Raw genomic sequence first — 143,285 nt, 5'->3', positions numbered from 1 at the left:
TGGGGGAGGGGGTCCTCCTGGGTCCAAGAAGTGATGGGGTAGGGGGAACAGGCAGGTGGGGTGAGAAAACAGGCTGGGAGAAGACGCCCTTCCCCATTCTGGGGCAGCAGCCACAGCCCAGGAGATATGAAGACATCTCAGGACATCCAAGCATTTCTGGCATCAGCTGGGGAGGCAGGGGACCCACTGGCATTTGGGTGGCCGTTGGGTGAGGAGGGCAGCTCCTCCACTGCCGGGAACATGTGGTGGGTGCTAGCTGGGATGGGCCCCCCCGCAGGCCTCAGAACTGGGGGGGAGGGCAAAGCTGCCCCAATTCAGGCACATCCCGGCCACATGGGAGGCCACGATGGGTCATGCTTACCTGCTGGCAGTGACTGGGGACACACACTGGGCCTCATAACAGGTTCTTCCATTGCATCCAGAGGAAGCTGGGTTGGGGTAGGAGGTGGGGGTGCAGACCTTGGGCGGCTGGTGAGGCCCCCAGTAGGCCGGGTTTCCCAGGGCCCCGCACCCAGAGTGAGGGCACTTGGGGACGCCAACCTCAGCCTGGCACAGCCGGGATTCATTTTGCACCCCACCCTCCGACCCACAAGCAGACCCTGCCCCCAGGGGCCTCAGAGGGGCTTCAGCTGTGTGGGGGCAACTGTGTGGCTTCAGGGAGGGGCCCTTTCTTGTTTTTAGTCTCCTTTGACTTATTTTGTTTTTAATTTTAATAAAAAAGGAACATAAGAAAACCTTAATGAACTGTGGGAAGTGCTTCTTTTGTACCACAAGCAGAGCTGGCAGAGGCCCTGGGGCGGCCGGGTGGGTGGGTCTGCCCCCACTTTGTAGAAGAGTCCTGGGTTTATTGTTAGCGTCCATCCCCAAACCACAAGGCGTCAGCCAGGGGCGTAATCCCCTCCCCAGAGCTGCCCCGCTTTCCGCCTCATCGCCAACCAGACACCAATAGTGGATGGTGCCATCGGAGACCCAGAATGCCAACGGGGCCCTGGGTGAACACCACTGGTCTGGCTCAGTGACTCATCATACAAAGTTGTGAACACAAATCTAAGGATGTTTCTACTTATAGGCACTTAATGGAGATTTTCAAAAATCGTGCTAACAGAATGCAAATTTTGGTGTCAGAACACAATTTCCAGAAGAGCTCTCGCGCTATCTCACTCTCACACGTGGCCTTAGCACAAGCTTCTCTCTCTCTCTCTCTCTCTCTCTCTCTCTCTCTCTCTCTCAAGCCCCTCTTCACCATTGTCTTCTAACAGCGCCCACAAGGCAGGGCTTGAATGGGGTAACTCTTCCTCCAGGAAGACCTCCCTGACCTCTCAGACCTTGGTGCTCCCAAGGCCGCCTGTACTTACTGCCTGGTTTTGTGCCTGCTGTAGAACCACCGAGCAGGCAACACCATGCTCCAGGCTCACCGCTGCCCTTCTTCCATAAAAACCCACACTCACGCTAGGTTACCTGTGAGCTCCCAGCCACTTACCTGCCAATCCGGTGATTTGAGAGGCAGCTGGCCACACCTCTCCCTGTAATCAGAAACACACCTGCTCTGGAGTTGAGACAAATACATCAGGTTCCAGAACTGACTTTATAAGGCAAAAGTTGCCTGAGTAAAAATTCCCATTGGGAAGCCATCCATTTCCGCACACGTCAATACCTGTGGTTTTGTGAATACTGGGCCCTCTTACAGGCTGCAGCTAATTTTCCTCCTGCATGAAACAGATTGGTGTTTTTTCTACTCAGTGCCACACAAAATAAACCCAGTTAACCAGGAAAATCCTGGAGGGAAGTAGGGAAAGAATAAACTTTGGACAACTTATCAGTTAGGAGACTTTTAGCTATAAAGAAACAAACGTCCACCAGAGGTGCTTTAAAACAAATCTTTATGATTTCACATCACAAGTCCAGAGGAGAGGTGGCAGTGCCAAATGGCTCATTCAGGGACTGGTTAACATCATCGAAGACCCAGGATTCTTCTACCCTCCTTAAGTCAGCTTTGGTCCTCAGGTGCATGTCCTCAAAGCACAAGAGGGCTGCAGCAACTCCAACCATCACCTCCTCATCAGTCACATCTGAATGCAGAAAAGAAAAGCTTCTATCTAGTGTCTTTTTTCAAGACTGAAGAAACTCATTCCCAGAACCCCTTCAGCGGACATCCCCTTGAGGCTTTTGAGCCAAAACCATAGCCCAAACCCCTTCCTAACAACACTTGGCAAGGGGGATTGAATACCCTCATTGGCTAAAATGAAGGATTGGCAAAGTAGGGCCTGCGGGCCCAATCCATCCATCACCTGCTTTTGTAAATAGCCATCCCCATTCATTTAAATATCATCTATGGTCACTTTCATGCTACTGTGTCAGAGATCGTATGCGGAAAATATTTACCAGGAGGCCCTTTACGGAAAAAGTTTGCACACTTTGGTTTAGATGGACTAAGACTGACATGGGACAGAAGGGGCCACCCGTGAGCATGTCAGCTCATCCAGTGAGGGAGGGGCTGGAGAGGAGGCGGGACGATTTGGGCAGGGACCCAGGGACACCTGGTTCAAACCCAGCTTTGCCTCAGACGAGCCACACGTCTTTGGGGAGCCCCTCACTCTGAGGCTTAGCTCCCCTGTCTGTAACGAGGAAAAACCTTTTGCTGCTGCTGCAAAGATTAAACGAGGTGACGGACCAATAACACCTGGTACAAAACAGGCCCTAGAGTGTTATGTTCCCTTCAAGAATTTTCTAATGAATTTTATGCCATTAGACTCCCCCCAAAAGAGAGGCTGTCAAAGGGATCTGTGGTTTACTAATTAGAAGCAAAACATCGCTCCTGTTCTTACAGAAGTCAAACGACCCAAACTAGAATTGGTTTCAGGAGCTTTTTTAAAATCAGAAAGAGCTGACAATACAACTCCAAAGGGTTGCTATGTAACTTGCCGGGTGGCAGGAGTCGGAAGAATGTGTTTTTTGGGGGGCTTCGGAGTCCGGGGGTGTCTCGCTCTCTGGGATCTTTGCTGTGGGTCGCAGGTCGAGGCAGAGGGCTGGACTAGATGGAAGGCTGGGGTCCCAACTCTGTGCCCCCAAGAACCTTGTTTCATATCACAGCCACCCCGTGTTTTGAAAAAAATGACTGCCAAACAAAATGCTCTCATTAACTATTTTCCTTTATTTTGTTGAAAAACAATCAAGAACATATGTATTGGCCAATCTGGACTTCTACTGGGACCAGAAACTAAGGGACACGAAGCAAAGAGAACGGCTGTGGGTTTAGACAACCCATGATTTACATCCTGGTTCTCCACTTCTGGCTGTGTCCACATGGGGCAGGAGACACCAAGACTGGGAGACTCAGTTTCCTCATCTGTAAAATGGAGATCACAAGAGTGCCTCCTTCCTAAGGTTCTTGAGAAGATTTAATAAGCCTGATTCAGATTTTTCTTTTTTTTAAAGATTTTTATCGGGGAAGGGGAACAGGACTTTATTATTGGGGAACAGTGTGTACTTCCAGGGCTTTTCCAAGTCAAGTTGTTGTCCTTTCGATCTTAGTTTCAGGGGGCGCAGCTCAGCTCTAGGTCCAGTTGCCATTGTTATTTGCAGGGGGTGCAGCCCACCATCCCTTGCGGGAGTCTAACTGGCAACCTTGTGGTTGAGAGGACGCGCTCCAACCAACTGAGCCAGCTGGCCACCCAGGAGCTGAGCAGCAGCTCATTGAATTCATTCTAGTTGCGGAGGGCGCAGCTCGCTGGCCCATGTGGGAATCGAACCGGCAGCCCCGTTGCCCAGAGCTCGGGCTCTAAACAATTGAGCCACCTGTCCACCCCCAAGACTGATTAAGATTTAATGTGATAACAACGCTTCCAGTCCAGGGTTTGGAACATAGTATACACTCAACAAATATTAGATAACATACGAGGTCTGACAATTAAGTTCGTGAACTCATCCTGGAAAAAGTGTTACTAACCTCATTGCTGAATATCACTATGGTCACCTTCAAAGTCCTCCCCTTGGGAATCTATGCACTGATGCCAGCACCTAGTCCACCCTTCAAAGCAATTTTGGAACTCTTTTTCTGGAATGGCCATCAGAGCTGTCATCATACTACCCTTGATGTCCTGAATGTCATCAAAATGTCTTCCTTTCAATATTTCCTTTATCTTTGGGTAAAGAAAGAAGTCACTGGGGGCCAGATCAGGTGAGTAGGGAGGGTGTTCCAATAGTTATTTGTTCACTGGCTAAAAACTCCCTCACAGACAGTGCCGTGTGAGCTGGTGCATTGTCGTGATGCAAGAGCCATGAATTGTTGGCGAAAAGTTCAGGTCATCTCACTTTTTCATGCAGCCTTTTCAGCACTTCCAAATAGTAACCGTGGGGACAAAGCCCCAGAAAGCAGTTTCCAGGCTCTCGGCCTCACATAGAAAGTGCTGGCTCAGGTAGTAAATGGCCATCAACTGTGATTGTATGGCCATCAGCTGTGGCCAGTTGGCCGTCAGCTGTAACCAGTGAGCCATTGGCCACTAATATAACTGCTGTGGCTATGCTAGCAGCAAATGAGGGCTAGCAAGAAGATGGTGGCTGGGCCTGCAAGCGGTGGCACAGTGAGGGTTGCGAATTGCGTGGCTCCTGCCTCCTGTGTCTCCAACCCAGCCGCCAGCAAGAGGATAGTGGTATTACTCCCCTATCTATGGCTCCGTGGATGTTTCTTTTTGGCCTCACCATATCCTGCGTTCTTATGTGGGGAGCGGGAGCAGAGACCCATCCGGACGCCCTGTATGACAAATGGCACAGCGAGCAGGGTACGGTGCCGGCCAAAGCTCTCCAAAGGACGGTGGAGCAGTTTGTGCGTATGAACACTCAGTCCCAGGAAGACCAGGAGGAGCAGCTGCCGGAGAGCTGGACCCCCGTGGAGGGGTGGGAAGACGTGGACGGTTCCCTGACCAGCACAGGCCGAAGAAAGCGAAGGTCCTTGCGGCCCTGTGGGCTGGGAAGTGCTTGCTGAGGCAGCCCGGATGCAGGACTTGTAGTCCCAGGAGGAAACGCTTGCTGAGTCCTCCGTGGGAGCTGAGGGTGAGGTCAAGGTCGTCTCTCACCCTCAGGACAGCCCTGGCGAATGACTGTGAACTATGGGGAATGGCCTTCCATCCCTAATTTAATGGACCTTTTAACTGTTTGCTTGGGAACATACCACCATGTAGTGGAACTGGCGGATGTTTGCTTTTGTGTGTTGACTGGCCGCCACTGAGAATATGTAAGCACCTTGACTATGAGTTGCCACCCTGAGAGGCCCAGAGACAGTGGCAGTGCCCTGAGAGCCCTGGCTGAGTCCAGGAAGTCTGGCTGTGCCCAGAAGGACTGGTGGTGCCCTGAGAAACTCTGGCTGTGCCCAGAGAGAGTGGCAGTGCCCTGAAAACCCTGGCTGTGTCCAGGGAGACTGGTAGTACCCTAAAAAGCCCAGGAAGTCTGGCTGTGCCCAGAAGGACTGGTGGTGCCCTGGGAAACTCTGGCTGTGCCCAGAGAGAGTGGCAGTGCCCTGAAAACCCTGGCTGTGTCCGGGGAGACTGGTAGTACCCTAAAAAGCCCAGGAAGTCTGGCTGTGCCCAGAAGGACTGGTGGTGCCCTGAGAAACTCTGGCTGTGCCCAGAGAGAATGGCAGTGCCCTGAAAACCCTGGCTGTGTCCGGGGAGACTGGTAGTACCCTAAGAAGCCCAGGAAGTCTGGCTGTGCCCAGAACTGGTGGTGCCCAAAAGAACCCTGGCTGTGCCCAGGATATTGCAGTCACCTCCAGGCTCCTCGCACAGGGCCCCTCGCGGAAGACGCTTGTCGCGTAGATTGTGAGGCGAGAACCTGTAGGGGTGGAGTGTGGGGGCAGAGCCCCAGAAAGCAGTTTCCAGGCTCTTGGCCTCACATAGAAAGGTGTTGGCTCAGGTAGTAAATGGCCATGAACTGTGATTGTATGGCCATCAGCTGTGGCCAGTTGACCGTCAGCTGTAACCAGTGAGCCATTGGCCACTAATATAACTGCTGTGGCTATGCTAGCAGCAAATGAGGGCTAGCAAGAAGATGGTGGCTGGGCCTGCAAGCGGTGGCACAGTGAGGGTTGCAAATTGTGTGGCTCCTGCCTCCTGTGTCTCCAACCCAGCCGCCAGTGAGACTGTAGTGGTATGACTCCCCTACCTATGGCTCTGTGGGTGTTCCTTTTTGGCCTCACCATATCCTGCGTTCTTATGTGGGGAGCGGGAGCACAGACCCCGTCTGATGACTCCCCGCATGACAAATGGTGCAGCGAGCAGGGTACAGTGCCGGCCAAAGCTCTCCAAAGGGCAGTGGAGCAGTTTGTGCGTATGAACACTCAGTCCCAGGAAGACCAGGAGGAGCAGCTGCCGGAGAGCTGGACCCCCGTGGAGGGGTGGGAGGACGTGGATGGTTCCCCGACCAGCATAGGCCGGAGAAGCGAAGGTCTTTGCGGCCCTGTGGGCTGGGAAGTTCCTGCTCAGGCAGCCCGGATGCAGGACTTGTAGTCCCAGGAAGAAATGCTTGCTGAGTCCTCCATGGGAGCTGAGGGTGAGGTCAAGGTCGTCCCTCACCCCCAGGATAGCCCAGCGAGAATGACTATGGACTATGGAGAATTGCCTTCCATCCCTAATTTAATGGAACGCTTGACTGTTTGGGAACATACCACCATGTAGTGGAACTGGCTGATGTTTGCTCTTGTGTGTTGACCGGCCGCCACTGAGAATATGTAAGCACCTTGACTATGAGTTGCCACCCTGAGAGGCCCAGAGACAGTGGCAGTGCCCTGAGAGCCCTGGCTGAGTCCAGGAAGTCTGGCTGTGCCCAGAAGGACTGGTGGTGCCCTGAGAAACTCTGGCTGTGCCCAGAGAGAGTGGCAGTGCCCTGAGAGCCCTGGCTGTGTCCAGGAAGTCTGGCTGTGCCCAGAAGGACTGGTGGTGCCCTGAGAAACTCTGGCTGTGCCCAGAGAGAGTGGCAGTGCCCTGAGAGCCCTGGCTGTGTCCAGGAAGTCTGGCTGTGCCCAGAGAGAGTGGCAGTACCCTGAGAGGCCCTGGCTGTGTCTGGGAAGACTAGTGGTACCCTAAGAAGCCCAGGAAGTCTGGCTGTGCCCAGAAGGACTGGTGGTGCCCTGAGAAACTCTGGCTGTGCCCAGAGAGAGTGGCAGTGCCCTGAGAGCCCTGGCTGTGTCCAGGAAGTCTGGCTGTGCCCAGAGAGAGTGGCAGTGCCCTGAGAGGCCCTGGCTATGTCTGGGAAGACTAGTGGTACCCTAAGAAGCCCAGGAAGTCTGGCTGTGCCCAGAAGCACTGGTGGTGCCCTGAAAACCCTGGCTGTGTCCAGGATATTGCAGTCACCTCCAGGCTCCTCGCACAGGGCCCCTCGCGGAAGATGCTTGTCGCGTAGATTGTGAGGCGAGAGCCTGTAGGGGTGGAGTGTGGGGGCAGAGCCCCAGAAAGCAGTTTCCAGGCTCTCGGCCTCACATAGAAAGGTGTTGGCTCATGTAGTAAATGGCCATGAACTGTGATTGTATGGCCATCAGCTGTGGCTAGTTGGCCGTCAGCTGTAACCAGTGAGCCATTGGCCACTAATATAACTGCTGTGGCTACGCTAGCAGGAAAGTGGGGGCTAGCAAGAAGATGGTGGCTGAGCTAGCAAGAGCGGATTACAGTCAGCAAGTGAGGTTGGTTGGCAGAGACAAGTAGACAGCGGGTTGCGGATAGTGTGGCTCCTGCTTCCTGTGTCTCCAATCCAGCCGCCAGCGAGACAATAGTGGGGTGACTCCCCCATCTGTGGGTCCCTGGATGTTCCTTTTTGGCCTCACCATATCCTGCGTTCTTATGTGGGGAGCGGGAGCACAGACCCCGCCTGATGACTCCCCGCATGACAAATGGCGCAGCGAGCAGGGTACAGTGCCGGCCAAAGCTCCCCGAAGGGCAGTGGAGCAGTTTGTGCGTATGAACACTCAGTCCCAGGAAGACCAGGAGGAGCAGCTGCCGGAGAGCTGGACCCCCGTGGAGGGGTGGGAGGACGTGGATGGTTCCCCGACCAGCATAGGCCGGAGAAGCGAAGGTCTTTGCGGCCCTGTGGGCTGGGAAGTTCCTGCTCAGGCAGCCCAGATGCAGGACTTGTAGTCCCAGGAGGAAATGCTTGCTGAGTCCTCCATGGGAGCTGAGGGTGAGGTCAAGGTCGTCTCTCACCCCCAGGACAGCCCAGCGAGAATGACTATGGACTATGGAGAATTGCCTTCCATCCCTAATTTAATGGAATGCTTGACTGTTTGGGAACATACCACCATGTAGTGGAACTGGCTGATGTTTGCTCTTGTGTGTTGACCGGCCGCCACTGAGAATATGTAAGCACCTTGACTATGAGTTGCCACCCTGAGAGGCCCAGAGACAGTGGCAGTGCCCTGAGAGCCCTGGCTGAGTCCAGGAAGTCTGGCTGTGCCCAGAAGGACTGGTGGTGCCCTGAGAAACTCTGGCTGTGCCCAGAGAGAGTGGCAGTGCCCTGAGAGCCCTGGCTGTGTCCAGGAAGTCTGGCTGTGCCCAGAAGGACTGGTGGTGCCCTGAGAAACTCTGGCTGCGCCCAGAGAGGGTGGCAGTGCCCTGAGAGCCCTGGATGTGTCCAGGAAGTCTGGTTGTGCCCAGAGAGTGGAAAGCCCTGAGAGGCCCTGGCTGTGTCTGGGGAAACTAGTGGTGCTCCAAGAAGCCCAGGAAGTCTGCCTGTGCCCAGAAGTACTGGTGGTGCCCTGAGAAACCCTGGCTGTGCCCAGAGAGAGTGGCAGTGCCCTGAGAGCCCTGGCTGTGTCCAGGAAGTCTGGCTGTGCCCAGAGAGAGTGGCAGTACCCTGAGAGGCCCTGGCTGTGTCTGGGAAGACTAGTGGTACCCTAAGAAGCCCAGGAAGTCTGGCTGTGCCCAGAACTGGTGGTGCCCAAAAGAACCCTGGCTGTGCCCAGGATATTGCAGTCACCTCCAGGCTCCTCGCACAGGGCCCCTCGCGGAAGACGCTTGTCGCGTAGATTGTGAGGCGAGAACCTGTAGGGGTGGAGTGTGGGGGCAGAGCCCCAGAAAGCAGTTTCCAGGCTCTCGGCCTCACATAGAAAGGTGTTGGCTCAGGTAGTAAATGGCCATGAACTGTGATTGTATGGCCATCAGCTGTGGCTAGTTGGCCGTCAGCTGTAACCAGTGAGCCACTGGCCACTAATATAACTGCTGTGGCTACGCTAGCAGAAAAATGGGGGTTAGCAAGAAGATGGTGGCTGAGCTAGCAAGAGCAGATTGCAGCTAGCAAGTGAGGTTGGTTGGCAGAGACAAGTGGACAGCGGGTTGCGGATAGTGTGGCTCCTGCTTCCTGTGTCTCCAACCCAGCCGCCAGCGAGACAATAGTGGGGTGACTCCCCCATCTGTGGGTCCCTGGATATTCCTTTTTGGCCTCACCATATCCTGCGTTCTTATGTGGGGAGCGGGACCAGAGACCCCGCATGACACCCCGCACGACAGTAACCTTGGTTAACTTTGTCCAGTTGGTACAAATTCATAATGAATAATCCCTCTACTATCAAAACTGGTTAGCAGCAAGTTCGCAAGCTTAATTGTCAGACCTCATTATCTAATATATATAGGGAGACTGAGACTCAGAGAGGTGAAGTAATTTGTCCAAGGGCACAACCCAGGAAGTGGCAGAGCCAGGGTTGGTACACAGGTTTGGGTGGCTCCAGAATGCAACGAGTATGCCCCAGGCTATGGGACCACTGGGACAGCGGCGAGGGGGAACCCCCTGAGTCGTGACCATTCCTGCCCAAAGCAAAAAGCAGGGGTCGCTTGTGTTCAGGCCTCCTAATTCTAGGAAATGGACTTCTGTTCTTTACAGCACTAATGGTAGCTTGTAGAGGAACATGCCTGGGCCCACCTCAAGCTGGGGACCCAGAAAAATCCCCCCAACCAGGAGACCCAGGGAGAGGCAGCCCCAAGGAGCCGCAGGGGGCCTGGCAGATCTGCTTGTGGCCACCAGAGGGCAGCAAACGCATCTGTAAGGGAGGGCGCCTCAGGCCAGGAGCCAGAGCTGAGACAGCTAGCACAGGGGCCCTGCCCAGACGCCCAGGGGTCCCTTGTCTGTGCCCTGACATAGTGACAGCAGTGGGGACTCAGATGGCCTTGACTAGGGGCCAGCCGTGGCTGAAGGCTTTGCACAATCACCACCAGCCTTCCATCCCTTTAGAGAGAGCACTGCTAGGACTGTGGCCGGCACAGAGGTGTCTAGTCACACAGCAGACAGGTGGCAGAGCCCACATTCTCACCACCACCTGCTCTGAGGCTCCTCACTCTTCCAGCAAACTCCCGAGGGCAATGACAGTGCAGGTGCGCAAAGCCCCAGGAGGAAAATCCCACAAGGCGAACTCAGTTCCTTCTGCTTTTAGAAACGCGGGGTCTGAGGTTTGGAGAGGGGGAGAGATTTACCAGGGGGGTGGGCAAAATCATGGCCCCCAATGAGGTCTGCATCCTAATCCATGAACACTGTGCATGTCACCTCGCACCTCAAAAGGGACTGTGCTGATGTGATTAAGGATCCTGGGTGATGTGGGTGGGCCGATGTCACCACAAGCGTCCATTTAAGAGGGAGGCAGGAGAGTCAGTCAGAGGAGGCAATGTGACCCTGGCAGCAGAGGTCGGAGTGACACAGCTTGAGAAAGGCGCGACAGGCCATTGCCGGCTTTCCTCTAGAAGCAGGAAAAGAAAAGCAGGAAAATGGATTCTCCTCTAGAGGCCCCAGAAGGAACGCAGCCCTGCAGGCACCTTGATTTTAACTCAGTGACACCCATTTCAGATGTCTGACCTCCAGAATTGTAAGGGGATACATCTGTGTGTTTTAAGCCCCTGAGTTTGTGGTAATTTGTTACAGCAGCAAGAGGAAAGTCATACACCAAGGTGCCTCTCCCTTCATGCGCATGGGGAAGTGGTGAAGCGGGGTCTTGAACCTGGGTTGCTGGCTCTGAGTCCTGTGGGGACCTCTGCCTGGTTTGGTCAAAGGCTGGGCCCAGCTTAGCTGCTCCTTGACCTCAGCAAGGTCAAGCAAGAGCGGGAGGTCACCAGGATTGTCCTTATTGTCTCTTCTGTGTTAGTCAAAATTCTTAATCCTTCCTACAGCTCTTTCCCCATCCCCATGCCCCCTGAGAAGCCTCCATTCACTCGTTCATTCATCCACGTGTTTATTCCCTCAGCTTGTTTACAAATACATATTCACTAAGCACCCACTATGTGCCAGGCAATGCAATACTGAACAGTACAGGCTGGTGGAGGAGGCAGACATGTGCGGTGTGACGGGATGAGCACAGGAGCCAGGGAGCTCCTGGGAACAGGAAGGACCTCAAGGAGGACTTCCTGGAGGAGGGGACGTCTTAAGGACTAGGAGCTAGGTAGCCAGTCAAAGGGGAGATTTTGTTCTCATCCAGTCATTCGGTAAGCACATATAAAGCACCTACTGTGCTCTGGGCAATGGGCTAGGAACTGGAGATAAAGAGATGCCCTCAAATTCATGGCCCAGCATAGGAGGCAGGCAAGTCATGAGTATCTGTAGTGGGCTGTGGTTAGTGCTGTGATAGTGGGACCCCAGGGGTGTATGGGGCAGGTGGCAGGAGGCTTATGGTGCGGTGTCCGCAGGAGCATTGTAGTGAGAGCGTAGACTAAGCGGTAACAACCTGGGTTTAGACCCCAGCTTGGATCCTCAGTATAGTCATAGAAAGTCAGTAACTTCTTGGAGTCTCAGTTTCCCCCACTGTAAAATGGGAATGATACTTGTTATCATGTAAGTGTTATAGCGCCTGACACATAGTAGGTGCTCAGTGAATAACAGCTGGGTGAATGAGTGAGTAGTATGTAGGCTTACTCAGTGAACGGTAGCTATGTTGTTGTTGTTTTATTACTATTACCTGTGTGGTAAATCCTGGAACAACTGTAAAATTAAACAATGGCCTGCATATAGACTGAGTATGGATTTTCCAGCCCGTTTCCTGTGACTGGTTGAGATGACCCTACCCACCCACCAGGGGGCGTTTGTGCTTGCTGGCCCCTGGGGGGTGAGCTCACGTTCTCGTGCGCGCGCTCTCTCTCTCTCTCTCTCTCTCTCTCTCTCTCTCTCTCTCTCACCCACCCACCCACGGGCATCCCTTTTCACAGAGCCAGCAGTCAGGTTGGCCCAGGCAAGTGTCTGCTCCTCTTCGGGAACCCGGCCTGGACCTTGCCACAAGCTTCCGGCCCTGGCTCAACGGGTGACCGCAGAACCTCAGACCTGCCAGGAGGGCCTGGCAGACGTGAGGGCCATGGCCCAGCCGGGTGGCTGTCATTCATTTAATTTTCACAGCAACCCTAGGAGATAGAGACTGTTATAATCCTCCTTTCACAGAAGGGAAACTGAGGCACAGAGAGGTTACAGTACTTGCCCAGGCTACTAAGCAAGCAGAGCTGGGCCTCGAACCCAAGCAGTTTAACTTTGAGTCTGAGTCTTGTCTGCACAACACTGCCACACTGGCAGCAACAGCAACAACACAAGGAGAGCTAATGTCCTTGAGTGTCCCACCGGCACTGAGCACTTGTCACCAGCCCGAGGTCAGGTGTGGTAACTCTCATGCTGCTGTGATAAATCTCCACAGACTTGGTGCCTTCAAACAACGCAAACTGATTGTCTTGTGGTTGGTTCTGGAGATCAGAAGTCGAGCCACTTTCCCTTTCTCTGGTTTTCTCCTTGCTTCTTGGCCTGTCTGGGTCTCTGTTCTGTCACCCTTTCTTCTCTCTTTCTCTCCGTCTTGCTCTCTTTCCATCCGTTGTTCCCCTTTGTGTGTCTCCATCTCTCTGTCGTTTTACCGCATCTCTCCCCGTGCTCTGTCTCTGTGTGTATTTCTCTGTCCCTCCGTCCCTCTATTCCTCCACGCGCGTCACTGTGTCTCCATCACTGTCTGTCTGTCTCTGTGTCGTCTTTCCACTCGGTCTCCGCCTCTGCATCGCCACACATGTTTCTGTGTGTCTCCCCCCAGCCAGGCCCACCCTGCACCGCCAGCCTGGGCAGGAGCAGGTGGGGCCCGGTGGACGGATTTTGAAGACTCTCAGGGCAATTTAGTGTCCACGGGGCCTCTCAGGTTTCCCTTCAATACGGACCGAGTCCAGGGCCTTGGTGCAGGACAAAGGGGGCTAGTGGTGGCCCTGAGCACACTGGCTGGGGTCGCCTGACACGAGATTCCACCGAAGAGCTCAGCCCAGCTTCCCTGCCCCTCCCTGGTTCTCAGCCGGCTGCCATCACTGTCTCCCCCCGTGACCCCCACCCTCTGTGGAAGCCCCAGTCCTTCCATCAGCAACTCAGAGTAGGGGGCAAAGGGAGGCCTGGAATCAAGGGACTGTAAAATCGTGCCCTGGAATTTGCTGGAAACAGAGAAGTCCCCCATAAAAGTCTCCCAATCCCTCATATTCGATTTCACGAGCCAGCCGTCTGGGTAATTGCTGAGAGCAGCCCGGCATCAAAGCAGCAGCTCGGCGCCCCCAGCCCCATCCTGGCGGGTGGTCAGGAGGGGCACACCAGGGCTGGAGGGTGTGTTTCCTCTGCTTGCGGATACCAGGTGCTAAGTGACAATGTGCCATCCACGCGATTACTCTCTGCGGGACAGTGACCCTCCCTGCGGGGTCCCCAGGAGGGGCAGGAGGGCAGAGACTCAGGGTCTCTGCCAACTGTGAAGCTGCACCTCAGACCCCAGTGGCCCTCGTCAAGCTTTGTCGGCTCCCTGGTCTGGGCTGCACCCCTCATTTCCCTCTACAAAAGTTTCTCCCACTCCAGGTTCCCTCACTGGAATTAAAGTCCCTACTGCTCAGATCAAGTGGCAGCTCCCGACATGTGAGGGCAGGACGGGCTGCGGGTGGGTGGAGGTGGGGGCAGGTGCTGGAGTTGGGCAGAAAAGGCTATGAATCTCAGCTAAACAAATTCATCCATCAAAGCAGTGTTTCTGGGCTGCTGTCTGGGGGTTGATGTGTAAGCCTGGGCTGGTGATATGGCTTCTCTGAGCCATGTTTTCCTCATGTGTAAAGTGGGGATGTTCCCCCTGTTATGGAGTTGTTGTAAGGATTAATTAATTGTTCGTGATAAACAAAATCAGCTCCTGGTCAGGCCTCAGTTCAAATCTCAGCTCCACCACTTACCAGATAGGGGTTGTGATGGTCAATTTGATGGGTCAGTTTGGTGAGGTCCCAGCCCCCAGTTAGTCAATCGATCACTCACTCGTCTGGACACTTTGCAGGTGGAGGTGTTTTGTAGATGTGAATAAAGTCCAAAATCAGTCGACTTTAAGGGAGATTGCCCTCGGTGACCTGGGTGGGCCTGGTCCAATCAGGTGAAGGCCCTAAGAGGAGGGCTGAAGTTTTCCTGAGAAATTCTGACTGGACAGTAGCTTCGGCCCCTGCCCAGGAATTCCAGCCCCTCCTGACGATCTGCCTCATAAATTCCGAACCTGCCCAGCCTGGTGAGACCTTGAGCAGAAAACCCGGTCACGCTGTGCCTGAATTTCTGTCCCACAGAAGTGAGACAGAAGAGACGGGTGTTGTTTAAAGCCACTAAGTTTGTGGCAATTCCTTATGCAGCGCTGCAAACTGATATGGAAGGGGATCCTTTCACGTAGCCATTGAGCTAGGTGGAAGCTCACTGAAGGCCCAGCACCCCCCACCATCCTCGGGCCCCCATTCTTCCAGGAATCTCCTCTCCCGGCACATCCAGAGATCTCTTCATCCCCTACCCTGCCTTTCTCCATGGCCGCTGCTCTAATTCCCCTGTTATTGCCTTCAATACCTGCTCAACAAATGTGCCATGTGACAGAGAGCTCTCCTTGCAAGGGGTGATCAAAAAAATGAACTTAAGCTCTCAAATGAAGCCTCCTAGTCAGAGCTGGAAATACCAGGCCGAGTTGGCACAAGGAATGCCAGCTCCTTGCCAATGTAGTTGAATGAGGTTTTTTAGTCTCGAACAAAGCTCTCCCTTTGAGAATTAGCTGCCAACAGGGAGCTCTTTGTTTTGAGTAGAATTTAAGATGATTGCTGGGATAGAAAAGGGGAGAAAGGTGACACCATCAAGATCGCACTGTGTAAATCCTGGATCATACGAAACATAACTTTTTTAACTTGTTGGCAAATATGGATGCGTTTCGCGCGGACACTCCGAAACATCCATTTGATTTGCGGCCCCGTCCCTGGTCTCACGTTTCATGGCAGCTGATCCCTTCAAAGATACGTGCAGACGTATGTGGGTCCTGGCGAGAGGAAAAGGCGAACTCTCACTTGGCAGTTTTTTATGTTGTTAGAAGAAAGGAAAGCAAATCCTCAAGATACAGCCCTGGTGCTGTTCCCCAAGGTAGAAAACTTGGAGGCGGGAAGGAAGTGTGGGTGCCTCCAACACGGGGCTAAAAGCTTCTCTTTAGAAACAAGCCCTGGCCTGGTGTTCACGGCTGTTTATAACATGCTGCCTTGCACCTTCCATTCTCAGCATGGAGCCTGCTGGGGGTGACAGGGCCCTGCCTCGGTGCTCTCACTCTTCAAGGCTCAGCACCCCACCTTACTCTGAATAAACGTCATCCTACTGTTGGGTCAATGTCCTCATGCTCTAACTTTGCTGCTGCATCTCTGACCCATCTCCCAGCTCTATTGGCCCAGCCATTATTGTGCTAGGAACACTGTGGGTGGGCATGTTTCCACCCCAGGGCCTTTGCACAGCCACTCCCTCCACTCAGGATTTTGTTTCCCCCAATATCCACCTGACTGACTCCATTTCTTCTTCTAGCTTGTCCTCTAGGATGTCATTTCCTCAGAGAGGCCACCCTGGTGCCCTCATCTTTCTCTATTTACCAGCTTCATTTCACAGGTCCCATACTTAATTCTCTCTCTCCTCCTCTCAGGAGTGTGAGCTCCTCACTTGGATTCCTGTCACCCAGCAGAGGGACAATTACAGTACAGGGTGGACCCAGCCATGGTCCTTGCCCTTCTGGGGCTCTTGCTCAGGGCATGTCCCGGACATTGGGCCTTGAAGCGGGTGTGAGGGTCAGCAGGCGAGGATGGGACCTGGCCTGTTGCCCTGTCTCTAGCCTGCGTTTGCCAAGAGGCCCCGGACCATGTTAGGGTGCTGGCCAGCAGCCCCATGGCTGGCCTCCCTCCCATTAATGATTGTAGGGCCGCTCCATTTGTCAGCTCCGAGTTTTGAAGCTTGCAGGCGTGGGCTCCAAGCCGTGGTCACTCCTTGGTGATCTCAGCGCGGGGAAGGGAGTCATGACACACATAATCCAAAACAGCTGAAAAACCCAGCAGAACGGCTGATAACAATAGCTGGTGCGTGCAACGGTACTTGGTCCCCGAGACTGTCCCCGGTCTGGACTGTATAGTCCCAAATTCACACCTGCTCTCTCCTCTTTTCTAAACTCATTTTTCACTTTAATTTGTCCGTCTTTCATTGTATGAATAGCTTTTCTCCTTGACTTGCAAAATAAGCCTAACTACCATAGCCGGAGAAAAGATGCTTCCTCTTGTCCTCAGGGAAGCATTCTGTGTTTGCTTCTTCAGAAGCAGGTGATGTATGAAGCCCTTTTACATGGTCCGGGAAGACCACACTTGCCCTCAGAGACACCTGGGAGACACCTGAGTAACTTTTCCTAAGGAAGATGGTTAAAGGTTGCAGGAGATGCCTCTGGCTGCTGTAACAAATTTCCACAGACCCAGTGGTTTAAAACAACACAGATTTATTTTTCTTACGGTTGTGGAGCCCAGAAGTCTAAAACGGGTCTCCTTGGATTCAAATCAAGACGCTAGCAAGGTGCTATGTTTCTTCCCGGAGGCTCCGGGGGGCATCCGTTTCCTGGCCTCTTCTCACCACTAGGGGCCGCCTGCATGCCTTGGCTCACGGCTCCGTCCTCCATCTTCCACACCAGCAACGTAGCATGGCCAGGTTTCGATCCTGCCGCTGACCCTCCTGCACAGCTGCTTCCTAGAAGGACACTTGTGATCACATGCGGCCCCCCTGGATAATCCAGGATAATCTCCCCGTCTCAAGATCCTGAATCACATCTGCTAAGTCCCTGTTGCCACGCAATACCACATACTCACAAGTCCTGGGGCTAAGGACTGGGGCATCCTTGGAGGCCATTGCTCTACCTACCACAGAGGTCATTCCACTCACCCCCTGCCGCCTGCTCCTTTATCCAGACCATGCCAGAGAACATTTGCTTGGTGTTGCAGACTGGGACTTGCAGTGGGTTGGAACAAAGTAGACTTCCTACACACACACACACCAACACACACCACACGCACACACAGTCTCCTTCTTGCCTTCTCTAGGTTGCCTACAATGCGTGGCACATACAGAAATTCATTCATTCATTCAATGAACATTTATGAAGCATGTACTATGTACTAGGCACTGAACTCAGCACAGAGGGAATGATAGAGACAAAGACAGACAGGGTCCCCCCCACCAAAGGAGCTTACGGTCCATCGTGGGACATAAACATTGAACCAAATAAGTACTAATTCATTAATTAATCTATAGCCAATACTTATTGAAGGCCTGATATATACCAGCCCTGTACTAGGCACAAGTCCCTGTCCCCATGGAGTATGTACTCTAGAGTGGAGGACAAACATGCAATGGCCATGGAGGATTGGATGGGGAGAGGTACCAGCCCAGAAAGGGGGTGTTGACCCAAGAAAAGGAGAGAGGCGATATGTATCAGTTACCTACTGCTGTATAACAAACCACCCCGAAACTTGGTGACTTCAAACAGCCACTTACTATTTGTCACCAGTGGTTAGGTCAGCTGGAACGTTCTAGTGATCTAGGATGGTCTCCACTGATCAAGGCTGGGCTTTAACTTGTGTCTATGCTCAGCTGGAGAGACAGGTCGAGGCTAGCTAGTTTAAAATGGCCTTGCTCAATGAATGCTGGTGACTGGGGTAAGGGGGTGACTGGTCCCTGTGTCCCTAATCCCCCAGCTGGCCAGCTTGGGCTTGTTTGCACAGCAGAGGTAGGGGGCCCTAGAGGTGGAGTGGAAGCGTGCCAGGCCGCGCATGGCCTAGGGGTGGGGGGACAGCATTGCTATTTTCCAAAGGAAGTCATAAGCTGGCCCAGGTTCTGGGAGGGTAGGACAGACCCCACCTAGTGCTGGGAGGCACGATGTGTCACAGTGCAAAGGGGGAGGCTAGAGGGAGGGGTGGAGAACACGGCCATTTACAAACTCTACTACAGGGAGGATGAATGCACAGACGCTCCCAGGTCCTTCCATGTCTCCCTGCACCTCTAGTCTGCAGGAAACCTTCCAATGTCTCTCAGCAGGTCAGACCACGTTGGGAAACTCTTCCTCTGGCAAGGTCTTCCTGCCGCTGCCTCTGGTGCATCTTCCTTCCTTCCAGCCCAGGTCACCTTTGCTGGGCAAACCTGCCTTCATGGAACCAGGAAAAGGCCCACATGGCCCTGCCAGGCTCCATCGCCTGTGCTGGAGGTTTCTGGCCACTGGTGCCAGGATGCTGCCAACTCAAAGGGAGCCAGAGGATTTTTCGGCTTGGCCCTTCATTTTCCACCCACCAGGTCATGCTTCTGTGCAAACGGCCAGGAAAGGCCCCCTTGCCCTTTCACGGAGCTGGGTTCTGGGTTGGCCTGACCAGCAAGAATCTTTCTAGATTTGCAGTAAAATCTGACCTTTGGTTCAACCCGGTTTAATGAGTGCGTGAGCTGACAAAGGCTCTGCGGTCCCGTCCCCAGAGCTGCTTTGGGGTGAGGCCTCCAGCCATGGGGCCAGCCCTTCCCCGTGATCTCAGTGCCCCCTCCCAGTCCCCACAGAGCTGGCGGGGGCAGCTGTGGGGCGGCAGTTCAGGAAGCAGACTTGAGCTCTTCTGGAAGGCGGGAGCTGGAAACGCTGAGAGCTGGGAGCAAGCCCTGCTGGGCTGGGGGGGCTGTGCAGGCCGGCGGACTTCAGGGGGGCTCACGGGGGCCCTTCCGATTGGTATACTACAATGAGGCTCGTCATAGATGGGCTCTAGTGTCACACCACCTGCCACTCCCCAGCTCTGTGACTTGAGCAAGTGGCTTAACCTCTCTGAATGCACAGGGTCTGACAATTAAATTCGTGAACTCATCCTAGGAAAAGTGCTACATACCTCATTGCTGAATATCACTATGGTCACCTTCGAAACACTCCCCTTGAAAGCTATACACCGATGCCAGCACCTAGTCCACCCTTCAAAGGAATTTTGGAATTCTTTTTCTGGAATGGCCATCAGAGCTGTTGTCGTATTACCCTTGATGTCCTGAATGTCATCCAACTGTCTTCCTTTCAATATTTCCTTTATCTTTGGGTAAAGAAAGAAGTCATTGGGGGCCAGATCAGGTGAGTAGGGAGGGTGTTCCAATACAGTTATTTGTTTACTGGCTAAAAACTCCCTCACAGACAGTGCTGTGTGAGCTGGTGCGTTGTCGTGATGCAAGAGCCATAAATTAGATAAAAGTTCAGGTTGTCTAACTTTTTCATGCAGCCTTTTCAGCACTTCCAAATAGTAAACTTGGTAAACTGTTTGTCCAATTGGTACAAATTCATAATGAATAATCCCTCTGGTATCGAAAAAGTTAGCAACATCCTTGCAACAAGTTCACGAACTTAATTGTCAGACCTCGTATTGGTCACCTGCAAGAAGGGGTTAAGGCCACCCACTGCCTGGGTCACTGTGAGGCGGAAAGTGGGGACATGCAGGAGAGCTCCATAAATGTCAGCTCTAATTGTTATTGCAGGCTTGGGGCACATCTCAGTAACTTGGAATATGCAGTGAAGAAGAGCCACGCCCACCAGCAGTGAGAAGCTTGTGTTCTAGTTCCAGTTCTGGTACCAGAGACTCAGGGACACACCCTGGAAAACAGGGCTCATCTCCTCTGTCAATGGGGAGAACAGGCCAAGAGAGGTCACGGCTGCCCAAGGCCACCCAGCTCGAGGGCAGTGCTTCACTTCATAATACAAACAGTGTCCACTAACCGCCCACCAAGGGCCGGGCGCTGGGTTGGACACGTCACCTGCATCACCCCATTTCCTTGTCACCTCCCCCTTTTGCAGATGAGGAGATGGGGCCGCCCGAGGGCTCTAAGTCGATAATGACGAGACTTAGACAAGGTGACACGCAGGGAGTGGATTTTGAGGGCCGGGGCTGTTCTCTTCCCGCAAACAGTCCTTGCTCCCAATCTAGACAAAAATTTCCAGAAAATGGCAGCTCCAATTTAAGGGACCCATGGGATCAAACTAGGCCCCCAGAAAGAACAAGACCATTCCTGAAGACAGCTTCCAGCTGACCCCCGTTTCGTCAGGCTGTCTGCGCAGGCTTCTTCCGCTCACACAGAATGATCGTCGTAATAATAACAGAAACAACAACGCCGACTACAGTTTGCTGAGGGCCTGACTTCGTCTGTGCCAGGCAGTGAAGTATTCCAGCTGCAGGATCCCGCGTTCCCTCTACCTCCACCGTGGCAGTGACCTACTGTTTTTAACTCCCTTTTTACAGAAGGGGAAACTGAGGCCAAGGGAGGCTAGTTCACTGGCTCCAGGCCCTCCAGCTACTCCATCCTACTGCATGGGGTCCTGATTAGAACTCTTTCCAAGTACAGTTCTGCTAGTCACTCGGCCTGTCACTCACTCCGAACTGGAGATTTAGAGAATCATGGATGGGCCCTAAGGCTGGGTGGGCAGTAGCGGGGAGACCAGGGCCTGGGACCAGGCTGCCTGGGGGCCCACCAACCCCATTACTTCGGAGCCACTCTCAACCTCGGTTTCCTGAAAGACTGGGGGGCGGGGGATGATGGAACCATTGTGAGGATTTAATGACATCGTAAATGTGAAGTGCTTAGAATTGTGCTTGGCACATGGTAAATGCTCAACAAGCGATTCTTATCTGGTCTACGTTCCTTGCAGAGGGACAGTGTGTGGGAAATCGTGGAGGCAAAACAACACCACATCCCCCAGGAAGTGCAAGCAACAGGGAGCAGGGGAAGGAGAGAAGCAGGGCAGTAGCAGGAGATGCCAGGCCTCGCCACTGACAGCCTCCGGTGCAGTGGACATTATGTCAGGGACGAAGCTGAGCCCCCGGAGGGTTGGTGCAGGGCTGTGATGGGGGCACATGTGCATCTCTAAGGCTGGAGGCAGGGGGACCAGAGAGAGGCTGCTGGGGTCATCCAGGAGAGGGAGGGTGGTGGCTGGAACCAGGCTGCTGCAGCGGCTTGGAGAAACGATAGGTGACCAGATCCAAGGTGTATCTTAGACGGGGAGCCAGGAGCCCTGGATGATTGGTGAGTGATAAGGGAAACAGAGGGGTCAAAGGGGACAAATATGGCTGAGGGAGGAGATGCAGGTGTCCTGGGCCAGCTGGACTCCTCCAGGGCGGCAGCAAATGGCTCCCCAAAGGGGGAGCTTATGAGTCAAAGCTTCTGTAATGTACATGCGGACAAGAGATGAGCTGGGGCTAGAATCCCAGCTGTACCAGTACCAGTGAAATGAGCCGGGCAAGTCACTGAACCCCTCCAAGCTTTAGTGTCCTTGGCTTTAAAATGGGGATGATTGAATGAGTTTGGAAGTGAAAAGCACTTAGTATCTGGGCCATAGTGAGGGCCGTGTGCATGTGAGCTCCATCGTTGCTGGTGCCGGTGCCGGTGCTGGTGCTGGCTGTCCCACAACCCCCAAATTATGGTTCAAAACCACCACCTGACAACCTCTTCTCAGTCCCAAGTTCAAATTCTCAGGGAAATGACTCTTGACTGGCCCATCTTGGGTCACTGCCCAACCTTGACCATTCAGTTGTCACCAGAGGTGGGAGGAGGTCCGTGGTGTGAGCATAGCTCCTGGGAACTACCCTGTAACTAGAAGGGCAGTGGGGGAGGGGCATGCCCCCAAACTGGGGGATGGGCGCCCGGATACCTTACAGGTTTCTGCTACGTCTTTATTGCTAAATATAAAATGTTACTTTCTGACTGTAAGAGTTACACATTTACACTGTAAAAGCAGGTTAATCAAATACTGAAAGGTATACAAACTATTTTAGATTGCTTACATTTGCCACCCGTTTGATATCTCTCTCTACCTATCTGTAACTTTTATGTGGACACGCACACACACATAGATACATTTGTTGTACAAAACTAAGATCCCATTTTGCTTCTCATTTCATAACCTGCATTTCACTTATATTATCATGGGCCTCTATATAAACACAGACCTAAGTATGAGCCACATGTTATCACTAAGATCCAGCTGTTGTGACCTACAAAAAATGGCAGTGACATGTTGTCCAACCAAACACAGTACTAGATTTCAATGACTGGCTAGCATTCCATTTTGTGATGATGCTATTTTTTAAAAAAAGTTTCCTATTACTGGACATTTACGGTATTTTCAGTTTAAATCTATTTTTGAGCCCCACGACACTGGTCTTTTTTATTTATTTTTTTATGCCATCTTTGTGCACAGGACCTGTTGTTTCCAGAGCTGTCTTTGACCATGTACCTCGCACTGGGCCTGCTGAAAGGCAAGAATCAGCCGAGGGGTACAACGTCATCCCAGCGTTGAATGGGGCTGCTTGCTCTTGACAGGAGTCTGAGGTTTCCGACCCCTTCACTCCCTGCCAGAAACCCCACCCAGTAGGTGACTCACCTGAGTCACCCCTGCCTGACCCTGGGACTCCAGGAATTTTCATCCCTGCCTGGGAAGGGACTATTGAAGAGAAAAGCAGACGCTGGCAGCCTGGAAGTTTCAATTCCAAGTCTCTTGGGTTTACGTCTCCCTCTCAGACTTCCTCCCATCGCTGCACGGGAACACAGCTCTCTCCAGCGGAACCTCCAACCTCCGGGGGCCTCTGCTCCTACATGCCCCCTCCCTGCCTCCCATCCCTGAGCCTCCAGCACCTGCAATGATGATGGAAATGTGATCTGGCCAGGAGGAGGGCCTGAAGACCAAGGCGCAGAAAGCTGGCTGTCAGGACCAGACGAGGGTACTGCTGGTGAGGTGCCTCTCGTCCAGCTGGCCTCCATCACCGCCTGGGGAGAGAGGTTCCCATACCCCTGAGCACACACCTTTCACCCTGAGCTGTGGGGGAGTCGAGCAGGCAAGGCGATGGGAACTAAAGAAAAGGGGGGCAGAACGCAAGCCAGCCAGTAGAGAAGCCAGTGTCCGCTGAGCACCTGCTCTGGGCAAGGCACTGCTTGTTGCCTCAGGTGTGTTCTTTACATAACCCCCATGGAGGGTGGGGAGGGGGGCCCCTGCTAAATGGAGGTCTGTGGGTTCGGAGTGCTTTCCAGGCTTCAGGGGAGAGATTGTGGGACCTGAGCTGTGGAGAGTGCTGCAAAACTCGGGGAGAAGAATTTATCTCAGCGTCTGCTTCCTCAGGAGCCTGTTCTATAAGAATCCCTCCTCCTGTTAGCCAGAGAGGAGGGGAGTCTGGGGTTGCCAGATGTAGCAAATATAAATACAGGATTCCCAGTTAAATGTGAATTTGATCACCATTACTCAACAACAAATAATGTTTTAGTAAAAGTACATCCCACGCAATATTTGGGACATATCCCTATTTTAACATCATTCATTGTTGATCTGAAGTTCAAGTCTAACTGGGTATCCTGTGTTTTATCTGGGAACACTAGTAGGATCGTGGCATATAGAATACAGGGTCTGAATGGGTCGCGGACCATGTCACACATTCACAGATAGCATCCCAGACTCGTATCCCACATACAAGTCAGCCTGGGTTCCCTTTGGGAGAAATATAGCAACTCAAATGGGACTCTATTTTCGCTTAAAAGAATAATTAAAAGGTAATAACCACCACATACTGAGGGCCAACTCTGTTCCAGACTGTGTACTGAGCGTTTTAAAGCTGTTAGCCCTCTTTTCACCCATGTAGTCTTCATAACAGGTGTTTGAGGTAAACCTGTGAATTAGGGTTAAGTTTCATATAGGTGACCAGAAACCCAAACCAACAGTGGTTTGAAGAAAATTCAAAAATTCAGAGGTGAGCAATGTCAGGGGGCGGAGGGGTTTGATAGACCCCCAGCCCTTCCCTCTTCTACCATGTGTGACCTCCATTCCCAAGGTCACCCCGGCCGTGCTCCAAGATGATTGCTGGGGATCCAGCCATTACGTAAAATTCCAGCCAGGCAGAAGGAAGAAGAAACAAAAAGGGCACACTCTCTCCCTAAGGATACGTTTGAGAAGTTGCACCAGTGTATCAGTTTAGGACCCTTTTAACAGAATTTAGTCATGTGACTTTGATGTAAGAAAAGCTGCAAAATACAGTTTTTATTCCAGCTGGTTACAGGTCCAGGTAAGAATGAGAGTTTTTCTTGCTAAGGGAGAAACCTAGTGAGAGATAATTAGCAGACTTTACCTCAAACAGGTTCTATTACTGTCCACATTTTTAGATGAAACTGAGGCCCAGGAAGACTAAATAACTTACTCAACCGACAGCCCATGCGTATAAAACCCACTATCATATAGTTCAATTTAGACTTCATAAATGCCAATTATGTAAGCAGGATCTGATGATTGGCAAACCCTGGTGTTTTTTTTAAATTTAACATTCAAACAAATCATGGGCATTCAAATATTAGCACTTTGTAAAACGTTCTAAGGAGTGCAGCAAATGCAGGAAAATTTAGGCAAAAATGTTTCAACGACACACAGAGATACGAGAGCGAGGAAAGACCCGTTTTCAAACAGACCAGCCCGTCCCACGTCTTAGGAGTCAGCTTAACTGGGATGAATCCAGAGGAGAAACCAGAGAACGAATGGAGGGGCGGATGGAGGTGGGAGGAAGTGCTTGGAATCAGTAAAAATAAAAGTGTGCGCCCTGCGGCAAGACTGAATATTAAGTGGGCTCTGTGGGGTTCAGAACTACGACTCAGTAACACCCCTGCACGCTTGGATCTCAGGGAAATGGCCTTGGGAGTGAGAAAAGTCTCCAAGAGAAATATTATTTGTATTTCACGGTTGTAAATGTAAATAGCCCTCCCCTTCCTGAACCAGAGGAAGAGTAATTGGAAACACATCATTGAGAAGCTGGGCTGCGACAGGGAGGATCTGACATCTCCAAGGTAAAGCTTCCTGAGGCCTCCTTTCAGACAGGTCTGGAAGCAGAGTCGTCCTAACCGGTGGAAGAAACATTCTGAAATTCCGCCAGCATGTGGGCCTTCCTCCAGCGAGAATTTGGTAGCTCACGGAATCACGGTTTCATCAAATGCAAAAAAATAAAGATGTCAAAGTAGATGACGGGCTACAACATAAAAACGTTTTTCAGAATTTATTTGCCTGGGGGCTGCCTCAGAATTGCACATAGACTTTTTTTAAAAAAATAAATTTTATTGGGGAATATTGGGGAACTGTGTTTCTCCAGGGCCCACCAGCCCCGAGTCGCTGTCCCCCAATCCACCCGGGGAGGGCACAGCTCAGCTCCAAGTCCAGTCGCCATTTTCAATCTTAGTTGCAGGGGGCGCAGCCCACCATCCCATGCGGGAATTGAACTGGCAACCTTGTTATTGAGACCCCGCCCTGTAATCAGCTGAGCCATCCGGCCGCCCCTCTGGCAGCCCAGGGGCAGCTCGTTGTCTTCAATCTGCTTGTGGAGGGTGCAGCCCATTGGCCCATGTGGGAATGGAACTGGCAACTCTGCTGTTCAGAGCTCACACGCCAACCAATTGAGCCAACTGGCCACCCTGCACATGGACTTTTAAAAACCAGAGACGCTGGGCACCTCCAGGGGTGCAGGGCTGTCTCCTACGATGTTTCTGCACCTGGATTAGTACCGCTCCATTGAAAGGGAAATGTTTGGAATCTAATACCTGCTTAAGGTCTTAAGGACCCGATATCTGTCATTGAAGACATGGCCGTACCGTTTACATTCACATCGTCATGGTACGTGAACAAAGCCAGACTTGAAGTCCACAGAGTGTGTGATTCCATTGATATGAAATGTCCAGAACAGGTAAATCCACAGTGACAGAAAGCAGTTGAGGGGTTGCCAGGGGCCGGGGCCGAGGGAAGGGGTGAGACGGCTTCATGACACGGGGTTTCCTTTCAGGTTGATGAAAATGTTTAGAACTAGATAAACATTGTGAATGTACTACTTGTAAATGCCATTGAATTGTGCACTTTAAAATGGTTCATTTTACGTCACGTGAATTTTACCTCAATTTTTTAAAAGTGCATCATCTCCCAGTGCAGAAACATCTTGACCTGGTTGGAGGCCGGGATGCTCCCCAACAGCCCTGAAATGAAAAGGGATGTCCCCAACTGTTTGGCCTACACGTGACAGGCCTTCTCGTACTCACCCAAGGCCCCCACGGCTCAGTCGATGCAAAGACAGGCACTGGCTGTCCCAGATGCTGTGATGTTTACCCTGGTGCTGTCCACCCAGGGCTCTGCCTTTGTTCCCCCAGCTTCTGGGGGAGTTGGCAGCCACGGCTCTCAGTTGAGTCTCTCTCTGGGACTTGCCCGTAGACCAGCCACATTGCCAACATCCCACCCCCCATCCCCCACCCAGGATAGCTGCCATGTGACCAAAGGACAGGTTCATGGGGACACAGAGGCCTGGCCCCTGGCTCAAGGCATGACAACCCTGCAGGAGTGTCCCAGCTCTTGAACCCCCATGGGACTCTTTCACCCCTATTGCGACCACATCACCAGTGGAGTTTTCTTTCCCGTCCTGCTGGCCTCACTCCCCACAGGTTATCCCCAGGGCACCCCCCTGAGTCAAGCTCCTGCAGGCAAGTCTCCCTGTCACTTTCCAAATCTGAGCCAGGCTCTCTGAGCTACAGCAGTGCTTCTCCACCTGGGGGCCATTATCCTACCAGGGCACTAGCGGTCATATCTGGGGACATTTTGGTTGTCAGAGCTCGGAGGTGGATGCTACTGGCATCTAGTGGGTAGAGGTCAGAGATGTGTCTGAACATCCTACAGTGAGAAGAACCTCCACGACCGAGACTCATTCGGCTCCCACTCAATTACTCCAGGGATGAATGACCCTGTTCTAGAAAATAAGCTCCATGACAGCAGAGTCTTTTTCTGTCGTGCACCTTGCTCTGAGCCCTGCACCTGACACAGACTCTGGAAGCACGTGAGAAGGAATGAGGACACATAGCCTGCAGTTTTTCCTGCTCCCTCCCTCCCTGACTGGCCACGCTTCCTAATACAAAACCCGCCCCCCTCCTGGTTACTCACTTAACCCCCTCGTTCTAGTTGTTTTCTGTAGAGGCGTTACCATCATGCAAAACCCCTTCTTTGCTTGTAGGCTGATTCTGTTTGTTCTCTGTCTCCTCTCCCAGGAAGTCACTCATTCTGCACCTTGCAGCCTGCCAGAGATAGCACGTAGCAGATACTTAATCAATGATTATCTGTTGACTGAATGAATAAATGAACTGTCAGAACAAATTCTACCCTGGACGTGGGACACCCAGAACCACCAGTGAACTTGGCATCATAAAAATTCAGGACTCACGGAAGGAAGGAGGCTGGATGCCCATTGGTCTTTTGGTAATAAGAGCGTGTGCAGACAGCTTCCAGGGGACTCAGTCTGCTCTTCCTCTGGAGCTGGAAGGGAAGCTGGTTCTTCTGAGCTGTGCAGAGGGTTGAAAAGGGAGGGCGGCAGGTGAAAGGCAGGACCAGGATCCATCCTGGGAAGGTTCGAGGTGGCTCAGGGCAGGGAGTGTTTCCACAGGGAGAGGTCAGCCCCACTCTCACCTGTCCGTTGAAGAACTCTTAATTACTCTGCCGAAGGTAAGGTTGGTGCTAACGTGTGACCCCAAAGGCGTTTTTATTTCCCTCAAACACTGTCTTTTGATCATTCCCCCTGGATTCACATTTATTCCTAGGCCTGAAGATAAACTGTTAGTTCTATGAGGTCAATTTCACTCCCACCAGAAAGGGCCTTAGCTTGGATCCGGGAGCTCTCTTGATGTTTCCTCGGTCTATTCCCCCATTCTGCCAGCAGACAGTGTTGTTCTTGGGCTACGTTCATGCCTGCGAGGTTTGCCCGCCGCTCTCCACCCACGTGAGCGAGCGAGCAAAGGCGTCCTCCCCTCCCCACGGGAGCCTTGTCTTCCCTGCCGTATCCCCTGGGCCTTCAAACTTCCTGAGCACACAACCCCAACCACTCCCATGCCAGCACCTGTAGGTACTCCCCAGATATGCCAGGGGTGACAGACAGCCTCTTGGGAGTGGCCGTCAGGCAAAGAGCAGGGCCAGCTCGCGTCCATCTCCCCAGCTAACCCATCCTGGGATCGACTCCCAACTCAAGCACTTTCCTGGCACGGGTTTGCAGCTGGAAGCTGAGAGGTCCACTAGCGTGGGAACACTGAGCACGGAGGGCGCCGGGGCACCTGCTTGCCCGCTGCAAGGCAGGAAGGACCCTGTGCCCAGGAATCGGAATTTTAGGCATGCACCCCTGCCCTCAAGGGGTGCAGGGCTCAGCTGGGGGGTAGCCCCTGCCAACCCCACCTGCCAGAGTCTACTGAAGAGTCCGAGAAACAAGTCAAAGAGGCCAGCATCTGGCCCCACCCTGAAACTAGGACCCGGCAGGTGTGGGGTGGGCCCAGGCATGAACACATCACCATACAAGCACCCCAAGTGGTTCTGAGTCAGGGTGCAGGGACCATACCTGGAAAAGCACTGGGCTGCAGACTGCAGAGTTCCACTGGACGGAAGCCACGCTCTAATGAGAATGTGTGCGTGTGCCTGTGTCCCCCCTCATAATGGCCAAGGTCACACCTGGCCTCCCCCCTTGACCACCCAGAGCCATGGCAGAATAACCTCCCCACCCCACTGACCGGGCTTGGCCAGGTGACATTAGTGGGTGTGGCACGAATGTGCCTTCAAAGTGCTTGCGTGCTTTGTCTGGGCTCTTGTGTCCCAGGGATCTGCCAGAAGAAGAAGATGCCCACGATCGGTGGCAGCCCCTTCTGCCTGAGCCCTGGAGTTGAGTGGGTCCAACTGCGTTCTGTAACCAAGCCCCGCAGACCCTCAGCCTGAGGCACAGACCTCAGCAAAGTCCAGCTGAGCTACAGCCGAGGTCAGCTGAGTTTGCTGCTGCAAGCCACTGAGCTTAGGGACAGTGTGTTGACAGCTGACAAACACAGTGACGAACATACGACAGGGCTGCACTGTCCTCTTTCCCCAGGACTCCCGAAGTTAGGTATAGGTGCACAATAGAACCCCCTGATACTTCAGGGATCCAAGAGCACAGAAAGCCTATGCCAACCATCAGTAGAAGAGGACCCAGAGAGCTGGCCAGCTCCCAGCGTTCTCCCAAGACTCACAAAGGGACAGCAGTCTGGTGAGCCTCCCAGCGTCTGCTCAACTCAGGACCCCACAGCACCCAAAGAAGGCTTCCCATGGGCCTTCAGGCTGCTCTGCCAGGTGTGGGGGAGGGACCCAGCCTCCCTGGAGCGGCTTGCTCTCAAGATGCAGAGGGCACAGAGGTGGCCGGTGGGAACTGAGGACCAGGGCAGAGGGGAAGGAGGCAGGCTCTGCAGGTGCTGGGGCTGCCTGGGGACAGTCCAGACCAGAAACCACTCACACACCTGGGGCTATATGGGCCCCCTGAGCAACGCTCCTGGGAAAGGGTGAGCCCAGACCTTCAAAATCAGGTTCCTGCCACCTGGCTGGGGCCGGGGCTGGGAGGGTGGGGGTGGCAAGGGGCTGGAAAGAGAACTTGACTTCAGATTTACAGTCCTTGCACACCTTAGAGGGTAGACTAAAGTTCACGTCCACAATAGAAAGGGGATTTATTTCATCCTTGGGTAGGGAGGTCCGCTAGTTTCAATTTTGTGTGTCTGGGTTCCCATTGGGCTAAACCAGGGCTGGCAAACTCCGGCCGGGCTTCAGATTTGACCCACCACCTGTTTTGTAAATAAAGTTGTATTGGAAGAGACATTCCCATTTGTTTACACATGGCTACAAAAGCAGGATTAAGTAGACGCAAGATAGATGGTTGGCCCGCAAAGCTGAAAATATTTGTTACCTGGCCCTTTGCAGATAAAGCTTGTCAACCTCTGCAGCAAACCATCCCTGCTTTTCTTACCAGCTCCAAATTCTAACTCCCCACCACTGGCCTCTGCTGCCATTATAGTCACTCCACAAATGCTTGAGAACGATGCACATGCATTAACAGGAATAAAATTGGCTTTATAAAAGGAAACCAAACCCTTGAGTGGGCCAGGGAGCTATTTCCCACATACCACAAAATTCTTCAGGCTTCCCCCTTCAATTAGCCAATGGGATGTGTCGGGGGCCTGCCTGGATCTCATGGTATTTGTACCCATTCCTGCCTGAGGAAAACGACTTTCCTCCTCCTGCCCACACGGCCTTGCCACCACCCTCTGCCCACCTCACACACGTCTCACAGCCCACCTCACCCCAGTGTTTCGCCGGAGAGGCCGCAAGGACAAGAGAAGTCTCAGGCTTTCAGTTCCACAAGGAAGTCTGCTCCGGCCGGACCCCACCCCGATCGTGGGCGCCCCCAGAAATCCGATGTTTGTCTATTAACCACAAGAGGAAACTGCAACGTGAGGCCCTGCGCACCAGAAATGAATGGAAAAAGTGCAACCTGACCACAGAAGTATTATTTTATAAATAAAGCCCTTCAGTAGTGGTTAATTGGATACACATTTTGCAAGATTTGGGGAGCATTAAAACTATCACACGCAAATTGACTGGCTGGCCTCGTATTACGGGGGTGGCCATTTTCTGTGCCACGTCAGGCTCCAGGTTGCAAGTTCTAGCTCAGAGACTTTATTTATCCCTTAAGGATGCCACATCTCCACCCCCGCCGTTAAAAAAAAACACCCAGCAAGATTGATTTAGTGTATGTTTAACAGCTCCATAAATCACTCAACATACTTGAATCTCATCAAAATTCTGGCAGAAATGATTTCACTAAAGCAGATGGCCTGTTTGGGGAACTATTTGGCATCCTTTTATTTCCACCAAATTTCGATGCGCTCCTACTGTGTGTCCGCCTACACCTAGCATTGGAAGGAAGCGAGGGGAGTTGTGGTCAATACGTGTCTCTACATCCCAGATGAGGCTAAAATTCCAAGAGCGGAAGTAGAAGAGGTGTTCAAGGATATAGGAAATCAGCTCTGAGGATCATGAGACACAGGACATGTGCCTGTTTGTTCTCAGGAAATTTAAATTCACACATTTCTCATGGAGACAGAAGATCAAATCCAGGACAAGCTTTGAGTTCCATCTTCTGCTATGCTTGTGCCCTTCGGGGTAGTATGGGGACAGTGAAGGGACCGAGTCACACATACAGAGGGAGGACTGGAAGGAAGGGGGACAGACTGGGGAGGCCAGAAACCTCCTACACATTATCTCACTGATTCTGCAAAATGACCCCACAAGGTAGGTATAATTATTACACCCAATTCACAGATGAGAAAACCAAGTCTCTCGGTGTCTCAACCTTTTCCACCAAAATGCTCCTGGTGGTAGAAGAAAAGGAGCATATCAGCTCGGCACCTGGAGGGGCTCCCCAAATCTACCTGCTGCCAAAGCTAAATGTCCTTGAAGTTCTGATTTTTTATGTTGATTTGGTTTTTACACTCTGCTCTATATCTGTTTCTTTTCATATAAAAATGATGTTTTTAGTGATCTATCAGTGAAATTCCACAAACTGTCCCTCCAAAAAAACTTCTAATAAAAGTAATGTTTCCAGAGGTTGTACATCATTTCTTCTGGGGCTTTCTGACTCCTTTGCCCAGTGACTTGTCCCAGAGGTTAAATATGAAGCACAGCCCGGGAGCGGGGCTTGTAGACTGGTGGCCTTTTGGCCTTCTGTTTTCATTTGGCCCATATAGTATTTGTAAGTTTCCACAGAAAGAAAACGAAACAAAACAAAAAAACACATTTCCAAGTTCTCTTGAAAATGGTCCCAAAAGTGCCATTGTGTGGCTCTGAGTAGTGGTGGCCCCTTCAGGCTGGGCATGGGTTCTACAGTTTGCCACAGTCCCCGCCACTCCCAAGTGTCTTATACCTAGACTATGTCACTGGCTTATATACTCATCAGGAACCTGGTATGTATCCTTGTCTTGGAATTATTGATATTTTGAGTACAAAGTGCTGAAAATCCATGGGTTCCCTCCTGGGATGAGGGGGGGTGGACCACAATAGAAAGAAAGAAAAGTCCTTTCATAAACCAGCCCTGCAGAGCCATGGCTGTGTGGAGGGAGGGAAAAAGCCCCAGTGATGCTCAATGAAGCCTTTTTATTTTCTACTCTGCCTCTGATGCTGTTCGAAGTGATGGGTTAGAGAGGCTCATTTCCTTTGGTTGAAAGAAAAAACACACACAAAAAAAAACACACACCCGAATGCAAAAGAAAAAGGCAGTGTTCAATAAAACATGGAGGAATGACGCAATGGTGCTAGGAACCCTCGGAGTGGAGCTGTTAATTGCTTCCTTCCCCAGGACGCTGGTTAGCCCCTCTCTTGTGGACTTGGATGTGTTTGTCAAAGAAAGTATCAACCCCCCATAAGTCTCCAAAATGGTATAATACATCACTTGAAAGTAAGCTAGGATCAACACGTTGTTAACTGTTTGATCTCGCAAGTCAGAATTAATGATAGGTATTTTGCACAAAGAGAAAAAAATGAATGTTAAAAGCCTATTTACGTTAACTAAAGACATCCCTGCAGCATCAGGCTTGAGTTGGAGGCGATTTCCTGCGGCACAGCTGTTCCACGTTTGTTAGTCTGCGGGTGGGTGGCAGCGACCAGTAATCACAGCCAGATTGAAGGTGTGGGAGCCCAAGTGGTGGGGGGACAGGGATCTTCAGATAGAACAGCCAAGTGACCAACTGGAAAAAGGGGGTCCCGGGTTAGAGTTCAGAGGGAACTCCTTCAGAGCTTTGGGGAAGAGTTGTGATCAGTTTCTTCATCTGAAAAATGGACTTCATTTATTCATTCTGAAAATACTTAGAGCCTGGGCCAGGCACAGGGGATCCAGTGGGAGTACAGACCAGGTCCTTACCCTCGTGGATTTTACATTCTGGATATAAACACTTTAACCAATAAAGAAACAAATAGATTAACCAATAAGAAAACGTCAGGTCATGACAGCACTATGAAGAGAACAAAAAGGGTGGGACGTGTACAAAAGGGACCAAAATCAGTGGTGAGGGAAGGCCTTTCTTAGGAGGCAACAATGGAGTTGAGCCCTGAATGAAATGAGGGTGCAGTGAGTCAAGCAAACACTTTGGGGCAGGAAGTTCCAGCGGAGGCTAAAGGCTGTGCAAAGGCCCTGAGGCATGAATAGGCTTGGGGGAGTTCAAGCTACAGCAAGGTGGTCCTGTGCTGGAACCAATGGAGGGAGGAGAGTGGTGCTGGAAGAGGCTGGAAAAATAGGGACAACAAGTGCAAGATTCTGGAGGCAAAGAGTCCCATTCTCCTCAGCCCACCCACGTTTACAGAGGTGGAAAGGAATGGAAGTCTTTAGAACCATCTTAGTTGGTTCATCTCTGGGCTGTGAGTAGCAGAATCCACCCTCACGGAGATCAGGTGGAGAGAACCTGAGGTATCTGGGGCAGCCTGAGAGGGAGGTGGGCCTATGCTGGCCTCACAGGAGTACCACCTGGGAAGCTCTTACGTCATTGACATGCTCAGGCCGCACCCCAGACCAATCAGTGACAACCTCTGGGATCTGCCCTGGAGCCCCATGGGAATTCTAACTTTCAACCAGGTTGAGAACCCCTGAGTCTGAACAGATAGGCCTGGGTGAGCAGTCTATGGATCTCCACTCATTGTCTCCATTCAGCAAAGGCGCAAGGGATGCCCTCGGGAAACCAGGGCTTGCTCCAGAGATACCACCAGGAAAAAACAGACACACAGAATGGCCACTGGAGAGGTCATCACCCCTAGCTCCCTTCCCCACTGCAGGGCAAACTCCACAGAGAGAGCCTCTGATTGGCTCGGTGCGAGTCACATGTCACCACGGAGCCAATCAGCTGTGGCTGCCCAGGCAGGGTATGTGGCCACACGTGCCTGCCAAGGGGACTACCCTCTGCAAAGAGAGGTGTGGGCAGGGGAGGGGCGGTGTACGCCAGATGTCTATTTTTACAACATTATCCCTGCTCCTGGGGGGTTGGATTAGGATTTAGAAAAGGCTGTAAAAGTTTAGAAGAAGCCACATCTGAGGGGCAAAGGGGCAGGCGAAGAGGCTCTGAGCAACAGGCCCAGAGAGTTGCCCTCTCGGACACCAAGGCCTCTTCCTCCCTCTGGCTGGGGGGTGGGGGGGGCTTGCTTGGATTCATCAGGTTTGTTGTGCCTGCCCAAGCGAATGAGAGGTTTTCTGGAGAGATTAGGGCTCTTTGGAGAGGACTTCAAAGCTGGCTTTGCTCCCCTGTGTCTAGTTCATGAGACATCCCCTGGGTGTAAAGACTGGGGTGGGTCACCACTGGCCCAGGGCGAGACAGGAGCCCTGTCACACAACCCCACGTCCTAGTGGCAGAAAAGTGAGATGAGGAACGGGCAGCCACACAGAACAGGAAGCAACCAGTCTCATTTCAAATGTTCCAAATCAATTCTGTCATCAAGAATTGGTTTGAATTAATCTAAGTCATATTTTGCATTTATAATATTTCTTTACATTGCAAGGGATTTTCACCTGTATGAGTTTATTTTGATGTTTCATAAAGGCTGTTCTGAACACCCTTGATGGCACGTAAGATGGTTTTAGGTAGGATTCAGACAACTTTTTTCATGTCACATATTTACTTTTAACTATATTAAAAAACATATGACAAGCACATCAAACACATGACTTAGAAGTAGCTGCTTAAGTCGAGGCTAATGTGATTATTTACATGAGAACAAAAGAGGAGGGAGTGGAGTTGGTTTATATAAAATATTGAATAATAATATGGTTATTATGGGTACCGGTAAAAATCATGCAGGTCAGTGACTGACGTTTGGGGATACATGCTCAGCCGATGGACACAAGTTCTGGAGAGTCCGTCTGATGTGTGCTATGGTCTCCAGGTGACAAGACGAAATAGAGGGAGGGCAGGGAGAAATATGTCTCAAGTCACACGTATGGTGATGAAGAGCCAGGGTGAAAACCTGGATTTTTAACTCTTGTCGCCTCCACCAAGCTGAGAAGTTGTCTGTCACCCTAATACGTGAGTTTCACAAACTCACCCATTGTAGTGTTTCTCGACTTCTGTAGAAGCAGAGAAAATGTGATACAATGTGATGGCTATTTGTACTCAGTTTTCCTTCTATAGCAGTGGCTGTCAGCCAGGGGTGATTTAGCTCCCAGGTGACATTTGACAGAGTCTGGAGACATTTTTGGTTGTGACAAATGGGGATGGGCAGTGGGTGGCAGCTGTTAACACTCTACAATGCACGGGAAGGCTCCATCACAGCGAAGGATTTGGACCCAAATGGCAATCGTGCTGAGGCTGAGAAACTCTGGTCTGCAATAATCACGACTCACCTCAATGCACAAACTCAAACCTCAGACGGAATGACTGCATTCCTGAAGTTTGCCCAGAAATGAACATTTTATTGGCTAAAACTTTGGGAATGTTTTCTCGTGAATAGACGTCGTATCATAATATCTTTAATAAGAGTTAGCATTCATGGACTCCGGTGTTGTTCCACCCATAGACCCAACAACCTTACGTGTAATCCTTATGGCCACCTCATCAGGTTGGTACAGGAGAGGAAACTGAGGCACAGAGAGGTTAAGCTGCTTGCCTGAGGCTCCACAGCCTCTGCCTCGGAGGCAGGGTTTGACCCTAGGCAATCTGGTTCTCACGCCTGCAGTCTTGATGGTGCTGTTATTTAAAACGGTGTGTAGTCTACGTTGTAAGATTATATATTTTCCATGGGACACACTTTAACGATTTTCATTATTAAATGGGGGGTGGGGGAATGCCACACGTAAGACTTTTATTTTTCCTGAGTTGGTCTTCATGAAGAGAGAGGACGCACCACTGTTCCAGGTTACTCCCCTTTATTGCAGTTACTTCCCCTGCCATTTTCCTGTTTGGCCTTAATTTCCTTTTGGTCCTCGGGTGCCATGTAAACGAGACTGGGGGAGTTCACGGAGAGGGCGTCTCCTGTTCAGCTTCCCAGGCCTGGGACACAGCGTCGGCTTTCTTGAGCAAGATTTGCAGGCTTGGTGGTATGAATGGAAAACTGCTAGAAGTACGCAAGCCTCACCATTTACTTCCAGGGAGATAAAGGCCACTGGTTCTTATTATCTGCCAGGCACTGCTTCAAGGGGGGTTATCTCATCTCAGGCCCAACTCCTTGGGGGGTATATATTGTTTGTTTTTGTGTATTATTGAGGTCAAATTCGTAGAACAAAAGCCAGCACTTTAACCATTGTAAAATGTGCAATTCGAGGGCTTTTAATGCATTCACAATTTTGTGCATCCATCACCACTCTAATTCCAGAATATTTTCATCACTCCAAAAAGAAACCTCATCGCCATTAAGGAATCTCTCCCCATTTCCCCTCCTCCCCAGCCCCTGGCAACCACTATCACTATGGACTTGCCAGTTCTGGACATTTCCTATGGATGAAATACAATTTTTGGCCTTTTGTGTCTGGCTTTTTTCATGTAGCATCACGTTTTCGGAGTTCATCCATGTTGTAGCGTGTGTCAGTACTTTTCTCATTTTTCTGGCTGAGTAATATTCCACTGTATGGATAGACCATGTTTTGTTTATCTCTCTGTTTCTGGGTGTTTAGGTTGTTTTTACTTTGTAGTTATTGTGACTAATGGTGCTATGAACGTCTGTGTATGAGTATTTATTTGGACACCTGCTTTCGGTTCTCTTGGGTCTATTATCTAGGACTGGGATGTCTCGGTCACATGGTAACTCTATGTGCGATGGAGTCTCAAGCCCACTTTACAGGTGAGAAATCTGAGTCACTGTGTAAACTTGCCCGAGATCCCATTCCTTTCATATCTTCTCGGCTTAATTTTATTTCACTATAAAAGTAATGTGTGCTCATTGCAGCCTGCCAAATGATTTTTAAAAGCGAGTATATAAAGAAATACATCGTTGGTGGGTCACATGCTTTAAGCAGCTCTTATTTTTGAGGTTGTTTTCGTCATCGGGACATGCAGTGATGGCACAACATGCCGACAGCGACATTCAGGTTCCATCGGCTTAACCATGGGAAGCAGAGACTGATCTCAATAGCCAAGGGCTGACTGATGGGGACTCCGAGGGCCTCAGCGGAGCCATCCTGGAAGGTTTTGTACCCTCCACGGGCGCTGAGGCCTGGCCAACATTGATGGCGGCCCTGAGCCACGTCAATCAGCACCCAGGTTAGGGCGACACTGTCTGGCCTAGGTCTGATTCACGAAAACTGCTCTTTTCTTCCCATTTTTAAGATGAGGAAACTGAGGCTCAGATAGGTGAACTGATTTGCTGAATAACAAGGAAATGGCTGACCTGAGTGTCCATGCCAGCTCTTTCTGACCTCAAAGCCAGAGGGGTTTATTTACTATATACGCTCTGCCTTTATATCTATTATCTCATTTGACTCACAGCAAACCTGAGAGTAGATCCTTTCATTATCTCTATTTGTTAGGTAGGGAAACTGAGGCTCAGAGACAGGGAATGACGTAACTGAGATCATATGGCTAAAGGTAGAGCTGCGCTTGAACTCAGACGCCGGGTCGGAAGCTGTCTTCATCCCAGGAGAGCATTCTCTGGCAATTCGGGTGTTTAGGAAATGCGTTTCTCTTTAGCTTTCCATCCCAATGTCAAAAGCTCCTAGGTTTCCACCTGGATGGGCTGCCTGGGCTTTGGTGTCACACCTGCAGGCCTTGGTTTCAGATCCCAGCTCTGGGCAAGTTGCTTAATGAGAAGTTGAACTAAATAAATTAAGGTGTAGCTATTCTGTGTTGAAATAATACAGAAATAGCCAACTTATCCAAAGAGCTTATTTCATGCCAGAGACTAACGTACTAATTAATTTAATTCTCACAGTCACCCTTTGATCTAGGTACTATTTTTATTCCTGTTTCATGGATGTGGAAACGGAGGCACAGAGCGGTTAAGTGACTTGCCCGAGGTCACAAAGCCTTCAGCTGCCAGGGCTGGAATGTGCAATCAAGCAGTTTGGCCCCAGAGCCTGTGGTGCACTTAGCTGCACTGCCTAAAGTCACGCTGTGGAACTATGTCCACAGGCATGGAAAACTCCATGTGTTCAGTTTAGAAAGTAGGTCACAAATCAGGCTGGAGGCCCCTGCTTGTTTTAAATTTATATGTAACACTACATATTTTGAGTGCTGACTATGGCCTGGGTGCTAAGGCATGCACTTGGAATATATTATTTAACTTAATCTTCAAGCAGTGCTGTGAGGCAGCTGCTGCCCTGGGCATGTTCAGATGCAGAACGGAAGAGGGATTCAGTCACACAGCCCTGAGAGCGGGAGCTGGGATTCAAAGCCGGACACTTGGGCATCCGGAATGCACCCACGGGGGTGCATCCACTGACCAATGACTGTGCAGCCCTCTGCCCCAGGAGCAACGAGCGCCTTCACCACTGGCCCCAGGAAATGGCGAGAGGGCCTGGCTGGTGGCTGTGATCTGTGGGTGCACAGTATGATCCTGAGTTGTCCTTGGGGACTCAGGCCCCCCGCTTTTGCAAGGTGCTTTTCGAAATATGTAACAACCTACAACTGGAGCGAGGCGCTGGGGTCGCCACCATGTGGGTGCTGCCCCTTTAGATGCTGGACAGGAGCAGTGAGGGTGGGGCTGGGGCATTGGAAGGGGCACTCAGAGAGCTCGAAGCAGCACCACTTGCCAGCCTGAAGCTTTCTGCTACAGCCGTAATGAACATGGGCCCTGTCCTTTTTCCCTCGAGAGCAGGCTGGTGCCAGGGTTTCCTGCTTCTCCCAGGAGCTGCCTTCAGGCCCTGACTCATGAGCCCTTCCGAATGCAGAGCCCCAAGTGGGAAGACAGAATCTGGAAGACGTTGGGCTCCTGAGCAGCTGCGGAGAAGCAGCAGAGGGGACGGGGGTGGGCTGGAGGGGACAGGCTCAGATGCCCACCCCTCCATGTGCAGGCCAGATGCCCGGCAGGAAGCAGGAGCCACATCAAAGTGGCAGGCGCCCAGGCCAGAGCAGGAAGGGACCAAAGAAGTGTACGGCGTGGTGATAAAAACCCAGGCCGCACAGAGCCATCCCCGTCTACAGGCATGGAGCCTGGGCCAGAGAGGGGGCAGCAGTGACAGTGGCCTGAGCAGGCCCAGGTCGGGGATGGTGCTGAGAACTTGTTTGGAGTGGAACAAAGGTGTGTGAGGGACCATGTCCTGCCAGATAGGAGCACGGGCTCTGGACCTGGGGGCCTGGGTTTAAATCCAAGCTCGACCAGTTGTGAGGATTATAACCTTACACAAGTTCTTTTTTTTTTTTTTTTTTTTTTTTTTTTAAGATTTTTATTGGGGAAGGGGAACAGGACTTTATTGGGGAACAGTGTGCACTTCCAGGCCTGTTTTCCAAGTCAAGTTGTTGTCCTTTCAGTCTTAGTTGTGGAGGGCGCAGCTCAGCTCCAGGTCCAGTTGCCGTTTTCTAGTTGCAGGGGGCACAGCCTACCATCCCTTGTGGGAGTCGAACTGGCAACCTTGTGGTTGAGAGCCTGTGCTCCAACCAACTGAGCCATCCGGGAGTCAGCTCAGCTCAAGCTGCCGTGTTCAATCTTAGTTGCAGGGGGCGGAGCCCACCATCCCTTGCGGGACTCGAGGAGTTGAACTGGCAACCTTGTGGTTGAGAGCCCACTGGCTCATGTGGGAATCGAACCGGCAGCCTTCGGAGTTAGGAGCATGGCGCTCCAACCGCCTGAGCCACCGGGCCGACCCCTTACACAAGTTCTTAAGCCTCAGTTTCCTCATCTGTAAAATGGGAATAAAGGTACTTACCCTGTTGGGAGGATCGACTCTGTTGGGAGGATTGAATGTGGTTAGCACAACGCATGGCACATACTGGTCAGTCTGGAAGCTAACACCCCCAGGAGCAGCCCAGCCCTCTCAGCCTTCGTTAGGATGGTGGGTAAATATCCCAGCATAAATAGCCTCACTTCTCTGAAGTGCATGGTCCACACTTTCCCCTAGAGTCCCCAGTAAGGTTAGGCTCAGAGCTGTCCCCCTGTTGGCTGCCTCTCCTCCCTGTCCAACTGCCCCCTCCCCTGCCTCCCACACACCCTCCTGCAGACTTGCTGCCTCAGGGTGGGCTTTCGCCCCTGGCAGCAGTAGCTCACCATGCCGGGAGTGCTCTGCCATGTGCATGCTGGGACCTGGACAGGAGATACAGTGTCCCTGAGCCTCCGCTTCTCCTCTGTAACGTGCACACGATAACGGCCACCACCCTCGAAGTGAGTTGTCAACCTTCTTACTTTCTGTAGGTCGAGTGTCTAACATAGAACCTGCACATGGTAACCAGGGACCAAATGTTAGCTATTATTATACAGTCAGTTAGACCTGAGGCAGCGTTACGGCTGAGAGAACTGTGCAGTCACAGAGTCCCTCGCCTAGTTTAGTGCTCTGCTGTCGCTATCTTAAAATTCTTAATGGTTTTTGAACAAAGGGCCCACATTTCCATTGTGCATGGGGGTCTGCAAATTATGCAGTCATCTGGTGAGACCGCTCAGCCTCAGTTTCCTCGTCTGTAAGATGGGGTGACAACACAGTGATGTTATTACCTGGCCTGCAGCAGTGATGTGGGGCGGTAGGGTGAGTGCTCATAATAAAAAGACAACTAATGCAATTAAAACACTGGCAAAGGATCTGAATAGATCTTTCTCCAAAAATTATGTACAATGAACAATAGGCACATGAAGACGCTCGGCTTCGTTAGTCATCATGTAAACACAAATCAAAACCACGGTAAGATAGCACTCCACACCCATTACAATGGCTAGAGTCACAAAGCAGACTGTCACAAGTGTTGGCGAGGATGTGGAGAAATCAGGACCGTTAGATGCTGCTGGCAGGACTAAATGGTGCCACCACTGTGGAAAAGCCAGGCAGGACCTATACACCCAAAGAAATGAAAACATACATCCACACAAAACGTGTGTGTGAATACTTATAACAGCATTACTCATAAAAGTCCAAAGAGGGAACGACGCAAACACCCATCCACTGATGACTGGGCTAACGGCATGTGGCATGTCCACACAATGGAATACTATTCAGCCATAAAAAGGACGGAAGGACTGACTCGTGCTATAACGTGGCTGAACCTGGCAAACATGTGGCGTGAAGAAGCCAGACACAGACCACATATTTTACAAGTCCACTTATATGGACCGTCTAGAATAGGGAGATCCATGGAGACAGAAAGTCGGTGAGTGGTTGCCAGGAGTCGGGGGTGGGGAATGACTGCTGATGAGTACAGGGTTTCTTGTGGGGGAGACGGAAATGTTCTAAAAGTGACTGTGGTGATGGTTGCCCAACTCTGTGAATGTACTAAAAATACTGGATTGTACACTGTAAGGGGGTGAGTTGTGTGGATGTTACATTTTCGAAAAGGTGCTTTTCAAATTCTAAAGTGCTAGACAGTGGCTGTTGCGACGATGGTCACAGCACAGCGCCCCTGCCCACACATACATACATGCACACTCACACACACATACACGTTCACGTGTATGCATGCACACTCACACACAGGCATGCACACACGTGCACACACACGCACGTGCACAGACACACGCACGTACCCTCTCTAGGCCAGACCTGCACTGCTGCCCTCTTGGAGTCTCTGTTTATTCTCCATCTTTAGGAAAACATATCTGCTGCCAAGTCCTCTGGGGAGAGGCCCTGAATAAATACACCAACCAGAGGAATCCCTCCTTCCCGCCGCTTACTCCATCCTGCATTCCAAACCAGAAACACAGGTCAGAAAGAGTCCCTGGTGGGACAACATATGATGTGGCTCTTCGGGACCCTCCCCAGGGCAGGGACAGCTTTCTGACCTGGCCAGGAAGTGAAGGGCCTTCTCGCCTTGGTTCAGGCAGCAGATGACAGAGGGCTCAGGACAGTGGTGCCCTGACGGGGGCCTCCCAGAGCAGTCAAGATTCAAATAAAGTTGTGGCGACTCATGTACTCTCCTCCTCTCCCTCTCTCTCTCTTTCCCTCCCTCCCTTTTCTCTTCCCCAGTGTCTGTGTGCTTCACTTCAAGTGATGGAGGCAGGTGGAGACGCTTCCAGGAGATGGGCTGGGCCCCGCCCCCTCTCAGGACCTGCGGGACAGTCCTCGCTACCCCTCACTGTTGTGGGTGTAGACATGGCAGTGGTGGGGGAAGCAGGATCTGGTTAAATGGGCAGTTGAGTTCCAATGAATTGTGGGCTCACTTAGCTGAAGGTTGGCTAAAGGTCTGCCCTTTCTGGTGCCTTCCAACTCAGGAGGTAGCAACCTAGCAGGGTGGAGATCATTTCCACTGGCGGCGTCAGGTGCGTCCCTGGAAAACGGCAGAACAAGCCTGCTGACGATAATAAGAGCAGTAATGACACCAGTCATCGTGCACGTCTTACGTTCCGTGTTATCACAGTGTGCGGAGCACATGGTATTTATTTTTCTTTTTATTCTTCACAACAGCCCTATGAAGTAGGTGCTATAATTATACCCATGTTGCTGATAAGGAAATTGAGGCTCAGGGAGGCCAAAGCACACAGCCAGCTGGTGGGTGGAGTTGGGACCTAACGCAGGGGTGCGTCGAGCACACGCCAGAGGGTCCACACTCCCCGCAGCCACCTCTCCTGCTGCCCCTCTACCCACCCTCTAGCCTTGTACGGGGCTTCCCTCCCTCTGGGTGCAAATTAATTTCTTCTAACATGTGAGTGACTGCTAAGCTCAGCTCATCCTAAAACTATTTGCCTCTTTATTTTTTAAGTGCTGGTTCATCCAAGTGCACGCTTCATTGGGGAGGTAAGGAGAAGCTGCAACCAAATCAAAGGGCACCTCCCATATGCCCATTCCCGTGGGGCAGACTGCAGGTGCCCAGGGGGACCTGCTGACTCCCCTTCCATCTACAGACCTGTGGCAGCAGACATGGTGAGAACATCACCTGTGGCCCTGCCCTTGGCCATGAGTAAGTCCTTCCAGGCTCTTCCATGGCGGCCGTTAGTCTCCAGCCCTAACGACAAGCCTGCTCTCTGCGCTTTGCAGGTCTTGTTTGGACTGGAACAATTTAAAATGCTCTCTCATAATTACAGAGGCTGTGAAGGCGGGGGCTGCACCGCCGGGAGGCCGTTGGACTTGCACGGCTCTGCTGCAGCCAGCAATTTCCATAATGATAGTCATGCATACCGTTTATCTTTGGGGTTTCCAGAAATACAGGGACTTTTCCAGACACTCATGAGTGTCTGTGATATGAGTGATTCGGTCTGCATCCTTCTGGGGGGCTGGGAGGACTCGCTCCCTGCACGAGCCGGGACGCGGTCAGTGGCTGTTCAGGGAACTCCAAACTCAGATGGGTTCAGACAATGGATGGGGTGAAGGAGATCAGAAGTGACAGCTGGAGAAAGACAGTTCCCCAGGACTGAGGAATTTCCTGGGATGCAGGACTTCCAGTTTTAAGACTAAGAAAGTCCTGGACAAACCAGGACGAGTTAGTCGCCCTATTCCTGGTGAACCCAAGGAATTGAAGGTGTGCCTTTTTTCTTTGCTCCAGTGAGAGACCCTTCTAAAAAGATAACAAATGAATTTTTAAATGAAGTTATAAATCTAAAAAACAATAGGTATAGAAGAGAGGACAACGGCAGATGAAGGGCGCCGATAAAGTGTTAGAAGGTAGAAATCAAATGGGGAGGGACAGTCCACTGAGTCCAGCAGAAAAGCTGGCCTCTAAGAAGCATGGGTGCGTAACACCAGGGGGACCCCCAAAATAGGCTCTCTAATTCTATCCTCTCCCTGGCAGGAGACGGGAGGTCACCCTGGAGACAGATTAAACCTGAGACCCTCCAAAGCTAGGAATGGCAGCACAGAAAAGGATGGGGCCACCTGTTGTGAAAACAGGACACTCATATCCAGGGCAGTGTGGACAGTGTGAGGTCTTACCCTTCTCCCATCACAGGGCTGCCTCCACATCCAAACCAGAAACCAGAACACGCAGGCAGAAAACCACACAACACGGAGGAAACAAAGACAATGCAGAGAGAAGACACATGCTGAAGACGAAAACAAAAAACATAGTTAATAGCCTCACAGAGATGAAAGATCAAATCCGTGAAACAAGAAGGAAATGCTACCTTTAAAAAAAAAAAGGACCCTTCAGAGAAGCAAGACTGTACTCTTGTAAAACTGTAAAGAGAGATTCAGTCAAATAATTGAGATAAAGGTGAAGAAATATCCCCACATTTGGCATAAAGACATGGAGGTGGAAAACTAGAAGTAAGAGATAAGAAATTTAGAGCTTGCATCCTGGCACACAACGTCCAACGAGCAAGAGTTTTAGAAAGACGAAATTGAACGGAGGGAGAAATTATTGTGGCATTCAAAAGTTTTCAGAAAACTGGAGTTAAAAAAAAAAAAGACACTCCACGTTTTCAAAGAGAAAAGAGGGGAAAAGGTAGTACACAAATGAATAGGAATCAGGATAGCCGTGAACTTGACAGCAGTACCCGAATTATTGCAACTAGGAATAGCATGGAGCCAAGCCTCATTAGCCTTCATACATCCAGAGGGAAATTTTCCTCAAACTAGAATTCTGTATTGGGCTCAGCAATCAAAGTGTGAGATAGAATAATGATGTTTTCAGCTATTAGAACTTTTAAAATTTACCTCCCCCATGTCTCATCGCAGGCGGCGCCTGGAGAGCTTGATCCAGCCATGCACTGGTGGAAACCGTGCAAGGGGAAGGCATGGGGTCCAGGAACAGGAAGGAGGAAAGTGAGGGCAACTCCCAGGGCGTGTGAAGGCCTGGACGCCGCTGCGAGGGAACCAGGAGGAATAACGTAAAAACCCAACCAAAACAACACCAACAAAAACCACCCACTCGATTACCTGTTGTGTTTGTGCTGAGAAAAGTTTCAGGGTTATCTTTTTGAGAATTGGAGAAAGACATAGGGGTGAATACAGAGCACACCAAGCAGATTAGTTTCTAAAGGCAATTATAAACTCCAGGAAAACCACAAGATTTCACAAGAAAGGAAATGATGCCATAGCATATACTCCATAAGGCAGAGGTAAACAACCATCGTGTAAACCCTAAATACTAATTTCACTACAACCTAGGATCAATGGATCCAGAGGGTGTGGGAGGAGAAGGTGGTGTGAGATTGTCAGTCCTCATTTTCCATAGGAAAGGTCAATGGGTAGCATCTAAAATAGGAAATCAAGAAACAACAGTCTGAGCGTGTTATTTAGAAACACAAATATATATGAAAAGGAAGCACCAATAAAGTAAAAAGAAAAAGTGGTTTCTCCTACAGGGCACTAATGTCCAGCTTTAAAGTGCCCATCAAGTGGCCAGTACAATAAACTTCAAAATGATGGGTACCAATCTGTAGTCCCACTAAGTGCAGGAGCCAGCGCTGGAGAGAGGGATGGAACACAACTGCTCTTCATTGTACACCTTATATTACAGTCTGACTTTTTATTTACCTCTGCACAAATAGAAATTACATTTAAAAGGTTAAAAAAAAGGACAGTTTTCTATGGGGGGAAAAAGTCATAAAAGGAAGTCATTGGTACACACATCTGCAAAGCTACGGGGTGGCCTGCTTTCAAACACAGCTGGATTCAGCAGCTCAAGTGAGCTCACCAAGGACTAGGGTGACCACCTCGGCCCACTGTGCCCGGGACGTCCTCAGCTTGAGCACTGAAATATCTGCACTCTGAGCAAACCTGTCAGTCCCCGGCAGACCGGGACAGCAGGTCACCCTCCCTAGCAAGGGGCCAGTTGTTCCGTCTCTCTGATCTGCCTTCCATGGGGTCGGCATCGTGCTCAGAGCCCATAAGTGGCCCCTGGAACATTTGTGTGGCCGTCCCATCCCGGGTGCGCCCCGCCACTAACTTCCCTGCTCCTTTCTAAAAACCTCTTATTCCAATTTTATGTTTAATCTTCCTGTTTTTCATGGATTTAAGTTTTTTGTTAAGCCTCCCACAAAACTTCTTTTTTTGGGGAGAAGCAGTCCGTCTATAAATCCTAAATAAATAAATACGTCACTCTCTTTTCCACCAGCTGTTCTGGCACTCACGGCAGAGCTGCCAGGCCCCCCAACGCGTTGGGACCCACGGAGCGAAGTGAATTCTTGAGCCTGAATGGTCCGGTTGGCTCAGCCAGAGCGGTGGGTGAACAGGACAACTGCTGAGTCCTCTTCAGGCTGTGCTCGGGAGATGACCAGTGAGGTCACTTGTTTTTGTTCCAATTCATCCACGCGCAGGTTTGGGCAAGAGGCTGTTGGCCTGGATTGCGGTTCAGGTTCTCAGATGGTGGGCGCCCACGTGGGTGACGTTCAAAGCCTGAGGCAAGGCCAAGAGGAACAAGAAACCGGCATTGGTCTGTGGGCGTAGGCTCACTGTGGCCTCCCCCAGCTTGGGGGCAGGGGGAGCACCCTGGTGGGTGGAACAGCGCCCAGTACAGAGCTTGGTTTGGAGGGGGACGAACTGGGACTCAAACACCTGCTCCAGCTGTGTGAGCGTGGCGAGTGACTGTCTCTAGGCCCAAACCCTTTGCTCTGGGGCCGTCTCTAGGCCTACCCAGCGCCTCTGTGTGAGTTGGGTGGTGCTTCTGGGTAAAAGCGGCCTCCACACAGCGGGGGTACCACTCACAGCACGTCCTGGACAGGACAGACTGAGCAATGGCTGCAAGGGCCCAGAGCAGCACGTGGCCCACAGGGGTTGGCAATGCAAGCAGCTTTCCTCTCTTGTGTCTCTGGCCCCGAGCCTGCCCAAAATACTTCCGTGTGGTTGTGGAGCCCCCTCAAAAAAAAAAAAAAAAAAAAAGAGATGAATTCAAATGACAAACATTAAGATTTAGCCAAACAATTCACCAGAATATGTCAAAGGAAAAAAAGACCGACCATGTGAGGTTGTGGAGCGAACGGCACTCTCGTATGGTGAGGACGGAGTGTGCCACCACCCGCCTCGGACCGCGGTGTGGCAGAATGAGCTGGAGTGGACAGTCACATCCTGTCACGGGCTGTGCTGTTGGCTGCACTGTCCTAGGAATGGACCCCGCAGAGGCAGACTCACGTGTTTACCAACAGGCACACGCGAGAACATTTAGAGCAGTGTCTTCTCATCAGACACAAACTGGAAAGTAGCAAATGTCCGTCAGCACAGACTGGATAAACAGATCTGCTGCATCACACAGCGGAGTATTACTCGGCCACGAAAACGAGGAAACGGCAGCTACATGCACCCAGTGGCGTGAACATCACCAACAGGATGTAGAAGAAAAGAGGCCAGACACACAAGAGCACATATTATCCTGTTGTGTTTGCATAACTTGCTGAAACAGGCAGAACCGGTCTATGGAGTGTGAATTCAGGGCAGTGGTTATCCCGGGGAAGGGTGACGACTAGGAGGGGCCCAGGGGACCTCTGGGGACAGCGATGCTGGTTCTGGATTGATTCCAGATGCGGAGACCATCACTCTGTGTTCACACTGTGGATATTCACTCTTACACGTTTGTGCCCTGGCTGCATGGGCGTCAGAACTGGACAGACGACTGAAAATAAATACAGTCACGCAACCATATTTCCCTCGTTCAAGGGGCCGATGGTGACTCCCCTTGTCATCCTGTCTCTGAAGCTGAAGTGTCACCTTCTCAGAGAAGCCATCTCTGGAAACCCATCAGTGCTGCCACACCCTCGGTGACTGTCCACTCGTCCCCATCAGCTGCTTCTCCTGTGCGCCATCATCTCTGCTTGGTGGGCTGTCACTTGCTGATGGTCACACCTGCCTGGCCGTGAGCACGGGAGAGAGGAGCTCGTCTGTCTGTCTCCCTGTTTCTGGAACAGTGCCTGGCGCAGAGTCAGAGCTGAGGAAGTCTATGAGCGCTGGCTGTCGAAAGGACCAGCCAGACATTTATTGCCAGGACAGAGGAGGCAAATACAGTGTTTTACATCCGGCAAGAGGAGAAGGTTGGATTTCTGGGCGATTTTTTTTGTTTTTTATCTTTTCCTGTGTGCTGTTCTTTATTTCCAAATCTACAATCAAGAATAACTGCTGCTACCCATAGGAGCATTCGGCCCCTGAGCCAGAGGCAGCCAGACCAAGGCTTAAGTCATGGCCTGGCAGGTGAGCACCTCATAGCTGATGGCAGGGCCAGGTCACAGCTGGGCAAAGGCTGGGGAAACATGTCGGGGTGAGTCCACCTGGCACCCCGCAGCTCACAGGCCCCTCTCTGCCTGAGGACAGAAGTGGCGGTGGGTCTCTGCACACCTGACACAGTGGGTGTCGGGGACCAGGCTCCCCCGCCGACGTCACACGTGCGTGCTCAGGCTTCGAACCTGCAGGCTATTTATACCCCTGGAATGTCAGCAGGCTGCCGGGAAGCAAAGCCGCTCTATGTGCTCCAAGCCCACAGCCGCCCCCTCCCACCCAAGGCTTCCGGGAGGACCCGCTCAGCGTTATCAGCAGGCCCGCTCCAAAGATAAAGCGCCTCGCCTGGCCCCACTAATGGTATTATTTTAGGGACCACTCAGAAGGACAGGATGGGATGGGGGCCCAGGTCATCTGTCAGCCTTTCCTTCATCAACACACTAAACAAGGGATGAATGAAGACGAGAGCTTGTTCGAAGGGCGGGAGAGGTTCCACAGAGCCGGAAAACCATGCCCCAAAGGTGGCTGGGAAGGAGTTTGCTCAGACCCACCATTTCCATCCCCCTCATGGCACCTCTGGGCGACCGACCCACTCACCCACAGACCGATGCGTAGTGCTGGGGGCGGGGTCGGGGAGCAAATCCGTTGCTCTCCAACTCTACGCTCCACGGAGAGGGTAAGATGACTTCTGCTAAAACCTCCTGAAACAGAGAGATCCCGGGTCTGGATGCGGTTAGAAAGGGTCAGAGCTCAAATATGGAATTTCTCTGCTGGCTTGAGCAATTGAAACCACTTTTATTCAGCATTTCTGTAACTTAATTAAGCTGGATATACGCCATTGAGGGTCAAGTACAAGGGTGTGGGCCTCTGAGCCAACGGTGGCCAACATCTCAGCCCCCGGCCCACCTCTACCTTTACCTCCACCGTCCCCCCACCCACCACGCCAACACACATACACACACTTTTCCTGGGAATTAATGTGTTCTTTGGAGGCGTGCCCGTGGCATTAAATAATGAGGCGAGTTTGGGAGAGCCCGGACCTAAGGTCAGACTCACCATTGCTAACTTCCCCTAGTGCCTTCCTCTCCTAGAGCAGGAAAAGCAGGAGAGACAGCCACAGGGTTTGGGATGACAGTCTGAGGCCAGCTCACTGCCCCGTTGGAGCATGCTCCTGGGCACCCCTGGGCAAACGTCTCACTGCTGATCCCCAGTGGCTGCCCAGCTGCCAAAGGACGGCCCAGAGGGAGCCGCCCAGGAGCCCCCTGGCCCTGCCCTTGATCTGAGAGGCGGAGGCCCACAGGGCCAGGGTGAAGGCTTTTCCAAGGCCATTCAGCTACTGGGGGCAGGGCCCAAGTGTCCTGATGCCAGCCTGTTATAAGTCTAATGACATTTATGCATCACACTTGTCAAGGAAGCTGTGCTGTGTGCCAAGTCCTGGGCTGGGCACTGGGGACAGCACAGTGACCCAAACAGACAAAAGTCCTTGCCCTCAAGAGGGAGACAGATAACAGTCATGTAAAATAAGTAAAACATTTAGTTTTTGTGTGTGGCACTGGGCATTATGGAACAGGACAGAGAGGGCTGAGCGGAGACTGTCTGCAATTTTTAAAACAGCAGCTAACACGTGCATCTCTGTGGAGAGGTGAGAGGAGGGAGTGGAGGCTGCAGCCACAACTGTGCTTGGGCTCCAACCAAGAGTTTCCCGCAGGAACGGGGCCGAGTGGCCAAATCAGCCAATTTCTCAAGAGAAGCCAGAATGTGGGATTTTTTTTTTTCTCACCCCAATCTTCTGATTTTTCAAAAACATACTGGCAATGAATTCCCTTTTTGTGAAGGAAAAAAAAAAAAAGCATCAACACCACGCAGGGGGCAATAAGACACGTCTGCAGGCGCATGTGGCCCTCTGCTTTGTGGCTCTGGTCTTTAGCCTGGAAAGAGAACAAAAGCTAAATAGCGCATTAGGACAATGTCAAGAGGGTTTGGAAATCACAGGGGCTGGAACTTGTTAAGAGCGGCCGCTTGTTTGAGGCACCCAGGGTAGAGCAAGCAGCCTGTGGCCAAGGAACGCCCGGGATTCTGAAATCCAGCAGGTGACCTTAGTGTGCACTTCAAAACCAAACGGAACCCAGGTGAGGCTCCTGCAGGTGGGCAGCAGCCCCGGCTGCCTGCCGTCCCCAGGTCCGAAGTGGACCATCCACGGCTGGCCAGAGCCTGGAGCCAGCAGCAGTCCCTTAAACCACCACCGAAATAATTTGCACTGGACAATGTCAGGTCTGGCGCCTGTGCTGCTTTAAAGTTTTGGGTGTACTCTTCGCCCCCCCCATCTTTTTTTTTTCTTTCTTGTGCCTCTATTTTATTGGGATGACTCAACCTTTCAACTATGTTAGCAGTAAACACAGCTAATTTACCCCCTGCCTCTTTGAAACAGCTGCTGACAGCTGCACTGTAATTCAATGAAGGATCTTTGTAGTCGAGCCTACCAAATTCACATTTGTTGTTTGGTTCCCCCTCTCCTGCCCGGAGCCCCACACAGCTGCACCAAATATTGACGAGTGCCCCTTCTCCCCGGGGCCTGGATGATAAACAGCGTGTACACGGTGGAGTCCAGAGAGTTCTCTCAGCAGACCAAGAGAACTCCAGTGTCGGAGTTGAGAGGAAAAAAACAAGACACACAGGCCCAAGAACCAGAACCAAATGTCTCCTTTTATTGCAAAGTCAAAATCCTTTTTATTTTGTCTATTTATACAGAATTTTCGCTGAGGACTGCTCTGTGCAACAGCCGAAGGTACATTGGTCTGACCGTTAATAAATAGTCTTAAATAACAAAACAAGCAGGTTGGAGGAAAGCGAGCTCATGGTCCCGAACGAGGGGCTGGAGGAGGGTCTAAAAAGAGCTTCAGATGGACATAAATAATTTCTTTGTTTTGTAACAACTATTTACATGTTTCAATGTACAAATGAGGCTAACGAGAGGCCATTTGGGGCATAAGTGGTGAGAAAACTTGTACTGAGAAGGAATCATACAAAAATCCCCAGACCTGCCAACAGACAAAACAAAATTATCACAAAAACAGCAACTCTTCCCTGTCGACCAGGCAGAGTAAAGGCTGCAGCCCAAGCTACTGGAGAAGAAAAAACAAAAGAAAGTAAAAACAGGGCCCCAAAGTTTCCAGGTACCAACTTGGTCACGAGGGAGAAACAGTTCTCCACTGGAACGGACTCCAGGGGCCACAGGCCTCATGGGTACCCCCGCTCTTTGTTCACAGACAGCTCTGTACTCCCCAAGGCCTGTGCTATAGCTGCAGGCCAGATGCACACCCTTTAAGGGACCCACCAGCCAAGGCAAGGAAGGCTCTTGCCAAGAGCCACATCAGAAATGGCACCTTTGAGTCAGGACATTGATTAGGACGTCACTCCCAAAAAGGCTTCTAGATCCTTCTATTTGAGATTCACATCCAGCACACCCTACACCCAGCAGACTGCCCACTATGCTTCAAGGAGCAGAATGTTTGCAGAGCGCTCACAGGGGTCTGCAAATGAAAAGAGGAGGCCACAGAGGCCCAGTTGGAACCCAGACTTCAGAACACTGCTACCCGTGAACAACAGATGGAGGGGCCCACTTGGGGGAGGGATGGCCTCCTGCCCACCCCTATCGAGAGCTAGGTTTCCTTGGTGCTTCTTTAAGTAGGGCTACGTTGGCCCGAGTTCAGGGTGGAGTTGCAAGTCTGTACTGAATGTCGGCCTCCTCTACTCTGACCTTCACACTGACGTCCTAGCACGGAGGGGAGCTGGAGAGCCACTTGCAAACATCTGCCGGCCTTCCTTCACATGCCTCCTTTCATTTCTGCCCTCACACGCCCAGCTGAATGACGAAGCCCATTTTCCCTTCAGGGTCAACACGCCCCTTCCTCTGAGCAGAAAGCTGCCCTTTCCCCTCACAGCCAAATTTTGGATCTGGGCAAGTCTGCGTAAACCCTGGGCCTCTGCAAGCCTCAGAATGAAACCCGAATGGAACGGACAGGGGGCCTCCCCCTCCCTCCGGCGGCCACAGCTTCTGTTTACGAAATCAGAGTAAACCAAGAAATGGGGATAAATTGTTTAGGAAAATATATCTGTAACATCCTAACCATTTTCATTCATTCGTTTTATTGTGACATTTGTTACAGGAACTTCTGCGTCAGTTTTCCTTTAGCACAGACACAAACGTGCCCGCCCCTCTCCGCGCCCTTTCCTCCCGCTGCTGGGTGGCCTGGCCGAAGGGCGCCCCTAATTACTCCTGGGAACGAGTCAGTGCACGGCCGACACTTCACAACCAATGATCGTGGCCGGGCAGTTTTTCTTGATCTATTTTCCTTCCTGTTAGGTTTTGCCGGCAGCAGCTTGTAGGATCTTGTCCCTAGGACGACAACAAAAGACTGATGAAAAGCCATTTGCCTCTCAAATTCCTTAATGCTCCTACACCGTTAAAGCTGGGGAGGGGACGGGAAGGTGGTGGTCTGCTGGCTCCTTGCCACGGCGAGCAGTGGGAGACGCTGGGCGGTGAGAGCTGTCCGGAAAAATGTGGCCCAAAGGGTCTGCCTTCCGGGAGGGGCTAGTGGCAGCCGCAGGCCCGGACAACCATGTTTCTGTATTTCTTCAGGATGACGTTGGAGCTGTCATCGAAGTACAGGACAGAGATGGCATTGAGTTGAGTCGGGGCGCAGCAAGGCTTGGGGACTGTTTCCGGGTTGATAAAGTGGACCTGGAACACACACACCAAAATGTTGGCAGCGGTGAGAAGCCGTGAGTCCCTTCTCTCCGGCCTCCTTATGTCTACAAGGGATACTACTGCTTGGGCAGCATGACTACAAGTGACATGCACCAAGTACGCCCAGTGCTAAGCGCGTGATGGCTAATCACTTAGTTCTGTGATTATCCCCGTCTCACGGACGAGGGAACCAAAGTGTGTATCTAGAGGTTTGCCCGCACACAGCTGGGAAGTTAGTAGCCAGATCAGACCCTTGGGCCTCAATCATTGTCCGTCAGGGGCTGTCCTGTGCTCTGTAGGATGTTTACCAGCATCCCGGGGCTCTACCCACTAGAAATCAGAAGCACTCCACACCCCACCCCACCCATCCCCATCGTGACAGTCAAAAGAGTCTCTGGACATCAAATGTTCCCTGGCGGACAAACCTGTCCCAAGTTAAAAACCACTGAGCTAGACTAGGGCCCGCCTGCAGGCCAAATCCTGCCTGGTTTTGTGAATAAAGTTCTGTTGGCATACAGCCATGCCCACTCCTTCACTGATATCTCGGGCTGCTTTTGCACTGCAAGGGCAGAGCTGAGCAGTGGCAACAGAGACCTTACGACTCTCAACGTCAAAACTATTTACCACCTGGCCCTTTTCCGAAAAATATTGCTGATCTCTGGGCTCGACCTGGCCTGTCTGAGGAAAATATAATGCAAGTCACATGTGTAATTTTAAAAGTTCTTGCAGCCACACTGGAAAAGCTGGGAAAGAAGCAGGTGAAATTAATTTAAATAATATATTTAATTTAGCCCAGTATTTCAAAACTATTATCATTTCAACATGTACTTAACATAAAATATCCTTAATGAAACATTTCACTTTTTTTGTTTTTAATACTTTAAGTCTTCACGACCCAGTGTGTATTTTATATTTATACAGAAACATCTCGATTCAGACCGGGCACACTTCAAATGTTCACAAAGCACCTGTAAAAGCGGTTACTGTACTGGATGCTGCAGGTCTAGACCATACGAGACTATTTACCTCTTGAGGCAAATAATAACTTAAAAAAATAATAATTAAAAGTAAGAGGAAAAGAACTAGGGCAAACACTTGAGTGGACATTAACAAGAAAGCAGAATACCCAGAAGGTAAGAACGAAGAAAGAAGCAGGCCAGTCACTCAGGTTTCCTGCTCCTTCTCACTAATGGGCTTCTGTGTACCTTACAGAGGACCAGGGTCAACAGCAAACAAATTCAAATGCCTGCAGGGACCACACGAGTGCCACCAATGAGTGAACAAGGCCAGGAGTGAGACAACAGGGAATAGTGAGGACTGGGGCAAACTGACCGCAATCTACCAAAGCCAATACAAGCAGACGTGCCGAGTGTTCAGGGCAGGCCGGAGATTTGGTTCCTGTTTTGCTTTTTTTAAAGGTGACACTCCCATGTCTGCGACAGACCATGGGTGCCAAGTGACAGCACTCTGGTGGACCCTGCTCACCAGCCTCCAGTCTGTGACTCCCGACATAGACAAGCACACTTTTTAAACTTTTTATTATGGACAATTTCAAACCTTAAAATCGAAAGCTTCCCCCATCGCCTTCACTCTTGAATACTTTTAAAGCAAATCCCAGCTGCCAACTCATTTCCTCTGTATGTCACTAGGACTCTCTAGAAAGCGAGGATTCACCTCTTTGTAAGATCCCCATTTCAGAATAATTAGAGGATTCATTCTGATCCCAGAGGTCTCTGGTAAAACACAGATTGAGGGGATGGTCCCAGGGCTATGAAGGCGAGGTCAGAGGAGGGTACAGGTGTGTCCCTGGAAGCCTGGAAGGCACTCCTGGCCCCTCCCAAGGTCCTCAGAGCAGGATCTTAGGGGGGATACTGTACTGGGGAACAGGCTGGGGGACTACTCATGTCCAGCCTGGGGACCATCAATCCTAAATAGGCCTTGCAGTTTCCTGTTGGGGGAAGGGGCCCTGGCAAAGCAATGCCAAGAAAAGAGGCCTCCCCTTTAAGGGTACAGCCTGGTCTAAGTGAAAGGAATAGAGGAGCTTTTCCTCTAAGACAGAACACATGGGGCAGGGAAAGGGAAAAGAGGGGCTGATTACTAAACAACAGTAGCATTAAAGCTCCATAACAAACAGAAGTGCAGGACAGAGGGAGGGACCTGGGTAGTGAGCTGTCTGTTATCAGAAGCATTCAAGCTAGGGAGGATGACCAGTCATCAGGAAGGGCCCAAATAAAGGTCATGGCAGGGAGCTAGATAGGCCAGGTCTTTGAACCTCAGATTCTAAGCTGAAGAACCAAGGCCCTAAGCTTCCTGCTGCTGTTGTCAGTAGAGTAGTAAAGATGACATCTACTGAGTGTCACCAGTGCGGGATGCCCTGTTGAGAGCTTTAATCTCATTATCACACTGACTCCTCCAATGACCCCATGGAAGTTCAACCTGAAATAGCCCCATGGCTACCCAGCCCCATCTTTTATCCTAATATCCTGTTTGTCATCTTCCTGTCACTTCCTCCCTCTCAGAAGTTCCTTTGTTTACTGTATGGTTTCCTCCTCTGGAAAACGAGGCCCTGAGGGCAGGGACCAGTCTGTGCTGTTCCCCGAAGTGTCCCCAGCTCCCTGTGCAGGGGCTCCAGACAGTAGACGCTCCATAAACACCCTTGAAGGACTGAACTGCGAAGTTCAAGGCTAGTAGGAGGGGGAGACACGAGCCCTGAGCTCTCCAGGCCCCGACCAGGGGAAGACCAGACACGGGGGCAGGGACAGGCCTGTAGGCGTGGAGCAGACATGGTGCCAGCAGAGGACAACAGTCCCCAGACAGAGGCAGGGCCAGCGCCCTTCTCCGTCAGGCAGTGACTGCTGCCCACGATCCTCTAGGAATCCACGAAACTGTTCTAATTTCTTTTCAAATTAGGAGAAACAGATAAACTTTAGGGCTGAAGAATCCACACTTTATGCCAACACAGTAGTAAAATATAATTTTTAATCTTTTTTTACTAGTGAAAGGGGCTCTTGAAAACAAAAGTGCCCAGGCCCCCGCGTGGTCCTGCTCCCCAGATGGCGGGTGGGCCCCACTCACCAGTGTCTGCACGATGGCGTGGTTGGTGGCGTTCATGTAGGAGTTGAGAGGGAAGGCACACTCTCCCTCACAGTAGTACGCGGCATAACCCTCGGGGGCAATGATCCAGTCCTGCCAGAGAGAGAGAGACAGAGAGCGAGTCAGAGAGAGAGGCCGAGAGAGACACACACACAGAGAGAGCTGCGTCCAGAACCAGATGGAAAGTGTGGCCATAGGGTCCCACCCTCGGGACCAAAACCCTCCTCCGGTGGGCCAGAGGTCAGAGACACGGCCCACGCCCTCCTGAGCAGCTGGGGGTCCTGCAGAAGCAGGAGAAATGGGTGGCAGCCTTTCATGGTCCCAGCGGAATGCAAAATGAAAGAAGGACCACTGCAGGGCTGGGCTGAGCTCCGAACGAACACTGAGTGGCTTTATCGGAAGGTGGCACAGAGAGGGATGGCTGGGGTGCCATCCACTTTACCCTTACAAGGCGGTGACACATTGGCAGTTTGCATAAACAAAACGTCCCTGCATCAGTTCACCTACCTGGGAGGCAGACTAGTAACCTGCAAAAGTGAGAATTAACGATAGAGTAGATGGCCCAGCACAGCGTCTGGTACGCCCGCGCTGCTCCTAAACAGGGCGCGGGGCCAAGCTTGCCTTTAGGGTTGGGTCAGCAAGGAAATACTGTTCTAGCAATAAATACACCCCTTCTTAACTCAAGTCCATGGAACTTTCCAGCAGACCCTGGAGTCGGGGGGCTCTGTTCCAGCTCTCGAGCAGGAACCGGCGCTCCGTAAGAGCACCGTGTTGTCATAAGTGTGAGGACGGAATCAAGGGGGGTCCAAGCTGGCTGTGTGCACAGGGGCCCTGGGAATGTATGTGGGCATGATGATCCCCAGGGAAGAATCTGGACTCTCCTATTTGACCTGGTGACCTTACGACAACGCCCTGTCCAGGGATATCTGTGCTCCGTGGGGCAGGCACACTGCAATGCTGGTGGCTGCATCTCCACTGCCTGGAAGACGTCTTAGGGGCTCAGACATCTTAGGGGCCCAGGATGTCTTAGGGGCTCAAAGGTGTGGGATGCTCTGACTCTCACTCCTTTCCTAGGATTCATCCCCTTCCCTTTGCCTTGCTCCATCCAAATGGTGCCCGAGGGGGCAGACATATTCCTACAATATGATCCCACCCCTAAAACAGCTGATTGGTTCAGGACCAAGCACCTGACCCGAGCTGGGCCAATCAGTCCCTTCCCTGGGAATTTGAATCATGAAAGGGGGAAGGAGGGGCAAACAGAGCAGAAGGCAGGAGCCAGCTCTCCAGGCTTCTGGATTCTAGCACACAGGCTTGGCCACATCTGAGAGAAACAGCCGGCTGCAGGATGGAAATAGGGTTCACGTGAAGAATGAGGTTCAGAGTCCAACATGTTTGGGTTCCTGGTTCTAGCTTGAGTCTCAACCACATTTCTGCTCTTGCTTTCATGTGGTACCCGGGTCCTTAACCTAAATCCTCTACCTTAGTTAGGACACTTGGTACCAGAGTATGAACTGATGTAGACGAGAAACACGAATCAGGGCCCATGTGGGACACAGCCTTGGGGGAGCACTGGGGAGCCCACATGGAGGGTAGACCTGGCCATGGCCCCTTACCTGCCAGCCCAGGTCACGGAAGCTAACGTACAGCTCATGCTTCTTGCAGGCCTGCCGCTGGTCAGTGCTGCTGTTTTCTGTATGGACAAGGAAGCAGAGGAGCAAAGTGGGGGAGAGGGACAGGAAACACACACACACGTGTCCTCAGTCTAAGGCACTGGTGGGAGCACAAACGCAGAAAAGCTAGAGGGTGACTTTTCTGACACAAATGCCATTCGAGGACCTGTAGCCTTAAAACTCTCATTTCCTGCCCCAGCACACGGTCCTACAAGGGAGGTGCCAATGTCCCCTGCCCTCGCTCACACAGTCTTAGCTCACAGCACTCCCTGGACCCTTCTGTGGACACTGGTTTCTTTTATACACACATGTTGTTTAGATGCTGACATCTGCCTGGATTCCATAGGGAATGGAAGCCCATCCACAGCCCACAAGGCCGGCTGTAGGAGGGATCTTCCAACCAGCCTCACCGAGTGAGGCCAGCTCAGCACGCAATGCTCACCCCTCCTAGGGGATGAGATGGGGCACAGATAGGGCCCATCAGTCCCCATCAGCACCACCACCAAGAAGAAACAAGAGGGCAGAAAGTCAAATCCCACTGACTTCCTAGAAAAACACACTACTGAGGTTTCTTTGAGTACTGAAAATTATGCACCAGGGTTTTCCAGAAGTATGTAAGGTTTGTAGGCCTTGGGGTTAGGAACTGAGCATTAGTAAACATGTAGAAATCTCTGTCTCTCTCTGTCTGACACACACACACACACACACACACACACACACACACACCACACCACACCACAGTTGCTTGTCCACAACTAGCTCCATGAAATGCTTGCAGCCTTGGTCTGTTTGGCTTTGGGTTTCAACACTAAACCAAATATCACAGCTTTGCTTTAAGACAGGGTTGGGAAAACTGGCACTCAGGCTGCCCCCTGCCCTTCCGCTGCTCATGATAGACATTGCTAATCAATCACAGCATTTTCTTCTCACTGAGCCCTCATATAGCTTCAAATCCTTCTTTACTCAGTGCACCAAGCAGCTGGCAATGTTGGTGCAGAAAGGGGAGAAAAGGGACACGCAAGTAGTAGGCCCCAGCCCCCCTAACCCTCCCGTCCTGCCCCACATATCCCAACAGCCAGCTGGTGAGCTGGAGGCAAGGCTGCTGCTTCATCCATCTCCACGAGACCCCACCTGAGCAGCTAACGAGTGCTGGGGCTCAACTTCCAGCCCCGAGGGTCATCTGGTGAAGGTGGCCAATTACCAGGAAGTCAGGTCCAAAGGTGGGTGGAGAGAAGGAAGCAGAAGGGAAGGAACGAACCCAGTCTCTCAACCCCAACCCACACCATGTGAAGCAGTGAAGGCCCTGGGGGTGGGTTGGCCTGCAGGAAAGGAAGCTTCACGGCAGCAGCATGCCACAGCATGTGTCCTTCCAACATATCAAGTGCTGCCGTGAGACGATTCAACACGCGTGGCCCTACAACTGGACCGCCAGCTGCCATGTGAGGTAAAGCACTACGAAAGGGCATGCGAGCTCTGTCTCACACTCACTCGGTCTGGCTCCCTAAGCCTGCAATGGGACCCAGGACTCGGTACGTTTTTCTTATTAAACTTCTAGGCAGGATTTAGATGAACTTCAAATGGGCCAGGAAGTAGACAGCTACGGGAAGGAGGCAGATTCCTGGCAAGGTAGAACAGCTGCCATGTGAGGTAGTGAGAGTCCCGTCTGGGGGGTATGTAAATGGAGGCTTGATGAGGGTTTGGTGAGGATGCAGTGGGGGAAAGCGGGTGTCAGATTCTGAGACTTTGAGGTACCCCTGATAGGCTCCAGGACACAGGAGTCTTTGCTGGGATGGAATTTGCCAGCACTTCCTGCCTGGTTGTAGGAAAGGCCTCTACCGAGTCTCCCTACTCTGATCCTCCCCGCCTTGCTCCCCACCACTCTCAGAGCAGCCAGGACGATCAGAACAATCGTCTTATCGCCCCCACCCCACACCATAGCTTGAAACTCTGCAAAGCCTTCCAAATCTGCTTTGGAGGAAGCTCAACCGCAAGATATACCTCCCGACAAGACACTCGATCCCGCTCAGCTCCCTGGCCTCTCTCCCCTTTTCCCAGCCCCCGGGCCCTCTCCCGGCCCCTCACAGGTGCCATGCAACCTGCCATCGCAGATCTCTCTCTTCACCTGCAGGCCCGCTGCCTGGGGAGCTGAGTCCACCCAGCCTGGCCTCGTGGGTGCCAGCGCCTCCCACAGCTCTCGGCTGGGAAGTCTGCTCTGAACCCCCTTCCCCAAAGGTGAGTCACCATCCTCCACGTCTCAGGCCTGTCATGGGTGTGGCTGTGAATGACAACCTGCTCCTGCAGTCCCCAGGGGAGACTATGCTGGCTTTCATCATTGAACCCCAGCACAGAGGTTTCCAATCAGATTCAGAGATTTGGGTGCTTTTTGAGGTGGGGGTTCACAGACCTGTTTTAAAAAAGGATGGATGCTCCTGTCAGAACAGAACCCCAACAGAACCCTGCACACATGGAGCTCCATCTGGGGCCCTGCTCCTAAAAACCTCATCAACCACAGCAACCTTCTCCCTCGAAAAAGAAAAGGAACAGAAAGTGTAAAATCGGCTAGGTGAGGCAAAAGAAGGTACCGACAACATGAAGGTATTTCGGGGGCGGGCTGCTTTGCCACTTCACTACTGTTTTCTAAATACTCCCATGTTCCCTTTCCGTGCTCCCTCAGACCCACCCCCAGGAGGCAGGAGAGCTGATGTGCTCAGCTCTGGGCTGCCAGCTCGGCCCGCGAGGCTGGTTCCAGCCTCGGATCTTTCTTTACCTCATGACCAACCCAGAGCTCTGCAGGAAGGACTCTGGGTGGGAAAAACCCACACTTAACAAGTATTAAACTTTGCCACGAGCTTCAAATACTTTTCACTTGAAGAAATAAAGGAAAGATGGGCAAAGTCCCCCCTTCCTCCTCCTCCCCACGCCTAAGCAGCAGCCTCCCTGGGGAAGTTGGTGTGCAGTCTTCCCACGCATGTTTTCATAGTTCTCTCGTTTATTTGCAGCCATTGTTTTGTCTACTTAGAAACTTACACGATTGGCATCGTGTTATACTCATGTTTTGGTACTTGCGTTTCTGAATAAATTTATGGCTTGGACAAAATGCAGAGGGTGAGCTCTGAGCAGGAAGGGATTTTGTGGGTTTTGCTTCCTGCTGTGTTGGTTCCAGAACCATCTGTGGTGCACATGAGTGGATTTCGAGTTGCTCCGTGCTGGGGTCCTGTGGGACCCTGGGGTCCGTGCTTTGACCTTCCCCCACCGGGCGTACCTGCCACGTTGGCCACCCGCAGGGCTTCCTGGTTCTTGGGCGTCTTGGAGCGGTTCTGGCTGCGCTGCTTGCTGCCCGTGGAGCGGGTACTGCGGAGGTGGACCTCGGTGGCTTTGAAGAAGGCCACCATGAAGGGCTGCTTGTTCTGGGGCCCGTGCCGCCCGATCAGGCCTGCCAACTTGGGGTTGATGCTCTGCCCTAGACCGAAAGCAGCCAGAGGCATAGAAGAGAGGTTAGAGGAGAGGTCGTTGGCGGGTGGTTGCATTCACGCTCACAGCTCTCTCACGCATTCGTTACCCAGCGGTCCAGCCTGTATTTATTCAGCACTTAACTCTATGCCAGGTCATGTTAGGAGGCTGGAACACACTGGGGAACCACAGACAGAAACCCCTGTCCCTGGGCGTGCGTGCCAGTGGGGCAGGCGGGCAGGAAACAGACCGCAGGCGTCTCGTGGTGAAAGCACGAAGCAGGGGGGCGACAGGAGCCGGGCTGAGGTCTGCAGAAGGCCTCCAGCTACTCAGTTTCCCTCACATTTCACTGGGCATAGCAGGTCCCACAATCTACCTAATCCCGAGAGGTGGGCGCAGTCCAGCTCGGTGCCAAGGAGGGTGGGGACAGCTGCACACAGCCCCATGCCTACCACCTTCTGCAGAGGGGCCGTTTGAGCAGGGAACTGGGTAACAGTGAGGGACGGAGCCCCGTGGGGATGTGGGGAGGAGGCAAAAGCCCAGAGGTGGGAGCCAGGTGGGCGTGTCCAAGGAGCAGTGCGGAGACTGGCCGGCTGCTCAGAGCAGAGACGGGGTGAGAGGGGCAGAAGGGGTGAGCAGAGGGACAAGTGGTGGGGGACAGCAGGGCACAAGTCACACGGCCTGTGGGCATCAGCAAGTGCTCCTCCTCACTCTGTTTTCTGGGTAGAAGAGCGTCTCCCCCAAATATACGTCCCCGAGAACCTCAGGATGTGACTTTGCAGATATAGTTAGTTAAGATGAGGTCATACTGGATTAGGAAGGGCCCTAATCTAATGACTGCTGTCCTTAGAAGAAGGCCGCATGAAGACACACACACACACACACACACACACACACACACACACACACGACACCATGAGAAGATGAAGGCCAAGGAACATCAAAGTAATGCCAGGAGCCACCAGCAGCTGGAAGAATCAAGGTGGGGGCCTCCAGAGGGTGTGCATTGCTGGGGCACCTTGATTTTGGACTTCTGGCCTCCGGACGGTGAGGGAACAAAGCTCTGTTGTTTTAAGCACCCCCCCCTGCCCGCCGCTTGTGGTACTTTGTTACTGTAGCCCCAGGTTACTCATATAGTCTGCATGAGGTGGAAACCACAGGTGTTCGAGCGGAGGAGTGGGCAACTTGAGTTGTTTGCAAAAGACCATCTCAGGCTGTCCCTGGAGACTGGACTGTAGTATCAAGGAAGGAAGCCAGACACCCAGGGGAGGTGACGTGAACAGTCCAGGGACAAGTGACAGGGATTGAACCCAGGCGGCGGGAGCAGAGTTGGCCAGAAATGGCCAGAACCTTGACAGTTCATTTTTAAAATCCATCTTTAGAATTTACTTTATTTTTAATGTTCTGTTTTGAGATAATTACAGAGGAAGTTGCAGGGGAAAAAAGTACACAGGGAGGCCCCATGTACCCTTCACCCAGTTTCACCCAGTGGTCAGATAACTGGGGCAAAACATTCAAACCTGAAAAACGATCAATCCTGAATCTATTTTGTGAGGAACACTGACAGAATTTGCCGAGGGATTGGACGTAAAAGGTGTGACTTCCTCACTCTCGGCTGAAGCACCTGGAAAAAGGGAGGGGCCATTTCCTGAGGTGGGGAAACCAAGGTGGGGGCCGTGGCAGGGGTAAGCCGGGAGGGGAGGCTGGAAGGCAAAATGCAGTGTGGTTTAGCAGCTGTTGTGCGAAATGCCCACCTGACACCAGAGGGAAACTGGCGGGTGGCAGCGGAATGTCCCCTGGGCTTGACTCCTGATCCGGGGCAGAGACAGACTTGGAACTAAGACGCGCTCTGGCCCGGTGCCAGCCTTCTTGGATTCAAGTCCAGCCTCCACCGCTCAACACACAGATGCTCCTCAGCGCAGAGCTTTGCACCTCGAAAGTGCTCAATAAATGCCACTTCCAGCAGCAGTTGGGGCTGGTGTGGAGACTGAACAAGCTCAACAGGAGCCTGTCTCCACCCCCGAGAGGTCAGGGGCCCGGGACAGAGGCTGCGCAGGAGTGACCAGAGAGGAAGGACCTGAAGAATCTGGAAGCAGCTTGGACAGGAGGAAGGAGGGCACCAAGAGGGTAGGGGATCCCAGAGACCGAGGGGAGGAAGTGGGTGGAGCGATCCCCGTGTCCTGTGCTCTGCGCCTGGATCCAGTGTGACGGCTGGAGAACAGGCTGTCGGCTCTGACGAGGCCACTGGCCAGTATGTATTTAATGTCACGTCTTGTGGTGATAAGTGTTCCAAAGGGAGATAAAAGCAGAAAACAAGACAAAGAAAGCCTATCTCACTCATGACAGAACAGCTCAGAGAGGATGAGTAAACTGCCCAAGGACACCCAGCTTGGAAGTGAGGGAGCACAATTTGAACCCAGGTCACGCTGTGTAACCATGACAGATATGATGCCCTTGAGTTAGGTCAGAGGGGTCAGAGGCCAGTGAAAGTGGTGCTTCTAGAGGTCCTGGGCCCATGCACATCTGGAATTAACTACACCTGAAGCCCCCCCAGACGGGTGGAAGTCAGGAAACCCTGCCTCCTGAGGACCAGACAAGCACCAGGGGGTTCGCTTTGGTTTTTTAACAACGAGCGTTTCAAAGACCAAACTCCCCATCCACTGTTATTTTCCCTTAAATTAACCCCTTTAACATTGGCTCTCCCGCATTCTTTAGCAGGGTTTCCCTGAGTTCACCCATCTATAATTGGAATGATTCTATAAAAGGAACCATTAAAGCTGAGCCCCTAGGATTTGTGTTCCCCCCTGGAAGGCTTTTAGGGCAAAATAAAAATGCCTCGCCTGAAAACCCGAGGCTGCTCCAGATTTAGTAATCCATCACTGAGAGCGGTCACTGCACTACTGAGGGTGGGGGTCTGGCAGCTCTTGCAGATATCAGGACAACCAGGGCTAGGGCTCCATGACCTCAGCTAAGAACTGGGTGACAGAGTGGAAAGAAGAGTGTCTCCAGGGGATTTACACCCATATCTGCCCCTGATCAGTCTGCTTGGGCCAAGAGAGGTGAAGATGCCTGCTGGAGCCTCGATTTCCTCATCTGTAAAATGGGGATGGTGCCATTTGTCTCACCCTGCCCCCTTTTCTTGGTACCCAACCCAATTTTCATTTCGGCAGCTGGGCCTTTGCTGACCTCATTCTGGCCATTGGGTGGGCTGGTGGTCTAATACATGGCAACTAATCCTCTGGCTACAGTGATTGGTTCAGGTACAGGCACATGATCTAACTCAGCCAATGAATGGAAGAGAGCTATTCTGAAAATTTCTGGACAAGAAACTTCCCACTCTAGCATTTAAAAGCAACCTTCTCTCTTCCTAGACAAGACTGAGGGAGGAGGGAGCGATGAAGCCCCAAAACCCACCACCACCTAGTGACAAGTGGATCATGTTTTCAAATGGGGCTGACCTGGTGGGAGGTGGAGCAGAGAGACAGACAGGATGTCTGCCTCTGGTGCCATCACTGAGCCACTGGATCAAAGCAGTCCTGAAGCTCACTTCCTGTCCCAACCACCAAGACAAATACCCCCTCCCTTGGTCATTTAGTCTGGGCTGCTCCTTGGGGGTTGTTCTTGCCCTTTCCTCAGAGGTTTGAGGACTAAAGAATGTGGTGAAGAGTCATCCCGGACCTGACATAGAGCAGGCACTGGGGGGCACGTGTGGATTAGTCTCCTTGTGCAACCAAGTCTGACAACAGATTAAGGTTTTCAACCGAAAGGCTGAATGACACCACAGCAGGCATTTACCTTCAACAAAAGCCAGGAGTATGAAAAACTCCAATGAGGCATCACTTCGTTCTCACTAAGATAAGATGTCGAAAACAAAGGCAGACTAGACACAAGTGTTGGGGGGGGGGGGGTGATGTGGAGAAAGTGGGATCCTCCCACGCTGCTGGTGTAAGTACGAAAACGGGGCCGATACTCTGGAAAACAATCTGGCAGTTCCTCAAACAGTTAAACAGAGTTCCCATAGGACCAGCAATTCCACTCCTAGGTGTGTACTCAAGAGAACAGGTTCTCATGAAAACCTGTGCACGAATGCTCACGACAGCACTAGTCACAAGGCAGAAGTCGAAACAACGCACATGTCCATCCATGAGCAGGTGAAGAGATGCACAGAGTGGTGGCATATTATTCACCAGCAGAGGAAGGCCGTACTGACACCTGCTACATGGCTGAACCTTGAAAACACGACGCTAAGTGAAAGAAACCAGCCACAAAACATCACACAGTGTGTGATTCCATTCGGAGGAATTGTCCAGAACAGGGAAATCCACAGACACAGAGAGTAGGTTAGTGGTTGCCAGGGGCTGGGGGAAGGAAGGTAACAGCGCGGGGGAGGGGTGGTGAGTGTTCATGGATAGAAAATTTCTTTTTAGGGTGTGAGAAATGTTCTGGCATTAGGCAGTGGGATGATTGCACAACAATGTGAATATACTAAAAATCACCAAATTGCATACTTTAAAAAAAGTGAATTTTATGTTAGCTCAATTTTTTAAAAATTCAAAACAACAGGGGTAAGAATGATCTGCCAACCAAACCCTGGGCGACAGTGTTTTCTCGTAAGGATGCCTGGCACCCATTGGCTCTGGATGACCGTTTTCTCAGTGAATGCATGACCCTGTGCCAACAGCAGATGGAGCGCTTATGGCCCACCCAACCGGCAGCACAGCCCCACGGCAGACACGTGATCTCACTTTGCAAAGAGAAATAAGGCTCCTATGATTAAGGCCTGGGCAGCTGGTCGGTGGGGGAATCAGGATTCGAACCCATGCCTCCCTCCTGGGCCGCTTCCTGAGCTGCTGCTAAGCAGGGTCAAGGTTCCCCAACATGGAGCGGGGACTGCGTGTGAACCTGGAGGTCCCCTTGGCCCAGGACCACATCCTGAACAACCAGCAGGATGGGGGGGGGAGGGAACAGACAACTTTCTCCCAGCGGCAGGTCTTCTCCCGGATATGCCTTGAAATGTCAAATATGTGACCACAGTCGTTTGGAAGAACTTGGAATGGAAGATTCTGAAGTGGGTTCATCCCCCTGGCTGCTTCTTGGGGTGGTGGGGGTTGTAAAAGCACTACCTGGTGACTGCAAACAGGGCAACACGCAGAGAAGACAGTGGGTCCCCTGGAATGCCTACACAGAGGCTCGATCTGGGGGACCCATCTCCCAGCCATCCCTGGGCACCGGGACCAGCTACAGAACCTATAGGGACCCGGTGCAGAATGAAAATGCAGACCCCTTGTCCAAAAGTTATTAAGAATTTCAAGACAGCATCAGCAAAGCCATTAAGCCAAGCACGGGGTCCGTGAGGGTCCCCCCCGTGAAGCCAGCCCATCACGCACATGCAGACACACAGAAACACGCGTGTGCACTTCATCACGCACATGCAGACACACAGAAACACACGTGTGCACATCCTCGGAATTGGGATCGTGCTGGCACTGCTCTTTCACAAATATCTGGTTTTTACGCAGTGCACCGTGGACACCTTTCCGCTGAGCTCATCCCTCACGGCCACTGAAGGGCTGCATCTGGAAACTGCTTTGACTCATGCTGGCCTGCAGACGGGCATTGAGGTTGTGTCCCAGGTTTGAACAAACGCCTCGCTTATTCCTTTAGTAGTACACTCAACAACTATTTATGGAGCACCCACTGTGGGCCAGGCAGTGTGCTAGGTGTGGGTACCGTGGTCAGCTCAGGAGCAGACCAGAGAGGGAAGGGACAAGCGGGGACGGGTCAGGCAAGGCTGCTGTGCCATGGGGCTCTGGGGGAGGAGCATTCCCAACAGAGGGCACAGCAGATGCCAGGTGCAGGAGATGGGGACACATGTGCTGTGTTTGCCGGACAGAAAGGAGGGCAGTAGTTAGTGCCGGAGAGAGGGAAGGGGCAGCAGGGGATGAGGCCGGGTCATGGGAGGGCTCTGGATCGTGTTCTAGGTGTGACAGCAGCCACAGAGGGTTTGGCAGAGGACAGTGGCCAGAATTCTGTGGTGAGAGGCCACTGGGGCTGGTGTGTGGGGAACAGATGGCGGCAGGGGTGGGTGGGGAGAGGAAGCCAAGTGGTGGTGCTGAAACTGGGGCTCTCCCTCCCTCCCTCCCTCCCTCCCTCCCTCCCTCCCTCCCTCCCTCCCTTTCTCCCTCCCTCCCTCCCTCCCTCCCTCCCTCCCTCCCTCCCTCCCTCCCTCCCTCCCTCCCTCCCCCCCTCCCTCCCTCCCTCCCCCCATCCCTCCCTCCCTCCCTCCCTCCCTCCTCCTCCCTCCCTCCCTCCCTCCCTCCCTCCCTCCCTCCCTCCCTCCTCCTCCCTCCCTCCTCCTCCCTCCCTCCCTCCCTCCCTCCCTCCCTGCCCTCTTCGGGCCCAGCTCATGAGCTGCTGTCCTTTTCTAACAAGCTCAGTGACGCAGGGCGGGGATGGTCCCTACACCCACTGTCCCAGCCAGCACTGGAGAGCATGCGAAGACTGGGCCCAAAGACCATCATGAGACAGGTGACCGGGAACACAACGGCTTCTCCCCCAGTGCTGGGTGTTTGTCTCTGCAAGGCTATTGCAGGGTGTGCAGCCGGATCCATGGCTGCTCCCAAAATGTATCCAGACAACACCACGTGTCCCCTGGGAGGCAAAATGTCCCAGGTGGAGAGTCACAGCTTTCCATCTGCCCTCCCCAAACCAGATGGTCATGCCAAGATAAGTTCATTGCAGCCAAGTCTTTAACTGCAGAACCCAAGACGACGTGGGGCTTTATCAAGACGAGGCCATTACAGTCAGGGCCACAGCATGGGGGAGCGACCGGCCCCTTAAACAACTCATGCCGTTAGTCACCGACCTTCCTGGCGCAGTGTCCAGGCCAGCGTGGCTCTGCGCCCTGGGGGGTCATCCCTGGAACAAGACAGGCCCAGGCTCTCGTGGATCCCAAGGAGGGGAGGCCCCGCAGAGCAGCCCCTGAGGGAGGGGCTGGACATAGTAACAGTGTGATTACACGTGACAGGAAAGACATTTAAAGCCTGTAGGAACATCTGGGGGGATGTTCATACATAAAGACCAGTTCTGTTTTAACGCTGCCCCAAAAGGCCGGGAAAGATTATATTGCAGGAGAGGACAAGTGGTTTGGCTGGGACAGGAATTCCTTCTGATTTTATGATGTTACAAATATACAGGCTTTACTTAGCACGTGCAAGCATTGGTTTTGATTATTTGTATTTAAATGTCCGGGACAAGTGACAGTGAATAGCGAGCCAGGCCAAATGTATTTGGCAGAGGAACTGAGGTAGGGGGATTCATTGATCGAGGCAGAAAAAAGAAAAGATATACATCATATTTTAACATAGGTCTGTATCTTTGGGAAAGTTGAAAAAGATTGATATTGTAGCCAAGGGCTAACAGGTTATAAAAAACACACCAAAAACCGCCCCCAAAAAAACCACCTAAAGATTTTCCCAAGCATAGGGTTGCCGGATTTTGCAAATGAAAATACAGGAGGCCCAGTTCAGTGTGAATTTCCGACAAATGAATAATGTTTGCAATAGGTGGGGCGTACTTGTATTAAGCAATTATTTGTTGTTTACCTGAAATTCACATTTCACTGGGTGTCCTGTATTTCACCTGCCAAGAAGTGTGCCTTAAGTTAGGATAGAAAGATTATAGCTGAGCCCTGCGCAGCCAGCAGCACGGTGACAGGGGAGGAGTCTGGCCCAGGTGACAGGCACGGAAGCGGGCCCAGGGCAAGGAGCTCAGTGGCTTCTTCTTTACTGGAGCTCATGGCTTGCCTCTCTGGGGTGTGTTTTCCTTGTTTGATTTTTTTGGCTTTTTAAATTTTTCGTTTCTTTGTGAGCTCTTTTTGGTATACTGACCTGTAGGTTTTGACACATGTATGGATTCCCATAGTTACCACTTCAGTTGGGACGCAGAGCAGCTCCATACGCCAAAGAAATGCCCTTGTGTTGCCATTTATCTCACGGGTCGAAACCCAGGGTGACTCTGCTCCCCAGGGGCCATGTGGTAGCGTCTGGAGACATTTTTGGTTGTCACAACTTGGGGAGGATGCTACTGGCCTCGAGTGGGTGGAGGCCGGAGATGCTGGTAACGTCCTACAGTGACAGGACGGGGCCCAAAACAGAGAAAGATCGGGTCCAAAATGTCTGTAGTGCTGAGGTGGAAAAACTCTGCGGGTCACACCTTCACCCCTCCCAGCCTCTGGCAACGACTGACTGGTCCTCCGCTAGCTTTGCGTTTTCCAGGCCTCTCATACAAATGGACTTCCACAGTCCTTTGCCCCGGCTTATGTCAATCTGCCTGTGTGTGATTTGCCCACGCTGTGGCACATTTAAGCAGTCCATTCCTTTTTGGTGCTGAGTGCTGTTCCACAGGATGGATGAACGCAGGTTGTGGTGACGGACATCGCAACTGCTTCCCGCTTGGACCACCGTGAACAGAGATGCATCCACAGGGGCCTGTGTGGACCGACGTTTTCACTGCTGTGATCACACCGAAGTGGAGTCCGTCGTGTGGCCTGTTTCCCACAGTCCCTGCACCTGTTCCCGTTCACCACACCTGCGACCTGAGGAGGCCAGGGCCGCTGCCCGAGCAGGCTCTGCTCCCACTCCAGAGCTGAGTGGAGAAGGTCCAATCCTCGGAGCGTCCGGCGAGGCAGAGCGGCTGGTTGCAGACCCCGCTACCATGCCCAGCCCCCTGGTCCCTGCTCTCCTTCACCCAAGGAGGCTGCCAGCAGACCCTTCCCAGCCTCACCTGCAGCTCCGTCCAGGATGGATGCTGCAGCCTTCTCAGAAATGTCTTCCTCCCTAAGAAAGGCAAGCATAAGAAGAGAACATCCTCCCTCCAGCCCATCTGCTTCCTTCCTCCACGCTTGGGGATGTGGAGCCAGCTGTCTTGCCAACGGTGCTGTGATGAGTCTCAGGACACAAGGCCAACACACGCAACATGGCGGGGCCAGGAGGGAAAAAGGCTTAACTGATGTTGATGCTGTAGCCCAGGGGTCTGCAAACGACAGCCCACGGGCCAAACCCAGCCCAGCGTCTGTTTCTGCAAACAGTGTTCTTGGAACACAGCCATGTGCATCCATCCACATATCGTCTGTCTGCTTTCACGCTGTTAACGGCAGAGGTGAGCAGTTGACAGAGAATGTCGGGCCCACAAAACCTAAGACATTTACTATCTGGAACATGACAGAAAGTTTGCTGACCTCTTCTCTAACCAACTTTACTTCCACTGACTTCCAGACTTGTAAAGAAAACCATAAATGTCCCCATGAGATAAGGCTTTCTATTTCTATTATTTGCTAACGAAAGTCTTCCTGACAGAGTTGGTTCTATGTGTTACTGGTTCTCAACAAAGGAACACCCATTCTGAGCGTTTGCTCTGAGCCCAGCACTGTGCTGAGCCCATTTCATGGGCAGGACTCTTGATCCCATATTTACAGATGAGCAAAGTGAGGTCGCAGGCACGAAGCCATGTCCCCAGGAGTCACTGCCGGGAAGGGCAGAGACGGAGTCCACACCCTGGTCCAGCTGACTCGAGCCTACGGCACCTCCGGGGCCCCCTGGGGTAGGAAGGAAGGGAGTAAAGCCAGGCAGGCGGTGATGTGGGTACTGGACTCTGGGAAGGACACGGGACTCTGAGGGGAGGACACAGAGCAGTGGCACGAGCAGAATCAGCAGGCCCAGCCCAGAAGGAGATCCCCAGGGGCAGGCACGGAGCACAGATGGGGCCTCGTGGGAAAGGAGCGGATGCCACCCGCCCACACACAGGGTGGCATCTTGGTTTTCTTGTGGCATCTTTAGTTTCCAGGCCCCGGGCCATCGGCTGCCCCTAGGAGACGTACAGCGTAAGAATGTTCCTCATTAATTGTGAAAAACACATTAATTCCAGCCACTTCCCTTGATAGACGAAGGCCCAAGTGACAAGAGACACCAGAGTTAACACTTGTGACATCTGCCTGGCCCCGATTACCCAATCCTGTCCCGGCCATCACTGCCAGCCCAGCCCTGGAAGGACCGATCCCAGCCTCTGGGTCATCAAGGCCTCTTCTTTTCTCTCTCGCTCTGGCTTCTGGACAAACAGGATGTGAAGCAATCGCAAGGGCGCAGGCACCTTGGAGCCAGCTGCGCTGGGGGTGGGTCACTCGCCAAGCCCGGCTTTACAGGGCTCGGCCTCCACAGCCGCCGTGGGCGAACAGCTCACCTCCCGGGCCGGTCCCAGCTGCTGCGGCACGAGTATCCCACTTGGACAGCATACGCCCTCAATCCCTTAAATGCCTTGCAAGCCCATCCGATCCCATCTGGATGACTGACAAGAGGGACACGTGTGCTCGCATCCAAGGAGAGAAGCCCGAGGCTCTTTGCACACAGACATCCAGAATGCACATGTGTGTGACTCCAGAAAACAGATTGGGAGGGGAGAGGAGAAGGGGCCCTCCTGGTCTTGGAGCTCAGGGGATGTGGGGCAGCAGCGGGAGGCCCACCAGGAGGAGGTGTGAGGTGGGGAAATGAGACTGCCAGGTCGTCTTCTGGGATCAGGGAGGCAGAGCTCATGGACGCTGACCTTGTGACCCTCTAAGCGCTTTCTTCTGTGGACCAGGGAGAGGAAAGGGGTCCTGTAAACTAGGACAAGACATTGGCGTCCTCATCTTGGGAACAAATGACCAGGTGCCTCGATGGCTACAGGGAAGAGAGTCTCCAGGGCAAAGCAGTCTTCACCTCCCCACGGCTTTGGGATAGACGGTGGCACCGGGAACACCGGGTGTATTGATGGGGAGAACGGCCCTCCTGAGCCATCCTCAGAACGCGGAGCTTGTCTTCACGGACTCATCCTTGACCTCCAGCATACGCGCCCTTCACACTCTGCCTCTTCCTAGGAGAATGAGCAATGTGACAGCAAAAGCTTGGTTCTGTTCGGGCCGTACCCCCAGTGCTTACAACAGTCCTGGTACCTCATAGGAAGACACAAGTGTTTGTTGAGTGCGTCCGAAACAGACGAAGAGGCTGTTGACTGCAAGAAGCTGGTTTTAACCGCCAGGTGCTGTGGCGGGGAGAGCTCAGCATCGCTCCTCGGCCTGGGATGCAGGGCCCAGGGCCAACCTGTCCGTCAGGCACGGTGCCCAGGCCCACGAGGCTTTTAGGGGCCCATGAAAATGTTTTAATGTCTCTTAAAATCAGAAGACAAAACATGAACTGTTTAAGGTCGGAGAAAATGTTTTTTTTTTTAATCCAGCCAGGATTATATTCGTCTTTATACCGACGTGGTCATAAAACATAAATTTGATTTTATTTTTTTTAATGGAGGGAGGAGCCCAGGAACTGGAGGGAGGCAGCCCTGGCCACTTCTGTGTCGCGGGCTCCTTCACTTAGTCCTGAGTGAAGCCCGGCGTCTTCTGGGTTCTTTTTCAAGCTTCCTCCTCCCCGGGAAAGCGGATGTGGCAAGAACAGCCAGGCAGGAGCCGGGATGCTGGAGGGTCCTGGGCTCTCTGTCTATGTGGCCTGGCCGTGTACCCAGCAGGGGCTTGTGAATTACACAGTGAGTCTGGTCCCCGGTGACCACTTTGTCAGAAGGCTTTCCAGTAAAGAGAGAAGGGCTGGAGTCAGAATCCGTGGTGAAGTCCAAGTGAACCCAGAGCTAAGCGACTGTGGTCGTGTTCCTTGGCCTTTTCGGCCTCGGTTTCCTCATCTCTAAGATGTTGGCAATAACAGTGGTGCCACCTGGGCAGGGTCAGTGTGACGATTAAATACATCAACTACAACAACAATAATATCTAACACGCATAAGCACAGACAGGGCGCTGGGCCCAGGGCTCAGCATTCTGCATGAATTCACTATGGTCTTCCTGCCAACCAGGCACCTCGTCAGACCAGCTGCCCCAGCTCACGGGAGGCTGCCTTGGGGAGCAGTGCTGTCTGTGCGGGAGCCGCTAGCCTGTCCCACGTCTGGCCATGCACAGGAGCCGAGAGCCCGGGGCCAGGCCTGCAGCCAGGGCTCAGCTCTCCCCAGCACCGCCTGGACAGCCCCTTGTGAGCTGGCTACTGCCCACTCCAGTGGGGCCAGGATGTGTCCAGATCCCTCCGCTCAGGGCACCCCTCCTTCTCTCCTCTCCCACCTGCCCCTGGGTGGGGTTGGGGCGCAGCCTGTGTAGTTGGGAAGGGGAGGGGTTGCCTCTCCTCTCTCTTCTGTACAAAGGGAAAGACAAGCAGACGCCAGCCCTCCTTCCCGCGGAGTCCTGTCCTGGAGATGAGACGGTGCTCCCCAGTTGGCTCTGGATAAGCCACAGGTGCCGGGGAGTTTATGGGCTTCTCCCCCCCGGGGAACACTCCCAGAGCGGAGGCCCAGCTGTGCGGCTCCGAGGGCCACAGCTAGAGGAAGCGGGGACAGACACACGCTTCCTGGGTGGTCTAGGGAGGCATTTGGAGACCAGGTGAGCAGGAGGCTCCTCGTGCCAAATGTAAGGCTTCTGAAGCCCTGTGGTGTCTGTGCCTCCCTGGGATGCAAGCAAGTTCACCCGCGTCATTATCACCAGGTGCTCGTGGGGGGGTGAGGAAACTGAGGCCCTGACAGGTGACAGGGCTCCATATCCCAGCAGCTGCTTAGTGGCGGCAAGATGCTGTGCAAGTCCGAACGAGGCCTGGGTGCCGTACCCGACTCGGTGCCCATCTCCTCCCCTCCCTGGTGGGGCGCTGGGAGCTGGGCCTGGGTGCCACTGCCCAGGGTCTCCGCTTGTCCAGGTGCTGTGTGAGGCCACCTTGCTCTTGGAGTTTATGTTAATGTGGTAGGAGGTCCCAGGGCAGGGACCAGGCTGTCTCTACAGGCAGCTCAGGGTTGGCACACGGTAGGTGGGCACCAGGCTGCCCAGCAAACGGATCCCAGAATCCACAGACTCCCCAGCAGACCCTGCTGGTCTTTCACCAGTGTAGACATCTAATAGGAAAAGGTTTAGACCCGGAACCTGAAAGGAGCCAGTGAGCCTGGGCACCATCTTATTAATGGGGTACCCTAAAACATAAGGTACAGCTTTGCCAGAGGCTTATCACCAGGCCAGTCCCCAAGTTACCCAGGAGCTTGTGAGAAAAGGCAGATTCCCGCCCCCCCCCCCCAGGGACTCGCCCAGTGGGTCTGGGGTGGACCCGGGAATCTGTATGCTCACTGTGCCTCCCTGGGGATTCTGATGGACAGCATGCTGGAGAACTACCATGGCAGGGGGAGAAAAAAAGAATTTCACAGCCTATGGTCTCAGAAATGCTGGGCTCACTTGCTTCCCATCTCATCCCCCCAAAAGTCTAAACATTCACATGCCTAACTGGCCCAATTGGTCAGTTGATAAACTTTACCCTTCCCTGAGCCAGGCAACCACACCAAACAGCCTGCACAGCGCCTGGACAGGCCAAGTCCCAGGGCAGTGGCGCCCATGCCCAACGCCCCCAGTGCCCACCTGGGAGGGGAGGAGACGGGGCACGGAGTCAGGGGTACAGTGTCCAATCCCTACCCTGACTCTAGGCAGCGTTTTGCAATCACCATGCTATACTCCCCGTGGATGGAGAGGGGTCCCCGGGCAGCTGCCAGGATGTGGGACTCTGTCACCTCTCAGGAGCCTCAGTTTCCTCCCTGGACCACAGGATGGTGACGATAGCATCTAGCTCACTGGGTGATGGTGAGGGTTACGGGAGACAGACATACAGCACTTAATGTGTCCTGAGAAGAGCCAGCGCATTTTAGGTGATGAAGCTCTTTGCTTGCATGAGCTCACCTAATCCTTCACAACCACTCACAACCACCTGGGAGGTGGAAACTATTATTAACCCCCTTTTCCAGGTGAGGGACATTACGTGACTCACCCTGGCTCACGTGGCTAGAAACAGCAGAGCTGGGATTTGAACCTGGGGACTCCGACCGGCTCCTGAGCCCACGCTCTAACCATCAGGCTGTGCCACCTCGGTAAGAACCTTATCCACAGCCTAGGGGGGAGCAGAAGCCAGAGGCAAAGGGGCACAAAGACCCTGATTTTGGGGGAGAAAGATGATGGCAAACCTGACACTGGAGGGAACTGAGTTGAGCATCACGTAAGAGAAAAACCAAACCTGGGCCACCTAAGCCAGCGGGGCAGACAGGACAGAGACGCACAGGACCCATTGGGGTCAAGTTGGGAGGTCTAGCCAACTGGTAGCATTCTACCAGTCCAGGGGAACGGTCAGTCTGAAAAGAGGACTCGTCTGTGTTCACCTCACTTTTACCGTATCCCCAACGAGTGGCACAGGGTTTTCAAGGAAAAACAAAAGTTGAATGACTCTACTGCCAGATAAGTTTGGAATTCCTTGTGCTGTATTTTTTTATTTTTCTCAATCCTTCAAAAATGCGAAAACTATCTGTGGGGACAGAGCCCCAGAAAGCAGTTTCCGGGCTCTCGGCCTCACATAGACAGGTGCTGGCTCAGGTAGTAAATGGCCATCAACTGTGATTGCATGGCCATCAGCTGTAACCAGTGAGCCATTGGCCACTAATATAACTGCCGTGGCTACGCTAGCAGAAAGAGAGAGAGATGGGGCTGGCGGGGGGATGGTGGCTGAGCCGGCAAGCAGAGCAATGAGGGTTGAGAACTGTGTGGCTCCTGTTTCCTGTGTCTCCAGCCCAGCCGCCAGTGAGAATATAGTGATGTGACTCCCCTGCCTGTGGCTCCGTGGGTGTTCCTTTTTGGCCTCACCATATCCTGCGTTCTTGTGTGGGGAGCGGGAGCTGAGACCCCGCAGGCTGCCCCGCACGACACTATCCTTAGCTCACAGTCCACTCAAAAACAGCCTGCAAGCCGAAATTCTGTCCACTGAGCATAGTTTGCCAACACAATATAAAAAAATAGAAAAACCTAGCACTTTTGAGTACCTTCTTGAGGAGGAGATTAGGGGACCATCAGTAGAAAGAAGACTGGCCGGGAAACAAGACAAGTGTGGTCCTAAACTCTGTTTCCCTCCCCTATGGCTCATGGTCTTGGGTGTGTAATTCTGGTTTTCTGCAGCCCAGGCAGACCAAAGAGTAGAGGCCTTTAATAGGAAGGAAAAGAAGCAAAGCCCAGGAGTTGATAAAGGCGAAGGCTATAAAACTCAGCTACATTTTCTAACTCCACTTGGCAAAACCCAGCATGGCCACAGTAAAAAGAAAAACGAAAAAAACTGGGAAACTTTGCAGCTCAAATCACAAAGGGCCAAGTGCCCCTAAAAGATAAAGACGAAAAAGACCAACACCTGATCAGAACAGTGGGTAGAGGGTGTGAACAGATGGGTCCACGGGAAAGAAACTGCCAAGGGCACACCTGCGGAAGGGCCCAGACTCACACATTAGAGAGAAAAGCAAAGCAGAAGTACGAAACCTCGTTCATCGTCTATCGGATTAGCAGAGCAGGATGAGTTTTTGAAAACGTGTGCTGACAAAGATGGGGAGACAGGTGCCCTCGGGAATTGCTGGTGGGGTGTGAATGGAATGATCTCTAAGGAGGGCAAATGAACACTGCCTCTCAAAAGCACAACTAGACGGTGTGCTTGCAGGCGTTGAGCCTACAGCCTCACTCCCTGGAGTGGACAGTGACGTGTACACTGAGGTTTTCCACGGCAGCCCTGTTTGTAAGAGCAAAAGACTAGAAAACACCTGGATGTCCTTCCAGGGGGGCTGGGTACGTCCCTGTTGGTGGTAATAACAACAGCAATACCAGTAACAATAACAGCTCTCATTCAGGGAGTGGGGACTATGAGCCAGTTCCTGCTCTCAGCCCTTGCTACCCAAAGCACAGCCCAGGGACCAGTGGCCTCTGCACCACCGAGGGCTGGTTGGAAACGCAGACTCTGAGGCCCCACCCCAGACCTGCTGAATCAGAATCTGCATTTTAACAAGATGCCCAGGTGGTTCCCCTGCGGGTTAAGGCACTGATTTTAAACTCCTTCGGTATTAACTCATTTAATCTCTGAACAACCTAATGATGCAGGCCCTCTTACTAACTGTGTGACAAGCTGAGCTCTGAAAGGTAAAGAGTACCACAGTGAGCGAGGGGCACAACCACACTCATGCCATAGGCGTGCACATGCGCGCGCACACACCCCACCCACCCCCACCCCCACACACACAAGCCTGTAAATGAGTGGGGAGGCTCTTTAATAGCCCGAAAGACAGTTGTCAGGTGAAAAAAAGGCTGAAGGTGAAGACACTCTTAATACTCGGCCACTATCTGAGGCAGAAAAATACAAAAGGAAGCAGAATCTATATGTAATTGCTTAAATACCCAGAGAACGTCTCTGAAAAGATATCCACTGACATGAAAACAGCCATTGCCAGTGGGAGATGGAACTCGGCAGCTGGGGGAAGTCACAGCGAAACTATTCACTGCGGCACACATCTGTAACTTTTGAATTTTCAGCCATGGAGACACTTGTTGGGTGTTATAAGTGGGAGGTGCGAGTGGCATTTGGTGGGTAAAGGCCACAGGGTCGCTGTTAAACATCCTACAAGGCACAGGACACCCCAGAATGTCTTGTGTCCTGAGGTGGAGGAGCCCGCAACAGCACGTCTCAGACTGTTACGTGTTCAGGCATCACCTGGGGCTCTCCTTAGAGTTCAGGTTCTCATGCAGCCGCCCTGAGATGAGCCAGAGATTCTGCTTTTCTGACCCCGCTGGTGTGGGACCACACTTTCAGCACCAAGGCCTTACCCAGGCCAGCAGTGACCAACTGTGTCATTGTCTCGTGCAAAAGGGCTAGGAGCTGCTTTCAGTTTGGATCAAAGGGCTGAACACCGAGTACCAGTGGGAAGGGGGCCAGGGAAGCTTTTCTTGATGGAAACAAGCGTGTACACTGCTGAGATCCTGCAGAAGCGCAGGAGCACAGGCTGCATCAGAGCCACTGGAGAAGTGGCTCAGCACTTACCATCCAAGGTCTCCACCGAGAGCTGCAGGCCCAGGTTGTTGCGTGGGTTGACCACCCAGTGGTTGCTGGTGGCCGTGATGTCAAACACCAGCCAGCCCTCCTCCGAGGCCCAGAGGCTGCGGCTGTCAAGCAGGAACAGGTCCGACTCCCTGCAAGAGAGGAGGAGAGAGACACAGGCTCCAGGTCAGCAAGTCACAGCCCAGCCACCCAGCCGTCCAGCCACTGATGGAGACCAGGAGCGTGTGAGGCAGGAGGAGGCCCACCCGTCCCCTAAACGTGGGTGCATCAGACCAAGACCCAGGCTGGAGACGCTTAGTAGCTGTGCTGGGGAAAGGCAGTGCACAAGACGTATCTTTACACACAGGCGACAGGGCGCTGCGAGGAGGCAAACTCGTCCTGCAGATTTGTTAGGGGGATGCCTGTGGGACAGAGTCCAGGAAAGCAGGAATTGTACAGCCTCTGCATTGCTGGAAGTTTCAGGGAACAGAAGTTCACAGCTGCTGGACCACTCGCCATTTGTCAGACACTGTCCCCAGTGGTCTACACACAGCATCTCATTCAGTTGTCACAACCCTAAGCAGTGGGGATATTACCATCTCCATTGAATACGGGGTAAAACCATGACTTGCCCCAGGTCACTGAGCCAGGAACCTGCCAAGGTGGGGCTTGAGCCCAGGCAATCGGGTACCAGGGCAGACACTCTTTGCTTCCAGGCCACATAACTTCTTCATAAGCCCATCAGGTGTTAGGAAACTGGTGTTATGAACAGAGGTAGCCCTTTAATTCTCTCTTCCTCAGATTTTACAGTAGCAAATCGTGTAAAACCACAATTGGCCTTGAAGTGGATGGAAGATAGATGATGGACGGGTGGATGGATTTTCACATCCCTAGATAGTCGAATTCTAGTATATCAAGTATCATAATGTCTCTTTCACACTCATAAAAATTCAGTTTCAATAGTTTGAGTCCTTCAGTAGTCAATTAAAATATTTGGGCCATTGTGTTGTGCCAGGCAATGGGGTACCATGATAAACAACAGCCAATCAGCTCCTGCCCCAGGGAACTGACAATCTGTGTCATACCTGGAGGGACCTAACTTCCCTGAGAATTAAGGTGAATTTTCTCTGTTCACACAAAAAAGACATCAGATGTAGCAGCAATTTATTGAGCGCCTGCCACGTGCCAGGCCCTGGGTTGAAATGCCTGACCAGCATCACATCTATGCTGAGTCTGAGGTAGACAGTATACCTGTGCCATTGTGCAGAGCTCGAAACTGAGGCTCAGAGAGGCAGAGCTGTTTGCCCGGCTCACACTGCTAGGACCCCGCCCAGGATACCTGCAAACCCCAGCTTGGGACCACACGTGACGACAGTTCTTCTGGAACTGACCTTTGCTCAGGTGTAGTTGCCGTCATTTCAGAGCCTTTGGCAAATCAAACAGTAAACTCACTGTAATATAACCGACTAAGCCAGGCTGGAGCTGAGGAGCAGACGCCCCCTTTGGATGAGGCACACATCTCCTACGGGCCCTGTCCCCAAGTCTCCCTCCTAAAACTACGGCCAGTCATGCCCATTAGTCTTTCCTGTGTGGCCCGGAGATCTCCACGTTTGTGAGTTTGGCCTAATTATAATTCTGTTGCATGCCGTAACACATTGGACATTTATCAGGCACATTAATATGTACAAGACTCACGAGAAGGCACTCAGGGACTAAATCGGTAGTGTTAGCCAGTGTCTTAAATTGACTTTAACTCAGAACGCACTGGAAGTGTAGCGAGAGATTAACCGTTCACTCAGAGAAGCCTAAGTAGGGATGGCAAACCAGGCTCAGAAATACAGGGGAGCCAAGGGAAGTGTGAGGGTGTAGGCTGTCTCATCACGGTTGTCAAGGGAATACACTTGAGCTGTAGTTTCCTCTTGGCATCGCTTCATGCGAAAGTCTGAGGGCAGAGAATCTAATAGGCCTAGTCAAGTCCATGTCCAGCCCTTGGCCGTGGGAGGGCAGGACGCTCCACGGTGATGGACAGTAGCACCAAGACCACGAGGTGGGAACAGGGATTATCCGCCCCAGGCCCCCCCCAAACCCCTCTACTCAACAACTGCCAGAACTAAATTCAGAACGTGCTTAATCATATTACACAATGTGTGTGAATGGAATGTGACTTGTGATCTTGTGACCAACAAAACGTAGCCACAAGACAGTACGTTGTCCCCTAGCCAGCCAGACTGAAGTCCCTTCGGATATGTAAGACGCTCCCCTCTCTAACACTTACGGAAGCGAAGAGGTCTTTTTAGAGCCACAAAGGATTTGGGAGGCTGTGAGTCTGACTCTCGCGTCCAAACGGAATAAACACCATGAGACAATCCTCCACGATCTGTTCACTCCTCAGGGCCCTTCCAGAGGTCGTTTCAGAACTGGCTTGGGGGATGTTCACACCGATTTTAAACTCACGAACAAGAATTTCCTGCTGTTTTCATCTCCAGTTTGCCTCAATGACCTTCCTGGCTATGGGGAGCTACCAAGATTGTCAATGAAGCAGTCAAATGTTCTCGACAACTCAGTGAGAGAAGAAACAGCACTCGGGACCCAAACAATTCCCCTACTGAGTCAGGCTCCCAGCGCCTCTGTAGGAACAACCACATTACAGCACAGAAGTCACAAACCTGGGTGGTGTCTTTGCTGGAAAATTGTTATATGTAGGAAAATGTGACCAGATAGCTGGATAGGCCCTTCTGGGCAGCAGAACAATGAGTCGTAACTTAGGGAACAGAACCAGGCCTTTGATGAGTGAAGCCCTTGCCTAACGATACTGAGCATTCTCTTGTTACAGGTCGTGACGCCGAGGGGCAGATGCTACAGGCTAGTGTTGACTCATCCGTGAATCAACGTAAATGCACCAGCTCCCGTCCTCCAAGTCACAGTCTGCATTTTGTTCCAGGCTTGCTTGGAAGGGCCAAACCTTCTTCGTTTGAAGGCATCAGGACCGGAGAGCCTGCTTGAGGTGGGAAGAATGAGACACTAACAGGCCTTGCTTTTAGATGGAAGACCCAGGCATGAGATTCTAAAAGGACAAAGGAGACATGGCTCAGCAGCCAAGGCCAGACTGACAGGTGGGAAAGGGGGAATTTCTAGCTGCCACTGGGAGCATCTTATTAAAACACAATGGTTCTTATAACCAGGAGGAACTGAACAAGCCCTTTGTGACATTTTTATGTACGTTGAACATACTGGCCTCCCTGACCCAGCCCAGGTGAGAGCAGAGGTGGGAAAGGCTCACGGTGAAGGGCCCCAAGGTAACTAAATGCATTCTTTCACCTTCCCCACTACTGAAAATCTAGGGGCTTTCCTGGCGCCAGTTCTCTGAATCTCCCCAACAGGGAGGTTATCATTACCAACTTACAGATGAGCAAAGTGAGGTGCAGAGGTAAAGCCTTTGTCCGCGTTGATAGACCTTTGAAGTGACAGAACCCGCATACGGTGTAGCAGTCTCACCTGGGAACTTGAGTACTTAAGCCCCAGTACTTAAGCCCCGTCACCTCCTTATCTCACCTCAGGAAGTTGTTGAATCCTGAGTGGTGCATGTTATTGTCACAACATTGCGTGAGGCAGAGAAAATTCTAGAAGGGGATGAGATCTAGGTGGGAGAGCATAGAGAAGGCAAGTGTTAAGCCAACTAACTCCTCCGCCTCCGTTTCCTCCTCTATAAAGTGGGGATAATACCACTTTGCTCAGCGACTGGGGAGAACCAAGTGAAGACCAGGGGGTGGCCATGGAGTTTCCTTTTCGGGTGATAAAAATAGTCTAACATTGAAAAGTGCTATTTGTTGCACAACTCTGAATACATTAAAAAAAAAAAACCCTACTGAATTATACACTTTACAATGGTGAATTATATGCTATGTGAATTACATCTCAATAAATCTGTATTTTTTAAAATTTAGATAAGGCCAACATAAGCCCCAAATATAGAGCATGACATCATTACGCAAACAATATTTTTAAGGTTTACACACCTATTCATGAAAAGCCAATATGGCCATACTCGGGTTTCAGCAAGAATTCACTCAAGTATGTAGCTGCCGTCTACACACATACATCAATACTGTCTCAATTTAGCAAGCACCGTGCTATTTCTACAAGAAGCGAGATTCCATTTGGGGGCAATATATTTCCATGTTCTACTGTGGAACAAACCTGGGCGAGCTGGGTGGCCTGGCTCTCACCCTCTCGCAGGGGTGTGGACACTTTTGCCTCGTCCTCCAAGCTCACAGAGAGGAAGCAGACCTGGGGTATGAACTTGGCATTTCTTCCCCCTTCTCATGTTGCTTCCGATTAAGGAAATAGTAGCCAGACTCAGGGGGTCACCCTCTCCCCTCCTGAAACACAGGTTTCCCCAAAGCCCTGCTCTCTGGGAGGCGTGAACCATCGGTGACCCCAACTCCTTGGTAGTGAGGGGTGTTAATATTTAACCAGCAGCCTGGGGATAGAGTGTTGCTGGGGCTTGCGGGCTCCCCCACCCACCCAGGGACACCCATGAGGCCTGGTGAAATCTAACCCACAGGGAAAAGCCAGAGAAGCCACACACACCACCAGGACTGGTTTCCATCCAGCGCCTCTCAGCCCACCTTCCCCTGGAAAGTTCCACCACGATGGAAAAGTGCGTATTTTTAAATCTCCAACGTGGGAAGATGGAAAGTCGTTTTTTTTGTTGTGTGTTTTTTTCCCCCTCTGGCTCCTTAGAGACTATTTAGACTGTGCTATCAAGGGCTTTCACCCACAATCCAGCAAGAGCCCCATGTGGGATGCAGGGTGCAACCCCCTGGCACGTGGCACACACACAGCTCTAGGGAATCCAGCCCTGAAACGGGCAAAACGAGGCCGAGGTGGGAAGTCGGAGGATTCCTGTGGTCTTGGGGACTTCTGGCAGGAGCGAAAGCCATAGGAAGCACGGACTCCCAGCGGGTCACCCCACACCCACTGCCGCAGCACCTGGGACAGTCCCAGTCCAGTCTTAGGACCCTGTTTCACTGTTTCTCCCTCCTACGTTGCAGGACTGTGGGGATGACGCCTCCTTTGACCTTCCAGAGGGTCTCAGCAGTCAGGTCTTAACAGCTGGACAAGACCTGGGAAATCTACTCCAGGTGCTTTTCAGCTCGGAAGACCAGAGTTTGTATCTTGTGCACATGCCGCTGGTGGCTGCGTGAGAATTAGGACCCAGTTCTGGACCTCAGTGTAGGATGATATAATGGAAACACTCTTGCCGTCACAGCCCCAGACCCAGGGTTGACGCCCCCGACCCTCTGGGGTCCCTCAGACACAGCCCATCACCTTCAGGAGGAGACGTCTGCTGGGGTTTGGAAGGGCCACGTTCAGAGTCATCCCAGCTCACTCCAGGAGGTGTGGCTGGTGCTGGAGGCCTCAGCACCCCAACAATTTATCCTGGGCATCTACTGTGCACTAGCTTTTGAATGGCATTCTCTCACCTAATCCTTCCTCTTCCAAAGACGTACATCCAATCGCGATCCCCACTTTACAGATGAGACAACTGAGGTACGGAGGAGTTAAGAACGTGTCCTCAGGTGGCGAGTGGCAGGCCCCAGACAGGAAGTGACATGAGGTACATGGAGCCATCTGTCACCCCAGCCAGAAATCCCTCCCCAGGGTTAGAAGAAGGGAAGTCAAAGGGAGAATGAGTCTGGCCCAGTGGCAAGTGGTCCCCCATCAAAGAGAGGGACATGAACTTCAGATTGTGTAGTAGGCAGAATAATCACCCCTACCCAAGACGCCCCAGTCCTGATTCCCAGATGTTATGGATTTGTTGTCTTCCATGTCAAAAGGGACTTGGCAGATGTAATTAAAGATTTTTGACATGGCAGATGGTCCTGGAGTACCCAGGTGGGCCCAGGTAACCACAAGCATCCTTGGAAGTGAAAGAGGGAGACGGGAGAGTCACATGTGCAGACAAGTAGAGGTCAGCGACACGATTGCTGGTGAGGGGCCACGAGCCAAGGAATGAGGGCGCTTCTAGAAGCTGGAAAAGACAAGGACACAGATTGACCCTTAGAGCCTCCAAAGGAAACAGCCCTGGGGACACCGCGACATTAGTCCGGTATCCATTTAGGACTTCTGACCACCAGAATTGTAAGGTAGTCCATTTGTGTTGTCTCAAGCCACTAAGTTGTGGTAACTGGTTCCAGCAGCCACAGGAACTAGTAGTTTCACTCCTTGAAACCCTCCCTGAGCACCTCCTGTGTCTCCGGCGCTGTGCTAGGAGCCAGAGGTACGATGGCAGCCAGAGACGGAGCTCTGGGTCCAGAGGCTATGAATGCCACACCGGGGGTCCTGCAACCCCAGTTGGGTGGCGGGAAGGAGAAGGGGGTCCTCTGGGCAGCAGACGAAGGGAAGGACTGGCCTTGGGGGTGAGAAGCATCTCCTGAGGGAAGGCAGAGTGATGAGCAGAGCTCTGCAGTGAGGAGGGCAGGAAGGGCATTCCGGCAGAGGGAACAGAATGTGCAAAGTGTGACGAGAGAGGCTGACAAGGAGAGGTGCAGGTGCGCGGAGAGTGTGGAGGTGGGCAGTGGCTGGAGCCCTGCACGCCTCTGGCCACTGGAAGGTCTGGTCCTAAGAAAACAGGGAAGCTGGGAAGCGTATTATGAGGGGATGGAAATAATGGGCTTCACCACTAGCGGTTACCAGTTACCGGCAGACTTTCTCCCTCACCCCTGCTGTCATCCTCACCCTGCGGCTCTGGAAAACTGCAGGGCTGGACGTTTTAAAACCTTGCATGTTGTGAATTGCTGCTGGGCCTGAGGAACGTTCCTCAGAAGACAGAGAGCGAGAGAGAGAGAGAGAGAGAGAGAGAGAGAGAGAGAGAGACGGAGAAGCCAGAGCTTTCCCAGGCTGACGTGATGTCATGGAGGAGAGCAGGCATGTTACTGCTCAGCATGAGTCAGGCTGGGGAGCCAGCTCCACGCACCTGGAGTCAGACCAGCATGCAAACACCAGCCCTGCAGGGAAGCCGGGAAGGAGATCAAAGGAGCCACGAGGAAGTCGGGTGTGGCCGCTGGGAGCGCCCCATCTGAGCCCCAGGCTGGGGAGGACCCAGCCCAGGTCCCAGCACCCCACCTCCAGCTTCAGGGAATGCCCTGTCTGTCTACCAAGTCACCAAGCAGTCCCTGGCGTCCCCAGGGTGGGAAGATGAAGTCAGGGAGGTCCGGGGCTTTTTTTAAACTCACTTTAAGACGGTGCTTATCCAGGAAGACTAAAATTAAGTCATTTGGGAGAAAGGTGGAAAAATACACCGAGAAGCATGAGGTCTTCCTCCCACAGCCAGGGCACAAGTCGCCAGCCCACAGCTTCCCCTCCCTGCGACCATCTGTCTGTCTGTCTGTCTCTCTCCCTCCTCCCTTCCCCCGCCCACCACCTGGGCATTCACTGGAGGGCCAAGTCCACTCCTGTCCAGAGTCCAGGAGGCTCGTGTTGTCAAAGTCAGGAAGCAAGTCAGGCCCTTGAAGTCTGGGCCTCAGTTTCCCCATCTGCAAAATGAAGAGTCTGGAGTTTATCAAGGTCTTGAAAACTGCCTCCTGTTAATAGGATATCCAAGAGAGGAAAACGAGGGGGGCCAAAGTAAAAGAGCTTCTGCATTTAAATAAGGTTGGAAGCACCACACACGGTCCTTGCTCCGTAGAGATTTCATAATGCGCACGAGCGCTTTAAAGGCTCTGAGAAGTCCTGCTGCAAAGAAATGTCTACCCCAGCAACGGCCTGCAATAAAGAGCCGCTCGAATTTGTGGGTACACGTGGGCCACGGGCAGGAGGTGCCAAGCTGGGAAGAGGAGCACAGGTAGAAATGGAAGGTTCTGTCCCATCAGGGATGCACCTACCAGCAAGAGAAAACAATCAGGGGTCTGAGTGGGGCCCAGGACCCTCTTTGTGATGAAGTCCCCGGGGTGGTCCTTGGGTCACACGTTGGGTGGTCAGGAGTGTAGGCATCACAACAAAGGCTTTGGGTCCTTGGTGAGTTATAGTAAAACCCCATGGGAGGGACCCTGGGCAAGCCAACGTCTGTCCTTCAGGGGATAACAGTGAGGTGTGTTCCAAGAATGAATTAAATGTGATGCTATGTCAAACGCCAGCACAGAGCCGGAGTCTCAAGACTCTGGGTTGGAACAGACCTCAATGCCAATGTCAGCCTTCTCCCGCGGGATCTAAGCTGCCCCGGCCCTAAAGCGGGGAGCTCACTACCACATCGCTCTGACCCTCATTCAAGACACAACATCTTAGAAGAGGCCTGGCTCCACGAAACGTTCATTAGCTCTTAGGATAAAAGGCCCAAATTCCCAAATGTGTTCCATAATAAGGGAGATTATGAAATGGATGGTCCGAACTGGGAAACTTTGGGAAGAGGAAGGAGGCATGGGGGGCGTTTAATCACCCTACCTATAAGGGCCTGGGTGGTCTGTCCCCCCGCGTCCCCCACACCCCTTCTCACTCCTCTCCCACATCCAGCCTCAAGTGCTCCAGCCTTTGCACATGCTGTTCCAGCTGTCAGGAACACTTGTCCTTTGACCTCCATCCCACCTGTTCATCCCCCAGCTCCCCAGGGAAGCATCCACTAATGGACGCCTTCTCGTTAGACACCTTCAAGACCCTCCTTTCCAGTACTCAGGCGGTGTTTCAACCTGTCTGCCCAGTTCTGCAGGTTTTCCTCTTTCCCCACCAGATGTTAAGCTTCTTGTGGGCAAGAACCTACTTTGCTGGCCACTGCTGTCGCCCAGCACCTAGAAAGCAGCACGGCTCAAAGTGAGTATCAAACACACATGGCGTGGCTGTGCTGGTACCTTTGGAGTATTCTCGCCAGCCAACAAGCTTTTCCGGTGCCACTTTCTATAGTTTGTGTTTGTAAAAGAGGAAGAGTGAATGTTTCCTCAAATTACTCAGGAGCCTCCAGAAATGGACGTGCCTCAAGTTCCCGGGCCTCAGCCCACCACCCCAGCCCGACACCACTGGTCACGCACACTAGTCAGCCCCCAGACACCTCCACGCCCCACCTTCTACGGGCCTGCCTGTGGAATCGGGGAGGGGATGCCAAGTTACCCCCAGCCGACCCCCCGTTGGAAGTTCCTGGTTATTTGGGGTTCACCTCGTCCGTTTTTGTGCCATCACTTCATCAGGGCCAGCTCCTTCACCCGTACGTGTCAGGAGGAACCAAGAGGACAAAGACAGGCAGGGAGCCGCAGCTGGGAAGGAAGCCAATCTCAGATTTACTTTTGGACCCAACTCTTGTTCCCCCTTGCTTAAGATTCCAGGGCTTGGGCCCCAGAATTTCCGGAAACCAGAGGCCCTGTCATTCCATTCAACCTCCCAAGTGATGAGAAGTGAGGTACACTGGTGACGGCAGTGCTCAGAGAGAGACAGGTCTGCGGTGAAACAAAATGACCTCTGGGGTGCCCCCCGAAAAACTGGGCCTTGTGGAGAGCACTGCAGAGCTTCTGAGGTGGCCCTGGAAATCCCAAGCTGCTGGGCAGCTGCGTGCGGCTGGCATCGTGGAGGTGGGCGGGCGAGACGCCAAGAACAGGAGACTCATCTTCCGAGACTTTCCCTGGTTGCCCCATTTCCTCCAGCCTCCAGCTCCAGACCAAAATAGAAGGAGGTAAATTCAGCCTCTTCACGCACATTCAAGGAATAAACAAACCAACACAAACACAGTTATCGTGCTGCGTCATCTTTCCTAACTTTTTCTTTTTTAAGAACCCCAGGCCTGTTTTAAAATCCCAAACCAGAGGCAGAAAAGTGAAGCGTAGCAGGCAGACGAGGGAGAAAGGAAATGAACTTAACAGGGGAGTTTGCAGACAGAAGCATGTGTCGCGATGACCAGATTCAAGGGTTCCAAAAACAAAGGGCAGATCAGAAAAACTCGATGCAGTGTGGGAGGGGGGGGTGTCTGAGACTTCATTCTGATAAACCAAAGTGTGGTGGCAAGAAGCGGGGAGGCTGAGGCCACCTGCTGAGCCAGTGCCACCTGTGCTTTACGCCACCGACGCCTGACCGTCCTGTCAGGTGGATACTCACAGTTTTTTCCCCGAGGTATTCACACATGTACAGGGATCCGAGTAGGGTTCCAATGGAAAAAAGCTTTCTAAGAGGAGCCCCATTTTCCCTCCCGTGACAAGGACAGGTTTTTCCAGGGGCTCCTCGTTCTAATTCAGCATCACTGCAAACCTGACTCGTAAACCCCCTCCTCCACCCCTGCACCCCCCACCTATGGGCCCAGCCACGGAAACAAAGGTTGAGCCCACATCTCTAACCCACAACACCGAGGGGAAAAAGATCCTGCTTGCGGATCCAAGTATCTCCTTTAAAGAGTCCCCAACTAGACCCTGAGGAAGAGCCAGAAAAAAAGATCCTCTCCCTTAAAAGGCCCTTATAATCCATTTTTCACTCAAGAAGCCCTACCGTCCACAACCGTGGGACCCACAGAAGCCTGTGAGCAGGTGCAGGGCTGGAGCGGAGCAGTGTTTTAGGGGGTGGAAAGTGGTGAGCACGATGAACAGGAAGGTGGGAAGAAGGCAGGGGTGAAGCATGGTCAGGGTGAGCAGCCTCCCGGGGCTTGTCCAGGAGTGCAGGGTCTCAGATCCTCTACCCGGCTCCACGGCTCCCGGGCGCTTCCCCTGCCAGGTGCCGGCACCCACTTCACCTGTGACCATCCAGGTTAGAAGTGCCTGGGGAGTGACACCTCTCCCACCCCCCCAGTGCTTTCAACCAGGGGCAATTCTGCCCCCCAGGGGACATTTGACCACGTCAGGAGACACTCTGAGTTGTCAAAGCTTGGCAGTATCATCTCATGGGTGGGGGCCAGTAACACCCTACAGTGAACACCCCAACACAGATGGCCCGCCCCAAATGTCAGCAGTGCCGAAGCTGAGAACTCCTGTCTTAAATACAGATGGATGTGAAGGTATAAACACTTCAGCTCCTTGACCCGACTGGGGTGACGGGTGCAATTCTGTCTTCAAAAGCCCCTGCAGCAGGAGGGAGCCTAAGTCACCCTTGTGGGACTCTGCATGGCACAGCTGCCTGCCTTTCCAGACACGTTCACACACTCCTACATCTTCTGGGATCACTTGCTAACCACTCACTTTCACACACCATCCTCATCTCAGGGTCATCTTCAGGGAAACCCGACCTGAGACTCATGGCCAGCAGGCTTCAGTCAATGGCAGCTTTGCTCCACTAGCAGTGGCTGCCTCATGCGATGGAGCTGTACTGCGGACTCAGGCCAAGTCCAGGTTTGGCAGGAAGGAGTGCTGCTATCCATTAGTAATGCCTGCGTTGGGTCCCAGATGGGCAGTGGTAGCATGCATGCTGGAATGCAGACCAGGTGTCAGCTTTCCTCCCTCCATTCTTGCATTGGCCAAATGGAAAGCCATGGGCATTGCAGAGGCAGAAAGAAAAGAAAATGGCGCTGATGGGGGCTGGCAGGAGGAAGACAAAGGAAGAACCAGTGTTTGGAAGAACTTTGAGCATTTACCCAGAGGCCTACTTCCGCCTGAATTTGGAATCACCGAGGACTTCGTTAACCACGGTTGACTCCTGTAAAACATTATCTTCTGGTGAGCCTGCATTCCGCACCCTTACTGAGTTCACATTTGAGCAGGCACTTTTCTTCCCAGCTACAGATGACCGCTCATGACCAAATTGAAAAATATTAATTCTCTTTGTCTCCTGCCAAAAAGGCTAAAGCAATTACAGGCCCTGATATGAAACACAGATGTTAATACATTTGGAAAAATAAGCTCCTATAGGCGAGCAGAGGTCCAAGTATGAAGTGCTTTTGGAATTAAGCGCCAGATCAAGTTATCCAGCCAGCCCCCAATACTAACGCCCATTCTCCCCCAAATCCATTCCAGTGTAGGGGGCCCAGGGCCACAACACACACAACATGCCCCCTATTTTCAGATGAGAATCAATCTACCCTTGGGTACCCACTGGCACACAAGCTCTAAATAATATAATTATAATCATCACAGGGGAACTTCCCTAAGATCGAAAAGTATTATAATTATGGGCAATTTTCACTTTTTGGAAATTGGGCTCAGATGCTGGAGAAAGATTGAAAACAAGGCATTCTCGGGTTTCAGTTCTGGAAGAGAGAACACGTGGGAATCTTGCTGGGATGGACCGGCCCAGGTCTGGAGATGCTGGGAGACTGAGAGCAGGGTCAGTGCCCCTTCAGTGACACTCACTGGTTCCAGGCACTGCGCTGGGCACTGGAAACACCTCAATGCAAGATGGTCTGTCCAATGACAAAGCCCACACCCTGGAAGACCAGCTCCTTCTTTGATCCATTCATGCGAATGCGTTTGACTGAATGACTCCTATGTACCAGTGTCCAGGTACAAAGGACACGTCCGCAGCGCTGGGACAAGCTGGGCACGTCTTTTGTCTTCTCTGCCTCAGTTTCCTTGTGCAGAACATACACTTCTCCACTGTTACCCAATTTCTAGGATTGCCATGAAAAGAAAATGTGTATCCACAGCCAAGAAAGACAAACAAATGGGACTGGGGAAGATGCAAGCTTTCTTTCCTTAACCCCTAATGTGGTATTTTGCCTTACTTTTCTTGTCTGTAAAACGGGGTAGGTGATGGTACCTCCCTTGGGGGTTGTGACAGGAAGGACTAAAGAATGTTGCATAGTCAGCGCTCATGACAATGACCTTTGTCATCACCACCATTCGCGAAGGCAGCCATCTCTCCTCTCAATTGAGAGAAGTATTGTCAAAGAAAAGGGGGTGAAGATTACATGGTGAATTGGGGAGGCAACAGCCAAATCAGTCGTGATGTAAAAGGAGCAGCCCTTTCCCACAAGGCAGGTGTGCAAGGGGTCCACTTCACGGGACATATGCTCACCTTGACCTTCACAGTCAAGCATTAAATCCATGTGGAGTGATGAGAACAGAGCAGATATGAAGGAAGCGCCTCATGAATGCTCCCTGATGTCGCCATTTGTATTCTCTTCTCCCAGAAAGACATCTAGACGCTCACCTCCCACTCACCTTGGGGAGTCCTGGCTGCCACTCACGAGCACGGTCCTCAGCCCTTACACAGGTGTCTCCATCCCCATTACACGGGCAAAGTGACTCATCCAAGGTCCCTCAGATCCTCAAAGGAACAGGACAAGAGCAGAGAGCAAGTCCGCTCTGGGGAGCTTTACAAATTCTCAGGGTCAAGGTGATACTGGGACCATTACATCAGAACTCTGAGGGTGGGACCCCGGCACCCGAAATTAGACTTATTACCTGGTTTGGAATTCGCCCTCTAGTGTGTGGCCTCGGGAGGGTCACTTGACCACTCTGTGCCCCGGGGACCTCATCCACAAAACGAGAGGATGTAGACGTCCCAAGGTTACTGTGAGGCAGAAGACACAACGCATGCAGCTTGTAAGCACCAGCCTAATCCCTTGCAAGCACCAAATAAATGGGATCTGTCACCATCACCCGTATTCCCGCAAAGCCAGGCTTGCGATGGATTATGCAAGGAAATAAAAGGCACGAAGATCAAAAAAACCACCAAGGCCCACCAGATGGCCTCAGCCCGCAGGACAGGAAGCCAAGGGGCCATTTGGCTCTGGGATGCTGAGCAGGGCAGGCCAACTGCACGGAGACCAGCACTGACTCGGCTGGACACAGCATGCCCCGTCTCTGTCCAGCGAGGCGTAGCAGAATGCAGGCCTTTCCCAGAGTGATCCCCTTGGGGGCTCACACGTGAGAGGAACCCAAGGGGAAACTAGAGATCTTAATGGCCCTTCCTTCCTGCTCAAGCAGCTCCGAGCTGGGATCTGGAGTGGGGCCTAGAGAAAGGCAGCAGGGAAAGTGCCAAGGCATCCTTGACCAGGCTGCTCTCTGGCTGCTCTCTCTGACCTTCCACGATGGTCCAGTGGTGCCCTGGCAGCCAGCTGCTCCTTTTTGCTTTTGAAAAGGCACTGGGGAGCTGAACCAGAAACTCCTGAGAAAGCAGCTCCAAACCAGAGCTCACGCCCTGGGGCTGAGGTGTAGTGGTGAGCGACAGAAGCCAGGAGACCTGGAACCAGGCACGTAGGCCTTCAGGAGCAGCAAGAAGGCTCCGGAAGCTTCTGGAAGATTCTAGAGCCAAACCCAAAGGGATCTCCACCCTCAGCCAGTGCCATTGAGCCTGTCAGTCAGGGCCCAGACCACACTTTGGGCTCAGTTCTATGGGAGAAAAATAGTTGTCTTTGAGAGGCCAGGAAAAAGGGCACATGGTGACCTGGACTAGGAGGGGTCTCTCCCCTTCCATCTTGTGGACATGAGACAGCTCACACAGGAGAAAGAAAAGGAATCTTAGCCACCTGTTCACAGCCCTGGCTAACGATGCCCAGCCCCACCTGCAGCCTTTCCTGTGTCCAGGTTGTAAAACTCTTAGTGATTCTCATGCACGGCCACGGCTGAGAACCTCAGCTGGGGCCTCCCCATCGCCTTGTCCGAGCCCCAAGTGAGGGAGTCAGTACAAACAAGAAGCACCACGCACCCTCGTGGCCAAGCACGTGAGCGCCAGAATCTAAGACCTGAGTTCAAGCCCAAACTCGGCCACTTTCTAGCTGCATGATCTCTCTGTTAATTCCCCCCTCTGCGCAGTCTCTACACCTGTAAATGGGATGACAAGTCTTTGTACGGTAACATCCAAGGTACACCCCAAAGATGAAGTGCTCAGCTCGCCAAATGATGACAAGCCTGGAGCGGGTGGTGGGAGGTGCTCTGGATGGTGACCATGTCCCTTTGCCCAGACACGAAGTCAGAAAAAGTGAGTCTCACTATCGAGCCCTTCACCTTCCTTAGCGTGATGAGGACGGGACGCGCCCCGGCGCTGGCTGGGGTGTGGGACTGCACTGCTCTCCCAGTAAGACGTGCTCTACACACAGCACCCAAGCACCTTCTCACCCATTTGCGTGGTCCTAAACCTGAGGACAACCGCTGGGGCGTGTCAGAAATGCAGAAGCTCGGGCGCCACCCCAGCCAGCTGACTCCGAAGTGCATTTCACCTGGTCCCCAGGCGCTGAGTGACTGTGCTGAGCTGTGTCAGGACAAGGATGCCTCTGGGTCGATCAATCAGGGGAGCTCTGCAGGAAGCATCCTTCTCAGAGGAAAGGTAAGACCTGCACAGGTGCATGTGTTCCTGGAGGGTTTGGGGCACTGCGGAGGAGACCAGCGATGCCTCCTCCTTTTGGGGAGGTGAAAACCTGGGGAGCCCTGGGGAGGGCCGCCGGGGGCTGCAGGTGACAGAGCCCCCACCCAGGCAGCATGGGGGCACGAGGCTTGCCTCCTTCCTCCTCACCCGCTGCGGGCTGCCTTGGGCTGAAGGGAGCTGAAAAGCCGCCCCCCTCAGGGTCCCTCTCTGGCCCGTTGCAGGGACAGCACCCTCTTCATCAGTGATTCAGGATGCAGCTGATCTAATCCTGGCCCAGGAGACCACTCTGAGGTCACGCTCCTGGCAGCCAAAGTCCCTGAGACAAACCAAGAGACATTTTCATCCAGCTGCCAACATCATCTCAACCTGGGCAGTGATGGACACCCTTCGAGTGGGTTCTGCTGTCCTGACAGGCCTGTGGCTCCCCCAGGGATGTATCACAGAGCACGCACATCCCCTACAGATAGAGAGCAGCACTGCAGGGAGCAAGATTGGAACCTGCAGGAGGAGAGAAGAGGGGAGGATGGGAAATGCCCAGTCTAGTTTCCACGAATGAAACTGGTTAACTAGGGCAACGCCCACCCCCAAACACCCTCACCTTCAGCTGGAACCAGAGTTTGAGCCAAAGGGGACAGAGTGAGTCCAGTTCTGGGAAGCTGGGCCCCAGGTGGTCAGGCCCTGGGCTTGGGGTCCAGAAGAGGAGGGAAAGACTCGGATCCCTCACCCCACCGTCACCCCCCAAGCAAGGCCACCGGAGCCAAGGCCATTGACCCCAGACCTGCCTCTCAGCCCCCACTAGCCCCACAGCCCGCCAAGGGCGGTTCCAGCAGCCTCTCCAGCTGTCTGGGGCCACACTGCAAGCAGGGCCTGAGGGCTGTGGAAGAACTCCAGCTAGGCTCAGTATTGGAATTTAATTTGGATTCCGAGCGATCAAGAGGCCTCGGTGGAAAGTGGCTCTCGTAAGGGGAGCGACGCCCTGCCCACGCCAGCTGATCTTCAGCATCCCCAGCGCTTTGCTGTTGCTCAGGCAGAGGCTCGCCAGAGAGCCAGATGTCCCAGCTCCACACAGCTGGGCGGCCGGCAACAGTGAGGCTGTGGTTCCCTCAGCAGAGAGAGAAGACTGGCCACAGAACAGGGCGCAGGGCAGGTGCTGGGCACCTCTCAGGGAATCAGACCAGCCACAGGTCTTCAGCCTAAAAATATGCACGGCCCCAGGCTGAGGAAATGCAAACAAGGGCCCCATCTCCACACAAGCTCAGGCCTTCACCCCACTGAAGACAGCAAAATTAAGAGATTTAGCAGAGAGGGAGGAAAGCAATGCCATAGCTAAAACCTGGAGCTCTCCATTTTCCTGGGAAGATCGCTGCATTCCCTGTGACGATGATGATGGTGGTGGTGGTGGTGGTGGTGGTGGTGGTGGTGGTGGTGGTGATGATGATGGTGGTGATGATGATGGTGATGATACTAATAATAAAAGTTTATTGAGCACTTACTATGTTCTAAGTAAGTATGTCAACTCCCTTTATTCTCAGCACAACCCTGGGAGTTAGATGCAGTCATGATCCCCACTATACAGGAAGAAACAGGCTCCAAGGAGTTACCACTTCCCAAGGCCACACTGGCACATAGTGCTGGGATTCAAATCCGCTCTTAATAGCTAGGTTATCCTACCTGGGGAACTACATAAAAAGATTGTCTTGCTTCTGGATTCATAAAACACAACCCACCCAGAAAAGAAGAAAAAACAAAAACAATTAAGAACAATTTTAACCCTTTAACTCCTAGAGAATGAGGGACTTGCTTCCTTCTTTCAAATGCAGAAAGGAAATGTAGAAATCTAAAGAGGGCAGCCCCTTCCTCCCAACCACTGCCTCTCACTGCACCCCCTGCCCTGCTTTGTACTCTACACCTACCATGTCACCTCCCGTGCTTGACTGTGAGCTCCTAGAGGGCAGGTACTTGGGTCTGGTTACTTCCTCCAGTGCACAGCACACAGCAGGCGCTCAAACATGTGCTGACAAAAGACTTGGCCTCCCAGCAAGCCAAAACCCCCAGAGGCAGGTACCCAGAGCTAGGCTGGGCACCCCACAGATCACCTGTGGCCAAGCTGCTCGTCGGGGGTAACCTGTTACACCTGCCCAGGCTGCCTGCCAGGAAGCCCGGGACAGCTGTCCTGCCCATCCCTCTTCCAGCCACAGTGACTCAGACCCTCTCGCCTCCCCTGGGGCCTCCAGACCCACCCTATGGATCTAAGGCAGGGTCGGGTTGAGGAGGTAGCCACCTCAAACCGTGATGGAACAGATGCCCACATGTCAGCAGGTTGACACAGGCAGGAAGATGAGCAGCTGCTGGCAGCCTGGTAGGAAAGCCAAAGGCTCCTCTTTTATTCACCTAAGGACTAAGTGGCTCAGGCTGTCCCCACATCATCACCTCCCTCGTCCTACCTGCTTCCTACCTACAAGCCTCCTTCGCTGGCTCACCCCTTAGGCCTTGCAGCCTCCCTCTGTCAGATGCTCTTGTCATTCAAATATCCCCCACTCAGTAAGGCCCTCAATGGCTGCCCAAGTACCATATGAGGCCCGATGGTCTGCTCACTGCCTTCCTGTTTACTGCCTCTCTTCGGCACTCGTGTGGGTTGAACTGTATCCCCTATCAAGATACGCTCAAGTCCTACCCCTGTACCTGTGAATGTGACCTGACTTGGAAATAGGGTCTTTGCAGATGGAATTAAGTAAGATGAGGTCAGACTGAAGTAGGGCGGGCCCCTGATCCAACATGGACGGTTTCCTTATAAGCAGAGAGGCGCACAGAGAGAACGCAGGTTTCGGAGGGAACACACTGATTTCAGACTCCTGGACTCCAGAGCTGTGAGAGAAAAGTGTTCTATTGTTTTTAAGCCACCCGGTTCACCGTGCTTCATTAGGGCAGCCCCAGGAAACCAGTACACCCCTCAGCACACGTTTCCGACGAGGTCCCTGCCCTCCTGAGCCGAGCTGGCTCGCTTCCACAGTCCAGTTCCGAGGCCAGCGCCTGGCACAGAGTGTTCAGTGGGGTTGGATAAATGAACTGGGCTCTCACGCGTCTCTCCAAACACCGTGGCCTCCGACCCCCATGAGGGAGGCACCGTCCGATCTGGCCTGACTTGCCCATCACAGGGTCTGCAGTGCTTCTCCCAGTGCAGGGAGCACGGGAAGGGTGGGACTAACGGGCACCCCTCACATCGAGAGCAGTGTCCGAGGATGCTGACAGTCCTAAAACAAGCTCCCAATGCACCGACAGCATCCCACAGACCCAGCCAGGGAGCAGCACACACTCCTGCATGGTGGCTCGCAGGAAGAACCACACAGGTGACACCAGCCAGCCCTTCCAGTTCTGTTCAGCCAAACCCACTTGGGGCAGCTACATTCCTGAGGTTAAACCTCTTGATGGAGATTTTGAAGGCAGGTTTGGGGAGCCTGCCAGGAGGCCCAGGCGTGAGCAGGGCTCGGGGTTTGCACAAGTGGGCAATTGACGAATAGCCACTGGGTGATACCTGCCTCGCCCCCAATGAATCTGCCTTCACGAGAAAAGTCAAACATATGTTCTTGTTCAAGAGTCCCAGGGGATTTGTCAGAGTACAGAGCAAACATATGTCACCCCCCAAGAAGGAACTCGATGCTTCTTCTTGTAATTGGGCTTGTGGCCAGGGCACAGCCTGCCAGGGGTAACTAGGGCACCTGTAGTAAGAGTCAGAGGTGACGGCCAAGGCTGTTTGCCGCCTCCCCTACGCCACACACACATTCCAGTCCCGTAAAGCCATACATTCAAGTGCGGGCTCTAAAAGCACATTTAATCCACATTAAGATAACATGTGTCACCCATCAGACTGACAAAGATCAACACAGTTTGATAAGAGAGCATGTTGACGAGCACATGGGGAAACAGGCCTTTTCTTGGGTGGCTGGTGGGAGTATAAACCGACAGGATCTCCACGGACAGCAGTTTAGCAAACTCTAAACTCAGTCACCGATGTGTGTGCCCTCTGACCCACAATTCTATTTCTAGAACTGTATCCAATGATAGACATGCAGAAGTGTGAAGTAATGTGCTAACAAAGTTATCCCTCCTGCAACCCACCTCCCCTACTCCCAACCCCCACCGCACCCTGTGCCATCCATGGTGTGGAAAAAAGGCAAGCCCACTGTGTGCCCGCAGGAAACTGGTTAAACGCCTTGCAGCACAACCCACACAATGGAAGGTGTGTGGTAATTAAAAGAACTAGGATGCTCTGTGGGAACTGACATGGAAGGACAGTCAAGATTTCCTCTCGAGTGATGACAGTTCGGGGAGGGAGAAAACACATGATGAAAGATCGGTTGTGAAAATATATAAACCCAAACATATAAAAATATAGAACTATACCTGCTGATTTGAGGAGACTCAAGGAAACTGGTAGCAGAGGCTGCCTAAGGGATGGGGTACTGGGGTTCTGCGGTGGGAAGAAGCCTTAATTTTTACTGTAGTTGCTTTTCTCTCTTTTGAACATTATACTACGAACGTGTCTGACCTATTCAACAATAAATTATTAAGAGAAATTATTTTGTGTACGCCTGGATTCAAGTTCTAATTTGTCCACTTTCCCTCTAGGTGATCTCAGGCAAGGAAGACCTTTGCTTTTAGGTCTTAATGCTCCCTATTTCCCAGATGAGCCACCTTAGAGGGCTATTGTGAATATGACATGAGATTATGAATGTAAGACAACGGAAACACTCAAGAAAAGTTTGGTCTTCTCAGTACTTAAGATGACCCCAAAAATGATGGTGCTTGGCAAACAAGGTGGTGATGGTTCCTATGTCCCAATGTGATAACAAGTCCCCATGCCAACTGGAGGTGCTAGGACTGCCCGTCAGGAGACACCCATCCATCTTTCTTCCATTAATTACCCAGGAATGGCATGGGATGGGGGAGTGGGGGGGCAGTCAAATTCTGACACCTGAGGTGTCCAAAACCCCAGCCACTGGGTAGTATGACCTTGGCGATGTCACCTTGGGACTGCAGATTGTACTTGTTAGATGTTCCAGCCCACTCTCTTAGTCTTCTCAGAACACCTTGAAACGAAAGTGTCTCAAGAAATTCAAGTCTTTCAACAGAAGCTTTTGGTCCCTGACCTCCTGATTTGGGGAAGGCTGAGAGTTCTCTGTCTGTTTATTTTTGGTTTGGGGGCGTTTTCATCCCCTTACTTTATTACAAATGGCCACTGTGGTTGGTTGCCTGGCATCGTGTGCTGGGTTTCAGAGTGACGAACGGGAGAGGTAGACCTTCAAAAACATTTCTTCCTCTTCCCCATCCCCCTCTCCATGCCAGGCGCACACCGACCATAAATACGCACCTGAGGCCACACAACCCCAGGCTCACCTGGCTATCCCCTACTTCTCACAGGAGTCACGGATGGTGACAGTTTTAAGAAACAGCAACATACACCATACACCTTCTTTAAAAAGGAGATTCAGTACAGGGCCCGGCACACGGTGGGTGTCCCGGGTGGAAGCAGACGTCACTGTCCCTGCCCCAGAGGAGCCCCATCCTCTGGCTGTCAGCCACGTCTTCCTCTGTCCTGGCAGGAGGCTCGGCATCCCGCCCAGGCACCAGCACAGCACCCACCTGCCCAAGTGCTCCTGCAGCACCTGGTAAACGCTGATCCGGAAGGTCTCGTTGTCAAAGCGCTCCCGGATATAGTCCTTGTAGATGCGGAACTCCGCGGCGGTCACCGCTTCGCCTTCCGGGATCTTGGACAGGTCAAACCGGAACTCCCGGTGGTGGTAGCGGGGGTGGAAAAACTCTTTGTCATGTTCCACTGGAAAGGGAAACACACACACAGGCACCAAAAGCTCGTTAGTAACTGGGTTGCACTCTCCTCGCTCCGAGTTGAAGCATCTGGCCTGAGCGAGATGAAGACGGGCCCATTGCCAGCGACCCCTGGGGACAACTGCCCATCCTGGACTGACTGACCCGCCGTAGACGGGAGCATCACAGGCTCAGACCCTGTGGTCACCTTGAACAACAAGAGCAATGACTCTGCATCCAACCCACTGAGAAGAGTTGGGCACTGACTACAGCCACCCCAGGGGCCCGGGACAGACTCAGGTTCCGAGAGCTCAGGCCTGGGTTCAGATCCAGCGAGCTGTGTGGTCTGGACAAGGTACCAAGTGACCTACCTGGACCTTGATTTCCCCGTCTAAAAACGGAGGTAATAATCCTCCTTCATTTGTCATCATCAGAGTTACATGATTAATTCAGCTCAATAGCTTACGCTCTGGGCGGGCTAGAGAACTGTGAGCTATTATTAGCAAGCATCAACCTTACCAGGCAGACCAGGGTACCTTAGGCCAGTGGAGCTCAGCCCCGCTGTGCGTGACAATCACTGTGGGAGCTTTGAGAAAATATTGGTGCCCTGGCCCCGTGGTGGGCTGGTAAATGTGCAATAACTGGCTCTCTGGGATCCTGTCTGTAGTGTTTGCCAATTTCCATCTCGGCAGATCTCAACTTCCCAAAGTGACTTCACTGAAGATGGAGGTGGGGAGACGGCACACACGGGGCTCCAGCAGGCTGCTGTTCTCGCTCCACCCTCAACCAGTCGAGTCAGTATCTTTGGGGAGGCGGGTTCAGAAGCCTTTACTTTCTAAAGCACCTCACACGTTTCTAATAGCAAGCAGGGTTTACAACTATAGCCTTAGACTGAAAGCAGAAAAAGAGATGGATGGCAGGGTCCGGGGCGGGCTTTGGAAAACGACGTCAGGACAAAATAAGGCAGAGGTCCCCAGCGCTTCTCTTGTGTATTGGCAGTGAGATGGGTCTAAGGTCTTATGCCTATTTCATAGACAACAAACACCAAGATGGGTGAGATGAGCCCAAGAACAATTTCTGGGAGTGGACCTGTGCTGCCGAGGACCAGGCATCCTCTGGACCAAAACAGAGCAGGGATGAAGCTGGGAATCATCAGATGCTGGAAAGATGCAGAACGGCCAAACTCAGGCATGTTTGCGGCATCTGCAGATATCTTTCATCTCCCGGGAGACCCAGCCCCACATGCACTTCCTGCCTGGGGGTAGGGAACAAGCTTGGCCAGAAGAGAGCAGAAACATGACCAGCGTGCTTCAACTGAAAGAGCCCGAAAGCTCTCGGGCTGAGTTCGGGCTGCCACGGCTGAAAGCAGATGGGAATGCCTTTGAGGAAGGAGGCTCACAGCACCGGCAGCCCAAGGTCCCTTCCTACAGGTCTCCATTTAAAAGAAAAAATCCGCGTTAAACCTTAATAATAGTTCTAAAAGATACTGGAGTGTGGGTGGGGTCGTTGAGGAATTTTCCACACATAAGGCTGTTTCCTACTGGGCAGAAGAGGCAGGTAATGTCCTCAAGGCCAGGGGACTCTGGATAGGCTCAGGAGTGGCCCTGTGTCTGGACGGCAGCTGCTGAAATCCAGGGCTCCATGTGGAGAGCCAGCCAGAGGAAAAGACTCCCCAGAAACTGTTCCTCTGTCCCCCAGGATTGCAGCTGTCCTGCCACACTCCTCCCTTTACACCCAAGTGGAGAGGAAGCATGGCAAGCAGCCTTGACTCTGTCACTGTGGAAATGTCCTGGGTCTGTCCTCGGTCCCCCTTCCAGCTCATTCAACCCTGCACGTTGTTTGGAGCTGTGCCTGAGACCCAGTAGGTGTTGAGTGGCCTCACCAGGATGGGAGAGCTGGGACTCGAACCCAGGTCTCACCCCCACCGGAGGCCTTCACCACGTGTCTCAGTGGCAGCGCCAACAGCTCAGAAGGAGAGTTCCTTTGCTGGTTTGTCAGAACTTTCATTGCATTACAGCATACGTACAGTATGTACGCAAACCAGATGTGTGCCGCTCAGCGAATGTCACAAAGCGAACCCACCCACGGAACCTTCTCCCACATGGAGAACCAGAACGTGACCAGTGCCCCCTCCCCCTCCCCCAGCTTCTCTAACGGCAGGCTGCTCGTGCCATTAGAACACCCTAAACTAGGAATAACACAGCCCGTTCTTGTCTTCTGCGCCTGGCTGCGCTGCCCCCCCACCTCCATGTGAGTGCGATTCATCCGTGCCACTGTGGGTGTTCATGCAGCCCCACTGCTGTATAATATTCTGTCTGGTCGTGCCATCATTCCTTTATCCCTTCTGCAGTTCACGCACATTTGGGCTGTGTGCCATCCGGGCTTTTCCAAGCAGTGCTGCTACAAGCCTCCGGGCACCTGCACTCTGGCGAATTGTGGGGCGGGGGAGTGGGCTTGTGTGTGCTCAGCTTTTGTAACACTGCCAAGCCGCTCTCCCACAGTATGTTGTACCAGGGAGATCTTAGCGTGTGCCTGGAGGAGGCGACAAGTCTGTCTAAGAAGGAGATAGGTCAGTCTGGAGACGGCTCGGGGCCTCCTCCAGTGCTTTTCTGCGGGGGGCTGGGAGGGGCATGAAGCAGCAAGTCCTGGAGAGTATCCTGCACCCCCAGTGAGCCGTCCGTGCGCCCACCCCCGGAACCCCACTGACTGAGCACCCAGCGCACGTGCCCGCACTGCTTCCCAGCCCCACCAGGTTGAGGTGACCAAAGACCATCCCTTCACGAAATGGGAAGCACACTGCATGGCCACCACCTTGCTGGACCTCCAGGGAGCAGCACTCAACACCTGGCTGGTCCTGCTTCACAGAGCCTGCCTTCCTGGGGCTCCCTCCCTGTTCTGTGAACTCAGGTTGCTCTGGCCACTCCAAGAAACAGTCCCTTAGATAGTCCCATGTACGGGGGTTAATACAGGAGCGCGTGCCACAGGTCATGCCCCGCCCCCATGCCCCCGATTGCACAGATGAAGTCTCTGTTCCCAACCACCTTCCCTCTCCTCCCCCAGCAGAGGCCAGAAAGAACGCTTTGGAGGAACGCAGCGCTCCAACATTCAGCAAGGGCTGTTCCTGCGATCACGCACAGGAGCCCAAGCACAATGCCTGGAATGCGGGGAGACTCCAGCCACGCCAGCTGCCCTGCTCTGCCTCAAAGAGCTCCCACTGGCAAATACAACCACCAACCGAGAAGAGAATGGGGGTTTGGACGCCGGGGTTACAATGAATATGGAGTGCCCCAAAGGCAAACAAGATGTTTGCGAGTGCTTGCTGAGCCATGGGTGGGCCCCACACTCACCACTCTGTGCCCTCATCTGACGGGTCCTGGGGAGGCAGAATTGATGCCCATCTTACAGATGAGGAAACTGAGGCTCAAGGAGTCAGGTAACTTGCCCAAGGTCACAAGTTAGACGAACTCTGAACCTTTATACTCTGGAACCAAGTGGTCTGAGTTCCAATCTCAGCTGTGCCACTTACCAGCTGTGTGGGCCTGGCCAACTCCCGTAACCTCTGTGTGTAGCCCCTTCCTGGGCTCCTCCCACAGAGCAGTTGGGAAGGTCATAGGAGTTGGCCCTTAACAATAGCGCCTGGCAAATGACAAGCGATTCATGTCTGCCATCGTTCCAGGACCTCGAAATGAGCTAAGAGAGTGACAATCGGCATAGAAGAAGCAATATGTACGTGTGGGTATTTACATAGTTCAGCTACGATTATTTGGGGGGGGGGGGAAGCACAATAGATCAAACAATAAAGACACGTTTGAATAAGCACGACAGTAACACAGGTACAATCATTGAAGTCACAGCCAATGAAGAAAGAAAACACTGACACACCATCACAAATATCAAGTTAATTATAGCAGGTGTAACTTTTTTTAATGTAAGATTAAATGTATCTTAACTGTTCAGACACTTAAGATATCAGACAGTTAAGATACCAGGGTTAGACGGTTTATTTTTTTAAGAAGGTAAATGAATAAAGTGTCCAACTAAACTTTTTGCAAATATTTCCTGGTTCTTTGAGATGGCTTTCTGAGTGAATTTCCTTCATTAATTATTTCAAGACAATGAAAGGCATGAATTACACCACCATTCTGTTCTTCCTGAAACCCACATAATCACATTTTGAAAATAATTTTGTGATTTATCAGTAAGAATAGTCATTTAAAAAACAGCCTTTTTTTTTTTTTTTTAAAGAACAGTGAATAACTCAAAGTCCAAACGAAATTCCAAGTCTTGTTGCGAGGTTTCCATTTTTTATGGGAGCTACCCCATGGTATGGAATCCACACCATTTCCTTCTCGGGGACTGAGATAGTTTAATTGTCACCACTGAAGTACATGGAAGCACGTACATACTTTTAGGAAGAAAATACATCTTTACACCATCTTCTTAAGTTACCATAGCTGATTACCCAAGACTTGGGCGTTAGAATAAATGTCTCGTGTTGATACCAGGCTGTGCCCATAAAGGAAAGCTTCTTAAGAAAACCCAGAGCCTGGAAACCCAGCTTTTTCTCAGCCGCCCGCCGTTTACATTCCAGCACCCCACTGTCTAAAGAGCTCACAGGCATTGACAAAGACTTTCATCTTCAAAGGATTAAAAGGGACCAAATCCCCGAGACCAAACCATAAGTCCAAAGAAAATGGATTCCGGAAAACACCATCCTGACAGCGACCAGCCCCGTGACTGTCCCCAAAGCTGACCCTTGTGTCCTTTTATAAAGCCTGAAATAATAACCCTCAAGCTGGCCCTGGGAGGGGAAATTCTGGGCCGCAGCGTATCAATAAAAGGTAGGGGCAGGTGGGAACAGGACGCTACACACCCGGCGTCCCCTCTCAGGACCCTCTGACATTCAGGAGTGGCCTCTGCCCCATGCACACGTGAAGCCTGCTCCCCAGTTCTTCCAACATGTGAGTTCTATGGAGACCCTTCAAACAAGTTCCCTTTAAGCTACAGTCACGTCACTACATTTGCAGCCAAGACAGTGCTGAGCAAAGCCATCACGAGCCCAATCATATACGTGCCCGGAAATGGACAGGCAGGAAACACGCCCAAGTAATGGTGGTTACCTCCAGGTGACCACTGGCCATGAAAGCTGCTTTATTTACACTTGGACAATTTCCAAGTACAAGATGACCTCTTGACCAAGCTCTGTAGGGACGGGAGCAATGACTGTCTCAATCCTGAACCCCCAGTGGCCAGCACTGCCTGCTACTTAGGGCTCCGTGAGTCTATTAGGTTGAGTATATTACCCTTCGCGTAATTCCTGTCTAGTCTAAAGCTATTCTATCCATAATAGATGCACAGTAAAGCACACAGATCACAAGCGGTCATGAAGCTCGATGAACTTTCTCAATGTAAACACACTGAGAGCAGGACACAGCACATTCATTACTAGCACCAAGGACGTCCCCACGAGGCCCCCTCCCCGTGGTGATGGCTGTCCTAACGTGGACGCCACAGGCTCACTTTGCCTGCTTGGCAGTGTCCTGTCAGCGTCTGCCGTCTTCACTCACCTCCCGCCACGTGGCTGCTTGTACTGGTGGCTCCCTCGTTCCAATGCTGTATAGGCCTGAAGTGCACGAAGGGGCCTCAGTTTATTTTTTGATGGGCATTTGAGTGGTTTCCAGTTCAGGACTATTACAAATTGTGCTGTGATGACCATTCTTGCATCTGCCTTTTGGTGAACACATTTCTATTGTATGCACACCCTGAGGCAGGATTGCTGGGTCAGAGGGAGCTCAGTTTTAGTGTACGCATCTCACTGCTTCCATGTCAAGAATTGGAGGGTAGCGGGTAGGTATGGAGCCAAAACAGTCCCTGAAGAAACAGTTCATTGTACTTAACGTTAGTGAATCGCAGGGCATTTGTTGGGTGTGAGGGAGGAGGCACTTCTTCACAGGAAACGTGGTAAATGGAGTCCTAAGGAACAAGGGAGGGTGGCTGGCCCCCTTGGGCCGGGAAGGGCACTGCAGGCAGAAGGAACAGCATGGCTGAAGGCCTGAGAGACACGCAAAGAGCCTGCAAGTGAGTGGGAGGAGGTCCGTTGGCAGTTACAGGAAAAAGGCAAGGTTCCTGAATGCCCTGCTACCGGGTCAATCAGTGACCCCATCAACCATCACTGGCTTGGCCCATTGTTCCGCTGGACGGTGTCTTGACCAAATCTATTTTAGACAGAACACTGGCAACACTGTGGAAGGTGGAGAATGAGGTGAAATCAGAGACAGGGAGGTGGGAGGAAGGTCTGGTCCAGGATAATGCATGTCCAGCGTGCAGGCCCCTTTCTTCCTTCCTGCACCCAAGGCAGGCATCACTAAACAGTCATCACACTCTTTTGCTTCAACTGGACACGCAGGCAACCACTACCAACCTTGGCTGCCTGAAAAAATGACTGGTTTTCATCACTGGTCTGGACTCCAGAAGTGATGGAATGGACGGGAAGTGAGGCTATGCGAGTAGACAGACGTCAGCAATGGATCAAATGTCAGCATTTGAAAAGAGAGGAGAGAAGGGCTGTCTTCTGCTCGCTAGAACGGCCCACTAGGCAATAATGCCACCGCCAGAGACTTATCAGAGAACAGCTCTGCAGGTGAAGTAAGAGGGAAGAAAACACAGGTAGTCACAGACAGGTTAGACTTGAGGTGACCTGTGGGAAACACAAGTGGAAAATTTGACCAGACAGTTGAGAAGAGAGAGGTCTGAAGCAACAACGAGGAAATTTAACTTGGGGGCTGCTGAATGGGGCTTATGTGTAAGTTTTGTGGGGAAAATGCACATACAATGAGAAAGACAAGCATAGCCTTGGACTGACACCGGGGGAGACGTCAGCTACATGGAAGATGGCAAACGTGGCCACTGGCAGAACTGGGCCCAGGGGAAGGAGCAGGACAGAGGACAGGCAGAATCAGATGACCAGATGGTGGCGAGATTCAGATAAAAAGGGAATGACGAAGAGGTCACTCACTGGATTTGGCCCTCAGCGGCTCAGAGACCTCAGGAAGGAGCTCTCGTGGGGACAACCACGCAGAAAAGACACCTGACGAGTAAGACCGTGGGCACCTGCTGATGAGGTGTTTGCACTGAGGGAAGGGCTGTCGGCCACGCAGAGTTGTCGCCATGGCCCCCTCACCCCTCTCCTGGCCAGGGCGAGGAGGAGTTGATAAATGGGTTATTTGCCCAGCAGGTCCTTCCAAAACGTTATGGTTTTTAGAAAAAGCCTGGTTAACCTTCCTGACCGCATGTTTCGCTCCCTCTCCCCAAAGATGCTGCGAAGGTATGAGACAGGACCAAATATTTTATGAGCAAAGGCACGCTTTCTAGGCGAATGCCCTGCAAGTCCAGCATTAGCACTCTGCTCCTCACTCAGAGTCTGGTTTCCACGAGCTCGCACCAAGCAAGGAGCTCCAGTGATGGCTGGGGACAGACTCCGTGAGCCCCTTCAATGAGAAGGAAACTCTAGGAACCAATCGAACCCCCCAGAGCCCAAATAGAACCAGAATCCAGAAGTGAGTTTTCAAGGGCCCCTGACTGCTTTGGATCCCCCACCCCAATTTAATTCCCAAACTTCCAAACTAGGCTCCTTCCTTTCCCACAGGAATACAATTCCTCCAGAAGGCTCTGGCACACGCCAGAGTGCCAGAACTCACGGGGGTTGAGGTTACTTACCAAGGCTGCTGTCAGTAGGCGATTTACGGCCACGCAGCTCTGGGATATGAAAGTCGATGATGGTTCTTCACTCATGCAAAGATTTACATGGCAAGATTAAGGAGCTTGAAAAGCCGCCAGAGGCATGCCATAAACTGGGAGTTCTGGAAAACGGAACCGGCATGCCCAGCTACTCTAACAGGAAAATGTTCTCTTAATGGCACGAGCATGATACCCGGCGCTGCTGAGCTCTTACAGGACATGGGAGGAGACCGCCCTGAACCCAGAGAAAAGGAACGTTTCATAAAAGTCTAAACTGACAGAGGCTGCCAAGAAAATGCCTCACTGACTCCTTGCGTCCCGCTGCACTCATTCAAGGGGTATTTCTTGACCGCCCCACTGGGTGTGAGAGGCCTCAGCGGTCCTGCTGTCGGACGGCAGTTGATACAAAGCCCAGCCGGATTGCAACTCTGTCATCGACCTCACCCCTCAGCTAGGTAGCGGCCACCATTTTACATTTGTTTTCATTTTTAATTGTGGTAAAAACACGTAAAATTAACCATCTTAAGCACATGGTTCAGTAGTTAAGCACACTCCCAGCGCTGTGCAACCGAGATCCAGAATTCTTTTCATCTTGCAAAACAAAGTCTGTACCCATTAAACAACTCTCCAGTCCCCTCCCAGCTCCTGGCAACCACCATTCTACTTTCTGTCTCTATAAATTTGACTACTCTAGGTAACTCCTGTAAGTGGTATCATAACAATATTTGATCTTCGGTATCTGACGTCTCACTTAGCATAATGTCCTCAAGGTTCATCCATGTTGTAGCCTGTGTCAGAATTTCTTTCCAAAGCTGAATAACATTCCATTGTATGGACAGACCACATTTTGTTTATCCATTCAGCCAGCCATGCACACTTGGGTTGCTTCCACCTTTTGGCTACTGTGAATAAGGAACATGAACGTGCAAATATCTCTTTTGAAAGCCTGCTTTCCATTCTTTTGCATCGATAGCCAGAAGTGCAATCGCTGAATTATATGGTAGTTCTATTTTAAAATTTGTGAGGAACGATCATACTGTTTGCCACAGAGGCTGCACCATTTTATATTCCCACCGACAGCACACAAGGGTTCCAATTTCTCCACATCCTGGCCAACACTTGTTATTTTCTGATGTGTTGTTTTGTTTTGCTTCGTTTTGCTAGGAGCCATCCTAATGGGTGGAGGTGGATGGCCACCATGACACAAGTCCTCCCATTGGCGTGGACACCACATCCGTGTCACACACATCGTCTCATTGAATCCTTACAAAACCCCTGCTCAGAGGTCACACACGCATCGTGTCTGTTTTACAGATGTGGACACTGAGGCTGGTGTGAATACTTGTATGGTCTTCAGCACTTGGCCACGCTCTCTCCCTCGCCCCGGGAACCACCTCCAACCTCGCAGCTGTGAAGACGGTTATATAAGTATACCAAGGATCCCAAGCTCTTGGCCCACACCACGTGGTCCCAGCATTCAACTGCCTCAAAACTAAACTCAGAGAGTGAAGACTGCACCCCACTCAGGTCCCTCTCTGGTTTGTAAATTTTGCTCTGGCCCAATGCCAGAGTCACCCTTGAGCGAGGCTGACAGCTTAAAGATTTTGTAGCATTAACCCATCTCCCCATCATCCCTCCCTAGCCCCCCAAACCGGCGGGCAAGGCCCTTCCTGGTGGAGGGCACACAAGAGGCATTGTCTCCCCCGCCCCTGAGCTGCTGTTTCAACTCTCGAACTTTCCACCAAATGCTTGGGTTGCCAACAAGACCACCTGGAGTCCCAGTGCCGGGAGCTCTGAGAGGGTCTTCAGAGACACTGCCTCCTTGTTAGATGCAGGGGGGCTGCGTCCTGAGACGCAGGGCGCAGAGGCGAGGCCGCTGGCAGCCAGGCTTTTTGTCCTCAGCGCTGCAGGCCGCAGACGTGGGGTGGGAGTGGGGCAGAGAGAATTACCGTACCGCAAGATTAAACACTTCAGTGTCAACATGTGTGCAGCATTGCTCGAACAATGTTATCATTGTGAATGGAACGGACCAAAGGGTTTAGGGGATGGGGCGGGGAGAGAGAGAAAAGATGGGTTTAATTATCTCCAGGGCTGAAGCCAGTTGTTTGCCTAAAAGGACCCAGACGCTGGTAGAGCTGAAAAGAAAAATGGGCTGTAAGCATATGTCCATCTTTCTGACATAAACCGAGGCAGCCATCCTTCTACCCATGGGCACCCCATCTCCACAAAGGGAGGAACCCATCCCCCAGGGACCTCTTGGTCCCTATCCCATTCTTGGTTAACTGAAAATGAGGGCAAAGAATGGAAACTAGTTACTATTTTCAGCTAAACCAGCAATTTGCAATGAGGGGCAATTTTGTCCTCTCCCCTCCCCCACCAAGGGACATGGAGCAAAGCCTGGACTCACTCTGTGTGCTACTGGTGTCCAGCGGGTAGAGGTCAGAGACATTGCTAAACACCCTGCAATGCACAGGAGAGCCCCACAACAGGGACTGGTCCAGCCCCACTGTCAACCATGCTGAGTTGAGAGTCCCTGAGTGAAGAAACCTCCAAAGAGTCACAAAACTTGGGATTTGGCCCCACTTGGGCTCTCAGCGAGCTGGGAGAGACTCGGGACTCACTCGGCCTCTTCTTCCCTTTGTAACAAAGGAATGGATTTAATTAGTCTGAATGCCCCCTTTCTCTTCTGTTAGGTCGTACCATAAAAAGTTGCCAACAGTCTACCAATTTTGACCTACATACAGACGTGTGGTCTAAACTTGAATCCTCCATCTGTACTGCCCACTACGGCAGCCACTAACTACATGTGTCTACCAAGCACTTGAAATGTGGCTGGGTACTCAGTGTTTACATTTATCTCGGTGTAATTAATTTACATCTAAATAGCCACACGGGGCCAGTGACTCCCATATTGGACAGCACACACGCAGGACATTTCTATCGTCACACAAAGTTCTCTCAGACAGCACTGCTCCGTAGGGTCCGTGAGCTGGCTTCTTAGAGTAACACGATAACATAAAGCGCTTTCTGCCAATGAGCGTCCAAATGTATGTTCTCAGAAACAGATGAGAGGGTTTTTCTTCAACAAGAGAAGTCCCGTGGAAATTGGGAGGATTTCGCTCCAGGGTTGTGTGCGAGGGGCCTGGGATGGACGCTGGACGCTCCGTGGCTCTCGGTTCTGTCTGCAAAACTGGCACAACAACCCCTGCTCCGTCACAGGGCCACCGAGGAGCTTGTCACCTGGTGAGTGACATCACGCAGTGTAATCATCAGACCCACCAAGTTCAGGAGCAGGGGCAGGGGCTGCGCTGCAGGCCGGGCACTGCGGCCCCTTCCCCTCGGCTGAGCTGGGCTCAGCTTGGTGGTCATGGCCCCACGACCACCCTCCCCTCCCAGCCTCTTTTGTTTCCTTCCTAGAACATAACTGCTGTCATTTTATTAATTGGCGCGTTGACCTGTGTACTGACTGTCGTGTAGGTTTTAACTGTAAGATGTCAGACCATGGCAAGGGCACAAACATAGGTGTCCACCATGGGGCGGGGCTGGGGTGTGGGTCCCAGCTCTACAGCCCCCTGGGCGCTTGGCGAGTCACTCTTCACCTGTACAATGGGCAGGCGACAATACTGATTTCAGGAGTCATCTCCCAGTGTTCTTCATTCAGGTCTGGGGTGGGACCCAAGAACTTGCCTCTCTAACATGCTCTCAAGAGGTGACGCCGCGGCCTGTCTGGGGACCCCACTTTGAGAATCACAGGCTAGAGGACGTCTGTGGAGTGCCAGCGCACAGGAAAGTCTCGAACGATGTTGACTATTATTATTTTGTCACTCTCCATGGCACCAGGTACCACATTCATTTGCCTGGCATGTGGCAGGTTCCCAAGCATGTTAGTGAAGAGACTATGGAAACTACCCCATCAGCCTCCTTGGGAGGACAAACCCCCCTCTGACCTCACTCAGCTCCAGAAACAGCAGAGAACCAGAGCAGAGATCGGCCACGGGGACCTATGGCCTGGGTTTGAACGCAAGCTCTGCCCATCACCACTGGTGACTCAGCACAAGTTAACCCACCTCTGGGAGATTCAGTTTCCCCCTCCATAAAATGGGGACATTAAGAGGCCCCAGTATGAAGCTGTTGTGAGAATTCAAAGAGACAGAGGTTAGCCATCATGGGGCATGGTGGGGACGTGTGCCAGACCAGAGCAGGCCCTGGGAGTAGCTGGGGGTGGAAGAGGAGCTGCCCTCCCCCCTTCTGTATCCCCACCCTCCCCAGGACAGGAGGGTGCCTGCCCAGACCTTCCCCCAAAGCAGCCAGAGACTCCTGGGTCAGCTGGGCAGACGCAGCTGGTTTAAGGTATTTTAGAAGCAAATCAAATCAAATGAGAATTTATAATCCTTCCTGGGGTCTGGGTTCCATCAACCTAAACTCATTAGACCCTGGCAGTGCAGGTGCAGCTAAGGAAGAGATTTCCTTCATGCCGGGCTCCCATCTGCCTTTCAAAATAAGAGTTTCAAGAGCCGTATTCATTTCATGTTCACATTTGAACAACCTGCACTTGAATTCCCAAGCTGAACTATCAAAACACCCTTAAAACTGCACTGTTGTCCTTTGAACCTGTAGAGGAAAGCGAATTCAAGATCAAACCAAATGATGGTTTTGAAATAACATTTTGGGTCCTCGGTCGAATGTCACCAGTAGAGTTGCAAACAGACTTTCAAAGCGAGCCTCTAGTTTACATGATAACAGTTGGAAACGAGGTCATCTTTCCAAATCATTGGAAATGATTAGTAGTGAATTAAGAGAATTCCTGTACAATTAAACTTACACAAAGTTTTAAAACAGGCGCGACTACTCTATGCCATTAGAAGACGGGACGGGGTCACCCTTGGGTGAGGGGGTTCTGGGAGCTGGTCGTGTCCCGTTCTGGATCTGGGTGGGCACTGGGGCTACCCAGGTGTATTCCCCTCTTTGCAAAAGTTCCTACCTGTTCCTGATTTGTGCACTGTTCTGTACATGTACTACACATTAATAAATAGTTTTATTAACAATAAAAGATGGCTGGCTCGATCCATCTCCAGTTCTACTGAAGAAGTATTTGTCACCATAGTTCCTCGACTGTAAAAGGTGCAATCAAGGTAATGACAGCTCTTTGGGGAAAACATACCAACACGTTTACCAATTTCAAGACATCTTGGTTTCAGAAACATTGACAAAGAAATAGGATATTGTACCTGAAGCTCACAGCGGTGAAACCCTTATGTTTTACTGCCCTCGCACACGCCCCTCCCATCAGCAAGGCTGTTTACTAACCTGCTCCAAACCCAGCCTGAGGAACAGTTCAGAATCAAGTCGAAAAGGGTGGGATCGGGAACTAAACCTCCCAATTCAAATGCACTCCCTGGACATCCTGGCCAGCAACTCCTTTCTCTGTGCAACGTGTTCTGGTTTATTCAACAGGGAGGACAGTCATAGCCCCCACCTGAATGGTTGCCATGAAAATGATTATGAATTAATTATTATTGTAATGGCTAACACAGCTTTAATTGACTAGCAGGCCTACCCCCAAGCCCCCAACCCAGCCACAAGGAGCCAGAGGCTGACTCCCACCAACCCTGTTTATGGACCATGATCCACCTTCTGGACCCAACTGACTCATGAGGGAACATGTGATTCGAGCTGCCTAAGAGTCTCTCCCCAGGAATTTGAACTGGGTGCAGTAGCTCAACCATGTCATCAAGAGCTCAAGTTTCTTCTGCCTGTTTGCTCTGCCATTGTCCGAACACTGACGTTTAATCCTTAGGCTTGTTACCTCGTGGTCACAAGAGGCCCGCCATGGCTCCAAACATCACGGAACCATATTCAAGGCGGGGAAGGGGGGGAAAGGATAGAGAGTTCTGTTTGCTCAGCTGTCACTCATCAGGAAGCAAAATATTTTTCAGAACCACCTCCCACCCCCTTCTCCCCCTAGCAGACCTCCTCTTGTGTCTCACTGGTTAGAACAGCACCCGTGGCCGTTCCAACCTGCTCGGGATGCTGGGAAAGCAAGGATGTGGCTAGTCAGGTAGCTGTCACGATAAGTGGGTGTGGACGGCCAGCTTTCTCCCAACAGGCAGGGTAGCAGAGGAATCCAGAGGGGGAAGAGGGAAGCTGTTCGGTGACAGAGGTGAGGGATGTGGAGAGAATCACCCTTGGATTCTCTAACGACTTTCTACTTGCTGCTGTGTCCTCTCCCAAAGCTGTGAGGATGCATTCATTTCCTTTTTTTCCTCCTTAAACTGTTCTGAACAGATTTCTTTAGCCTGCAACCAAAGAATTCTGTTACGTGCACGTTGGTTCACACCAAACAACCCACCGCCCAGGAACAACCTCTGAGAATAGCTTCTACCTCTTTTCCCCCAGACCATCTCTTCCAAGCAGTGGGACTAGGGATACACCAGATGCTCTCGCATCAGTCTCTCTTGGAAACAAGCAGAAGCAACCCAGGTGCCCAAACCCACTTACTGAAAGAAGTTCGTTCAGGCTGTCAGTGCGCCTACAAGGTGCTACCGGGACAGGCAGGCCTCTCGCCCAAGCAGCTCTCCACCCTTGGCCAGCAAACAATGACATAGATTCTTAAAATGCCTCAAGTATTGCGATCTGTACATCCTCTGCCCCACGGGAAACGGGAACCACCTGTCCCACAAGCAGAACTCAGAGCAAACCCCACCTGGCCTCTGTGTCCTGCCAAGGGACAATGATTCCTGACCTGTTCGGGTCATTGTCCCTTATCTAAGGAGATCAGGAGGGTTCTGTAGATAAAATGAAGTTTGTTCTCAGCAAACAAGTGGCTGTTGGATGGAGTCCCATGCACTCTTTAAAGTTAGGGTTAAATTTGTACTTACTTATAGGTTTGAATTTAAAGAGAAACTAAAGTCTCTCCATGGGCTGCAGAGGCCCTGGCTGAATAATGCCAACCTGCAATCAACCTGTACCTACTCACGTTGGCACACTATTATTTGGAGACTTTGGAAACTAGCAGAGGGTCTCTATCTGTGCATAGAGTTGAGCCAAATCCCATGTGCAAATAACTTATGTAGATCCAACTACAGACCACACAGGCTACAACAACAAAGAGGGAGAGAGAAACAATACATATCATTTGAATGTGGCTACCCAGCAACCACTTCAAAGACAGTTTCCCTCACCCACCTTCCACAGTGGTGGCCATAGGCCAGTTTCATACCTTCTCATCCTCCTGGTCTTATGACCCAGTGTGGCCCATGGGACTTAAGGAGAAGCCTACCAGAGAACTCCGAGGAAAACCAAGAGATAAACAAGCAAGGAGAGCTTTTTGGGCCCTTCCCCTTTCTCCTGCCTTGAATATGAGATTATATGAGGATGTGATGTCTGGGGCTGTGGCAGCCACCTTGCCACCATGAGGTAATAGGCACGAGGCATTTCAGGATGATGGAGGGAAAGTAGAAAGATCATGGTCATCTGGATGACATCACTGGGCTTGCTTTCCCAAACTTGGAATCGCCTCCGTGAAGATTTGCTGTCGTAGGAGATAATGACATGTTTTTAGCGCTGAGGCTACTCTGAGGCAGGTGTTCTGTGAGTTAGAACAAGTCCCAAATGAGACATCACTCATCTCCACGAAAGCGAGGAGCAGGCTTTGGGAGGTATGTATCTCTCAGCATCTCCTGTCCCTGAGGCTGGTGCTAGTGTTTAAAGGTAAGTATTTTGGTACAATGGACCTGAAACTTAAACCAACTATTTCATCTCATGCGCAATGGAAGAGGCAGTACTCTGCCCCAAGGCCAGAAGAAAAAGCAGCAGCAGGGACTTACCATCAGCAACAGAGCGTGTCTATATTCATCAAGGCAGCTTCCTAAGGGGCTTTGATGCACCATTTTCTGTCCCACCCACTGCCTTCAGCCCCCACGGAAGGCACAACTGCATGTCACACTTTTCTTTCCCAAGTGCCCAGACCATTTGTCAAAACCCATAACGAGAGCTGAGTAAGTAACAAAAATACAATTTTTTAATGTGAAAGCTACTTAGGGAAATGCACAGTCATAGATATGGCCTTGGAGAGGAACATAAAGGTGTCCCCAGTGGACTTATCAGGGTTTCAGAGAGTGGTCCATTGTCATGTTCACAGAATGGCCTATAAGAGACTCTGCAGCCAGACATGGCCCCAAAGGCGGTCCCAGGAGTGGTCTCCATGTACGTGAGCTCCCTGCCATTATCTCATTTAATCCCAGCCGCCCCGAGCCACCCCATGTTACAGGGAAACTGCTATGGACCAAATTATGCCACCCCAAAACTCATGTGCTGAAGCCCTCCCCCCCTACCTGATAGCATTTGGAGATGAGGCCTTTGGGAGACATTAGGGTTCAATGAGGTCATAGGGTGGGGCCCCCACGATGGCATTCGTGCCCTTCTAAGAAGAGAAAGAGATTAGAGCCCCTTCTCCCCACATGTGAGGACATAGTGAGAAGGCATCTGCAAGCCCGGGAGAGAAACAGACCTATCCGTGTCGGCACCCTGACCTCAGACTTCCAGCCTCCAGGACGCTGAGAAATAAACGTCTGCTGTTCGGCCCCCCCAGCTGGGCGGCCCGAGCTGACCAAGACTGAGGCCCACAGAGCTTCGCTACCTCCAGTGACCAGCCTGAGGTCACACACCAGTGACCTGGACTCAAAGCCAAACAGACCTGCTGTCCCCACAGCTGGCAAGTGACGGATCATCCCTGAGCCTCAGTTTCCTCACTCAGAAACAAATGTGGGAATCGTGCTATTTGCTGAATGACTGGTATGGGTGGATCCTCGCTTAAGATGGAGAAACGTCAACTGTCCATATCAAAAAATGGGGGGGCACAGGAAATGCTACCCTACTAAGTTTGACAAACGGAGTTCAGAGAGAGAGAGAGAGAGAGAGAGAACAATTTTCTGTGATTGACAGATTGATTGATTCATTTTTAAGAGCAGGCCAGCCCACTGTCAACTGTCTAAATCTGAGGGGTTGTTTGTGCCCTAAGCTGGCAGGCATGTAGGTCCTGATGGTTTGGTGTTGCGTTAAAACTCTGCATCGATAAACACAGATGTTAAATCAGCATGAGACAACTTTCTAGAATAGCAGGATTCGTAATAAGGAAACCAGCTTCCTGGTTTGTCTCATGCCCAGTCAACACAGCTGGGCTTCGCATTTCAGTGTGTGTGTGGGGGGGGGGGAATGGGGTCACCCCAGCTCAAATTCCTGCTCTCGTCCTGATGGGCAGGCAGTGAATCTCACCGCCCTAATGCCAGGAGCTGCACTTGGGACCCGTCGCACAGGCAGGCCAGCTGCAGAGCAGCCCAGGTTTGGGCCTGGCAAGTGACAGTGTCTCTGCTAGCAGTGAACGTTCCGGGCGCCTCCTGCCATGCAGGCAGCGTGCTCAGCTCTCCTCCTGCCTCTGCGCAGGGGACCCTTCCAGCAGCCCAAGAGGCAGGCACCGAAATTAACCCAGAGGAGGAAATGGGGACCCCAAGTTCAATAACCTGCCCAAGGTCACAACTAGCAGAGGTGGGATTTAGACTCACGTGGTCTCACCACAGAGAATCTTAACTGCCACCTGAAATATTTCAGGAGAATTTTTTGAAAACAGAACCTGGGTCAGGGCTGCTGGGACAACAAATTTAAGAAGAAGTGTGCAATGTGCTCCGTGGCCTTTGTGGGGATTCATAACGCATCTCACGTTAGAGATGCTGAGAAGTCTTCAGAGGAGAAATCCGTTTAAATCAGAGTTTCTGCAAACTAGAAGAAGCCCCTCTGAACATCCTGCAGGAGAGAGTGTGTCTGTGTGCCACTGGGCATCTGCAGAGGGACAAAAGGGGCAGATAAAAACTCAGGTTTTTTAACTTTTTAACCTTTTCCCAGGCTGAGGGTATAGACTGTCTAAAGCAGGGCTCAGCAAACTTTATAATGAGACAGCTACTAAACAGTCTAGCCTTTGGAGAACATACAGTCTCTGTTGCAATGACCGACCTCTGTCCTTGCCATGTGAAAGCACCCAGACAATACACAAATGAGGAGTGTGTTCCAATAAAGCTTTATAGACACCAGAATTTGAATTTCATCTAATTTCACATGTCATGAAATACTGTTCTTCTTTTGATGATGTATCACCCTTTAAAAAACATAAAAACCATTCTTGCTCACAGGCTGTACAAAAACAGATAGCAGCCTGGATTTGGTCCCAGGTTCCCCTGCTTCAAAGGCAGCTTTTGAGCTACGTGAAACATGGAAAAATGCAGCTTCTCTGCTCACCTCTCCTTTCACCCCAATAAGTTACCTGCCCAGAGAGAGGAACAGTTAAGAGAGAGGGTTTTATTCCCGTTTCCTCTTGAGGAAAGTTGTGGAATTAAAATAAATGGGACCAGTTCTAAGACTGTGTTTAATAATCTTTTAGTATCACTGGGCAAAAGTCACTGTAAAAATATTTAGGTTCCTGGGAGATGATGCCCTCCCAGGGAGATTTGACCTCCAGTTTAGTCTCCAGGGTGTTTGCAATGCAGGCAGAGCTGTGTTCCTAGGGGAGGGCTCCCGTGTTGATTGCAATCTGGGTTCCTTTCAGACAGTTAATAACCCCTGAGTCTAGAAATGCTGCTTTCCCCACTCGCTGCCATGGGCCGATGGGTTGGAAGCAAAGGCTCTCAAAACAATTTCCAAGTTTGAGGAAAGTTACCCTAAACCAGTGGTTTTCAACTGGGGGCAATTCTGCCCCCCCCCACCACCACCACCACCAGGGGACATTTGGCAATGTCTGGAAACATTTTTGGCCACCACAACTTTAGAGAGGGGTGCCACTGGCATCTGGTGGGTAGAGGCCGGAATGCTGCTCAACATCCTGCAATGCCCAGGACATTCCCACCACAGAGGACTGTCTGGCTAAAAACGTCAGTAGTGCCAACGCTGGGACCCCCTGTCCTAAACCTACCTACAAGAGGCACTTCCAAGCCCCTAGGGTGCTTCAGTCACAAGATACGCAGAGATTTCTGGATCCCCTTTCCCATACCCCCCACCCCACCCATCACCAGTATATTAAGATGATGAGTTGCTCGGGGTTTGTGTAGGTATAAGGCAAGTAGCTTCGTTTATTGTTTCCTCCTAAAGGAAATGACCAATGGTGCCTCCACCCTATAAACATTTACTAGCCCTGGAAGGTTCTGAGGCCCCACTGCCATTTTTAAGGGCTTCTCTCTCAATAATTGTTAGGTCAAGTCAGTCAGAAAACGGAACCTCAGAAGGGGGAAGATGGTGGGGAGCATTTTACAAAGTTCAGGACCGAGAAGAAAACTGAAAGACCTACAATGGGCCCCCTGCCCCCTCTTTCTTGCTTATAAACGAATGACTGCTTTATATTGGGTTTCTTATGAACAGAGGCAGAGAGTTTTAAAGGTCTCGGGGCGCTGCCAAGCAGGGTTTGCTGGCTGAGCCCCGCCGTGTTAGTGGGTCTGTAGATTGATGAATGATTGGCCTTTGGGGTGTGGTACCCTGAACACACTCTGAGACTGGCTCTCCAGGGGCCCAAGTCTGGGAACAGCGACCCCACCAACAGTCACCTCTCCCAGTCTCCAGTAGGAGGGTTTTCCAGTTCACTGGGGCTTGGGAAAACGTAATCCCTGAGAATGCAGAGAAAAATGGAACCAATATCCAGGTACCCACAACTAAGAATTAACAAGAGTCAGTATATAGTGGTTACTTTGTTTCCTACATCGACCTTTTATTTTAGGATAACTTCAGGTTTACAGAAAAGTTCCAAAGACAGTGTGGAGTTCCGACGCGCCCTCGCCCAGCTTCCCTCCATGTTATAATAACATCTTCCATGACTACGGGACACTTGTCAAACTACGAAAGTAACCCTGGCGTGCTACTGTGAACCGAACTCCAGACTTCTTCCAGATAGATGCCCCCAGTTTTTCCACGGACGCCCTCATTCCGTTCCCAGAGCCAACCCAGGACACCACATTGCACTTCCCAATGACTCCTTACCATTAAAAGAAAGAACATTTGACAGGAACAGTTGGGGTTTATTTAAAATTTCTTCCCAACGCCTTCCTTTCGCTGCCTCCACAGAGGCAACGGGTGGGAGTCCGGCTGCTCCCATTCCCATTGGTGTTGCTACATGGCCGTGAACCCACAGCCCACACACAGGACTGCTGGGGTCCTTGTGTGTGTGTGTGACACACCGACAAATGCTTCTACCCTTACAGACTTCCACACAACTTGCTTTCTTCCTCTTGACATTCTGTCTTGAGTCTATGTCGATACATAAAAAAAAGAAGTCCTCGCATTCCCTTCTGGTTTATTACAAATGTACAAATAAACTGATTACAAACTTATTTCTCCAATCCCCTGCTCGCAGACATTTAGACTGCTGCTGATTTTATGCTATTACAAACCATATGCGATCTTTATTCTGCTACATGTGGTAGACACCATCCCCATGGTCTTTTCCATAGTGTCTTGAGGTATTGCTATTAAAATACCAATTTCTAGCTGCCTCTGGCATTTCCCATCAAGGGGGTGTGGGTGCAATAGGAGCCCAAGTCCATGGACGCTTGGGGCCCTTTGCCCTGACAATTATTGTTAAGCCCTAGAGACAGAGGCGAGGGCAGTTATCAGAAGTACGATGGATAACGAAAGGGAAGGTGTAAGCTGCTTCTCTCTCTATCTTACTCTTCAGAGCACCAAACCACAAAGTCAAGATCAAGGGCTCAGCGTCTGTTTTGGTGGTCTCAACACGACTCTCCTTGTGGCCCGCTATCCCATTCACCTACCCCCACGAGGTCAGGAGGAAAAAGTGGAGGGTTTTACATTCAGCAAGAGCTGGACTCAAATGCCAACCCCATCACTTCCTAGCTCTGCAAGTTCGGGCCCCGTCAGTTTCCTCGTCGCCAAACTGGGAATGGCAGTACTTGCTCTGCAGAATGTGAGAGAATTCAATGGGGAGCCTGATAAACGAAGGTGTCAGAAATCCATTACTGCGACAGGAAGATCTCAACTCAACCTTCTCACTCGGTGGTGCATTTAGATAATGAAGGAGCCTCTGAATTCAGTTTCTAGATTCAGCCATGCAAGATCCTGCCTGGACTAGGAAGTGCCTCTGAGGCCCAGGAAGAAAGAGCCGCGCTCCGATGCACGGCAAGACTTCCTGACAAGGCAATGCCCTGCAGAGCCCGCACACACGCCAGCCAGGACAAGCGCCACTTGAGCTGGGACCAGAGGCAGGCTCCTTAATTCTCTGGGTAGTGAACCAGCCTAAAGCTGAAGCTTGCTTTTGCTGAAAGACAAGTCCTAAAGAGGCGAGTCGTTTTACAAGTGGGAATGGAGAGAAGTGGTTATTCTTGTTGAACCACGTGAATATCTCAGTGACGCGGAAGCTTCTAGAAACACTGGTCTCCAAAGTGGGGTACAAGTATGTGGGAGGCAAGAGGGATCCAATGGGATACAAAAAAAACTACAATCTCAATTAAGTAACTTTCAAGAACTGATGGGCATTGGGGAAGGTGAAACTTTACCAGCTGCACTTCAACAACAATCTCTGCATTACTGGAGGATGAGACTGAAAAAATAAGGATCTTGTTTTAGTAACACGGCCAATAATTCACTTGTGGTATTTCCATGTCTTTATCATGTGACATGGCCTCCGCCTGAGATAGTGTGGCAGTCACTACTGCCATCTCCCAGATTCTTTCTGGTGCTCCCCTTTCCAAGCAAGGGGTGGAACTGGAACCTCCTACGACCTTGGCTCAGGTGTGACCATGTGACCAGCTCTGACCAATGAAACATGAGCAGAAGTGCCAGGTCACTTCTAGGTGGAAATTTTAAAAGCCCATGCACAATTCACATTGTCATTCTCCTGTGGCACACTAATTGGTGACATTCAAAAGGGTGACAGCTCCATCAGCCTGGGGATCTGAGCACCCTACCTCCTGGCCAGTATGCAGAGCCCACTACCAATCCAAGGTGAAGCCATAACTTAACCTTTTTGCCGCAATGGTCAGATACATCTGAATGAATATATCTGAAATTTTTATACATAAAATAATGTCATTTATATACAAAGCAGCTCAAATTGTTATTATTAAATGCATAAAATAGTCAAAATATCAACTTTTTGTTTTTTTGTGAATTTCTGACACATTTGGGAAAAAAAACTTGAAATCAATTAACACAGCGAAAGAGTTAATCTAAGAGAACAACAAACCTACTGAGTTTTAACTCACTGAGATTGTGGGGTTCTTTGTTACCACATGATAACTCCATTTACACAGACTAGACAGACGAAGGATCAAAATAATCAAAATTTTGGACCAGACCTTTCGCTCACTGATCCCAAACAGTTGAACCACGATTTTGAAAGATCAAATTCCAGCACATTGAAAATTTTAGTGATAGCAAAACTGGTTAAATTTGTCTCATTAATTAATCAAACTCTTTGTATCAATTAATAACGATCAATTAGATAAAACGTGTAATTAGCTCACGATAACATTTTTGTGTCATTTTTATTTGTAGCACCTCCTAAATATCTGTGTCAGTCTTTGTTTTACAAAGTACCAACTATCCTAAAACAGTAATAGTTTTACTATTTATTTCCATTTAGGGTGTGTACTCAAAAGTGTATTGTGGGGATGCAAGATTAAAAACCATTCAGAAGACATGTCTTCACCTTGTCCGTGCACACTCACAGCCAAAGTCTGAGCACCTTCTGTGTCACCAGAGTTCTGGGAGGCAGTGCGAGAGAGTAAGAATGTCTGAAAAAACAGTCAAGAAAAAGTCCTTTATCAAAGGCCAAAACTCAAGTCATGGAAACCACAGACTAGCTCGCCTGCCTTTGTGTGTGTGGATAAGTTGCTGGGCAGATGAGCCCTGGGAGCTTTACAGGACCATTCTAGACTGACTGTCATGCTAAGTGCTTAGATTTTTTTTTTTTTCCCCAAAGTACATGAAAGCAAGAGAGAGAGGCTGGTGTTACAAGACAGTACAGGCCTAACTCCAGTGCTTAGAAACATGCAAGCCCTCGATGTTGGAAACAGTGCAAGTTTGTATTCACAGCCAAATTTAATTAAGCCAGACAACAAAAGATGGAAACTTGAAAGCTACTCTGGGGAGATAAAGATGTGAGAGAATAACACGTGACCTCAAAGATGCAGGGAAACTCAATACTCGCTAGGTCAGATTTTTCAAACAAGTAGAGAAAGAGCTGGAGGGAATTTACGGGAAGCCTTGAGCAAGAAAGCCCACCCCTCCTCTTGGGCCCTGAAGACTGGCTCCTCTCCGAGTCCTCTGGTCTTCAGAGGCTTCCAAAGGCACTGAACCCACACAAGGCCTTTGTCACAGCCGAACTGCAGCTGGGGGAGGAGGGGGCAGCCTCGCACCTGCTCCAATAAAAAGTAGGGAAGTTGTACTGTTCTGTTAATGAATGCTTTGGGCTTGTCACTCCCTTGAAGGAAAAGACAATTTGTACTTTGACCATCTTCCAGAAAGGGGTGGGAAGAAATATTTCAGTAATGTGATTTTTTCAAAATTAAAACTCTTTATTTTGGAATAATTTTTGATTTAGAGAAAAGCTGCAAGATAGTACAGAGTTCCTGTATAACCCTCACTCAGTTTCAGCTCCCTGAATAGTACACTTTTTAAATAGCCATAGATGCTAAAAGCGAGAGAAAGCGTTAACGTTATGCTCTCCTCATCTTCATATAAGTTTGGTGTGCTCACTCAAATTTCATTGATCTCTGAAAGAAGAGGAAAACACGCCATTTTCTTCACATGTTTAAAATAACACGGGTGGCTTAATCTCAGTATTATAAGACTGAGTACTTAAAAACTGACATTTGGACTCATATACCGAGGTGAATAGTGGTCTGGACACCACCATAATAACAAGAACTACCAATTATCAAGCACCTACTGTGTGCCAGGCTCCACACACACGTGATGTGATTTTGTCTTCATGAGGATTGGTGGAGGAGGGGATTACTACTCAGCTTTATAAAACGAGGACACAAACTGAGAGATGTTCAGTAACTTGCTCAAGGTCACGCAGCTAATATGCAACCCTAGTGGAAACAGACACATGGGTTTAAGCTGTGTCTAAAGAGAATCACTGTGGATGTCGTGCCATTCTCCCCTGCCAAGTCACACCCTCTGCTGTCACCGAGAACTTCCGTTACACGGCAGTAAAGCCCCCCAACCCCCCACTCCATATATCATCCAGAATTAGCTGCAAAGTGTCAGGAGACTTGGCCAGGCAGCTCCAAGCATCAGCGAGGGCTGGAAGCCTTCACTGGGAAGCCTTTAGAGCAAGCCGCAGTTGGCAGCCCCTGCTCCTGCATGGAAACAAATTAACATTGGCATTCCAAACACAGGAAAGGAAGGAAATTGGAAACACAGTTTATACTTGGCCAGCCCTTTGAAATACTGTACCATGCTACCGACATCAATTAATGAAAAGCAGGGTTGTGCTGAGAGGCTCTGGTTTGGAAATGCATTAACACACGTTAAACATGTTTGTACAGGAACCGGATTATAAGCGCCCTGGCTCCAAAACAATAAAGCAATTACCCTAAAACTGGTGCTCTCTGAGTTGTCATTAATTCAATCCACTCCACGCGGATCAGCAAAGGCTTTGCGCGGCTCCCAACAATGCCTTCCGACACAAATGTTGAAAGGACAGCATCGCACGTGCTACTCGGAGTTTCACATAAGTAAGTGTCAAACTCCATGCGCTCCTAATGTCCCCCCAAATCATAAACACTCCACTTTGGGGAGGGGAAAACACACAGCAGCAGCCCTGGTATTCAACGGCACTGCCATTTCACATTGGGAGCGTGCAATGTTTCGCCAGGGAAGGTTAACTCTGAAATATCTGTTCCATATTAAGAAATACCAAGTCACATTTCTGTCAAATATTATTTGTCAAATGCCATTTGCTGCAAACCCCACAATTCAGTCGCAACTGAACACACAACTCGTACTGGACGATTCACATAATAGCCGTGATCGGACATGGGGTGGTTTGCAGTGAAAGAACCCCCTTTCTCTGTAAACTGTTTCAGCAGTTGGAAAGAAAAGCATCTGAAGCTCTGGAATAAATAAAGTGCAGTGCCTTGAGCTGCCTGTGCAAAGAACCCAGCCGGCGGGGAGAATAGACTCAAAACAACCAGAAGGCGAGTGTCCTCTTCACAATTTCGTAAGAATGCTTCAGAGAAAAGATTTTAGATGATGTGAGTGAATCTCAACATTTCTGGCTGGCAATGAAAGAATCGGCTAGTTTCTTGGAAGACTAGCATCCTCGGGCACTTCACCCCCAGATACACCCACCTGCCTCCATCTGGCCTCGAGGGTCTGGGCGACAAATGTCCCTGATGTTGCCCCTCTGCTTCCTTGCCCTGGTGACGTCACCCCGCAACTCTGCGTTGATCTGGGATCCATCAAGTTGGAGCCACTTGGGTGTGTAAAGCTAAATGTGTTATCATTTTCACCACAAATTAACAGTTTCTATGTAAATATTGGTGTTTCCTCACCCCATGAAGGCGAGAGGAGGCAAATGGCACCGGCACATTTGATTTAAACTAATTAAAAGCAGAGGGTCATGCAATGCAATATATTGATTTTACCAGTGGGACTTAAATCGTTTATAATAAGTGTACACAGCTGCAGCGCTCCCCCACCACCACGCTTTAAAGGCTAATCCTCACATTCCTTCTGACAATAACATGACAGGTCCCACACATCCCTGCCTGTGCCCCAACCCCTGGTGACACTGCCAGAGTGCATTAAGGCGAAGCTTTGCAGCAACTTGCCAAAAACAAACAAACAAACAAAAAAACGAGTGTGTCGACAGCCCCCAGCTAGGTCTGAAGAGTGATTGCAGAAAAGTTAAGGTGTCCAGCCATTTGGTGCACGGGACTCTCCATTCAGGATACGCAGCTGCTTAAATGGGTGGGCAGGCTGGGGTAGGGTGGGGACTGGGGCAGTGTTAGGACACTCTGGTTCTTGCGATGGACCAAATATGACCTTACCCAATAAGGGGGAAAAGATATTAAAGCGATCACGGTGATCAATCGACTTAGATGGGACTTTCCCTGGAATGAAGTCATCACTTCTCTCGGAGTTCAGCGGACATGTGACATTTGCACACATCGCAGGCATTCTGGCGGTCAGGGATCGCACGCCAGCTGTGTTTATCTCGACAGAGGTAAGGCCCCAAACTGCGGCTCTCAAGAGCTGCATCCCGGAAGCAGCATTTTCCCCCACGCATGCAGACACTCGTTCCTCTGCTGCTCTGCAATCGATTTGTATCTGGGCCATCTCCCTCACCCCTTCGATGGGCCACTCCCCAACCGAATGACAAGCCTGGAATCAAAACCAAAAATAACCACCCAAGCGGGCATCCAGGGCTCAGCCTTAAACTGCTTGGGTTCCAGAAGAGAAATACAAAGAAGATCAAAAAAGTTCAAATCTGGGTCACATACACCCTTGGGAGAAGGGGGAAGAAGAGCTCTGATTTATAGAAGTGGGAAAATGAGGTTTAAAAGAAGTGATTTTGAAAGGGTTACTAAAAACACAGCTGTTGGTGCACTCCTATAGGGAAGGCACTCTGCAGAAAGAAAGAAAGAAAAAAAGAAAGAAGGGGGAAGCCTGTGTGACATCTATATTAACCTCTGGCTGCTTACCAGTGAAGGCCGGCGCTTGGAGTACTGGAATGTGGAACGGCCCCTTCCAAATCTTAACACAAGCCAGGTTACAGCTGCAAACTCTGCAGCCCATGCGCCCTTCGAAGCACTCCCTGAAGGAAATTTTTAAACTGTAACAGAATCTTTTTCTAATACTCTACAGTGGTAGGGCCTGTTCTTAAGGGGCAAAGGGAGAGCTCTTAATGCCAAACACTTGTCAACAAAAAGGACAGCCAGATGGTATGAAGGAGAAGTCAAACAGCAAGGCCTCTCGCTGCTCTTCAGCTATATTCACAAAAGCCACTTTTCTACGCGGAACCCAATCGTGATAGGTTTCCAGCTTTCCCTCTTTTTTAATTTAGCTTTGAAGATTAAACAAATTTGGTTTCTTCACAGCCCGGGCTAGAGATAAACACGCATCATACACTCCTAATGCCAGCCGGCTTCTTTAGAAGATTCCAAGAGAAGCTGCTGAATTTCTCCAAAGAAAGAATGGTGTGGGCCATCCCTGGGTTCCGTCTGCAGAATTCACAATGCCTGGGCACTATGTAAGAGAGGAGAGACTGTTTTGAATTCCAAAAATTAAGCCTACGCTGAGGAGTCGGGGGCTTGTTAATCCAAACCAGTTTACAGCTCTCGCCATTGAACTGAAGGGGTCCAGGCTGGGAAGACGTGAGTCTCAGTTCCAGTTCGGCAGCTCAGCCAGCATGACACGGGGCTTTCTTATACAGGCTGGTCTTTGTCATAAGGTGCAGTCTGAAGTCCTCATTCTAGGCACCTGGTTTTGTCGTAAATTCTCCTCCAGTTCCCTCTCTAGTTTAGATCCTGCTCAGCCTGGCAAAAAGCTTGAATTCCGAGAAGGACTTATAGGAACAAAAACCAGTTTGGCTGCAGACAGAAGGAAGAATAAAGGCACCAGGTCTGCAAAAGCCTTCAGAATTCAGGCAGAGGTCTCCCGAGCACTTCAGGACAGTGGCGGTATGCAGTGGGGGGAGGAGGGGCCGGTGGAGAAAGTCAGCCTCCCCTCAAGATCTCCATTAAGTCCCCCAAAGTTCCCCCCAGGGCCCCTGGAGGATCATAAGTAATGGTTTGATATGCACAAGTGACATTTTCTTACTCTTAGGTAAAGTGTCAGACTAAACGCACCTTTAGGAAACTTTGTATGTTACAGACTAATATGATTTGCAATCCAAGAGAAAATGAGCTTTCTGAGCAAACTCAGCTTCTAGGAGAGTCTCGCACATGCCCCTCCAGTCCCACGCCAAGCCCCTCCTGCCAACGCCAAGCCCCTCCTGGGGAGAAAATCTGGGACCATGACAGAATGGAAGGGACAGGAATTTGATCCTTGTGCTGAGCAGAAATAGGTCAACCTTAGAAGCATCTACAGAAAACTCTTGCCAAACTGCAGTCCAAGTCTTCACCCAACTAATTACCTCGCGTTTTAGGGACAGAGAGAAAGAAAACAAGGTCAGCGCACTCTGTTAAAAGCCACTCTGCCATCTAATTTGGAGTGAGGTTCCAGAAAGCAAGACCTGAGAAAGTCAGGACTGTCCCACAAAGCCCAAAGCCAGCCCTGATTAAGAGCCTCAGACAAGCCGGTCTTTGTCCTTTCAAGATGAAAGAAATGGGACTAACGGGGTTGAAAGGTGTGTGTACAGCCAGAGGAGGAAAACCACCCAGCTGCGGCCTTCCCAAACAAGTCTCAGCTTGCTCCCACCACCAAGGGGGAGCAAACAACCCTGCCCTAAGATTCCCAGGGGTACCCACTTGGCAACTTAGTCCTTCTCTGGGGGGGGGGGGGAGATCCCTAGGTCTGTCCCCGCTATTGGTCCATGAGCAGTATGGTGCTTTTTGCATGGGATTTGCAGAGCCTTCCACAGAAGCCAGGGCTTCCAAATACCTTTTTAATGAGCCCAGCCAGGCTCTGAAGGCAGCCACTGGGACCTGCTGTGTTCACAGGTAGTCATGGGTACCCAACAGAACAGGATACCATAAATTCTGTCCAGAGAAAGGGCCCTGATTAACCCGGGCTTCAGGATAGCTACAGAGCTCTGCTTTAAGTTACTTATTTATATGTATGTATTGGGAATTTTTCTTTAGTTTCTGGTATAGGTCATAAATACACATTGTAAAAACAAAACAAAACAAAACAGAAAACCACAGACAAAAGTGCAGGCAATGAAAGCTCAGACCCCAGCTCCCACTGCCTAAGCGCCAGCGCCAGGCCTGCCCTACCCCCCAGTAAAATCTATTTCCAGTTCCTGGTGTTATCTTCCAGTGGGGAGGGATGATATACAGGCACATATGTAACCTCACTCATCTGCACCTTGCTTTTTTCCACCTCATACATCTTGGAGATTGTTCTGAACCGGGACATATGGAGCTGCTTCGTCCTAACAGGCTGCTTAGTATAATTTAAACTTTCTTGAAGTTATTTTGGCATCTAAACCTCCCACCCCTTGCTCGCTGAAACTTGTTTCACTGTTTGATTTTTGGCTATTATTAAGGGCAGACAATGGCGTCCCGGGACCTCCAGGGACCTTATCTGGAGCGGGAAGCATTAAGGTTGATCCCGGCTTCCCCGCGCCCTCCATCCACGCCCCCTGTGCTCGGCGGGGGGGCTTGAGTATCATTATTTCCATGTTGACACAGCGCCCGTGGGCGTAAGTTTGCTGTCTTGACTCTGTTCGGATTTTCGCAGCAAGTTACACATGTAGAATGAAAGCGGCTCAGGAAACAGCGCTATCGGGGCGTGTTATCTCGGAAACCAAATATTTGATCATCAGCCCTACAGCGCGCTGCCGGGGGTTAGTTTGAGCAAGTCTGGTGAGTGTGCGCGCACAGATGGAGGGAGAGCCACCGCGCCCCCGCCGCAGCCCCAGCCTCGCGTCCCCCGGGCCGTCGCGGCTCCACTTCGGAGCCGGGTCCCCCAGCCGCCCCCGGCGGCGTCTCCGAGATCCCGCGCCACCCAATCGCCAAAACCCGTGGTTTGCGCGCCACATGTGATAAACGCTGAAAATGGATTCTGCCCGCCCGGGACCTATCATTAAATATTTAAAATAGAAAGCTCGCAATGGCAACGTTTCTTCCCCAGCTCCAGCCAGGAGAGTTGAGAGCGAGGGGGGCGGCCAGGAGAGGGGACCCGAGGCGCTCAGGGCGCGCAGCACGCTAGGGCAGGCGCACCGCGAGCGGACAGGTAGGGCTTACTAAGGCCGGGAAGGGGGCGCGACGCCCGGGATGCCAGGGCTAGGCAGGGCTGAGAGGGGCCCAGAAAGGGCGGGAAGGCAGCTTCGCAGAGCAGGGCCCTTTAAATCCAGGTAGCGCGGGCCGCGCCGGCCCGGCACAGCTCACATGACCGAGCCCCGCGCTTTCAACTGAGCCGCGGCCGGCTGGGCGCCTCCTTCACCAGAGGTGCGGCCGCCAACTTAAACCGAAGGGGCCTTCGGACCAGTCCTTCGCTCCCCCAAACGCCACAAGGCCAACTTAGCCTGGCTTTCCCTACAGTAGGGCGCGCACAGCTTGGGGTCCACTCGGACCGGGGGTAGGAGACCATTGGCCAGGCACTATGGTTTTGCAAAGGGCCGGCGTGGAAAGATGGGCGGGCTGGACCTAAGAAGCGGCCCCCGCCTCCCTATTCCAAAGCGCCTCCTGACCCAGACGTTCACCCCCTTCCTCCTGCCCTCACTCACCGAGGTTGACGAAGCTCATGACCATATCGGCGTCGGTGAGGAAGTGGCTATCTTGCAGGCTGGCCAGAGGGGGGCCCTGGGTGCTGAAGACCGCCTTGTAGGGGTAGGAGAAGCCCTGGCCGTCGGGCCCGCCGCCCTCCTCCACCGCCATGGCGTTGTACAGGTCCAGCATGAACATGGGCGCCGAGTTGTGCTTGCCCTGGAGGTGGGGGCGCGGGCGGTGGGGCAAGCCCAGGATGGAGAGGATCTCGCGCTGCATCTCCCGCCGCTCCTGGCTGCGGAGGCGCCGGTGGATGAAGCTCGAGTGTACCTCGTTGTCCAGGCTGAAGTCGGCCAGGGCGGAGCGCAGCAGGAACAGGGGCGCCCAGAGCGCCACGAAGCTGGGGGGCGCCGCGGCGCGCAGCGAGCGCACGTGCATCGCGCCGGCTCTACGCGCGACCCGGGCTCCAGGCACCCGGCCCCAGGGCCCGCGCCGGCCCAGGTGGCGGAGGGGGACAGGCAGCCGTCCACGCCGCTCGGTCACTTGCTGCAGACGGGCCCCGCGGCGCCCGCGCCGGACATGGCCCCTCCCCGGCCGGCTGCTCTCTGCCCGGACCACCGCCCCCGGCTCTGCGCTGGCCCCGGGGCCCCTCGCCCCGCACTCTCCCTGGCGCACCGCAGGGCTTGGAAACCGGCTCGAACGAGCGAGCTAGCGAGCAAGGAGGCGGGCGCGGGTGGGAGGAGCAGCCAGCAAACCTAGGAGCCCGGAGAGCGAGCGCCGGGGAGGCGGCGAGACGGCGGGCGGGCGGGCGAGCGCTCCTTCTTCCCGCTCCTCTCGCGCTCTGGCCCTCGGGCGGAGGCGACCCACCCTCTTCCGAACTCCGATGGCGGAGAGCAGGGACCCCGGGTCGCTCTCCCGGCCCTGCGAGCCCTTGATCGCACGAGAGGCCGCCTCGGGAGCCCCAGAGTGGTACGCGTTGGGGCCTGGGAGGAGGAGGACGAGGGGGAGGAGGAGGACGGCCTTCCAGGGGCCCCTCCCGCGCCCGCGGCCTCCCACCTGCCCTCGGCCCCGCCCTCCCCCCAGCTGCGCCCAATGGGTTCATTCATTCCTTCTAGTGCGCTCTACAAATATTTACCGAGTGCCCACAGGGTGCCCAGCGCCGGGCCGGGCGCCGCAGGGATGCGGAGGGAGGAATCCGAGCCGGCCTTCCCCCTCCCGGGACTCGCAGTCCGGACCGGGAAGGAGGCCTGAGCCGGATTCGTGGGATTTGGGCCGTGGTGGCAGAAGCTGGGGGAATGCGAGGGGGCGCGAGCATCCGAGAAGGCTTCCCAAGGGAGGTGCCCCCAGCCCCTCCTATCGCTCTGCCCCCTCCCTTTCACTGCAGCCTCTGATCCCCCGTGCCACTCCAACTTGTCGCCAGGTTGTCTTTGCACTTGCCATTCCCTCTGCCTAGGATTCTCTGCCCTCCCTTTATCCCTCCCCCACGGCCTTCATCAGTGCTGGGCTGGCCAACCCTCCACCTCCAGGTGCCACGCAGGTACCACTTCCTCCCGGAGACCTTCCCTTGAATAGCATAGCTGAAGTCCCTTCCCCGCCTTATCCCCATACACACTCTTGTTTAATTTTCCTGAACTCCTCTCACCCTTTGGAATCACTGTTTGAATTATTCGTGCTTTCTTTATCGTCTTGTCTCACGCACTAGAAATGCAACACTCGGGGACAGGTCGGTGCTTTTCTCAGTTGCCCGGTACCGGAAGTGCCTTGAACCCCAGGCCTGGCAGCCACAAGGGCTGCACAACTGTTTTTTGAATAAATAAATGACATTGTGTGAGCTGGAGCATTCCTCCCCTTTGGGGCCCAGTTTATTTCCAGTCACACCTCCGCCTGAGACCAGACCCCCAGCCCCACCACTGTTTGACCTTCCCCATCAGCCCCTGCCTGGCATCCAGTTTGCATCCTGTTCACCGCCAGGGGTCTGTGCCCAGGACCTCACTGGACAGACAGCCGCTCCTGGCCTCCTTTCTTCCCTCCCCTCATTTGTTCACCCCACAAGCAATAAGGGAGCCACCCAGAGCCAAGTTCACACTGGGAATGGGCACAGGTGCCCCACATAACGTGGAACCTGCTATGGAACAGTAAGTGAACTGCTCTTCAGAGACTTGGTTTCTTCTTCTGTAAATATGGGACCAAAATCACACTTCTCCAGCGAGGCAGTGAGGACCACTGGGTCAAAGTTCAGCCAGGCCTCCTTCCCCTCTTGGGGCTGCCCCACAAGCCAGTGCTTCCCCTGGACGGGGCTAGATGGAGCCTCAGCCCACGGTATTTGGGATGAAAGGCAAGGGATGAATTTGGGACGGAGGTTCCTTTGGGAGGGGATCTGGCTTAGCCTCACCTAGCAGCAGGGAAAAAGTTCCAAGAGCTACTTAGTACAGAGGAATCAGGTCTGCTAGTTTTTCTGGAGCAGAGGTGGTTCTGCCAGGTGGCCCCATGGGGGCTTTTGGACAAGATAGCAGCCTGAGGGGCCACACGAATGTAGACAGGAGAGGCCAGAGTCCAGGCAAGGAGAAGAGAAATGCAAGGCTGTAGGTTCTAGCCATTCACATCACATAGGTAAGCCCTGTGGCATAGGCCCCAGGCTGCAAGATAGAACCCACCCTGAATCCCCAGTGCCCAGGCGGGGCCTCTGCTCACCTGTCAATCAAGGCACTCTGAACACCCTTCCACTTACCCTTCATCCATTGACAACCTTCCTTCAACAAAGGTTTGTTGAGCACTTCCTCGGTGTCAGGGTGGGCTTCATGGGCGTGCAATCTATGTAGGCACCTACGCCCCCACACTCAGAAGGGCCCCACACGTCAGTAGTGAATGCTTTACTGTTGCCATATTACAACTCTTAGTAATCTATGAACAAAGGGCTCACATTTTCATTTTGTGCTGGACCCTGAAAATGCCAAGCACAGTGCTGGGCTGGAAGGTGCAGCACGCAGCAGGCCCCCATGGTGGCCTCCCTCACAAGGCTGGCTTTTAGGCCACAGGAGACAAAGCAAGAAGCTCAGCTTTGGTTTGGGGGCGGGAGGAGAGGCAGTGCCTGTCCAGGGATTCTCTCAGGGAAGGATACAGCGGTTCAATGGAGGGGCACACAGGAGGGTCACAAGGAGGCAAGACAGGGACGGGCCCTGTGGAGGGGGGAACTGACACAGGGACCCTCTGAGGCAGCGGAGGGGTGCTGGCTGGCGTCCAGCGTCCACTGGAGAGTGTGCAACCCAGATGGTTTCAGCCTGTGATAAGTGACGGGGAAATAAACAAGGTGGCATGGTGGGAGGTGGGAAGAAGACCTCCTGGAGGCGATGCCATTGGCCTAATCCTGGGAGAGTGAGAAAGAGAAGCCTTCCCCTGGGAACGGCATCCCAGGCAAAGCGACCAGCAAGGGCACAGCCCGCAGAGTCAGGAGCAGATGCCAGGCTGCCCAGAGCTGCCCCTGCCTCCCAGGGCAAAGCCATTGCGACAGCCCTGCCACCTCCTATGCCAGCTGAGATGAAGGTGGTTGCTTCTTAGCAAAACCTAAAATGCTATTCCTCTGCAGCAGCCTTTTCTGAGGCTGGGGTGGGTACAGCAGGTATGGGTGCTACCAATTTGCATATGAAAACAACTGATTGTTCATTGTCTGCCCTGTGCTCCCCACCTTCCCCCCAGCCACCCCTCTGTGCATCTCACTTGAGGCCACCTGAGCCTGGCATACAGCAGGTGCTCAGTAAGTACCTGCTGAATGAATACTAGGAAGCACAGCCAGTACCGGAGAGCATGGCACACTGAGGGCTGAGGGTGCAGGAGCCAGGCTAAGGCATCTCCTAGAACCTCACCCCACCACCCTTCCTTGGGGACGCCATCTTTTCTCATGCAAGATGAAGAGACAACATGCTTTCCATACCCAAGACCTACCATGTTTCCCCGAAAATAAGACCTAATCAGAAAACAAGCCCTAGCATGATTTTTCAGGATGACATCCCCTGAACATAAGCCCTAATGCATCTTTTAGAGCAAAAATTAATATAAGACCCGGTCTTATTTTCGGGGAAACATGGTAGAAGAGCGAAGGTTCCCTCTGAACTCCCACAGCCCCCTATTTAGCCTTATCTTTCCTGTGATCCATGCTGGAGGAGGGGTGGGCTCTTTATTTTCCCTGCTTTCTCCCCAAAGAAGCCCCCAGGACATCACCAGGCCCTCAGAGAAAGCTTGCTGAATGAATGAATGAATGAATGAATACAAACACACAGGCAGGAATTCCATCAGATACTGATGTGAGGGCTGAGGCCACCAGCAAAGGCTTCACAGTTGTTTAGAGAAAGTGGGGGGAGAGGCGGCAGCCCGCCCACCTGGTTTCAGTCCAGCCCCGCCACTTCCAATTGCACACCAAGCGTTTAACCTCTCTGTGCCTCAGTCCCCCATCTGTGTCATTGGGGGACTAATAGTGGCTGTCTTGTAGGGTTGCTGGGAGGGTTCAGAAGTTAATTCAATTCATGTAAGGACTCTGCAAGTTGCCTGGGGCACAGAGAAAGCGCTTGATAAAGTCAGCTACGCACCATCTGGATGAAAAGGAAAATATGTTAACAGGAAAGTCTCCTAAGTTTAGAAATAACAACACAGTGTTTCATGATGGTCTGCTTTTTAGCCACGCAGAGAAAAGCAAATTTATCCTGACTCTGAGAGATCCGGTGCAGGAGCCAGCGAACAAGAGGGCAGAGCAGACAAGTGGTATTGGAGGTGAAAGGAAAATCCTTGCATTCTGTCCTCCCCCACCCCTTGCCATCCAGGGCCCAGGAACTCTCCAGGGCCTATCCCATTTCCCCCAGCAGCCACCCCCACTTGTGGTTCCCAAAGCCCAGGCACCCAGCGCTGGACTCCCAGGCCGTAACCCGATCTGCCCCAGTCTGCTCCACACCTGGGGCCGGCTCGCCTGGATGAAAGATGGCCTGGAAATGTGAGGGGTGTTACTGTGTCTGGCCCGCCCCAGCCAAGTGTCCGCACCCCTCGCTTGCTCGCTGGCCTCCCAGCACTGGGCAAGGAGTTTTCATTTCATACATCATCAGTCACATCTTGCCGAAGCGATTTTGACCAAGTCAGCATGTGTCCCGAAGGCAATAAAAAGAAGAAAAGAATTCTGCTGACACACACGTTCAGCGGGAGGTGGGGACCTCATCTTCATGGGCAGAACTCTTCTACCATCTGCCCGGGAGGAGGCTCAGCTGGCCTGGGGGCTCCACAGGGGCACCCGGCACAGCTGAGGGAACCTGAGGACTGTTCTCTCCGTCCACCCACCTGGTCAAAGCCTCATGACCTGGGCCTCAGACCTCCAGAGAATAGAAGGCAAGGGCCCCCTCATGCACAGGCTTTAAAATCCTTGTGTGCAAAGCGATCTACTCTGGAGAGGAAACCGTTGTAGCGCACCTTGATGAAATGCAGCTTCCCAGGCAAACTTTCATTGCCCTGGAGATACAGACTCACTGCTTGCCACTCTGGGGCTTTCTTTGACAATTTTTTTTTTTTAAACAGAGCAATAAGATATTAGGTTGATGTGAAAGTAGTTGCAGTTTTTGCAATTTTTTTAAAACCGCAATTACTTTTGCACCAGCCTAATACTAAACAGTTTCTATTAGTCTTAAGTGGCAGTAGCCACAGTTCCAAATGGAAAACACACACACACACACACACACACTCCAGAGAAAGCTGATGCCCAAGCCGGGATTTCCAGGGTCTCTCATACAGCAGGAAGCTGTGGTTTTGTTTATTGCTAGTATAACTATTATTTCTTCCCTGATTGGAGGACATCTGCTTTGATTTTGAGCATTTACTTCTCTGGGTTCAGCTCTGGAGGGAACCCTTTCCTCCTTCCCCGACGGGAATGAGAGTGGCTGAGAAGTCCAAAGCATTTCCCTTCCATCAAGCACCTGCTAAGCCCTGCACTGCCCTATCCCATGTCACCCTCCATGAAACATGGAGGCGTCTGTTCTGCTTCTCAGGCCACAGAGAAGGAGCCTGAGGTTCAGAGAGGGACTTGCTCAAAGTCACGCAGCTCATCTGTGATGGAATCATTATCCAAAGCCACATCCGTCTACACAGCCCAGGCTCTTACCCACCAGGTGGTTCAGTGAGCGGGGAGCAGACATTTTCCCCTTTTGCTTGATGCTAAGGCAACCCTTCATCCAGCCTGAGTCCTTCAACCCTGGGAAACATCAGAAGAGAAGGTTTGCCTTGGTCCTGTCTGCACCTCCCAGGGCCAGCGGAGGCCTGGCACACAGTGGGCATCCTCGCAGGACCGATGAATGCCCGGAGTACCGCTGAGCTCCTCTTCAGTTCCTCTGTTACACACTTACGTGCCTACAGGCACCAGGCAGGCACACAAACAGAGAGATGCAGGGCCCATGATGTGAGGCCCAAGGAATGCTTATCTTCCTCCTAACCCCACGACTGGGAACCATAAGCCAGTAATAACACAATGACACATGCCCAGGGACCTGGGGACCAGATACAATAGGGAGAGGAAGGGACCAGGGTGGGCAGAAACCACCTTTACATGGGGGGTGCTCTCCAAGAATCTGATTCCAATGTGACCAGATAGTTCTAATTTTCAAGAGAAGCTGGAAATTTCAGTTTGTATGTGACAGCTCTCCATGTGTATTTGTTGGCAAATAATTCAACTTGTTTTTTAACCATTAGACAAAAGAAAACCCGTCAACCACTCAGATTCCATGAAACCAGTTTGCCCCTGGCCTTATAAATGGTTCTGTTGGGTTCGGAGGATGTACCCAACCTCCCCTGACCCCAACCAAAGAACCACGAAGGCTGGTGCATTTCAAGCATGTCCGTTTAATTCATTATTCAAGGAACACCGAGTGAGAAGTTGAAAAGACCGCACCTATGCCCCGCTCCCGGCCAAAATTGGACCCTAACTCGTCTCTGGCCTCTCACTATGTTAATGCTCATCTTTTTTTTTTTTTTTCTTTTTCTTTTTAAAGGGTTTTATTTGATTGGCTCCCACCTGGGAAACAGTCACTCTAAATAGGTTAGTCCTGACTCATGTAAAAAAAAATAATGTGGGAAGATGAACAGATTTGAGCTCATCTTACATGTGATGCAAAGACAAATAAGAATTAGCATTAATAATCCAGCTATCTGATGTGGGCACATTGTAGATTATCTTGAATCTTCTAGCAGCCTTGAAATTAGATGATATGTCTCCCATTTCACAGATGAAGATATGGAGGTGCAGAGGTTAAAGAACTTGGCCCAGACTACATAGCGCAGGAAGGGAAACACCAGCACTCAGACCCTGGGCAGCCTGCTTCTGACTCGCTTATTTACTCCAGGCACACCTCTCCCTAAAGCCAGCTCACAACTTTTATTTCCATAGCTCACACGATGACTGACCACTGAGTAAGGCTGCCAGATTTAGCAAATAAAAATATAGGACACTCAGTTAAATTTGAATTTCAGATAAACCATGACTGTATTTAAAAATTAGTCATGGTTTATCTGAAATTCATATTTAACTGGGCATCCTGTATTTTATATCTGGCAATTCTACACGAAGGGGCTCTTCCGGGTAAAGCAAGAAGCATCAGCTTTGTCCCAGGTTCTACCTTGTGGTTAAATGCCCACCCCAGGACCTTGGCATTTGCTGTTTCGTCTGCCCAGAAGGTTCATCAAAAATCACAGCGTCTCCCCACCCCGCCTTCCCTATCCTCCTTACCATGTTCTTTTTTTCTCTTTAACACTTACCGCCACCTGAAATATCATACAGTTTCGTGGTTATTGGTGTATTGGCTCTCTCCCCCACTGCAGTGTGGGCATGGATTTTGGTCTGATTTGTCCACCACCATAAATAGAGCCTAGAACAGTGTCTAGCATGTAGTAGTAGATACTCAACAAATATTTGCTGAGTGAATTCCCTGACAACACGCTTTGGTTTCTGTCTGGAGTACCACCTGACTCAGAATCAGGGGCTTGGACTGTCCCTGGCACCTTGTCACCGAGCGCTGAGTGAGGGCAGGGAGGCCCCCAAGGGGCTCATCATACAGCCCAGCCTCACTGGGTAGATCAGGTGACAAAATGGCCTTGATAGGTGGATATGGAGTAGAACAGCCATGGGTTCCAAGTATTCAAGTGTGGTTTCCTTTTCCCCTTCAAGGGCTCGTGCCCCCAGATGAGTCCCAGGGACACAAACCCTAAAATGCACTTTTCGCATTTTCACCTAGTGCTCAGGGTGTATGTACAGCTGAGCCCGCCATGCCCACCCCATCCACACCACTCAGCAGCAACGTAAAACACTTCTGTGTCAGACGGAAGGAAAACACACCCACACGCATTCTTGTCAACAAAGCTAATAGTCTCGGTCTCCAGGCCCGTTCTCTGCATGACCCCATTTAATCCTCACCACATTATTATGTTTATGCCCATTTTACAGATGAGGAAAGTGAAGTTCAGAGAGAGTAAGCAATTTTCCCAGGTTTACACTACCACAAAGCAACGGAGTCAAATAGAAACAGACAGCCTGATGTCAGCCTCTGAGCCCTCCTCACCTGTAGAACAGGTATAATAATAACATGGCCTGGCTAGGATGTTGTGTGACGTGCTTGCATGGCCATGGGCAGGGCAGGTGATAAACATGGGTGCCTTCCATCGGCAACCCAGCCCCCTCCTAAGACAGAGATAATTAAGCTAGAGGAGGTCACCTCAGGGCCACCATTTCAAGCTGGCCTGAGTGACCAATTACATGGCTTAGAGTAAGACAACTAGCCAGAATTATCAGATTCACTCTCTTAGGTACCTGAAGTAGGAAATTCTGAAAAAATGAGGTGCACCATGAGACAGCGGGAATAAGGGCAGGTCACGAGGTAGAAAGTGAAGCCAGCGTGGCCATAATAGAGTATGAGCGAGCTAGCTCTACAGAGGAACTCGGGGCCATTGTGTCCAGTGGCACAGGTTGTGCACTGCACACTCATGGATCACCATTCCCATCCTAGTCTCTGAGAGTAGTGACCTTCAGAGTTGTGCAATGCACACCCTGAGCGACTGTACCTGGCAGCCTTGGGCTTTTAGTTGTTCATTGATTCATTCACATGTATTTATTTAGTTCCTATCATGTAACAGTTTATCGGGCCTTGAGGTAGCAGCAGTGAAAAGACATTCAAACTCCCTTATATTCTAGTTGGGGGAGACAGATGAGAAACAAGAAGAAGTAACAAGTGCCACAGAAGAGAAGAAAGCCAAGAGAGGCTGAGAGCAATAGGTGGGGGAGGCATCTCTGAAAAGGTGATGTTTGAGAAGAAGCCGGGCATGTGACAAACAGAAAGGGCGTTCTTAGTGAAGTCATCGCAAATGCAAAGGTCCTGAGGTGAATCCCAAGAGCCTCTTACCCAGAAATACCTTCTAACTCCAACTTTTCCTGGGGCCTGATGGTGGCCTGTGCCCAGCTCCCCAGACACGGGTGTCTTTATGACACCATCACATTTCTTGGGGTGGCTGGAGTGGGTGCCTAATTCTTACAGCCTGAAGAACTCAGCCCAAACCCCCAGCCTGGGCCCCTGTCCCCGAGCAGAGTCTAGACATGGGTGTTGCTGGGCGCTGGTCCACTTCTCCTGGTCTGAAGCTCAGCATCCTCATCGGCCAGGCCCTTCCCCAGCCACCTCTGGAGAGTGTGCTCCCAGTAAATTATCTGCAGTTGCAAAACCAGGAAGCATGATGTCCTCAGACATCAAAGCGGTTGCAAAGATTGCGGTCACCTCAGACCTAGACCTCTTCCTGCAGCTGCTGTTTAGATACCACGTCTGAGGTTTTGTCCTGGGAGCTCCAGGGAAGGGCAGAAGCTCCTGACGCCTCAAGCCACCCTTTTCCCCCCACCCCTCTGCCATAATCTGTGGCTCCCATGTCCCTCCATGTCTCTGGCACTGTAGACTTCATTTTGTTTTTATGGGGTAATATTCTTTGATTCCCAAATGTCTTGTGGGAATTTGCTGGGGGTGGGAGGTGGGAACCAGAAATACAAAAGGATGATTTACAGGGGTTCAAAGGCCTCTTTATAACCAGAAAATTTCATTTATAGACATTTGGTTCTTTCATTTCCATTTTTGAAGAAGAAAAAACAAGTCCATTGAGTGTGGCCACACTGAGTCCCGCTTGCTTGGAGGTTGGTCCAAGGCATCTGGGACTTTAAAAGGCCTTCTTGGCATCAAGCAGTAAACAGGCCGAGCAGATAAAACCATCCTGTGTTTAAAAAGCAGGTCTGTCTCCGAGGCAGAATTTTTATAGATAAAACAACGAAACGTGACTCAGAGAAGTCATTTCTGGAAACGGCCCCATGTGGACACAGATCTCTCCCAGGAGCTGAGCTCTCCAACAGACAGGAAGGTTTGGGGATCTAGATAATTCTCTCTGTCTGGTTTCAAGTAGCCTCCTCGAAGCCCCGCTTTCCAGATGAATTTGATGCTGTAAACACCACCTCCACGCTTCTGCAGTTCCATCACCTGAAATGCCCTTTCTCTTTCTCTCATCAAAATGTTCACATGGAAAAAGGATTTCCTGGTCAAGTAGGTTTAAGAAACCATGAGTCAAGAAAAAGAAACAGGTCTCTGCACTGCAGGACGTCTCCGGCTTTCACTAGAGTGTGGTGTCACCCCGAGCAGTTACATTAAGGCAGGAGCCCAGCACGTCCCAGTGATACTAGCTCAAATCAACATATACCTCCAAGACGGGGTCCTGTCTGGGCCGTGCTGGGCCCAGCCTCCTAACTGCTCATTGAATTCAAGAGAAAAAATAAGAATTAAAATGGATTCCATGCCAAAACATGTCACTTACCCACCCTACCTATCATTCAAGATGCCCAAGAAGGACAAAGACTTTACTTCTGACGTTACTGACACTGAGTAACCATCACTCATTAGGTACTCACTATGTACCCAGCACTAGATTCAGTATTTGAACTGGTAGGACTGTGTTTAGCTGTACGTAACAGAAACCTATCCATAATAGCTTGACCAAAAAGGGGGGAGAGGGGGCTTCTATACAGGAAGTGTGCAGGTAGGACGTCCAAAGCTGATGAAGCTTCTCAGAAAAGAGTGCAAGGACCTTCCTCCTCTTAAGCTTCCTGTTCTGCTGTCCTTAACCTGTAGTTTGTGCCTCATGGTTGTGTTGTGGCTGCTCCAGCTCCAGGCATCACATCAGCCTTCTAGGCAGGATGAATGAGAGGAAGGACAAGGGGAAACAATAGCCGTTCCTGATATCAACACACTTCATTCTCACATCTCATCAGCCATCTCAGGGTCACACAGGCACCCTTAGCTGCAAGGGAGGCTATCCAGTGAGAACTGCCACAATGTTTATTCTGGTAGAAAGAAAGGGAGGGAGAACGGACATTGGGCCAGCAATCAGCAGCATCTGCTTCAGCACAGACTTAATTCAATTCATCTTCCCAACATCCTTATGAGGTGTGGACATTTTGTATCCACTAGGTCAGGTCTCAGCAAACTATGGCCCACAGGCCATGCTGTCACCTATTTTAGTTAATAAAGTTTTATTGGAATGCAGCTATGGCCATCTGTTTCCATATTACCTACAGCTGCTTTCGTGTTATAGCAGCAGAGTTGAGTCGCTATGACACAGACTGTACAGTCTGCAGAGTCAAAAATATTTACAATCTGACCCTTCACCGAAACATCTGCTGACTCCTGCACGCAATCCTTGCTACTCACAGTGTGGTGGGTGGGCCAGCAGCAGCGGCGGCGGCAGGAGCAGAATCTCAGGCCCACTCAGGCCCGCGCATCAGAACCTGCCTCTTACTCACTGTGAGCCTGCGCCGTTGACCAAACCTGTCCGAGTCTCCATTTTCTCATCTGTAAAATGGCCTGAATTCGTTCTCTAATTTACCTCCCTCATGCTGCCAGCGCCTGACGTATGATAACTACTTGAGAAACGGTGACTGACCTCTAGTGTCGGTCTTCCTGTCAGCTTCTGAATCTACATTGTCCCAGGAGGGCACTTAGGAATTCCTCTGGGAATAAAGGACAGGCTCCAGCACTGTCCTGGCTGCTGGGCATCGGGAGAGAGACACTGGTGACATCAACTCTGGTGTTGAATTCTCTTTGGGGCTTTTATTCGACAGGACACAGAAATGCTTCTACCCAATTGTTCCCCTGGAGCTCTCTGGCTAGTTCTTGGGTGTTTGCACGTGAGGGTTCTCCTCAGGCCTCAGCAGACGCAGTTTTCCCCAAGTTGACTCCCAAACAGTGAGATGCGGTCCTCTGGCTATTTCTGTTTAGATCTACTCATGAACCTGAGTGAAAACGGTTCTGAGCGGCGTTATTCCTTCGCAGCGAGAACACCCCACAGCCCCATGGGGTGACCATTCTGGAAATCTGGATGAGGAATCCCGAGGTTCAACAAGATGAGCTTCTGAACCTAGTCATCTCTAGAAATTTCGTCTTTGCCAATACAGAAAAAAAGAATTAAATTAAAATCTTAAAAAAGGAAAAAAAAAACACTTAACAATAACTTCTGTTAGGTGGTCCATTCCAAAGACTAGGTGACACTGAACTCATTTGATGTCCCAGAAGGCTGGCCACAAAAGTCCCATCCTCCACAACACACAAACAGCTCCACTTTGGGGCAATTCTGTTTCCGGAAGGTTCTGGAGGTTTACCACAAATGCCCCTGCCTGTTTGGAACTTCTCAGCAGCAGAAAATCACTAACCACAAAGCTTCCAGGGCAGGCATTTAAAATCAACCCAGAAACACTCCCCTTTCGCATGCTTCTGCCTTCGTATCCCTTTTCACAGTCCAATTCCACACTGTTCCTCAGACAGGATCAGCATCCAAACCCGGATTCTTTCAAGAGGCGCTGTGTGCGCAAATATGATCACCTTGAGCTTGTGCAGGAAGACGAGAGCTCTAGTTACCAGGGCTTCCGAAGGCTTTTAATAGGAAACATTTGTGCCAAATAAAAAGGCCTCTCCTTGTGTTTTGCTTTGGTTGTAAATTATCTGCTCCAAGGATCCATCCAGAAATCTCCGCTGAGGGCGGACTCTGCAGCGTGGCTGGGTCCAGATTTGTTGCTCGGTGCAGATAGATTTTCAGCTGCTGCGTCCAAACGGCAACTGGGGGACAATAAGAACAGAACTTCTTTTGTTCTGATTAAACTGTTTTTAATGATCCCTTCTAAGCCGGGCCTTAGTGGAAGTCTCAACAAGGCCACTCATTGAGACGTCCTTGAAAGAGCCAAGTGGAGCAGAGCACGCGGGAACCCTCCAGAGGGGCTGGCGGCCCTTTGCTCAGCCTTGGTGGTCCTGCCGCAAAGGACAACTGGGCTATTTTATTTGTTGTCTGAGATAGAAAAGGGGGGGGGGGTTGGCGAGAGGAGGACTGTCCCACAAATTCCCGTAATTAGTGCCTGCAACGTGTTAGGGACACACACACACACACACACACACACACACACACACGGGGACACGCACACGTGTGCGTGCAAAGTAACATCAACCACTATCCTGAAGGGACACGTACCGAGAAGCTGAAAACCCAGAAGCTGGTAGAGTAAATCCCCTAAACGGAACAACATGTGTGCCCCTGCCCGTGAACTCGGACTGCATTAAGGGAGCCACATTTCTGCCCACTTTGCTTTTCATCTGGAGGCCTCAGGAGGCCCTTTGGTTCACACAGACTCCGGAATACAGAAGGGAAGAAACAGACTGAAGTTTGTCAGCCATGCACGGGGCACAAGATGCTGCCTGCTCAATGCCCCTGTCACAAGCTGAGGTGCAGCACCCATCCTCTGAGGGGCTCCCGGGGGGCACCTGAGGGATGTTGTCTGTGTCACAACAGGAACCAAAAAGACAAGGAAACAAAAGCTGTGATTTATCCCTTGGAGAAAGTGCCCCCACTTTTAACTGTACACGGGCACT

The 143,285-nt window shown here is 51.7% G+C and overlaps 1 protein-coding gene across 1 annotated transcript; it reads right to left on the bottom strand.

Moving 5' to 3' along the window:
• Positions 1-50,984: 50,984 nt before the first annotated feature.
• BMP7 (bone morphogenetic protein 7) lies at positions 50,985-130,339 on the bottom strand. The gene is made up of 7 exons (XM_019748584.2): positions 129,357-130,339; positions 99,044-99,236; positions 78,203-78,351; positions 61,075-61,272; positions 57,756-57,832; positions 56,125-56,235; positions 50,985-53,043 (listed from the first exon to the last, which is right to left on the bottom strand). The coding sequence occupies exons 1-7, from the start codon at positions 129,772-129,774 to the stop codon at positions 52,894-52,896; spliced, it is 1,296 nt and encodes a 431-aa protein (XP_019604143.1). The 5' UTR covers positions 129,775-130,339; the 3' UTR covers positions 50,985-52,893.
• Between the last annotated feature and the right edge of the window lie 12,946 nt (positions 130,340-143,285).

Source organism: Rhinolophus sinicus, linkage group LG13, assembly GCF_036562045.2.
Source record: "Rhinolophus sinicus isolate RSC01 linkage group LG13, ASM3656204v1, whole genome shotgun sequence".
NCBI classification, from domain to species: domain Eukaryota; kingdom Metazoa; phylum Chordata; class Mammalia; order Chiroptera; family Rhinolophidae; genus Rhinolophus; species Rhinolophus sinicus.
Note: the sequence above shows the minus strand (reverse complement) of the source record. Positions and strands in the feature narration are given on the sequence as shown.

Coding starts and splice junctions, on each gene's coding strand:
- BMP7 (XM_019748584.2), bottom strand. CDS start 129,774: ATGCACGTGCGCTCGCTGCGCGCCGCGGCGCCCCCCAGCTTCGTGGCG. Junction 78,352..99,043: donor CTGCAGGAGCACTTGGGCAG/GTGGGTGCTGTG, acceptor CCTCTCTTGCAG/GGAGTCGGACCTGTTCCTGC. Junction 61,273..78,202: donor CTCGGTGGAGACCTTGGATG/GTAAGTGCTGAG, acceptor CTTTCGGTCTAG/GGCAGAGCATCAACCCCAAG.